The sequence below is a fragment of the Equus caballus genome, chromosome 8, assembly GCF_041296265.1.
Source record: "Equus caballus isolate H_3958 breed thoroughbred chromosome 8, TB-T2T, whole genome shotgun sequence".
Lineage (NCBI taxonomy): Eukaryota > Metazoa > Chordata > Mammalia > Perissodactyla > Equidae > Equus > Equus caballus.
Window position 1 is genome coordinate 3,756,135 of NC_091691.1, and position 138,785 is coordinate 3,894,919.

Below are 138,785 nucleotides of genomic sequence, written 5' to 3' on the forward strand. Positions count from 1 at the left end.
CTGCAGGGGGGGGTCTCCCATCCTGAGGCCTCAAGTTCCCCAGCCCCCACCTATGGCATCGCATCCCTAGAGAAGCCCAAGGGGTTCTAGTCATTTCTGGGAGAAGGCCAGAGGCTCCCCCATTAATTCAGCGAGCACAGCATCCTCTAGGATCCTACATATAGAGCCGTCCCCAGACCATTCCTCACCCTGGCCCCGCCAGCCCGCTCTGGGCAGACCCCGGCCCCCAGGCCCGAAGCCGCTTGCCTGAACCCTGGGGGCTAAGGGTGGGGACCCCACGCCAGCTGACGGTCCGTGGCCTACCGGCCCAGCAAGGCCAGGGGCAGTGAGGACCCGGGTGGGGACGCGGTGGGTGGGGAATGGGGATCCCCAATGGAAGTGCCCACACCGTCTGATCCTGCACTGCCCCTCGCTTCCGCCAGGCCCCAGCGAGCCCGGTGGTCCCCAGCAGCTCATCCACCCAGTCCAGGAGGCCGGAGGAGGGCATGGGAGGAGAGCCCCCAATGCCTCTGCTGCAGGGGACCCCACCCTGGTCTCCCCCGGGGGTGCCCCCTCCTCCCCCAGCCCCCACCCAAGTGGTCCAAGTGCGGGCTGGGGCTCTGCCCATCCACCTGTGAGCCCTGCTCCACCGCTCTGTGTGACAGAGAGCAGGTCACTTACCTCTGTGCGCCGCGGTTTCCTCCTCCGTCACACGGGGTCACAGTAATACCTCGTCGTGGGATTGTCACGGGATTAGCCAAGTTAACGCTTTCTATGTACAGCACGCAGCAGGGTGCCTGGCACACACCCTCCCACTGTTAACTCCTGTTATGATGTTGTCCCAGGATCTGGAGTGACCATAAGAGCTGCCATTGAAGGCACTTACTCTGATTTTATTGTGCTAAGAGATCCATAATGTAAAATGTACCATTTTAAGCATTTATTTATTTATTTATTGAGGTAACATTGGTTTATAACATTATATAAATTTCAGGTGTACATGATTATATTTTGATTTCTGTGTAGATTACATCATGTTCACCACCCAAAGACTACTAACCATCCGTCACCACACACATGTGCATAATCACCCGTTTCGCCCTCCTCCCTTCTCCTTCTCTCTGGTAACCAGCAATCCAATCTCTGTCTCTATGTGTTTGTTTGTCATTGTTTTTATCTTCTACTTATGAGCGAGATCATACAGTATTTTACTTTCTCCCTCCGACTTATTCACTTAGTGTAGTACCCTCTAGGTCCATCCATGTTGTCATAAATGACTGGATGTCATCATTTCTTACGGCTGAGTAGTATTCCATTGTGTATATATACCACATCTTTATCCATTCGTCCCTTGTTGGGCACCTATGTTGCTTCCAGTCTTGGCTATTGTGAATAATGCTGCAATGAACATAGGTGTGCATGTATCTTTATGCCTTTGTGTTTTCAAGTTCTTTGGATAAATACCCAGCAGTGGAATAGCTGGATCATATGGTAGATATATTCTTAATTTTTTGAGGATACTCCATACTGCTTTCCATAGTGGCTGCGCCAGTTTGCACTCCCGCCAGCAGTGTATGAGGGTTCCCTGCTCTCCACATCCTCTCCAACATTTCTTGTTTCCTGTCTTGTTAATTGTAGCCATTCTGACCGGAGTGAGGTGATGCCTCATTGGAGTTTTGATTTGCATTTCCCTGACAGTTAATGATGCTGAACATCTTTCCATGTGCCTATTGGCCATCTGTCTATCTTCTTTTGGAGAAATGTCTGTTCAGATCTTTTGCCCATTTTTTAATTGGGTTCTTAGGATTTTTCTTGTTGAGATGTATGGGTTCTTTGTATATTTTGGATATTAACCCCTTATCTGATACATGGTTTGCAAATATCTTCTCCCAATTGTTAGGTTGTCTTTTCATTTTGTTGATGGTTTCCTTTGCTGTGCAGAAGCTTTTTAGTTTGATGAAGTCTTATTTGCTTATTTTTTCTATTGTTGCCCTTGCCTGGCCAGACATGGTACTTGAAAATATGCTGCTGAGACCGATGTCAAAGAGTGTACTGCCTATGTTTTCTTCTAGAAGTTTCATGGTTTCAGGTCTTACATTCAGGTCTTTAATCCATTTAGAGTTAATTTTTGCGTCTGGTGTAAGATAATGTTCCACTTTCATTCTTCTGCATGCGGCTGTCCACTTTACCCACACAATCTATTCAAGAGCCTTTCCTTTCTCCATGTGTGTTCTTGGCTCCTTTGTTGAAAGTTAGCTGTCCACAGATGTGTGGGTTTATTTCTCGGTATTTTAAGCATTTGTAAGAGTACGGTTCAGTGGCATTAGGTACATTCACATTGTTGTGCAGCCGTCAGCACCGTCCATCTCCAGAACGTGCTCATCATCCCAGAGCGAAGCTCTGTCCCCATTAGACACTAACCCCCGTGCCCCCTCCCCAGCCCCCGGACCCTCCATTCTGCTTTCTGTGTGTGAGTCTCACTACTCTAGGTCCCTCGTAGAAGTGGAATCGTACAGTATTTGTCCCTTTGTGACTGTGATTTCACTCAGCATAATGTCCTCAGAGTTCGTCCATGTTGTAGCCTGTGACAATACTCCATTCTTTCTCAGGGCTGAGTGGTACTCCAGCGTGTGCATACAGCACATCTGTTTATCCTTTCACCCATCAGTGGACACTGGGCTGCGTCCACCCATTGGCTGCTGGACTCATGCTGCCATGAACCTGGATGTACCCAGGCCCTTCCAGTGATGTGTTCTCTCACGACATCAACTTACAGTGAGCAGGTGCTCTGTGTCCCCATCTGAGAGACTGAGGCTGGGTAGGAGGCCTACATGCAGAGGGGACTGAGGCCTGTGCACAGATGCTTCCTAAAAGGTCCCTCAGGCAGCTGTGGACATGCTCCCGTCTGGGTGGGGCTGCAGGGACACGGAGGGGCTTTTCCTTCTCACCTGACATCTCTCTGGTCTGAGTGTGTGACATGTGCCACGATCCCTCACACACTAGAGAAGAGCTGGTGAATTTAAGGAGGCTGCTCCTGTCGTTTTCAGTCTGCGACATGTGCTCATTACACAAATGTTGGGAAGAGCAGAGAAGCAGAAAGAAGAAAACAAAAGGCCCCAGGGTCGGTGTGTGTCCTCCCAGTCTACTGCGTTTCCTGCCGATGTCCCAGGGGAGGGACCCATGGGCCTGTGGGGTGGGGGGGAGAGGCAGGGCAGACCTCCCTGGGTGCCGGCCACCTGAGGTCCACACCAGGGGCCAGATGAGCGCCCAAGGCTGCTGGGCGGCCCTGCCTCCCCGCCTCCCTGCTGGCGGCATCAGAGTGGAGAGGAGGGCCGGCACCAGGAGCTCCAGCACCTCGCCTCCTCGGGCAGGTGCAGAGCCTACCGCTGCGGCTTGGCCGGGCCAGTGGTCCCACAGTGGGGGCTTCGTGTCACCTTGGGGACAGGCCAGCACCTTCCCTTCCTGCCCCAGAGGGATGAGGCCTCGTCCAGACCCACCCTCAGCCCCATGCTGCCTGCTCTGAGCACTCGTCCCCACGCCCCGGGCCTCCCAGCTGGGCCATGGGTCCATGAGGACAAGGGCCTGGGCTGCCCTCACAGAGGCCACAGCCAGGTGCAGGGCTTGTGGGCAGAGAAGGGAGCCAAGGGCAGTGGGAGATGATGAGAGCTCTGCACAGGCCCGTCTCCCGCCTCCAGGCATCCCCGGGAGGAAGCACATGGGGCTGGAGACGGCGTCCCTGATGGACTTGGCGTCAGGAGGACGGCTCTGTCCTCCAGGTGGGGCGGACTCACTGGAATTAAGCTGCTGTTCAGGAACTCCTGCAGACTCGGGATGATGGGGCGATGAGGGCCGCGTCCCCTCCCCTCCCTCACACAGCCGGACCTCTGGGCAGTTAACACGGGACACACTGCCTAGAGTCTTTAGTTGGGATTCTTGGAGTCCCCAAATGATGGGGTGGGGGTGGGCGAGAAGATTCCAGATTCTCTTAGTTAATCTGCTCAGAGGAAGAGAGGACCTGGGGAAACTGAGGCAGTGGGGTCACAGGAGACTTTCAGTTCTGGGGGAGGAGGCCAAGCCCAGAGGGCTGTTCCTTCTGAGGACTGGGGCTCCCTGAGGTCGAAAGGTAGCTGGTGTGTCAGCCAGCTGACCTCAACTCTCCAGCACCCACTCCCTGTGCAGGCCTGTCATCCTCTGTGTCACCTTCCATGGCCCCCAGCACTGCAGACACCCCAGCCCCAGTGCAGGACCTTCTGCGAGAAGTGTAGCCATGAGAAGCGTGGTCTGGGCCGACCCAGACTAGACTCCAGACCTACAACCTGCGGGATGTGCTGGAAGGAGGGCCCCTCCCATGTTTCCCAGATGCCTCCACTTTTCTTCCTCCACCTTATAAATCTGGGGTCTGTGCCCCTCCTGTGGGCTCGCAGGCCTGGCCTCAGACGTGTGGCTCTAGTGTCTGAGAAGAAACCCTCTGACTCACTGGATCCAGGTCCCCATCGTGGGGCCGGTGGAGAGAAGGTGAGGACGTGGAATGATGTCCAGAAGCGTGGTGGTTCCGGGCGAATCCACCCACAGGAAGGACGATGATCTCAGGCCCCGGGAGGAGGGCCGGCGCCTCCGCCTCCTACCCCAGTTCAAGGGCGGCCCTTCCCCCATCCCCCACCTACCTGCTCAAACCCTGACTCCCACCCACCTGCCCCCCGGTGCCTTACTTCATCACTGACACCCCAGCATCCTGAGCTGACCTGGGCACTCGGGACACCCCATCGGGCAGAGGGACCAAGGTGGGTCCAAGGAGCCTGGATGGTGGGTGGGGTGGGCCATGGCTTGGGCTCCATCCTGGGCCGGCAGTCTGAAATCACAGCGTCGGCAGCCTGGGTTCCCTCTGGGCCTCTAGGACCTTCCTGCTTCCTCCAGCTTCTGCTGGCCCCAGGCGTCCCTTGTGACATGGCTGCCCCACTCCAGGCTCCGCCTCCATCATCACAGGGCCTTCTCTGTGTCTTCTGCTCTGCGTCTCTCCTCTTCTTATAAGGACACTTGTCACTGGATTTAGGGCCACCTGGGTGCTTCAGGATGCTCTCACCTTGAGATCCTTGGCAATTACATCTGTAAGGACTCTTTTTCCAAAGAAGGTCACATTCACAGCTTCCGGGGGGGACATTTTTTGGGGGTGGGTCACCATTGAATCCCCTACAGGAGATGGGTGCCTTCCTCATTTCCCTGTTGGTGCCACTAGTTCACGGTGACCTGGGAAGGGTGTGGGGTGAGGGATCCTCTCTTCCAGCCCCTGCCCAAGACTGTCTCTGGTAGCTCCATGGGCAGACGTGGGATTCCAGAAAACACAGAATCCAGCGGACGGCAGGTAGCAGCTGCGCAGGGGTGACACGGAAGTGCCAAGGGATGGCCAGAGTCCCTGGAGAGGAGCGCTCAGGCGGAGCTCTGCAAGGCCTGCTCCAGCATGGGGCACTGGGTGGGGGGTTGGGTGAGAGGCCTGGGCTGGTGGGAAGGATGGCAGAGTTGATGTCAGCAAATGACAGGTGCAGGGTCTAGCAGAGGGATGAAGAAATGCGTGAGTGTTCGCATGTTCTCGTGCCTCTGGGTCTGTCTGCAGTTGAGCTCCACTGTCCCTGTCCCCACCCCACAGGGCCTGGACTCCTGCTCCAGGAGCTGCATGGAGCGGGGGCCCTGAAGGACACCGTGGTGGTCTTCACCTCCAACAGCGGGGTCTCCTTCCCCAGTGGAGGACCAGCCTGCGCTAGCTGGGCCTTGCTGAACCCTTGCAGATATTGTCCCTGTAGCACCTGAAATGCCGGAGGCCGGGTCAGCGAGGCCTATGTGACCTCCTAGCTGTGGCTCTGCAGCTCACGCAGAGGGTGGGTGGATGGATGTGAACACTTAGTAGGACTACCACGTCCACACATTGCTCTGCACCCACTATCTTATGTAGTTCCCAACACTCTGGGTGAGGAAGGGACAGCCACCCCATCTACAGATGGACAAATGACGGTCAGAGGTGAAGTAAGTTCCAGTGGCAGGAAATGAGGACTTCTGAGCATCCTACATGTCTCCGCGCCCTGTGAACTCCTGTTCAGTCCTTCTCCTCTGCGTTCTTCAGACTCTCCCATTTCTGTCTCTAAGTTCACAACTCCTCCCTCTGTGTTCTCCATTCTCTTACTGAGCCCATGCGGGGAGTTTTGATTGTGGATAATGTGTTAAGTTCCAGTATTTCCATTTGCTGCTTGTTTGCATTTGTATCTGTTGACTCCCCCCAACCCCAACCACAGGGTGTCCTGAGGGCAGGCGCCGGCCGTCTCTGATCCCCACACAGACTCCCCCCTTGGGTGGGGAAACATGGGGGGCTGTGGCCTAGCTGGATATCCCCAGCTGGGGCGGGGTGCAGAGTGAAGGCCGTGGGGCAGCTCCTGCAGGCTCCACGCAATGTCGCTTCGCCCTCCTCCTCAGAGCTGGCCTTCACTCCAGTTCTGGGTCACATTCCCAACTTAATCACTTAAAAGAAACAAAGAAAAGAGAAAAAACTCAAACCAGCTGAGGCGGCTCCTTGTGGCCACCCTTTGCTGTTTGAGGACTGAGCCATGCGGCTGACTGCAGATGGGAGATTTGAAACCATCTTAATGGAAGGGAAAAATGTCCTCCTCGTGGCTGGCTGTTCTAAAAATACAGCTGTGCCCACATCTGGAGGGGAAGAGTAGGAGGAGGTGGGCGGGGACACAGGCCTGGGAGAGAGTCCTTCCTGAGGGCATTCTCGCTCCCAGGCGTGCGCTCACTCACAGCACAGACTGGCCTTGCAGGGGGGCCAGTCACACGGGTCACACGAAGGGGCCCCTGCCCGGAATCTCTGACATCCCCACAGAACAGATTGCAGCCTTCAAGCTGGAGGAGACCCTACAGTGGACACTGCCAGCCGGCCCCTCCCACAGATAGGGACACTGAGGCTGAGGAGGAGGGGTTGGGGAGGGGCCAGGTCCACTGCCGGCCCTGAGGCGGCAGAGCCAGCACCGGAGTCCAGGTCCGAGGTCTGCCCTGCCCAGCACACAGTACATCCCAGGGACAGAGAGAGCCTGGGGCAGCCCTTCTGCAGGAGGGTCCAGATCCACAGAGGACAAGGAGCCAGGAGCGCTGGGCTGTGGGGACCAGGGAGGGCTTGCCTGAGATGGTCACGTCCCCACCGCACCCCAAACTCAGCCTGTCTCAAATCAATGGGTGGCCTCCCTCCCAAACCCGGCCCTCCCCAGGTCTCAGCACTAAGGCCTGGGGCTTCCACCTCCTGACCCCTTCGCTTCCTCTTGGTCAGATGCGTGCCACTACAGGCCGCTGCTGTCCTCCTCCGCTCTGCCCACTGCTTCTGCTCTCATCCCCTTCTTCCTGCAAAGAGCTGCCATCTGATCTGCACCTCACCCCCATGCTGAAAACTCTCCCATGGCTCCCACTGCCCTTGGGACAGAGGCCACAGCCCACATGGCCCTGCTCGGCCTGGCCCAGCCCTCCCCAGCCTCACATCAGATGCAGCTGCTACTCATTGCCTCCACCTTCTCTCTGTCCTTCGGTGCCACCTCAGGGCCTTTGCACAGGCTGTTCCCGTGGGGCCTGGCTATGCCTACTCATCCTGGGCTCTGCACTGCCTCTTCCCTCCCCATCCCACCCAGAGACCGTCCCATTCCTGGAAAGTCAGGGTTCTCCTACCAGGCTCAGAGGGCCAGGCCCAGGGTGCTCCCTTTGCTGCCCAGGCCTGAAGCAGCCACCTGGACAGTGTGTTGTCCCTGTGCTCTGCCTGTGAGCAGCTGCTGCCCAGTGCGTTCCGGATTCGGTGCTAAAAATACCCATGACCCAGACAGGAAGGGCCGAGGACACAGCGGCTCCTGGGAGGGGCTGGCTGGAGCTGCGCAGAGGCCCATCCACCGCGGTTGGGGTCCATGCACCCGAAGGGGGTGGGCACTGAGCTCACAGCCCGGAGGAAAGGCCCCTGACAGAGGATGCTCAGGGCTGACAAGCGGCGCCATGTGTTGTCGAAGGAAGGACAGCTGCTCCGACATGCATGCACACACACTCACCTCATGTCTGAGCCTTCCGGTTTGTCCCCACAGGCGTGTGCTGCCTTTGGGATAAATCTACTCAGAAATTCAGTGTGTGGGACCCTAACAGAAGACAGGGAAGCTCTGGTCCCCTCAGGGAGGGCTTCCTGGAGTAGGGGGTGTTTCCAACACCCTCCCTTCCTCTGCTCTTCAACAGAACATCTGGGCTGGTAGGGAGGAAAATGAAGGGAGGAACGAGCCAGAGATCTGGGGCATCCCCAGAAGAGAGAGTCTGAGGCTGGAGGAAGAGGTGGCGGCGGCGCTGAGGCGTGTGGGAGGGAAGGGAGAGGACTGGAGAGTCCTGGGGAGTATCAGGTGCCATGTGGGGCTGCGCAGAGGCAGGCAGGGAACCCCAGGTGTCTGGGCTGTCCCCAGGGACTGGTGAGGCCACTCCTAGTGTGTGAGGCCCATTCAGGGGAGGCAGGCCTGGGGCCCGCAGGGGGTCTTGTCCTGTCTTAGGCACCAAGAGAACCTGGACGGAAGATTGGGGTCCCCTCATTTCCCCACAGCTGGGGATCCCAGGGCTCCTTGCTCTGCAGCAGGCAGGGTACTGGGCCAGAGAGGCAGCTTGGGGAGCAGGGCCCATCGTCACCTTGCCAAGGGACCACAGGCCCTCCTCCTGCCACAGTCCTCTGCACAGGAGAGAGAAGGCAGGCCGAGCCGGCAGGACAACAACCTGCTTCCTGGGACAGAGAGCCCCACAGACGTGAGCATCGGCACACTGCCTGCCTTCGTCCCCTGGCCAGGGACGTGCGACACCCGGGGCTTCTCTCCATAAAGAACTGTCTGGAGACACCTGAGGGTCGGAGGAGAAGTGCACCCAGTGTCTCCAGAGCGGCCTGTCCTGAGCCTGAGACTGGACAGGAAAGCGTGGACTGGTGATGGAGGTCTGCCCCAGCCCTGCTCTGCCTCCACCTGGGCCTCAGTTTCCCCATCCGAGGATCCCGGTTCCTGAGAAGAGAGTATCTGTAGTAGAATCCAGCCGTGCTCCCTGGATATCCCACCCAGCTAGGCGCCCCACCCTGGGCTCGGCCTCCCAGGAATGTGCTTCTCTGCCTGGAACCGGGCGCCTGTCTTCTGGGCCCGAGTGGAAGGGGGGACAGAGGCCCCTGTGGACCACCACAGCCTCCTGTCAGCCCTGGTCTGACCCTGAGGGGAGGGCTAGCCAGCCCTGCTCAGTGCCTGCAGGTGAATGCCTGCCCTGCCCCAGGCCAATGACCGGAGCCTCCCTGCTGGCTCCTCCCTGCCCTGCAGGCGCCTGCCCAGCCCTCAGCCCTGGATCCCCACCCTGCTGCCATGCCTCCACCTAGCAGGGGTCCACTCTGCAGGGCCCACCTCAGATGCGGCCTTGATCTGCTTTCCTGGAAAACAGAGGCTGTCCAAGGGGTCCCTCGGCCTGCTCCCGCTGCCCCCTCTCAGCACCCTGGGCCAGCTTCTGCTGACCTCTCCTCACTCCTGAACCATGTGTGTATCCCCCTTCAGTGCTCCCAGCCTCTCCCCTGTCCCTCAGAACGGGGGCTCCATGAGCCACTCCTAGGAGACCACCCTTAGAGCCCTCATTTCCTTGGGATCCACCTGGGATCACTTTCTCACCTGGTTTTGCCCCATTCTGTCTCCTCAGGGGACCACAGGGCCCTGTCCGGAGCATCCCTCATCCTCCACACTTAGGTCCAAGGCTGAGCTCCCCATGGTGGGAAAGCCATGTCCGTCTGGGCACGTTCCTCTCCCTCAGGCCCGCCATTACCCTGGTCACCAGGGACCTTGGCGTGGCACATCCCACAGTCCTTCCCAGGCCACGTCTCCTGGGCTTCTCCCTGCCTTCCCACTGAGGCGCTTTCCTGGCTCAGCTCCTGCACCACATGCGGCCTTCCCAGGCCTCCCTGGCTGGGTCCCCTTCCTGTCTCTGCCGCTGAAGGTCGAGCTGCCCAGGCCCGGCCTCTTCTCCATCGAGCCTCGCCCCTTGGGCATCTCCCGCAGGCCCAAGGCTACAAATGCCATAGTCTACTGATGGCTGACACCCACATCTGGACAGCCGCCTGACCTCCACCCCAACAACACCGTTGGATTTTTCCAGGCGGATGTCACACAGACATACCCAACTCAATGAGGCCAGAACAGGACTCTCGATCCACCCGCCTTTGCCCCAAGCATTCTCCATGTCAGTAAAGGCCACTGCCTTCCATCCACTCTGTGGCTCAGGTCCCGATGTCACCCTTGACTCCTCCATCAGGCCCACATCCAACCCCTCCTCACCCTCCAGGCTTCACACCGCCCAAGCCACCAATGTCCCTTAGAGCTGCCGCTGCTCACTGATCCTCTGGCTGTCTACTGTCCTCACAGCAGCCACAGGGATCTTGTTAAAGTGACAGTCGAGCATCACCTCTTCACAGAGGCTTCCCAGATCAGCCCATCTAGCATGGGGCCCACTACCGGATCCTCCACTCTCCAGGTGGCTGTTAATTTCGTCAGGGCACGTCCTGTCTACACCAGCTCTCATGTTAGCATAGGCCTCTAACCGCCTGTCTCCTCGACTCCGCAGAGAGGGACAACGTCTCTATTGGCTGCTGTGTCTCCAGCATCCAGAACGTGCCCGCACACAGTCGGTGCTCAGTAAACGGTGGGCTTTCTTCAATACAAGGAATAGATGGAGTTTCTCCTTCGACCAAAATAATGAGGCCTCTCCAGCCGCCTCAGCAGCCTCCCGTCCCCACAGTTGCTCAAGTCCCCAACCCTTCCCCTCCTCTGCCCGCCCTGGGAAGACTTCCACTGGAGCCGCATGTTCCAGCGGGGTCCTGGACGTGCGGGGGATTGGGACACGCTGCCGAGTGCCTCCTTTGCTGTAGGTCAGGCGGTACTGTTTCGGGTTCTCAGAAGGAAGATATACCGGCCCCGGTCGCCCAAAGCCGTAGGGAGACGACAGAGCTGCCAGGTCAGACTCTGAGTCCCGCGAGCCCCGACCACGCCCCAGTGGGGCCCCGCCCCTTCTAGTCATTGTGCCTGGATCCCGCCATTTCTGTGCTAGTTGTCTTAGCCCCGCCCCCATGGTGGCCCGTGGGTCCTCCCTATCGGTGCTCCCCAGCTTGTCACGGAGACACCAGGTCCTCACTGGCCACACGTTCTCCCGCTGCTCCACCACAGCCACCACCACAGCTGCCAGGGCTGAATCGTGCGGTCCTGCTCACTGGCCCGTCTCCCCGACCACGCCCCCGCCCCGCCCCCGGCTCCCCGGTTCCTCCTCCTATTGGCTACCTGAACCAGGGCCCCGCCCCCTAGCCCGGAGCCCAGAGCCTCCGGCGCGGATTGGCCGAAGGCGGGCAGGCGGGGCTTGGACGCCGGTTAAAGAGCGCGCCGGCAGACTAGCCACGCCGCCTGGGAAGGTTCAACCGGGTGTCGGGGGTTGACGGCCGAGTGCCTGCAGTTGCTGGCGGTGACGCGGGCCTGCACCGCGGCCTGCGTCCTCACCACCCCGGCCGTGGCAAGCCAGGCGGGTGGTCGCCGTGGTTACAGCGCGGGGGTGGGAGGGTCCCGGTAGTTATAGCCCAGGGGCGGGGGTTCCGGTGGTTACAGCCCAGGGCCTGGGGTCGCCGTGGTTACAGCTCAGGGGTGGGGGTCGCCGTGGTTACAGCTCAGGGGTGGGGGTCGCCGTGGTTACAGTGGATCCCGGGCGGCCCCTGACGCTACCCTGGTTCCGCAGCAGCCGGAGCTCCTGGGCCCCTTCCAGCCCTACTGCAACCCGCACCTCGTCTCCGGAAGTTCCACGTGGGGCGGCGCCGCCCGCCCGGCCTACCGCCCGCCCCTCGCTGGTCTGGGGCTCGTCACCAACCTCCCCTTCTTTTGGCCCCTGGGATTCGGCTTCTTCAACATGCTCTTCTCGGGGGCGGGGAGGGAGCGGCCGGGAAGGGGAAACTGAGGCCGGCTCAGTAGCACTTCCCAGACGGACGCCCAGCTTCCGCGACTGCCGCACGCTGGAGGACGGCTTCTTTCGCGCCCACAAGACCGACTTCGTCTTCCTGTTTCTTTTCGGAGGCGTCCTCATGACCGTGTCCTTCAGGGCTCTGCACTGTCAGGCGCGGCGCCTCTGGGTCCTGCCTTGTTGTCCGGGGGCACGACCCGAGCGCCCAGGCCAGGGGGCACAGAGTCTGTTCCTCTAGCTTAGGATGCACTGAGCATGCAGCGCGTGCTGAGCTCCAGGCGCCAGGGCTGGATCTTGAGAGCTGCACGCAGAGTACCACGCAGGATGCAGGTGAGCCAGGTGTGGAGCCTGGAGGTGGAGCCCTGATGCTAGGAGCAGGGCAGACTGGGGCAGGGCCGTGGTGGAGGCTGGGGTGAGGCAGAGAGGCAGAGCAGAGACCCTGTGGCCCCGACCGGAAGGGCACGCTGGATGGGGAAGGGGAACAAGTGGGAGGATTGCAGGGGCTGGGAAGTCAGAGGGACCTTGGGCAGCACTGAGGCCTGCACCAGGGGAGGGCCTCCCAGCACCTTGACTCTGGCCCGGCTGCTGGGGCTCCTGGGCAGCCTGTTCTTCCTGGCCCAGGCCAGGCCCTCACGGCCATGCTCAGGGACGTCTGGAGCCGCTGCAGCCCTCGGGTGAGGGTCGGCTTCTTTGGCCTCCTCACCTTCTGGCGCCATTCCTGCCCTGGGCTCTCCCTGCTGCTGGGCAACCCGATCCTCATGGACCTGCTGGGTGAGGCTGCCTGTCCACCCAGCCCACCCTGAGCTGGCTGTCTGCACCTGAGGGTCTGTGGGAGGGCCACCCCAGGCTGGCTGCTCCCCGACAGCCCTCCCCTGCACTGCACTGGACCTCTCATCTGTCCTCGCAGCATTCTTACAGCCGCTGGAACAAGCCAGCCGGCCTGTAGGCTTCACGTCTTCAGGCCTGACTTGCTGGTGCCTGTGTGGGTCCTGCGAGGGTGGGGAAAGGTGGGTCTGGGTTCCAGCCGTGGCTCCCGCTCCTCGTATATCCTCAGGCCCTCCCCAGGTCCTGCCACTTCTGGGCCCTGTGAGCCTGTCCTTTGGGGCCAACTTCGGCCCTGCCCTGGGTGGCAGTGTGCACAGGACATTGGGCACTCAAGCTCCGGGGCCTGAGGTTGCTCTGGGCCTGGCTGGGCCTCCAGGGCTCTGCATGGAGGCCTGGGGAGGCTCTGCTGGCCCCGGCTCCAGACCGTGGAGGGCGGTTTTGGCATTCCCTGGCTCTCCCCAGGGACTACTTCAGGCCACATCTACTACTTCCTGGAGGATGTCTTCCCCAACAAGCCTGAAGGCAAGAGGCTGCTACAGACTCCCAGCTTCCTGAGTGTGGGGGTGACATCCCTCCCCTTGCACTCCCTCAGACAGCTCCCCGCCCCATGGAGGACCTGGGCTGGCCTCAGCCAGCTGGCCCCTCCCCACAGGAAGCTGCTACCCCCATAACCTGCCCCTCCCCAAGGAGTAGCCCACACCCCTGCAGCAGTGACCCCACCCAGGGCCAGGGCCAGCCCCAGAGCCTATCTCCCAGCCTCTGGTGGCCTCTATCCCACCTCTACCTTCTGCGGCAGCAGAGCAGTCTGTTCTGGAGGATGGGCCCGTGCCCAGAGCTCATCCAACTAAACAGTGACCTGCGGCCTCTTCACCACAGCACCGCTCCCCCGGCCTCAGTGGCCACACCCTTCCATCCTGGGCAGGTGCTGCTGGCCGTGACTTAGGGCCACCCAGCCTGGTCCTGCCCTGTCTACCTCTACCCTTAGGGTGGGGCTGGCCCAGGACACAGCTCTACTCCTGCCAAGCCTGGCCCGCCCTCTCAGACCAACTGTAGGTGGAAGGATGGGAGGCCAAGAGGCTCAAGAACCTGCCCATGCTTGCCCAGCAGAGCTTTGAGCTCACACACGGCAGGCGGAAGTTCTCATCCCAGCCCTGCCAGTGCCTTGATGGAGCCTTGGGGAAACAACCCCGTGTTGGGCCTGTGCTCCCTGCCAGTCAGTGAGGGGCTGACCAGATCTCCGTGACGGGGCTGGGATTGGCTGTCCCCAGTTGTGCTGTGTCCAGTCTGTAGGGGCTCCTGCCTGTGGTACCCTAAGGCTGATGCCTCACTTGGCCCCTCCTGTCCCTCACCAGCCACCGACAAGTGGACCTTTACCCCATTTTCCAGCTGAGCATCAAACAGACTTGGCCAAGGCCCCGTGGGGTCAGGTGCGAGGAGGCCCAGGGGCGGGTCCTCTGCCCCTTCTGTGACCGCAAAGCCTTGAGAAGTTTTCCCCTCAGCAGAGTCCTGTGACTGGCCGAGGCAGAGACCTCTGGGAAGTTCTGTCCCTGCCGCTTTTAGCTGAGGACCATGTGAGCCTCATCTATCCATGCAGCTCACTGTCCTCTTCTGTAAAGTGGGCATCAGATGACCTGGCCAGTCTCCTCCTTGTCCCAGACCAGTCCAAGTTACGGTTTATCCCTGGATGACCAGCAGCACGGGGTTCCTCCGGCCACATGTTCACAGATGACAAAAGTATTGGCCATAGAGTCTGACCTGACTGCTGGAGTGACAGCTTGTGGAGCAGCAGCAGGCTCTGCAGCAGTGAGGGCCGGCAGTGTCTGAGGTGAGGGTCCTGCCCCAGGGCCTGGTGCACTAGCCCTTCCCCAGGCCTCTCCTAGCAGGTGGGCCGACCTGCCCAGTAGGGCTGAGGCAGGCAGCATTCATTCCAACCAACCAGCTGTGGGGGCCCAGGGCTGTCTCCTGCCCCGTGGACTGAGCACACACCTCAGCAATGCAGCCCACCCATTTCCAAGGTCAGCCGGGCCTGGGCCGGGAATCTTCTTCTTTGTTCAGGGCCTTCTGGTGAAGCCTAGCTGTCCCCTTGCCGTGGGGTTCCAGCAAGTTCCACTCCTGGACGATGAGTAGGGGTTTGAGTACAAACTCCCTGGGACCTGTGCTCCCAGGAGGTCTCAACCCAGACAGCCAGGCCCATCTCACCCTACATCCTGGCAACCAGGACCCCCAGTCCCTACTCAGAGCTCGGCCCCTGCCCAGGGTGGGGCTCAAGCTGGGAGCCAGGAGTCACGGGGCCCCTGTCCATTCCCGTGGAGCAGAACAGTCCTGACGCTCAGCCCTGTCCTGGCATGGACGGACCTGTCAGCAAGTGAAGGTGGCGCCAGCCCGGTGCTGGGGGTCTGGGCCTGTTACCTCGGTAAGATTGCAGCTGTGCACCCAGTTCACCAAGTCAGGCTTGGCTCAGAGAGGAGCTCCACAGGTGCTGTCCTTGTGGATCCCATGTCCCTCCTATGGAGGAACATTTTCACCTAACAGACGAGGATGTGCAGGGGACCGAGCTGGGGAGAGGCCCGAGCTCTGCTTCCTTCTCTCCGTCCCCCCAACCCCCAGCCCCGAACCAGCACTGGGCTGGGCCTGCTGCTCCCCACGCGTCATTCTTCACAACCAGCCTGGGAGTGGGGAGCTGGCCCGGGCCACGGCACCAGCCAGTGGCAGAGATGGGCCCCAGCGCACCTGTTCTGAGTACGCTGCCGTGCAGTGTGGGAGAGTGGTACACACCACTGGTCATGAGCACGTGCACAGCAGCCTGGGTGCCCAAGGCCCAGGGTCCAGCTACTCCAGCTGCTGGAATGAAAGCTGGTGATGTCCCCACAGTGCCCTCCCAGGACAGGGCCTCTGCAAGGGACACCAGAGAAGCAGCGATCCCACCTGGGGGCAGCCTGATCACGTGGACGCAGCAGAGCCCCAGGACAGGAGGGGGGGCTGCAGCCGCTTCCAAAGGCAGCTGAGGCGGGGGGCGGGGTGCGGAGCTGTCACTGAAAGGCAGGCGGGCCCTGTGCCCTATGACCCCATTTATCTTCCCCTGTGCGAGGATGTGCAGAGCACGGGTCGTGGATGGGAAGCTGGAGGGGCCGAGGAAGAGGAAGGGCTGTGCTCTGACTCAGGCCTTGGGTGGCTGAGAGGGGGACCCTGGAGCCCCGTCACCCCCACCTGCCCACCTGGGATCGCATGCACACAAGGGCAAGAGGCCTGGCTCACCAACCTTGGCCACCCATCATCCCCAGCCAGGCCCTGCTCCTTGCTTTCCCCGTTCAGATTTTTATGTCACCTCTCGGAAGACACAGAACATGACCTGTTGCCTTTATTGACAAAGTGTTGCTAGCCCTGCCTGGGGCTCCTATACAAAAACAGAACACAACCCCAAGTGAGGCCTCTTCCTGACCAGGAAGGTCGGGCCTGGGGCTCAGCAAATGGAATGTATGCCTGGGGGAGGGTGGCCTGGACGGCCCCCTGCCCGTGCTCCTCAGGACGGCCTGGGCTGCCCCCTTGCCAGAAGATGGAGGAGAGGCGGGCTGACCTTCTGAATGCTCCGTGGGAGCCGAGTGCTGCTGGGCTGGTTACCAGGCCGGGGCAGTGTTGGCGAGACGCCGCATCCGCCTGCAGGAGGGGAGAGGGCAGTGACCCAGGGCCAGCTTCCTGCTCTGGGTGGCTGCCCTCCCCCAGGATCTCTAGGGCAGCCAGGTACAGGAGTGGGGACAGAGACAGGATGTGGCAGGTGGGATCCCTAGCCCCTCCCTGGGCCTGGGCCTGTCTGTTGCTTGGAGCCTGAAATTGCCCTCTGTGCTGCCTGTTCAGGCCCCACCCTCCTCTCAGGGTCCTGATACCTGTGTCTGGGCTGTGGTCAGACCTGACCGGAGGGCTGGATGGGGACTTGTCACCCAGGGGCCTGCCTCTGGCAACACAGATCCCTTCCCGGTCACCAGGTCAGCAGGGAAAGGCGAAGGTCCCACCCCTGCCTGGAAGATAGTGCCTGGGGGCAGAGCCAGCTGCAGGGGCCTGGAGGGGGTACCTTGTGTTCCTGTCCTGGTCCCGGATCTTCTTTTCCATCTCGGCGTCTGTCAGGGTCTCCAGCAGCGGACACCACTGGTCAGCATCGCCTGTGTTCCGGATGGCAATCTCCACCGTGGGCAGGGGGTTCTCACTGTGGGGCGGAGAGACGAGGACCTGCTGGTTCACAGGGCAGCAGCCGGAGCGGCCCTCAGAAACCAGTCTGCCATCACCCCGCCCCCAGCAGAAGGAACAGTGGGGTCAGGGCATGGCGGGAAGGCCCCGGGCTGTCCTGCTTCCTCCTGCCTGGGGCCCATTTCCGTGCCCAGATCCTCAGAGCAGCACTGAGAGGGAAGGCCGGGGACGCTCCTGCCACCTGAAGCTCAAGGCAGAGCCGCCAGGACCTCTCCTGGCAACAACTGCTGCCCCCATGACCCCGGGCTTCTCTTCAAGCAGACTCTCAATAGGCCCTTTGCTGCCGCCTCAGCACCTCTGGGTCTGTGAGACTGCAGAGGAGAAGGAAGCCACCATGTGGGGGTGGCTTCCATGACAGGACAGTGTCGCTGGGCCAGCCATTACCACTGGACCTGGAGGGAGGGGAGGGCTGTCTGTCCTGCTTGGTGTCCAGGGCCAGGACCCACCAATCAGGAAACAGATGGAGGTGAAAAGAGACCAAAAGGAGGGTCCACCCGAGAGTCCTCTCCAGGGAATGTGTGCCTGGGGGAGGGTGGCCTGGACACTTACTGAGGGCCGCTGGGCAGCTGCTCCTGAAGGTTCCATACACTTGGCCCTCAGCCACTTTGCTAGGGCCAAACTAAGCCCCAAAGAGGCTGGGCTCTTTGCTTAGGGCACAGAACTGGGCCCTGGAACCCTCATCCTCAACCACTGCACCCTGGGGTCCTTCAGTGACTACCCCGGGGGCTACCTGCACATCCTCTTGCTGCCAAGAGGCCCCTGTGCCCCCCACCTGCAGGGCTGACCCCCAAACCCCCAGCCTGGCAGGCACCCCTCGGAATGCGGCTTTAACCATGATCCTCTCCCACCCCTTCCTGCTGTCCCCACGCCGGCCTCCCAGGCCCTTTGCTCCCCGCTCCAGCCGGCAGCCTGTGCCTCTCTCCTGAGGCTCAGTGCCCAGAAGGCCTGCCCAGCTCTCCCGCAGCTCTGTCAGGAGTCTGCCCCTGCAGCCTGAAGCCCACACAGCTGTGAGTGTGGGGCTGCAAGTGCAGGCCAGTGAGATGGGGAGGGCCCAGAGACGCTGGCAGATGATGGAAGAGAAGAGGACAGCCCCTGGTGGTCAGCCTTGGTTTGCACACCTCCTCTGGAAGACAGGGACATTATTGCTAGGAGGGATTTTCAGAGGATGACTGTTATTAAAGCAGCCAACACACATCCAGTGAGCAGCTTCCTGGGGCTATCGGCCTTGTCACACAGCCACCCTGTAGCCTGGCCCAAGGTCGCAGGAGTGATCAGCTGGGGAGGAGCGAGAACCCTTGCCTGACCCCCTGCTCCTCTCATTGCCAACCAGTAAATCACGGCCAAGTGCCAGTTCAAGCCTCCACTGTGCTGCTCTCCTGGCCCAGGGTCTCAGGCACAGTGAGCACACAGGACACAGCCCTGAGCTGTCCCCGGCTCCCCGCAGAAGCAGGGCTCACCTCTTGCTGCTAAAGTCTGGCCCTTGCGGTTCTCACCCATGAGGCCCGGGAGCCTGAGACCATGGTGGTGACTCAGACGCCAGTGACAGGGCAGCACCAGTCCCCAGCGAGTGGTACACAGGGGCCAACCCCTCCTCATCAGCTCCTAACAGCTGTTCTGCAGCCAGCGCGGTGGTTTGGCAATCCAGGAACCGCCCAGCCACAGACCCAAACATCATTCCTCACCTCAAGGGCTCCCAGCCTACGTCCTCAGGGGGCAGACATGAAAGGCGCCAAGGCCGCACCGAGGGGAGCAAAACATGTTCTTGTCCTAATTTAAACAAGAGCCGATGAGTGGGTCCCGGAGGCCCCTTTGTTTACCTCCCCTTGCTCTGGGAAGATTCCACTCCAGTGCATTTATTCTAAAATAAGAACTCCTGGAACCAAGCACAGAAGCATGGGCCTGGAGCCAGCAGGCCAGACTCGGGTTTGGGGGGACATGCGGGAAGAGAGCCACCCTGCCTCCCGTCCCTCCAAGGGGCTTCTGATTCATGGACTTCAAGGCCGCCTGGAACGCCATTCCTATGGCACTGCAGTGTCCAGGTGATGACCCTGAGCCCAGGTGAGGGAGGGCCATGTCTGAGGTGACAGAGGGACCTGCCCTGATACTCAGACAATATCTTAAGGTTCATTTTCAATGTGGTCTCACTTTTATGACCTCAGGTGACTCAAGAGGCCAGCTGAGAAGCATCAGTATGCCCACTGTACAAATGAGAGAACGGAGTGGGGAACGGCCTCTCAACTGGGGGAGGGGGGAGGCAAAGTGCGACGTCACCCTCCTGTTCAAGACTGACTTTCAACTAGGGTGCCAAGTGCACTCAATGGGGAATGAGCAGTCTTTCCAACAAATGGCGCTGGCACAACAAGACCGTGGATTAGGCAATGGTTTCTTAGGTATGACTCTAAAAGCACAAGCAAGAAAAGAAAAAATAGATAAATTGGACTTTATCAAAATTTAAAACTTTTGTGCTTCAAAGAACACTGTCATGAAAGTGAAAAGACAACCCACAAAATGGGAGAAAATATTTGCCAATCATTTATCTGATAAGGGACTTGTATCTAGAATATATAAAGAACTCTTACAACTCTTTACAATAATAAAGACAAATAATCCAATTAAAAAACAAAGCCCTTTTTCCAAAGAAGACATACAAATGACCAACAGCACATGAAAAGATGGTCAGTATCATTAGTAATTAGGGAAATGCAAATCAAAACCACCACGAGGTGCCGCTCCACCCCCACCAGGATGGCTAGAACCAAACATCAGATAACAAGGGTTGGCGAGGATGCGGAGAGACCGGAAGCCTCGCTCTGCTGGTGGGAAGGTAAAGATGCAGCTCCGCTGGAAAGCAGTCTGGCAGTTCCTCAAAATGCTGGACCTAGTTCCAACATCACCCAGCAATCCCACTCCTGGGTATACACCCAGAGAACTGATAATAGGTGTTCAAACAAACACTTGTACAGGAATGTTCATAGCAACACTATTTGAAATAGCCAAAAAGTGGAAACAACCCAAATGTCCATCAACTGATGAGTGGATAAATAAGATACAGTGTATCTATATGCTGGAGTATTATTCAGCCAGAAAAAGGAATGAAGTTCTGATACAGGCTACTACACGGATGAACCCTGAAAACATTGTGCCAGACACAAAAGACCCTATATTATATGATCCTACTCATACTAAGTACACAGGACAAGCACATCTATAGACAGAAAGTAGATGAGTGATTGCCCAGGGCTGCAATACTGGGTGCAGTGGGGAGTGACTGCTAGAGTGTGGCCTTCCTTCTGGGGTGATGAGTACGTTCTCAGACTGACTGTGGTGCTTGCACAACTCTGCGATACACTAGAACCCACTGAACTGCACAATCTAGATGGGGGAACCGTATGGTCTATGAATTGTCTCTCAGTAAAGCTGTTACAAAAACAGGCAAAGCAAATGCCACCATCAGGCCAGGGCAGGTGGGCAGAGCTCTAGGAGTAACCTCTGTGGTTCATGGTCAAGCGGTCCTAAGGGACCCTGGTGTCTCCCAACCCTCATGCTGTGCCAGTGACAATGTCTCTCTGTCCCCCATCAGGCCGAGGTTCTCTGACCCTTTGCCTGTCCCCGACTTCCTCCTAGCCAGCATCCTGCCCTGGCCACCTCACCCCAGGTTCCATGCCCTCCTCCCCAGGCCTGCAGGCTCTGGTGACTTTGGTGGCCATGCACACAAATCTCCTCTGCTAGGCAAGACACTATTTCTTCTCTGTGTCCCCAGCCCAGGGCACAGATCTGGCCCAGAGGAGGTGCCAGTAACTCTGCTGGATATAACTTTCCTCCCAGGTGGCTGCTCACACATCTCGGTCAATGTCTGACACCCTCGCACGCTCTGCTCCGCCCCGTGCCCCACCCGCCGATAGAGCCCTGTCTCCCTTCTGTCATTCACTTTCTCTCTGTCCCTATTCCACTGGCTCCAGGACATTTACATGTCACTCTGGTTCAGCCCTGTTCTCTAGGAGCTGAGGGCCCCCACCCATGTGCCACACGCCTGTGTCCCGTGGCTCACCTACAGCTCTGCTCCCCTCAGGCCTGCCCTGCCCCCAGCACTGCAGCCTGGTCTCTGACTTGTGGGCATCTTGCCCCTGCATACCACGTCCTGTGCCCAGCAGCTTGCCCAGCTCCACTGGGAACACAACTCAGTGTCACATTGTTGAGGAGGGCACCGCAGCCAGACAGGGCTCACTCTGGCGGGAGACGGACAGGACTGGCTCCCAGAAGTCAGAGCGTTTCTTTCCAACATGGAGTGATAGAGGCCCAGAATTTAAAGACCTTTTAAAGGAGTCATGTGACTCAGCAGTTGCCAAGCCTTGTGCGTAGCAGAGACCAGGCTGGGAAAGTCCTGGTCTGGCTCTCCATGGGCCAAGTGAGGACCCACTGGGGACGCAGGAGCCCACTCTCCCTCCCCCAGGCAGGGCCCGAGGGCAGGCAGAGGCCCGGAGAGCAGGGAAGGGCTGACGCTTGCCTCCCTGGGGGAAGCTCCTGAGGGAAACAGGGGGGCAGCGAGGAGAACGCAGATTGGGGTCAAGAGACACAAGTTCCAGTCCCCTTGCTTGCCACAGCAGGCCACAGTCTGTCCCCTGGATGATGAAGCCTGTGACGAGCCAGGCTCTGACCCAAAGCTCCCCTTCCTGTCCTTGCCAGCCCTCTCCAGAGCTTCCCACTGCCCAGACAAGACAGAGCAGACAGAGCAGGCCAGGCCCAGCGTGGAGTTCACGAGGCCTGGTGAGCTGGAGAAACGCAAGCAGCCCTCCTGATACCAAAAGAGGCCCTCCCAGACCCCCAGGCAGGCCGCGCCCCTCCTGCCTGGCTGCCCCAGGCTGCTGCGGAGGGGACGTGTCTTCCCCCTGGTCCCCAGCAGGGCAGCCGTGCCCTCAATCCCCAGGATCTGAAACCTGCACGCGCAGCACTAGAAACGCTGCCTGTCCACACAACTGGAATTGGTTAACTGTCTGCTAGATAAGGGAGGGCTGTAAGTCCTCTGTAAGTCCTGACCTGTCACCACCACAGGCTCCCGAGGGACGCCTGCTCTGGAGCTACTTGGCGCACTGCTGACAGCCCGAAGCTTAACAAGGGCTTTAGGCAGAGGGCTCAGGTCACCTGGGGGTCAGAACAGAAGGGATGCTGCCAGATGTGTTGACACACTCAGGGTCCCGCTGCTGGGAGCAGCACAACACCCCTCCGCCCCAGCCCTGCACGTGCCAGTCATCAGGTGGGTTCTGATGCCACTGGCATCTGGGGAATAAGGTACTCTGCACTGATGTCATTTCCAGGCCCTTTACCATGTCACCGCCTCCCAGGACCTCAGCATCAACTCTGGGAAGTGAGAGACTGGTCTCAGGCCCACTGGCCTTGGCTCCAGGGCAGAGTGGACAGACACACACTGCACCACGAGCAGCCCTCCCACAGGAAGCGGAGACGTGGGCCAGACGCCACCTCCCCGGCTCACCAAGACCTCCCACCTGGGCCCGGACCCCATCTGTGAAGCAGGACCACCTGGAGGGTCAGAGGAGGTGCTGGATGCACTGTCTCAGCCGAGATGCCTGAAGCACAGACAGCACAAGACCTCCCCCGGGGGCACAGCGGTTTCCCAGGCCCAGAACCACGTGCCCTGTGGGTGCACAGCCATTCCTTCTCTCTTGCTCAGATTTACAGGAAGCCATAAGAAAGCTGTCTCTTGGGATTTCTGGGAGAACCAGCTGAGACACAAACACACTCATGAGCTCCATTAACTGTCACGTCTTCACAAAAACACCTTCATACTTGCTCCTCATGTAACATTTTAAGCTGCAGTCCCTAAATAATGCCTGCCAAATGTGGACGATGACAGTTTGATGAGCAGAATAAATCCTAACATCCTGTTTTGATGCCGGGATACGCGGCACCACCCCCACCACACAGCATCCCAACACAGAAAGGGAGCTTTGGGGACAGGGCTGGATATGACGAGCAGTCCTGACACGTCCGTGAGCTCCACGCTCAGTCAATGCTCAAGAGTTCTACCCTGGCCAGGCCCACGCTTTGCACTGCAGGGCTACCACCAACAAGAAGGCCACGTCTGTCTCTCGAGGAGTCCCTGTCCCGCGGGCCATCCCCCACCCCAGCACAGAGGACATTGGAGCAGAATGTTCTGTCTACACTGCCGCCTTTGCAGGCAGTCTGAATGTGGCTGCATCTTCCATGCCATGCATCCAGGCTCCGGCCAGCATGGGTGCTCACCAACTCGTCTCTGAACAACGGCGAGATGCGACAGTAAAAAGAAGCTGCTGGAGGACTCCCTGACTCTCTCAAGCCGGAGAGGGCTAGATGGAGTCGCCCTTGTTTGAGACTGAATGCAAGTTCATTGGATGAAGAAGCCTGCGGTGGGTGACCCTGACAGAGGGACAGTTAGGCCAAGAGTGCAGAGAGAGCACAGAGGGGCATGAGGGCTGCGGAGGGGCTGCTGGCAGCAGAGCATGGCCCAGGCAGTCAGGGTAGGTGGAGGATGGAGGGGACAGATACAGAGCCTCCTCAGCCCCACTCCTACTGTGATGGGGCACGGGGAGCCCAGCAGTGACGCACACGAGGCGGGAGGGGTAAGCCAACCAATGGCCACAGAGCTGGCGGAGGCCACCGACCAGACCATACTGGGAGGTTCCAGAAAGCCCCAAAGGCATCAACACACAGGGAGAAGTCTCTTCCCCAGAGCAGGTTTGCAGAAGAATGAGGGACGGACTCGTCCATGATCCTACCTGAAGGCGTAGGTCTTCTGATGCCAGCTCAGCTGTCCCCGAATGCTGTACGCAATGGTGGTGACGAACTCCCCGCCCAGCCCCAGCTCTGAGCACAGCTTCAGGGCAAACTTCTCCGGTGAGTTCTCCTTCTCTGACATGTCCCACTCGAACTGGTCCACCAGGGAGATGTTTCCCACGTGGATGTTCAGCTGGAGCCAGAACCAAAGAATACAAGTTAGGACAGTCAGCACTGCCCCCAAGCCAGGGGCCCAGGGAGGTGGGACAGCACGCTCTGGAACTGCCAGGCTGGGCTGGACCCAGCCCATGACCTACCCACTGAGGACCAGGGCTGTCCTTGCCCTTCTCGCCGAGGTTCCTCATCCCACAGCACAGGGCTGACCCCACAAACTTCCCAGGGTGGCCAAGAAGGGCTCTGGTTCGGGGTCCCCTACAGTTGCCTCAAGGGAAGACCCTGAAGTGGCCCCAGGGCACTGAGTCGCACCTCACCCCTATTCCCATCCTCCTTGCTCCCCTCACTGGCCAGCACACTCTTTTCTGCCCTTTATCCCTGCTGGTCTTGATCTTTACCACGCGACTACACAGGTCAGGGAGGGCTCAGCTCCAGGGTCACTCCTTAGACACTGCCCCTGAGCACTCGCCTGAGCCAAAGCCTACCCCCTTCCTCCGTGTCTTTATGGAGTGTGCCCAGCTCTGAAATCATCTTGCTAGGTGTGCTCACAGGTTGACACTCCGCTTTTAAGCCCATAAGGTGCAGGAAAAGCCTGAGGGGAGCAAGGGCCCATGGCCAGCTCCTCCCACCACACTCTCTAGCAGACACCCTGCTGACATGCAACTTGCAGCTGGAGAGGGTCCAGGCCCTGTGTATACAGCACCCAGACCAAGACAGAACACAGCAGGTACCCCAGGAGCTCCCCACCTACACTTGCCCCGGGACCACCACCCTGACTTCGCATCGCCCCGATGAGCTAGCTAGCTGTGCCCACTCTGACACTGGGTATCAATCACTGAGTCGCAGGAAGGACAATTCAGGGTTCAGCTGTGTTCACTGGGCTTTGTGTCCACAGGACTCCTCCCACTGCCATCCAGTCCTCTGTCAGGTGAGCAGGCCACAGTGCAGCTGCCCACTCATGCCACTGTCCCTGGGTGCTCAGCTAGGCTTCTAAGATGAGGCTCAGGGCAGGCAACAACTGCTCAGGGCCCAGCCCACACAGGGCGAAACGCGGGACCCCACCCTGCCTCCATTCCCAAAGCCCTGCGCACCACGTTCCTGTCCTGCAGCCAAGCCCCCAGCCCTTCCCATCTCCACGCTATGCCCACCCTGGCTAACCATGATAGGCATGCGGAATGGACTCGGAAGAGCTGCCCCTTCCCCTAAGAGGCACCAGATGCCCAGTGAACCACGTCCACACGCTGGAACCCGACAGCATGTGAAGCAGCAGGCAGCCCAGAAACACATCCAAGAGGACCAGCTGGTGTGGCGGCTCACACCCAGCAAGTCCTGCTCAGGGTGCCACACCATCAGTCCTCTCGGCCACCAGGGGGCACCGTGCAGACAGGTTGCCTGTCCCCTGCCAAGTGGTCACTAATGCTTTAATTTATGAAGAAATAGAGATTACACACCTACCAAGGGGAGGCACAGGAGATACAATGGTGGGTAAAACAGACAAAAAGCCGACTTCACGGGTTGACACCCAGTGAGGAGAGAGACATAGATCTAACCAAGGTGTACACGTGGATGCATAGTATATCAGATGGTGCCAAGTGCTGAGGAGGAAAAAGAGGGGAAGAGTAGAGAGAGAAGGGACAGGAGGCCCAGGAAGGGCTCCCAGGGGAGGTGACAGTTTAGGAAGAACTGAATGAGCCTAGAAAGCAGGCCATGTGGCTCCCTCAGGGCAAGGTCCCCAGCAGACTAGGGCCTGAGGCTGTCGTAAGGGCTCTGGTTTCCACAGAAGGGTCTGGAAAGCCTGCAGGGTATTTTGAGCAGAGGAGAGACACTCTGGCTGCCGCTCAGACCCCTGGTGGAGGGAGCTGTCTGGCAGTGGCAGGGCGGGGTGGTGACGGACAGCCAGACTCACAAAGGGTGGGCTCACACAGAAGAGGCAGGGCCAGGAGCCCCAGGCAAGCCTGCGCAGGGCCAGGCTCCCGTCTGTGTCTCCAGCCTCGACCTGCTTCACCCTGTGTGCCTTTTCACTCCCCAGAAAGGGCGTGGCTGGCCCTGCAGCATCTGATGGCTCAACCTGCAGCAGCACTGAGCCCCAACCCTGGACCTGAGCGGAGCCAACCCAGGCCACATGCCCTGGGAAAGGTGGCCAGGCCTGGGCTTTGGTCCCAGCGTCACTGAGAAGATCTGTAAGTGGCAGCTCTAAGCTAAGCCACTGCTTTGTGAGGAGAGAGCTACACCTCAGATGCCACTGCTCCAAAGATTCCTGTCCTCTGCCATGTCCCAGGAGCCAAAGAACATCCTCACAGAAGCACCCAGCTCTTCTTGAGTCCCAGTTACTCGAAGGAAACCCTAGGTGTGAGCTTCAGTTTCCTCACTTACAAGATGAGACACTAGGTCACAGTGCCCACGAGGCCTCTGGCCTGATACACGCAGCAGTGTCCGACAGCAGGAGGTCCCTGATCAGCTGTGTCTGACCCCAGCACCGGCAAGCTCTCATGTCATCAAGCCAGGGAGGAAACCCAACCCGGAGACAGTCTCCCAACAGCCCACAGCCAACGCCATCCCACAGGTGGGGATTACAGGTGGGTTGGAGGGCCTGAAGGGGCCCCACGGCTGACAGCTATCCAGTCACCAAGAAAGCCTCCGGTCAGGGGAGCAGGAGGCAGCCCCAGGCACATTCTCAACTGCCTGACAGTTTTCTGTATGGCCCACATGCACCATAGGAGTAATAAAAAAATGGCACTCGGTTCTGAAAAAAATGTCAGGGAAGCCAGCTGGTTAGACTCATGAGGACCCTGCCTGTAGCTGACCCCAGCCATTTGGTACCATGTGGTTGGGTCTGGCTAACACCATAAGGCCACGTCCCCACCACGGTTACAGCACAAAGATGCAGCACAGAGCAGAGTCCTCAGGTCATCCTCAAGAGGCAACAGACTGAGCATGGGGACAGAAGCGAGGCTCCCACTGCTGTGCCTCACACCCCCCCTTTCTCTCCCACGACGTCCCCCTTCTTTCTCAGTCATGCGCTCTTCCTGCTGGTTGGCCATAATGTGAAACTGAAATGGGTTAAGAAAAACAAATTAATATTCCTCTCAAAAGTAATTAACTAGTAAGGAGATTAAATCAGTAATCAAAAACCTCCTGACAAAGAAAAGTCCTGGACCTGACGGCGTCACTAGTGAACTACACCAAACGTTTAAAGAGCTAACACCAGTCTCTACCGAATTCTGCCAAAAAACTGAAGACGAGAGAGTCTTCGTAACTTGCTGCCCTCATACCAAAGCCGGATACTACAAGGAAGGAAAACTATAGATCAATATTCCTTATGAACAGTGATGCAAAAATCCTCAACAGAATACTAGCAAACAGAATCCAGCAGCAGACTAAAAGGATTATACGCCACCACCAAGTGGGATCTATTCCCACAATACAAGGATGGTTCAATACGAAGATTGATCAATGTAATACTCATTAACAGAACAAAGGACAAATGCCACATGATTGTCTCAACTGATGCGGAAAAAACATTTGGCAAAATTCAACACTCCTTCATAATAAAAACACTCAACAAACTAGGAATAAAAAGAAACTACTTCAACATAACAAAATCCACATATGAAAAACCCACAGCAAATATCATACTCAGTGGTTAAAGACTGAAAGCTTTCCCTCCAAGATCAGGAACTAGACAAGGATGCCTGCTCTTGCCTCTTCTATTCACTATCATATTGGAATTTATACCCAGACCAATTAGGCAAGAAAAAGAATAAAAGACATCCAAATTGAAAAGGAAGTGAAGTTATCTCTGTTCACAGATGATATGATCTTATATGGAGGAAACCCTTAAAAATTACACCAAAAAACTATTAGAACTAATAAATTCAGCAAAGTAGCAGGACGCAAAGTCAACACACAAATCAGCTGCATTTCTATATGCTAACAATGAACAACCTGAAAAGGAAATTAAGCAAACAATTCAATTTACAAGAGCATCAAAAAGAATAAAATACTTAGGAATTAACTTAACCAAGGAGGTGAAACACTTGCACGATGAAAACTACAAAACATTGCTGAAAGAAATTAAAGAAGGCATAAAGAAATGGAAAGACATCCTATGTTCATGTATTAGAAGACTTAAAATGTCAAGACTACGCAAAGCAATCTACATATTTAATGTAATCCCTATCAAAATTCCAATAATGTTTTTTGCAGAAATAGAAAAAAATCCATCCTAAAATTCGTAAGGAATCTAAGGCACCCTGAACAGTCAAACAATCTTGAAAAAGCAGAACATGGGGCCGGCCCCGTGGCCAAGTGTTTAAGTTCGCATGTCCCGCTGCAGCGGCCCAGGGTTTTGATGGTTGGGGTCCTGGGCACGGACATGGCACCGCTCATCAGGCCACGCTGAGGTGGCATCCCACATGCCACAACTAGAAGGACCCACAACTAAAATATACAACTAGGTACTGGGGGGATTTGGGGAGAAAAAAGCAGGAGGAAAAAAAAGAAAAGATTGGCAACAGTTGCTAGCTCAAGTACCAATCTTGAAAAAAAAAAAAAAAAGAACACATATTTTAAAAGAAAAAGCAGAACAAAGTTGGAAGCCTCACATTTCCTAATTTCAAACTTAGCACAAAGCTACAGTAATCAAAACAGGACTGAGATAAAGACAGTCCAGAGCCCAGAATACAGTGCCCAGAAATAAACCCTCACATATATGGTCAAACAATTTTAGGCAAGGGTGCCAAGACCATTCAATGTGGAAGGGACAGTCTTTTAAACAAATGGTGGTCAGAAAACAGGATATCCACGTGCAAAAGAATGAAGTTGGACCTTTACCTCACACTATATACAAAAATTAACTTAAAATAGATCAAAGGCATAAATTTAAAACTCTCAGAGAAAAACACAGGGCAAAAGCTTTATGACACTGGATTTGGCAATCATTTCTTGGATATGACACCAAAGGCAAAGGCAACAAGTGAAAAAATAGACAAACTGGACTTCACCAAAATTAAAAAGTTCTATGCATCAAAGGACACTATCAACAGAATAAAAAGGCAACCCACAGAATGGGAGAATATATTCACAAATCACACATCTGATAAGGGGTTGATATCCAGAAGATATAGAGAACTCGTAAAACTCAAAACAAGAGAACAAAAACCTGATTTAAAAATGGGCAAAGGACTTGAATAGACATTTGTCTAAAGAAGAAATTCAGCAGGGCTGGCCCTGTAGCCTAGTGGTTAAGTTTGGCGTGCTCTGCTTTGGTGGCTCAGGTTTGCGGTTTCGGATCTTGGGTGTGGACCTACACCACTCATCGACAGCCATGCTGTGGTGGTGTCCTACGTGCAAAACAGAGGAAGATTGGCACAGACGTTAGCTCAGGGTGAATCTTCCTCAAGCAGAAAGAGGATGACAGGGCCAGCCTAGTGGCACAGCGGTTAAGTTCACACATTCTGCTTCTAGGCGGCCTGGGGTTCGCCGGTTTGGATCCTGGGTGTGGACATGGCACCACTTGGCAAGCCATGCTGTGGTAGGTGTCCCACATATAAAGTAGAGGAAGATGGGCACGGATGTTAGCTCAGGGCCAGGCTTCCTCAGCAAAAAGAGGAGGACTGGCAGTAGTTAGCTCAGGGCTAATCTTCCTTAAAAAAATAAAAAAGAGGACGACAGGCAACAGATGTTAGCTCAGGGCACAACTTTACCAGCAAAAAAAAAAAAAAACAACAAAAAAGAAGAAGAAATACAAATGGCCAAAAAACATATGAAAAGATATTCAAGTCACTAATCAACAGGGAATGCAAGTCAAAACCACAATGAGATAACACCACCTCACACAGAGGAGGCTCTGAAGCAGGCAGTCCTAGCCCATATCCCAGCTCCACCACTTCTAAGCTGGGGAGTCTGGGGCAGGTGACCTCACCTCTCCATGTGCCCACCTCTTCACCTGTAACACAGCTGGGAAGGTAGCACCTTCCCCCAGGACTACAGCAGTTTACTGAGACAGTGCGGGGTGTGTTGGGCTCAGCCCAGCTCATGGGAAGAGTGTGGCAGTGTGCTCATCTTACTGCGGGCCTCCCTGCTCTGCCTATTGGCTGGACTTATCTCCTCTGTACCACCCAGGCTCAGCTCATGCCTGGCAGTGACATGGTAGCACCCCCTGAATGCACCCAGAATGTGATACCTTACTCAGAGAAGTCAGCCCACACCCTCTCTGGGGTGAGCAGAGCCATGTGTTGCCTTGAAGGACGGCTTTGCAAAAGCCCCGTCCTACAACACAAACCCTAAAGACAGATTTCTGCCAAGGCCTCAGTGTACCCCAGTACGCTGTGACCTGTGCCCCCCCCCCCCCCGGGCCCCCGCCCCCGGGCCAGGACAAGGAAGGCCCCAGCATAGGGCAAGGAGCAGCCTACCTTGATGATGACACGCTGGTCTGACTGGTCCTCCAGGATGCTGTCTGTCGGGTAGGACTCGATCTGCTGCCTGATGGCAGAGGCGATGGCTGGCACGAATGTCAGTGGGTTCAAATCCAGGTCATCACAGAGGATTTCTGAAAACATCTCAGGGGTCATCAACTTCTCTGAAATCAGGAGAGAGGGCAGGGATTGCTGACTCATTACAGGGCCTAATCTCACCATGGTCAGGCCTTGCCTCCCCCCACCCCTTCCCCTCTGCCAAACCTCCTGGACAAAGATGAGGATGAAGATGAGGATGGCAGGAGAACTAAGGGTGGCTCTCCCTGGACATGGATGGGAGAGGAAGCACAGGATGGGCATCCTCATTCTGGTCCTCATTCCACACACACCTCCTCCTCCACACTTGCCAACACCTTGATCTCAGACTTCTAGCCTCCAAAACTGGCAGGAAATAAATTTCTGTGGTTTAAGCCAATGCATCTGCAGTACTTTGTTAGAGCAGCCCTGGCAACTAACACAGGTTCCTCCCGGATAAGCCACTTTGAGGTCAGTGTCCTAGCAGAGGATGGAACAGATGCATGTCCATCCACCACTTCCTCACCTCACTTTCCTTAGTACAGAAATCCCTCCAAGATAATATTAGCCTGCTTGTGGCTTTTTATGGACTTGCCCTCAGATTCTGACTCTGTGGGCATGCACTCAAGAAGGTGACAAGTTTGAAGGTGTGTACGAATCCGGGATCCTGGAAAGGTAACTGCACCAGGCATGAGCTTGCAGGGACCGTCTGCAACTGGCCAGATTACAACAAGATCCTATGTGGTCAAACGTTTTCTCCTCCTTCTGCCCTGTTCTTACAACCCAAAATTTAATACGACCACATGACACACTGGGATTAGCCACAGATAAGAGGAAGCCAAGAATGAATTCCCTCACAAGCACATGGTGTGATTCTGGCATCGAGAACCAGGTCTGCTGGGGACCAGCCCAGTGGCACATGGTTAAGTTCACACATTCCACTTCAGCGGCCCAGGGTTCGCCAGTTTGGATCCTGGGTATGGATCTATGCACCACTTGTCAAGCCATGCTGTGACAGGGGTCCCACATATAAAACAGAGGAAGATGGGCACGGCTGTTAGCTCAGGGCCAGTCTTCCTCAGCAAAAAGAGGAGGACTGGTGGCAGACGTTAGCTCAGGGTTAATCTTCCTCAAAAAAACAACCAGGTCTGCTCAAGACAACCGACCCCACCATTTCCTCAGTAGCCCAGAAGGAAGGCCAGAGAGCAGCCATACAGCCATGCTAACAGCACCATCAGGACAGACCCCAACACTCAGCCAGCCCATGATCAGTAACTCATAAAGCACAAAGCTAAAGTGTTCAGGCTAAGCACTCTATGAGTATGTTATTCAGAGCATTTTTAAAAATTAACCTTTTTAGTTTGAGATAATTGTAGATTAACATGCAGCTTGGTTACTGTAACTGCACAGCAGGCTTGAGATGGGGGAGACTGATTCCTCCCACTTTCTTCTTCTTTTTCAACATTGCTTTAGCTATTCTAGTTCCTTTGCCTTTCCATATCAATTTTAGAATAATTTTGTCCATATCTACAAAAAATCTTGCTGGGATTTTTCACAGCAATGGCATTAAACTTGCATATCAATTTAGGGTGAACTGGTATCTTGAATATTCTACTCCATGAACATGGTATGTCTGTCCATTTATTTAGATCTTCTTTAATCACTTTCATCAGTGTTTTGCAGTTTTGCCATACGAGCCTTGTTTGACTTACAAGTACATGTTTGATTTACACCTACGTATTTCTTTTTTGTTGAGTCACTAAAAATGGTAATATGTTTTTAATTTCAGTGTCCACGTGTTCACTAATTGTATACAGAAATATAACTGATTTTTGCATGTTCATCTTGTTATCCCATGACCTTGCTGAACTCGGTTAATACTAGAAGTTTCTTTTTTGTTGTTGTTGATCTCTTGAGATTTTCTATGTAGACAATCAGATCATCTACAGAGACAGTTTTATTTCGTCCTTTCTGACCCATATGTCTTTTATTTCATTTTCTTGCCTTATTGCACTGGCTAGTACTCTCAGCACTATGCTGAATAAGAGTAGTGAGAGCAGACATCCTGGCCTTGTCCCCGACCTTAGGGAGAAAGCGTTTGGCCTTTCACCATTAAATATAATGTTAGCTATAGGATATTTTATAGATGTTCTCTATCAAGTTGAAGAAGTTTCCCTCTATTCTATTCCCATTTTTTTGAGAGTTTTTATCAAGAACGAGTGTTGAATTTTGTTAAATGCTGTTTCTGCACCAATTGCCACGGTCAGGCGATTTTTCTTCTTCAGTCTGTTAATATGGTGGATTACACTGACTGATTTTCAAATACTGAACCAGCCTTGCATTCCTGGAATAAACCCCACTTAGATCATGGTGTATAATTCTTTTATAGATGGCTGAATTCTGTTTTTGTTAAGGATTTATGCTTCTATGATCATTAGGGATACTGGTCTCTAGTTTGCTTCCTTTGTATTTGCTTTGGCATTAGGTAATACTAGCTTTATAAAATAAATCGGCAGTGTGTTCTCTTCTATTTTCTGGAAGAGACTGCATAGAATTGGCGTTAATTCTTCTTCAAATGGTTAGCAGAATTCTCCCGATATCCACCTGGGCCTGGAGATTTCCTTTTTGGGAGGTTTTAAATTATGAATCCAATGTCCTTTAATAGTTATAGGGCAATTCAAACTATCTATTTGATACTGGGTGAGTTGTGGTAGCTTGAGTTTTGCAAGGAATTGATCCATTTTGCCTGACTTGTCAAATGTATGTGTGTAGAGTTGTTCGTAGTACTCTCTTCCTTTTGAAATCTGCAGGGTCTGTGATGATAAGCCCCTATTTCATTTCTGAATTTGGTAATTTGTATTTCTCTCTTTTGCTGTCAGTCTTTCTAGAGGTTTGTCAATTTTACTGATTTTTTCCAAAGTACCAGCTATTTTATTAATTTTCTCTATTACTTTCTGTTTTCAGTCTCACTGATTTCTGTTCTTTATTATGTCTTGTCCTCTGCTTGCTTTGGTTTCATTTTGCTCTTCTTTTTCTTGGTTTTTGAGGTGGGAGCTTAGAGTATTGATCCAAGACTTCCCCTCTTTTCCAATATATGCATTGGTGCTATAAATTACCCTGTCCGCACTACTTTAGCTGTATCCTACAAGTTTTGACATGCTGTATTTTCATCCAGATCCATGTGTATTACTTTAATTTCACTTTAGATTTCCTCTTTGAACTATGGTTTAGAAGTATGTTGTTTAGTTTACAACCATTTGAGTCCATTTTGGTTGAAGAACACACACTCTACGATTTCAATTCTTTTAAATTTGCTGAGGTTTGTTTTATAAGCTATGATATGTTTATACGGTATTTGTTCCAGAGGGACTTAAAAAGAATGTGCATTCTCCTGAGTTGGGTGGAGTGTTCTATAAATGCCAATCAGATTCCACTGGTTGATGGTGTTGCTGGGTTCTTATATCATCTTGCTGATTTTCTGTCTAGCTGTTCTATCAGTTGTTGAGAGAGGGATGGTGAAGTCTCCAACATAACTGTAGATTTGACTATTTCTCCCTTTAGTTCTATCAATTTTGTTTCACGTATTTTCCAGCTGTGTTGTTTCGTGCACATACATTTAGGACTGCTATGTCTTCTTGGTGGATCGACTCTTTTATCATTATTTTATGCCCTCTGTATCTCTGGTAATTTTCTTTATTCTTAAGTCTGCTTTATCTGATACTAATATTGCCACTCCTGCTTTCCTTTGATTAATATTTGCATAATACATCTTCTTCTATATTTTTATTTTAAACCTACCTATATTGAAATGAGTTTCTTGTAGATAACACATTATTGGATCATTTTTTAAATCTACTCTGCCAACCTTTGTTTTCTAACTGGCAATTACTGACATCAGGGCCAAGTCTGCCATTTTATTTTTGTTTTCTATTTTCGTTTTCCTGCCTTACTGTGGGTTACTTGAACATTTTTTGGGATTCCATTTTGATTTATCTACAGTATTTCTGAGCACATCTCTTTGCATAGCATTTTTAAGTGTTCCTCTGCCTATTATGTTATATATATATATATATAACTTATCAGTCTACTGGTTCCTTCACTTTACCAATTCAAGTGAAGTACAGAAACATTACCTCTCTGTACGTCCCTTCATCCTCCTCCATTTATAGTATAAGTGTCTTAAACATTTCCTCTACATACATTTAGAACCACATTAGACAATGTCATAATTTTGGCTTCAACTGTCAAACATAATTTAGAAAACTTGGGAAGGAAAGTCATTGTTTTTACGTCTATGTTTGCTTATCATCTTCTTCCTTCTTGGTGTTCCAAAGTTTCTTCTTTTATCATTTCCTTCTTTTAGCCATTCTTTTATGTTAAGTGTACAAGTGACAGTTTGCCTTCATCTGAGAAAGAGAGCCCCTTCATTCCTGAAGGGTATTTTCACTGGGTGAAGGACTCTGAATTGTCCGTTCTTTTCTTTCAGTGCTTGAAAAACACTATGCCACTTCCTCAGGCCTTCACGGTTTCCGATGAGAAACCGGGTGTCACTCTAGTCTTTCCCTGTAGATAAGGTGTCATTTTTCTCTGGCTGCTCTCAACATTTTTCCTGTATGTTTAGTTCTCAGAAGTTAAATTATGATGTGTCTTGGCACGGATTTCTTTGGGTTTACCCTGTTGAGGTTCGCTCATCTTCTTGAATCTGTTATGTGGGTTTTTTTAAGCATCCAAAGTGATCAGATGGAAACCAACCTCTACAGGCTGCTTGCTGTAGCCATGCCCTGTGATGCAGACCCTGAGGGCCCCGATCACTCCTTTACCGTGTGCAGGAGCAGATTCCATACGTTTTCCTGAGGCAGTTCATGGCACTGCCCTGGGATCCTCTCCTCCCCCTTGGGGGCCAAGGTGGCGTCTACGTAGGCAGGTGTTCTGCTTTGGCAGCTCATCCTCTCTGGAGGACTTCAACACTCCCCCAGGAGGCTGACTACTGAGGCAGATGATGCCATACTTCACCAGCAACTCTGATAAGCTCCCTTTCACGTCCTTCTCAAAGGACATAACCTCGAACTCAGGATTAAATGATGCCTACCAAAAGCTTGTCGCAGCCAAATCCTGGTTACAAAGGACGCCCTGAAGGACATACAGCTCGTTCATGCTGCTCAACTGGTGCTGCTTCACATTTTTAATCCTTCTGTGATAAAGACTCTCATGTCCAACTTTAAGGTTACTTTCAAAGTAAACGAGACACAACTAAAAAGAAAGCCAGCAAATCAACAGCAATTTTGAATGTGCTCTTTCAACTACCATGCCAGGGGTGTGGCCTCCTATCCACCAGTTAAGCATTATAGCTCTTAGACACCCTAAATGCCATGCTGGACTAAAGAAGGGTTTGCAGAACAACACTATTTTGGTTCTCCAAGTGTTTGTACTAAATTCCATTTAGTGGGATACGGTATGTTACATGAGGACTCCTGAGGAAGAACCTGGAGAAACTCACAGTGGAGTTCACGAACGGACGCTGGTCTTCATTACATTATACTGTGTCCTCTTCATGACAGCCATAGGAAACGGTTCTCTCAGATTTAAATACTACGTGCAATTCTGCTTCTTCTGAGCCACCAGCGGCTGCTAATCTTGACCACACTGAGAACTGCTTATCATGTCTCTCTCTGCCTGGTTCTGAAGGGCTGACAGCCATGCCCATCTCCTAGCAAGGTACACCTACTGAATTGTGAGCGTGGACCAGAGCACTGGCTTCATTTTACGTCTCCTAGTTTCATTTTCCCTTGTATCCAGTTATTCCTAACCACTCCTTCTTCCTTTGCTTTACTCTTTTATACTGAGCGTCCCTCCATAAGCTGCCTTACATCCCTTCTGAAACAGGGTGGGGGTATAAACAAACAGTAGGAGCTTTCCACATGTCGTTGAAACAAAGGAACAAGACAATACATGTACAGATGCAATCTGAACCTAAGTTCCTATGTTGGGCCAGCTTCTAAGCTAAGTGCTATAAGAAAAGCAGCAATTAAAAACAAGGACCCTGGGGCCAGCTCAGTGGCGCAGTGGTTAAGTGCGCACGTTCTGCTTCTCAGCAGCCCAGGGTTCACTGGTTCAGATCTTGGGTGCGGACATGGCACTGCTTGGCAAGCCATGCCCCCACTGACCCATTGTTCCGTCTCTAGGGACCCTGGTTAGAGGAAGATGGGCATGGATGTTAGCTCAGGGCCAGTCTTCCTCAGCAAAAAGAGGAGGACTGGCAGTAGTTAGCTCAGGGCTAATCTTCCTCAAAAAAAAAAAAAAAAAAAAAAAAAAGACAAGGACCCTGACCTCAAGTGGTTGCAATGAAGAGAGAGAGATGAATTAACAAATAACTATAACGCAGGCCAGCTGGGATAAGCAAGGAACAGTGTAACAGATGATGCACAGCACTGGCGATGGCCTGGCTTCTGTGAGCTGTCCTGGCCCTGTGCCAGGGTGTCACCAGTGCACTGCACCTGCTCGAGGCAACCATGTCTCAACAACCACATGCATTCCTCCCTGAGGAAATCCCCTCTGGGAGAAAAACTTTTGTAAGCAAATATGTTCTCTGCCATGGAAACGTCTAACAGCAGGATGGAGTTTTAGCAAACTAGGGCACCACAACTCAACAGAAAATTCTGCACCAATTATGAAACCAAAGAAACCAGAAAGATACCTATAAGTGAAGAAAAATAAAATTATATTTGTGCTATAATTACAACTATTTTAAACATGTTTGCATGCAGAAGCGACTTGAAGGGACAATGCAAAACTGAAACTATTATTAGGATGGTGAGATTCTGGTGATTCTAAACTTTTATTCATTCGAAAATGACATTCACTGTTTTTTTGGTCTGAATATAAATAATATGTTTGCTGTGAAAAGTCTGAAAGATGCAGGAAAAAAACAAGAAAGAAACAAATCCACGTGTAACCCTCCTTCGCAGATGGGATGAGGACCAAAGGCTCTGGTGGACGGCTCCTCCTGCCCTATCTCTTCCACATCTGCAGAGTCACACTGGGACTCTGGGAGTTGGGCAAGAGCAGGCATCTGACCCAAGACTTAAAAAAGAGCGAGGACGGGAAGGGGAAGAACGGAGAGCGCGTGGGCAGGCCTCCCGGCCAAGGGGATGACAGAGGCGAGCGTGCACACGCAGCATTGTGAACTAGCAGGGAGATGGATGGGGCTGAAGGGGAGGTCAGGATGAACTGAGGGCCAGGATGAACTGGTCTGAGCAGCACTGAGGTCATCATCGAGCTCTGTGGACCAGCAGCCCACATGCTAGGCCTGAGCCACCCACACTCACCAGGGGAGAAAGGAGCCCAAGGCTCATGTACCCAACCCACAGGAAACAGTGGCAGAAGCAGGATCTGAACCCAGAGTCCACACCCTCCAATCTTTGTCACAATACTCTGAATGTTGTATTCAGAGTCCAGGATCCACCTGATGGGAAAGGGGACTATTCGCCCAACAGCCAGGTCTGGGCCATGCAGAGCCCGACCGCCCACATACCATTCATGTTCCAGGTAAAGGCGTCCCGCAGCTTCTGCCCATCGATCTCCATGTCCAGTCGGATAGGGACCAGCACCTCAGGCTGGGACGCATTCTCGTGGATCACAGCTGGGTCGTGGTCATCAAAGCTGGAAGTGAAGTGTAGGACAGTCACCAAGGGGTGCCTTGGGTCCCCATGCTGAGGGCCTCCCTCTCTGCTGGCCAGAGGGGGAAAGCCCACTTCTCATTGGGACTTGTCAACTAAGCGCAGAGTCAGCAGAGACGGGGCCAGCAGGAGTCCCAGGACCACAGGGCTAGAGGTCATGCTTCATGGACACACAGGGAAGGGAGAGGGAGCAGCTGACTCGGGTAGCAGGACAAGACCTACATGGACTCCGAAGGAAGGGAGATTTAATCCCCCAAGCGGGCAGGACTTCCATGGAAAGCTGTGGGGAGGAAAGACCTGAGCAAGGCCGAGGGGCAGGAGCACTGAGGAGCTGCTGAGGTGGCAGCAACCAGCGCCCTGAAGGGGGAGTGCAGACTCGATGGGGGCAGCGCAGGGGCACTGGGAAGCCACAGGGTACCCAGGAGCCGACAGTTCTCCATCTCAGGCTCCAGAATCCAGCTTCTACCCTGAGGGAGCCCCGGGAGGATGAGCAAGGGCTTTATGTTGTCACATCTGTATTTTAGGAAGACAAAGAGGGAAGAGATGGGGCACAAGGGGATGTGGAGGCCAGAGAAACCTAAGGGTGTCTGCAGGATACAGAGAGGGCTGCGAACTGCTCCCACAGAGCTTGGTGAACAGAGAGCAAACATACCACGTGACAGACAGGCACGCCAGGGAAAGGGGCAGGAGTGGCAGCCCCGAGAAAGTGACATTCAAACAGAGATAGGAAGGAAGAAAAAGGTGGGAGAGGAGGAGGAAGAAGGGAAAGAAGGGAGAAGGAGGGAAGACAGGGTGAGGCAAGCAGATACTGGCAAGCAGGGAGCTTTCAGCAGAGGAAACTGCAAGGGCAGAAGCTTCTGGGCAGCTTTAAATGCAGTAAGGGGGCCAATATGCCTGAGGTAGAGTGAGTGAGGCAGAAGGCGGTGGGAGAGGCAGCCAGGAAGCGGGGACACCGCCAGGACGCCGGCCCCCGATGTCTGTGACAGGGCGTCAGGAGGACCTGCATGCAGGAGTGGCTCAGTCGCCCTAGGTGAAAGGGCCCAGGCCTGACAAGGAGCCAGCCAAAGGTGCTCCAATTCCCGACACTCGGAAGGCTGAGCAGGTAGGACCTGCGGAGACCCACTTCACAGCGTGAGGAGGAGTAAGAGTTCCGGGGTTCGGGCCTGAGCAAGGGAAGGAGGGGATGACTGCACCTCGGGATGGAGAAGTGCACAGGCAGCATGCGACAGAGACCTGAGGATGGTGTCTAAGGGCAAGGCCGGGCTGTAGAGATGAAGGTGGGGGTGGGAGCTGGAAAAATGCTCCCCAAAAGCTATCTTTGTCCTAATCCCTGGAACAGGTGAGCATGAATCACCTTATATGGCAACAAAAAGGGGGAGGGGACTTAGCAGATGTGATTAAGTAAGGATCTTGAGAGGAGGTGGTTAGGTGAGCCAGCCCTGAATTTCACAAGTGTCCTCCTAAGAGAGAGACGGAGGGAGATTTCACAGACAGATGAGGAGCTGTGTGACCAGGAGGCAGAGGTTGGGGATGCAGCGCAAGCCAAGGAATGCTGGCGGCCTGCTGGCTGGAAGAGGCAGGACTGGATGCTCCCCAAGAGCCTCCAAAGGGACTGTGGCCCAGCCAGCACCTTGATTTTGGCGCAATGAAACTCCTGGCCTCCAGAACTGTGAGAGAATACATGTGTTGTTTAAAATCACCCAGTTGGTGGTGATTTGTTGTGGCAGCCACAGGGAACTAACGCAGCAGGAGTCACAGCAGGATGGCATCTGGAACCGCAAGAAGAGGTCCAAGGACTGCGCCTCCAGGAACACTACTTGTGGTGCCGGGGAAAGGAGGGGAGCGCAGCGAGATGGAAGCAGGCAGAGCCGGGGCTGGGGTGAGCCGGAGACTGGTCGCGCTGGAAGCCCAAGTCAAATCGCTTCAAGGGGGGGCAGCGCAGCATCTTGGGGCACAGAGGCAGAGTGCCTTTCCAGGGAGGAGGAGACTAAACCGTGTTTGAGGACTGGGGTGGAATGGTGCACTCACCAGAGAGGGAAGGTTCTCTTCTTGTCCCGGCCCATGCGGTTCCTGTTGATAGTCGTGGAGCAGGGCACAGCGTCTAGATGGTGGGAGCTGTTGGGCAGGGTTGGCACCCACTGGCTGTTCCTCTTGGCTTTCTGTTCCCTAGGGAGAAATGGGAAATCCCTCCGCTGAGTCTCTGAGCCTGATACAGCCCGACAGGCATCAAGTCGTGGTCAGTGGATGCCCAATGCGCCCCTGCTGGGCTCCAGACCCCGATGGGGACCTCTGTGCACCCCAGACTCTGCAAGAGTATTCCCTCGGCTCCCACGGCACCCACTTGGAGACACCTGGGGAGGGGAAGGATGCCCAGACACAGCCAAGTGCACGAGCCACAAGGCAACACATGTCATGCTAGGCAGGACTCCACAGAAGCCCTGTTCCTTCTGTAAGGAGGGGGCACGAGGAGGCTTCCCAGAGGAGCGGACCCTGGACTGGAACCTCAAGCACTGAGGTGGGTTCACTGCGGGGGATGGAGGGGCGGAGGGCAGCTCAGGAGGAGCACAGACGGCAGCAGGGAAGAGGCAGCAGGGTGCAGGCTCGGCAGGGGCTGGGACTGGAGACACAGAGAGGGTCCAATTCCAGGGGCTGGTGCTGAGGAACCGGCTGTACTCAGCAGGGGCTGAGTGCCCCCGGGGCTGAAGCAGGGAGAGATACGATCAGACTGTTCTTTTAGACACACTGTTCTTTTAGACGTGCGGGCCTGAGAGGGACTAGGCAGTGCTTCTGGCCTCCAGGCTTCCAGACCAGGAGAGTGAGAAGATAGGTTAGCAAAAACTTTCAGAAAGTGGCACTCAAAGTAATTCAAATAGCCCATGTCCATAAAGGGCTCATTCTTCTCTCCAAATTACAGGTTGCTTTTACCACGAGGAATATATCAAAAGCTACTTTAAACTGAGGCTCTGGGGCCGGGTTTGACAGATGAGAGTGCTCGGGTTCCCACAATGCTCTGCGCGCCCCTTTACCATCCCAGAGCTGCCTTCGGGAGTGAGGCTGTGAGCAAGGTGAGGGCACCAACCATGTGTAAGTCACCTTTACACCCAACACCGGCACCGCATCTCCTGCATTCAGCAACTGCAGGCTGCAGTTCAGAGGATGTGACAACTGCTGGGCTTTCTGCTGCCACACAATACCCTTCCAGGGGCCCTTGCCCTTCCCATGGAGTGGGGGGGCGGGGGGGGGGCAGGGCAGAGGCGTGGCCACGACCTGCCTGGCCCTTTCACTCTTTTGTCTTCTAGCGCTTGGGCCACTTTCCCTGAGGCTCAGGGCCAGGGGCAGCCCTTGACTGAGGGTGGGGGCAAGGAGGGATTCACAAGACCAGATGTGGCCAGGACTCTATCAAAATAGTGGCCCATACCCAGGTCTGGCTCTGACCTTATGACCAGCCTTTACCTTATAGCAGAGATAGAGAAAAACAGGGCTGTGGAACTCATCTGGGCAGGGCTAAGAGAGCTGGGGCAGCAAGATGGGGGTCGCCACCACAGCCTATCTGGCTAGTGGTTTCTACTCCTGGTCACACAGACTCACTCAGAGCATAAAATTTTAAGTAGTAAATTCCTGTGCACTGCCCAGACCAAGTGGCTCCCAGCGCTGGGGCGGGGCCAGGAACAGAGATTCTTTACAACTCCCATGGGCGAGGCCAGGAGCAGCTGGGCCTGCATTTGGGAACCACAGGTCGAGACCACCACCTCTTTCTGATTGGAACGCCTCCTAGAGGCTGCACTAAGGAGCCTCCCTTTCCCCAAAAATCCTGTCCTATGTTAGCAGCGACCTCGCTCATTTCCAGGCCTGCACTGCTCTGCCGAGCCCTCCTGTCTGGTAGCTTTCTTAAGTGGACAATGCAAGTTTGTCACAGACACCTTGAGCACGATGACACAGCCATACACAGAATCCAAGAATCTGATTCAACCTTCCAAGGAGTTAAACTTTCCTTCCACAGCAAGGAGGTCTGCCGGAGAGCCCCGAGGGGACATCCAGCCTCCGCTGACCTGCCCAATGACAGGGAGGGGAGGTGCCAGTCCTCCTATGAGGCTAACTGGGCAGTGGAAGGTGCTTCCTCAGTGTGGAGCCCACCAAAATGGCTTCCTTCAAACCTCCACCCTCCACCCCTAGAGTTCTGACCTCTGGGTAACAGGCTCCCACTCCCTCAGCTGTTCCTCATATGACACAATCATCAAGAAAGTGTTTACTGCCCCAGAAGAGGTTCTTGGCTGGTGTGTGCAGACTTGAAAGTCCCATCCATATGTACACAATTTCCTTCTGTGACTTCCCTGGTGAAGTCTAGCCATCCTTCTATTCTTACCACATCCCTCAGGGAGAAGGAAATCTGCAGAGCACACATCTGTAACACTGGCCAGGTTGGATGGGTGCCACCTTTTTCTGGGGGGCAATTCTAAAAACAACATCTGGAAAGAAACGATTTTCCATAACCACATCACTCTGAACAATAACCCTCTTTTTTTCCTCCTTAGTGCTCCCAGGGTTTGTGCATATAAACGTATATTTTCTTAAGAGCTGAAAGCATAACGGGGGTATGCCGCACATCGCACTCACATGAACCGTGTTTCGGGTTGCTGAGAGTCCACTTAACTATGCCGTATGGGGGGACGGCCTGGTCTATTCAGGCGGCTGCGTCTTCACTCACTCAGTCTTTCCCTAAGGCCGGACACACTCAAGTGGCTCCATATTTCCCATTATTATTCACAAAGCTATCAAGAGCATCTCTGTACATATAACATTTCTTGTTATTGTTCCTTTAAATTATTTTTCTGGGACAAATTCCCAGGGGTGAAATTAACGGCCCAGAGAACAAAAAAAAAATATTTGAGCTCATACTGCTTTACAAAAAGACCCTGCCCATGGAGTGTGCGTGAGCATGCCAGCTTTGTTGCTCCTTGCTCAATTCTCCATGACGTTAATTATTTATTTTTTTACTTTGAATTTTTCAAATCACTCATAAGGACAAACATTGTTCCCTGTAGTGTGTTCACTCCTTGTACTTTCAGTGTGGACCACCCACCCTTTACTCATCTATTTATTGGAGTATCCAAATTTTTCTTCTAAATCTGAATGAACAGACTCTTTCTACGACACAGCAACTTCGCAATTACTTACCTATTTAATTATTGTAATTAAATTAATTACTGTAATTAAATTTAATTACTGTAAATACTCTTTTAAAGGTTCTAGGTTTATACATTCAAATCTATTGTTTGTTTCTCTTCTGAGTTTATCTGGGCCACTAATTTTTCTGACACATTAGTCCCACTTTCAAAACATTCCTAACAACTCTCCACAAGCCAGGACCTGGCTTATGTTTCTTAGAAATTCCAAAGATACACAAGAAACTTAGGAAGCTGGCTTAGATGATTTGTAAGCACAGTGGGTAAAGTGTTTAAAAGTACTTCGGTTCAACTTTTCCCCAACCAGACCTGGAGTATGAGGAAAATACCTGTGGGTGCCCCAGAGCTCACCCTGGCCCTGTGTTACCTGAGGTAGGTGGGGGGCTCCGTGCTGATGGACACCGCCTTGTACTTCTCATCGTTGCCATCCAGAATCTCTTCCACCTCTGAGGCTTTTAACAGAGTCACGCTGGTGGCCAGGGTCGTGTACCCATGATCTGTAAGCAGAGATGCTGCTGCGGTCACCCTGCTGGTGGGGCAGCGGGCAGCAGCAGCCAGTAGATGCAGCGCATCGAGGTCCTCACATGCTGAGGTGGGAAAGCAGGTGTCAACCTCACTACAGCTCAATGCTGGCCTCTTCCAACAGGGCAATCTGGACTGAGCGCTTGGTTTAAAGGTCCTACTGGGGAAACACACCCTGAGGATTTCCTTGGACAAATCTGTCCCAGGAGCACGGGCTCCGGGCACAGAGCAAGTGCACAGGGCAGCAGCAGCTACAGCACAGCACAGCCAATAGGGCCTCTCAGGAGAGCAGGAAGGCTCTAGAGTAACACCCCCGTGGGAAGAGGTCTGACACCACTGCAATCCATGACATGAAGCAAAGTGGAGAGATGGAATGAAAGATGGCAACTACTTGTCTTTTAAAACAAGAGCCCAGAGAGTTGGAAAAAGCTGCTTCACACGGAACATGAACTCCTGGCTCTGCGCCAGGCGACACTTGCTGTCTGGGAAGCAGGACAGATTCTGGGCAACTCGACCCACAGCTCTTCTAGGGAACCTCGGGCAAGAGCTGCTACCTGTCTGCAGGTCCAGCCTGGCTTCTCCTGGAGAAACAAATCAGTTAGGGGGAAGGTGGCTCCACAGCGTGAGGCGGGAGCGTCACTGAGAGTTCACTGGCGGCTTGCAGAGGGGAAAGCGAAGCTGGAACTCACTGCGTTAGTGACTAGCACTCCACTGGGCCGGAGGGAAGACAAAAAGGAGACTCTTTAAGCAAGTGAGTGGAAATGTTACAGCAGCAGATAAAAAAGAAGCTCTGGCTCCTGCATTAAAAGAACACTACTGTGCCCACAGTGGACAATTCCATAGCAGCACCTACAGACACCACCAGACAGGACAGACTGCAAAGCACACACACGCACACGCGCACAGGGCTTCAGGGTGGGTCTCACCCAGGCCCGGGCAGCTGTCTACAAGGCACCATTGCAAGTGGGAAGCAGTTTCGCCACCTGCCAAACGTTGCGCTGTGTCCAAACCCAAAGGTACCGGGAAACCCTCCCAATGGAGCCTCAGTGTCCGAAGAGCATCCTGCACCCTGCACAGAGCTGCCACACTGGAGCACACGAGCTTCTCCAGCGTCGGCGGCTCCCCGACGAGCCCCAGGGACACCGCAGGCACGATGAGCAGCCACATGCACATGAGCTCGAGCACACTGGCTGCCAGAATGAACAGGATGGAGGTGCTCAGGGAAGCAAAGCGGTGAAAGCCCCAGACGGGAGTGGGAGCTGGGGCCACCACCCGCCGCTCAGGCTACATGGAGGGTGACTACGGCGACACGCCCACGGCAGATGGCAGAGCATCACAGCATTCCTAAAACGTTTTGAGACCAACATGTCTTCACAGCACCTGCTACTGTCACAGCTCCGTCCCCGCCACCCAACTGTCCCCACTGAAAACACATGACAAACATATTGTCAAAGGCTCCCTGGGGCCGATTTCTCTCTCGCTGCACGCATGCTCCGGGGCCAGCCCGCCCCCAGGATGCTCTCTGCCTCCCTAAGGTCAGGGCTGCAGTGAAGACACTCTGGAGTGAAAACGTTTTATCTTCATGACATAAGCGAGTGGTTTTGAAACAGGTTTACAAACCCTCGTGAGACGCACCCTTAGTGTTAGGTTTTGTTTTTTTACCATGTGACGATGCAACTATTTTCTTCCTCTCCTCCACAGTGGCTAGTCGCCTCCAGAGTGAGGGGTATCTCTTGTACAGAGAACCTCGGAACATACGGAGGTAGTTTCCCACCTATGAGTAAAGCAAGAAGGCTCATTATGAGGGTCACATCTCAAGGCGGAAGGGGAGGGTCCTGGTGCAGAGGTCTGCCAGATCAAGTGATGGAAAAACAAGCCTCGAGTTGGCCCCCAGGCGCCAGGCTTTCACAGACAGCGATAAAAACACATTCTGCTGACATCAAGAGTTCAAGAGCAGTGCACATCTGGCCCGCATCTGCCCCTCCAGGCAGGGCTAATAACATCCACATCCTGATTACACGACAAGACGCTCAGGAGGCAGGCCCCCAGGGCTGACCAAGAAGCCCCCAGAGCTCACCGAGAAGCTCCCCAGGATTTTGATTTTGGCACTGTGATTTCTGGCACTTTCTAGAAATGTAAGGCCTCCTTGACTTTCTTTTTTCTTAAGAACAAGACTTTGATATTTTTACAATGTAATAAACACCAGAAAGGTCTTTTAATTTTAAACAGATGCAGAATAATTTCCCCCATGGCCCCTGTTGCTTTGTTTAGTAACAAAACTCAAACCAGGGATACCAAAGGAATTTTCCAGAGTTTAAAAAGCATTATCAGCAATCACCAGCTTGCTACATAAATCACTACTGGCCCAAACAACAGCTTCAGTTTGCTTGCACCAAATAAAGTATGACTTCCTTAATGAAAAGAAATCTAATCCTAAAGTTTTTATAAAGAAATCCCATTGTTTCACAGACTTTTTTAAAATGCCCACTTAAGTCGCATGGCAGGGACAGCCAGCGGACTGGGTGCCAGGTGCTGGCTCCACCTGTGACTGCGAATCACTTTCCTTTTCTGGGTCTCCTTACTCATCTGTCAAATGTTCAGCAACTCCGAACTTCACCCCACGAAGGACCACTTCTGTTATCTTCCCATTTACCTAGTCAGCATAGTATATTTATTAAATAAAAATATTTCTCCATTTTTCATGAATCCAAGATTTATATTGGCAACCAGAACTGCTGAACAGTGTGACAAAAGGTGGCCACAGCCAGTGACTCGTGCTCCACACAACAGGCACAGACACCTGCACATTATTTGGCTTGAGTGTCATTACCATCCAAAAGCAAATGTATCGTTTCTCTTAGGTTTCCGCAAAGACACTGACAATATCGCCCCCACTACTACCTTGTAGGTCCCACAGGGCTCCAGGGCTCCTAGGCCCTTCCCTAGAATCCTTTGGAACTTAGGAGACCGGGGCTTGCCTTCCTGGGTTTTCCCAGAACCAGCCTTGGCCCTCTCTGGACTCAGGTTTCCCAAATGTAGAATGAAGGGGTGGACCCGGGCATTTCTTCACGTTCTCTCACCTCTGTGACTCTGGCTTGGGGAATATAGCTGCCTGCAGATGGCAGAGAAGAGTGACACACATTCCCCATGACTGCAGACACCCTCCCAAGGCCACTGTGCAGATGTGGCACGGGGGCGCTGAGTGTGTTGCTACTGCCGGCCCACCTCTCTGAATACGGTGCTTGTTTTCCAAGGGGAAGGGGCCTGGTGGCCACACACCCAATGCTGTCACAGGAGCTCCTGGATAACACAGACAGCACTCTGATCCTGAACCCTTCCCAGACCTCCAAACGTCTGACGTTTGTTAAGCCAGGCCTGAGAGAGCAAACCACCTCTCCCCTCTCTCCTCTGGATCTCTACAGACTGGGGCTCAGGACAACTGTTCTCCTCAGGAGGGCTGAAAGAGAAGACTGTAGTTAGCTTTCTAGAAACTAAAATGTGTTATAGGGAAGATCTTAGAGACCATTCAATCTAAACATCTCATTATACACGTGAACAAATGACTCGAACGCAAAGCAGGCTGGAAGCAGGCCTCCCAACGTCCTTCCCATATGGCCACGGGCTGCTTCTCCATTTGCTCTGCCTAATCAATGAAAGCTTACTTTTCAAAAGTGCCTCCCACTGAGTCAAGGCCAATCTGGCTGCTCTTCCTGCCCACTAGATCAGGTAAAGGTTTCTTTAAACAAGCTGCCCAATATCACAAACTGACACTCCTATCCTGCATTTAGGCAGGTGCCCACCAGCCAGTGAGGACCATCTGAGCTATGGCGATGGACAGGCACTGGCTCCATTGCCCCAGCACAGGACCCAGCACAGCTCAGTGTGACCATCACAGGGCTTAATTCACTCACATTATGTTCGACTGTGAAGAAAGAACCAGGAACTGTAAAAACAGTAATTAGATGCTGGTGTCTGATACTGACAACTGCCACAGGGAGAGGCGCCCTGGCAGGCTGTACCTGCTGTAGCTCTCCAGGATCCACTCTTCTCCTCACGCGAGACACACACATCTGAATTGTACTGGCACGTTTTTTTTTCTTAAAGAATATGCACTATCTGAGGGCTCCCCTTAGACCAGAAAGGGCTAGTTTGAGGCAATCTGGAAAAACTTAATATACTGAGTACAAACTCCCAGTGAAGGACGAGTTGTACGGTGTTCCTAAAGCCAGTCGTTCAGCTGATTCAACCAAGTGCTGTGACTTCCAGTTAAAGTTTAAAGATCTTCAGGATCTTTCCCTCCTAGTAATTCTAAGTTCAAGATATCCAAAGTGGCAACTGCTCCGGAATTGCTGATAGAGCTGCCTCACGGCCTGGGGCCTTATCAAACCAAAAGCAAGCATCCTCCTCCCGACCTGTTTCCTCACCGCTAAAGAAAGGTCAGAACACTTTCCTCAAAATCCACCTCAAAGGCAATAACACGTGAGAGGAGCCCTCACTAAGCCTACGTTCCCAGCCCGCGATTTCAGGGTCCCAGAGGTAGCAATGGAGGAGGGGCGCGTGTGAGATTCCCAACATGCCCCCCAGAAGCGCCCAGGGGCTAACCCGAGCTGTACCAACTCAGCGGGAACCACCGCCCCCGGGGAGCCCGGGTCCCGGCAGCGGGGCGTATCCCCACCCCCGCGACAGGGGTAAGCAAACCACGAGCGCCGAGGGCGCGGGGCGGGGCCCGCCGACCACGCCCCCGCCAGGCCACGCCCCCAGCGTCCGCGTGCGCGCGCCCTCCCGCCGCGATGAATGGAGACGCGCGTTCCCGGCGCGCAGGCCCGCCCCGAGGCTCCCGCCGGCCTGGGGCCGAGAAGCGCGAGGAGGCGCCGCGGCTACCTCAGAGCCGATCATGTAGAACTCGCCGTCGTCCTCCAGCTGGAACTTGACGGGCTTCTGCCCGAAGGTCTTGCTCAGCGCCATCATCATCATTGCGGCGGCGAGGCAGGGGGCCGAGGCCGGGCTGCGAGATCGAGAGGGCGCCCCGAGCCGAGGGGAGCGGACGCCGGGAGGCAAAGGACAGGCCAGGCCGGGGGCTCGCGCCGCCGCCGAGCTCCTCAGCTTCAGACACCGACGACGAACAGGCCGCCCTCAGTGCGCACGCGCGGGCGTTGACGCTGACGCGCGCGCCGCCGCAGCCCAAACAAAAGACCGGGGCGCGCGCCCGCGGGCCCCTTAAAGGAGCCAGGACCCGTATCTCTTCTCAGGCAGCCTCCCAAGTGGAGGTACCGAGGAAAACTTCTCACGGACAGGAATAGTAACCGAGGCCCTGACTCAGGCGGTGGCTTTCGCAGGCTCACAGCTGGGACTGGCAGTCAGCCCAGTGGAAGAGGAATGAAATGAGGCCTGAAGGCCCCGGCAGGCCCGAGCCATCCTTGCCTCAGTTTCCCCACCCAGGAAGGCAGTGCAGCTGAGTAGATGAGAGGGCTCCTAGGAGCCGAACCGATACCGCAGTTCCGAGCTCACAGCTGTTCCTGCGGCTGTGGGGATGGGCGGGATGATGACACTGCGTGGGCTTGGCAGGATTCCAAGGCCCAGGTAGTATTTGGTCTGGCTGGTGCACCAGATGAGTGCTGGAGGGGAGGGAACTTCATTCCTGCCCTAACTGTGCTTTGTGCCTACAACCCAGCTGTGCGGTGACACTGGCCAGCCCTGCCCCAGGCGCTTAGAGCCTGGAGCGGTGACCCATGCTAACAAAGCATCAGAGCACCGTGATCCATGTATCCAGGTGAGCAGGGCAGCAGGTCAGAAACCGCCCCCTGCTGACAAGTTCATATGGTTCCAGTCTAATAGAATTGCAGCTGTGAGAGGTGCCACTGTGAAGAAGATACATGCTGGGCTGGGCGGCGCGCAAGGAGACACTCCAGAGTTAGGAAGGGTTGGCCGTGGCAACCATGAGTTTTGCTCTGTGTCCCAACAGCCGTGGGCAACGGTATTTCAGGATGGTGGCTGGGATGAGGTGTGATAGGATGAAATGACCACTTAGTGGAGGAGGATCTGAGGGGCAAGTGGGGAAGTGGGCAGCCAATTTCAAAGCCACTACAGGCATCCGGTGAGACGTGATGGAGGAATGGAGCGGGAGGAGCCCCAAGCATTGTGTCCAGCCCCAAGGACCAGAGGCTTGGGGGTGGGGTGGGCTGTGACCCTGGCTCCCAGGACAGAGTAGGTCCCAAGCCAGGCCTCCCACCTGCCTGGCCCATCCCTTTCCCCATCCTGGCCTCAATGTCACAGAGAGACCCCAGGCAAGCAGATAGAAAATGACCGTGTTTAATAACAGTCCTTAGTTTTTTAAAAAAAGACTTTGTACACACTATACACACATTTACATGGTTCTGGAGGGTCCCAGTGCTGGGATGAGGTTTGAGGTATGCTGGGGCCTCCAGGGCTTGGGGGCTCCAGCAGGAAGCACCCTCACTCCCCAGCTGGTTGTGGACCTTTTGGCCTGGAACCTGGGGAACAGATCTCCAGAATCACCAACCAGTGAGGGCTCCAGCTCCCCCAGCCCTGCTGAGGTCCTACCCTGAGGGACAGGGATGAAGATTGAGGGTGGCTGGGTTTGACCATGACCCGCATGAGGTGGGGTGGAGCTGACCTGAACCACCCTCACCCTTAATTAACGCCAGAGCCTCCTTCCCAGTATGAGACAGTCGCTGGCAGGTGACCACGACCCACATGGCCCCCCTGCAGTTGTCATGGTGGCAGCACCCCTCCTCAGCCCCCTGAGGAGACATGGGCTCTGTCCCATGCCTGGGGCCCACGGGCACAAAGATGGCCACAGGTATCTAGCCGATGTCAGTGGCCTGGCAGGGGTCAGGGGCCCTGAGGGCATCCCAGCTGGTTAGCGGAAAGTGTTGGCAGCTTCTGTACAGCCGAAGAAGTCGGGTCCCACAAGGCGAGGGAAGCCCTCCAGGGCCTTCACCTTCACAGGGTCAAACTTCCAGTAGAGGCGGCCACGCAGGAAGTAGGCGTAGCCTGAGGAGAGAGGAGAGTCAGGCCTGGGCGACTGCACACTGGGCCCCGCACCTCCCCTCAGGCTGTGCCCAGGGACGGGCACAGGGGGAGAACCAGGTAGGCAGGCCTTGGCCACTGCTAAGTTCCTTGAAAAGTGCAGGCCCCAGGCCGGCCCTTCTAGAACCTCCCTTCCCTCAGGGAGCCCTGTCTACCTGCCCCAGAGTCGTCTGAGCTACCACCCAGCCTGACAGATGCTGGCAGCCTCAGAGGCCCCGCTCCTACCTCTCGGGAAAGCAAGTCCTGCTCTCCTCACCACCTCTCCTCCAAGTCACTCTACTCCTGCACCCACCAGCCACAGATGGGCCTCTTAAGTCAAGGTGGATGATAAGGGCAACCTGGAGCTTCAGAGCCTGAGGCCACCACAGGACAGCTCTCCCAGTGGGCTCTGATGTGGGAGAGCACAGAAACAAAGCAGGGATGGGGGACAGGAGAGAGCACTGGACTGTGAGACCCCAGTCTAGTCCTTTGAGATAACAGGAGGCCAGGAGGTTCAGTGGTTAGGAGCAGGGCCTGCCTAGGTTGGGGGCCTGGCTCCCCACCATCCACCTGGATGGCCCTGGTGAGGGACTCATTGCCTGAACCTCTGCTCCTGTGGAAACTGGATTTGTAAGAAGTGCTACATCTGAAAATTGCCTGAGACGTGTAAGGAGCTTGGCACTGCGTCTGGGGTCCTCAGTGTGCGGCGGTTATCAGTTTACCAGCTATGGCCGAGGCCCTGGGCAAGTCCTTGCACCTCTCTGGCCCTGATGTCCTCATCTGCAACATGGGGATATGGCACTGCCCTGGCGGGGCTCGGGGAAGGCACTGGACAAAGCACCTGGGGTGAGGAGCTGATGCCTAGCCACCACCAGAGGGAGATGCGGCTGCTGCACCACTGCCGCCAGCCAAGCCACCCTCCACACACCGTCAGCATCCTGGAAGGCGGCATCGATCTCAGACGGCACCCCTCGCCAGTCAGTGACCCGGCGGGGCACGGGACTGTCCACACGGCGCGTGCTGGGGTGGAAGCGCCAGTAGTCTCCGCCACAGAAGAAGTAGATCTTGTTCTTCTCGGGGCCCCAGACCAAGGCGGCGTGGACTGGGGCCCCCAGCAGGCCCAGCTCCGAGAGGGGTGCGGGACCCAGGACTGGCTTCTCGCCGTCGTACACCCAGTACTGAGCACCTGCCAGAGGGGGGAGGCTGCAACGGAGCTGCGCAACTGCCATGGCCAGCCACCACAGGCCTGCCCAGCCGCCACCACCGCCACAGACTCTCCCAGCCTCCGTTCCCTGTCTGTAAAACAGAGGCCAGGAACGCCTGCTCAGCACCCCCAGATGGAAGCTGGAGCCAGCAGGACAGGCGCAGGCGCTGAGAGGTGCCCCGTGGAAAAGGGTAGTCTAAGCAGCAGAGAGGCCGCCTGGCCTCCCGCTCCTTCCCCTGGCATGTGGCTGCCCATGACAAGTGCTTGCTGAGCACCCCAGCGGGGCCTTTGTTTATGAAGTCCCTGCCACCTCGAATGCTCCAGGCTCTCGTCTGACAGCTGAAAGTTAACAGAACAGGCTCTAGGCCACATCCTAGTTCTGCCTTTTCCAAGCTGTGCCCTCAGGTGAGTCACTTCCCTACCTGAGCCCCAGACCTCCATCTCTGACCAGGGGTCATAATCACTCCTGCTCCAGTGGGTGGCTCACGGGCTGACTGCGCCAATCCACAGACCCCTGTGCAATACCGTCTAGCCTGCTCCCAACTCAAGAACCACCGCCTCCGGGAGCCTCCCAGCTGTGCCCAGAGCAGTGAGCCATGCTCTCCCTTGGCCCCAAGGCTTCAGGGCACCCTCCGTCTGCCCATAATGTCTGTCTGTCCCTCCCCTTGGCCATAACATTCCTGTCTCCCAGAAGTCTCCTGGGTGTGACACCCAGCCCCCACTCACCTTGGAAGAACCAGATGTGGCCCTGAGCATCCTCGAAGGCTGCATCCACAGGGCTGGGCAGTCCCTGCCAGTGGCGAGAGGCCAGTGCAGGGTAGCCAGGCTGCAGCCGGCCCCCACGCAGCCGCCACACAAAGCCTGCCTTGAAGAAGAAGAGCTCGCCACGGATGGTGGAGACCGCGTCAAAGGAGACGTCGCATGCATCTGGTGGGGCTTCCGGCTGGGGTGGGAGAGAAGGGCCAGGAAAGAGCCCACGTTGGAGCCACAGAGGCTAGTGGAGCAGTGGAGCTGGGTGCAGGGCCTCACCTCCGGTCTTCCCACCCTCCTGCGCCTCACCTCCAGTGGTGCAATCTCGTTGGTGTCCACCCCAGCCTGGGGGCCCAGGGCCGGGGGCCTGGAGGTGGGGGCTGGCCGAGGCCGGCCATATAGGTGCTGGATGCCCCTGCGGTCATCTGGGCTGAGGCTCAGCGGGTAGCGGAAGGTGTAGAAAGGGGACATAAGGGCCTTAGCAGCCGTCGTGTGCTGCAGCCCAAGCACGTGGCCAAATTCGTGGGCTGCCACCTGCAGGAGGTCTGTTCCTGGAAAGGGGAAATAGCCCAGCAATCCCCAAACCTCCTGCAGCAAGACCCCGGGCTCCAGACCCCAGCTCAGGGACCTGGCAAGTCCCCATTCTCTATGCTCTTCAGTTGTCCTATCTGGAACATGGGTCCCCAGCTCATACCCTGGTTGTCCCCAATAGTCCAGGTCTCATCATAGTCAAAGTGGACATCCCCTTCTCGGTGGGTCTTGGGGAAGAAGGCATGGGCCAGGATGCCCCCAGGTCCATCAAATGGCAGATTGTCCCCATGCCAGTACCTGGGGTGGGTGGGGCAGAGTCAGTGGCTGCTGACAGGTGGGGCTTATTCCCAAAGGGTCCCAGGCAACCAGTTCACCTGGTGAAGTCGATCGTGATGTCAGCATGGCCCTCGTGCACTTCAGTGAAGGTGAGTGGCGTCACCTCGCTCCACACCTGTAGGGCCTCTGCCACCGTCTGCCGCACCTGCTCCCGCACCAGCTGCCATGGGAACCGGAGGATCCTGGGGGAGGAGGAAGGGCCTGGGCCTCGCTCAGGACAAGGTCCGCCCCTGATGGCCAGGAGTGGCCCCTGGATGCTCAGTGGGAGTGCACGCACACCAGACATGGGCCAGGTGTGCTCTGGGCCTCAGGTAGGGTGCATGGGCCCTCTGCCACATGGGCACATCTTTGGGTGGTTTGTGTGTCCTTAGGTGCACACAGGTGTCTGCATTCGGCGGAAAGGACACAGGACCAAGAGCCCCAAGACCCGCCTTCTAGACCTGACTGTACCACTCACTGTGGGGAGACCTTAGCCCCTTGACCTGCCCCCTCTGGGTTCCCAGTTCCCCACCCAGGACATTTCTGAGACCCCAGCAGTCTCAGTTTTAATGCCCTGTCTTCACGTGCCTCCTCTCCCAGGCCGAGAGCCTGCCTGCAGGATGTGTAAGCCCCAGCATCTGCATCCCTCCCAGGGCCTCTCATCACGGCTTCCCCCTGCACAGAGCCCGAGCTGTCCCAGTAGATCTGGACAGTGATGTGCCTAGTGCCCTAGCACCCTGAGAGGACGGGCCGTGTCTGCCTCATTCGCCATGGAACCCACAGCCTGACCCTCAGGTCCCCATAGAGGCTGCCTGGGTGGCTGAAGGCCATGCCCAGCACGTCTATGGGGCACAAGACGTGTGCGGAGACTCCACGTGCTGGCAGAGGCACGGCCCCCTGCTGTGGGAGGGCACAGGTATGGGGGTATCAGCTGTGTGTGCATCTAAGTTGAGGTTCTGAGGTGTTGGTCCCTGAAAGGCTTGGGGGTCTGCAGACACACAGCTGTGTTAACCATGGAGATCTTTCCAATGTGAGTCTCAGGCGGCAGGGGTGAGGGCGGCCAGCGCACCGCGGACACCGGAGCGATGGAGAGCCGCTCGGGGCGCTCGCCCTACCTGTAGGTGAGCTCTGTCTTCTCCCAGCGCCCTCCCGACAGCACGAAGCGCTTTTGTCGGTTGCGGGCACTTGGCCCGTCAGGCGGGTCAGGCACACCACAGCGGGGAGGTCTGGGGCCGCCAGGCGGCCGGGTCACCTCCTGGGCTGCAGGGCCAGGCGCCAGGCTGCTGGGAGGAGCTTCATGCCAGGGCTGCAGCCCCCTCCTCAGTGGGTGGCGGCGGTGGGCGCCCTGGGCAGGAGAGAAGATGTGAGGCCTGGTCAGGCGCGGCACTGGTGGCTGTGGCCAGGGGCGTAGGCTATCAACACACCCATGCTCAGCCCCAGCCCACTGGCTCGCCGGGTAAGTGAAGGGCGTTCCCACCTCCCAGGCAGGGCCCTTGGGCACGGCTGACTGATTCCTGATGACTGGTTCCCAGGCCTCCTGCTGCCTCCCGCCCCCTCCCCGAGGGCCTCGGGCTGTCCTCTCCACACACACCCAGGAATGGACCCCACAACGCTGCTGAGGAAAAGCCAGGCAAGCTCCTCCTGCTCCCCCCACACGCCCCCAGCAAACACCTTTCCACCTCCCTTTCTTCCCAGTCCCTGCCCCAGACCCCTCTAGTTACAGGAGCTGGCTCCTGCCCGCGACACCCACCACTACCACCACTTCCTAGCGTGGAGGGGCAGCAACCCTGCAGCCCTGCCTGGACTTGCTCACCTGACAAATGGGGATGACACCTCCCACAGTGCTGATCCGAGGGCAAGCAGGGCAACAGTGTAAAGCCCTGAGCACAGCCGTGCCCCCAGTAAGGACCTGGAACTCAGGACTCATTTCTGGGGGGCAGTTTCGCTCGTACCCCACAAGAGCTGGGTGCACGGCAGGGCTAGATGAGGTCTGCCCGCCCCCTCCATGTGTGGGTGTGTGTGGGTGGGGGGAGTAGACAGTTACCAGACGCCCAGCCCCACCCTGCAGGAGCCCCAGGACACAAGCAGTGACTCTGACTTAGATCCCCAATCTCTGCAAGTCCCAGGGTGGAGGTCTCAGTGCTCATGCATGAAAAAAGCAGAAGCTCAGAGAAGTTGGGAGACCCGTGAGGTCGCCTAGCAAGGGAATGGCGAGGCCAGGTGAGGACTCTGGCACCCCAGGCCGGAGGCGAAGGCCTGGCTTGGGATACCGTGCAAAGCAGGAGGAGAGGCACGGAGCGGTGCTGTTGCCGAGAGACTCAGCGCCTGTCTGGTCTGGGCCTGTCTGGCCTGGGTGGCTGTGGCCTCCCCACAGCCATATTTGGGGCAGGAGCCGGGCCACCCAGGCCCCACCCTCGGCCTCTGGCGGCTCTCCCAGGACCTAGGCGCCCCAGGGTTCTGATCAGTGTCCCAGCCCCCCAAGCTCCTGATTCCAGAGCCACCAAGAACTCAACCCTCCAGAGCCCCCCACTAGGAAGGGGTCTTCCGAACACGTGGAGCTCCTGAACCCCTGGGGGCTGTGGAGCTACCTGGGGTGTGAGGCCCTAGCAGTTTTCTCCCAGTCTCAGAGCCTGCTCACTGAACGGCTGGTTAGCTGGCAGAGCCCAGCCGCACTGGGTTGTGGGTTCGAGCGGATCCTGGCCTCACTGCTGATAAGTGTGGCGGAGCCATCAGCTCCACAGACAGGCTCTTAGTCCCGGGATGGGACCTCTCACCAACTCCACCTTCATCCCACCCACTTCTCAGAAGACGAAACAGAGCCTGGAGAAGTTAAGGAACTTGCCCAGGGAACACCTCGCAGGTGGCAGGCTGTCGTGCTCACAGCCCACCCCCTACCTGAAACCTCTGAGGAGGGACCCCGGCGGGCCTCGCCTTGGTGACAACAGAGAAGGAATGGGAAATTACTGAGCACCTCCTACTTCCCAGGCACTTTGCAGGTGGGCTCGTGGAACCCCCACCCCACCCCCACAAAGTGGGGCCCTCACATATGCAGGGGCTCACACTGAGGAGGTGACCCCAGGTCTGTGTGATGAGCCACCAGGGCCTTCCCCAGCCCCTCCCGACACTGCTCTCTAACCTCCGGGATAAAAGGATTCCTTCCTCAACCCTGGCAAGGGTTCGAGGACCCTCCCTGGGAAGGACAGGGCTGTGTTGTCTCCTGGGAGCCCCAAACAGCCCTGGGTCCAGCCTACCAGCTCTGTTTATGCCCATGGGCAGAAATCTCTCCTTCCCCTGCCCCACAGTGAGGCCTGGAGCGGCCAGCCATGGAGGGAGGGTGAGTAATGGACTCACACACCACCCCTTCCTCTCCTGCCCCCACAGGGCACCAAGTCCACACCCAGAGTCCTGGGTCATGGGACACTCAGTGCAGCAGAAAGAGCCTGGGCTGACATTCAGAGGCCTGGTTCTATGCCACGGAGACCCTGGATCGAGTGACCCTGGGCAAGTCACTGCCCTCTCTTAGCCTCAACTTTCCCATCTGTCAAATGGGGATGGCGCCATGGCAAAGGGCTAAATGACCTCCTTCAAAACAGGAGTCACAGCTAGAGGGAGCTTTCAGGTCCAGAGAAGACGAACGGCTTATGCAGGGTCTCCTCGCAGGCCAGCGGCCTCCTGCTCCCCACCCATGTCATGTCCAGTGGTCTTGGAGAAACAGTTAGCAGGAGGCGCTACAACTGAGGCCTCCAGCCAGTGGGATCTTTTTTCTGGGTGCCCATCATTTATGGCTCTTAGCCTCAGTTTCCCCATTACCAGGATGGAACACATGCTTTCTGCCCTACTGACCTCCCACACTTCATCTTCCCGAGTCCTTTCTGGCCTGGAGCCAGATGCCCTAGCTGCAGGCCTGGCACGGAGCAGCTGGCTGATTCCTAAGATGGGTGCGCTGGTCCTCTCATGGCTGCTGGGATTCAGTGAGGTGGGGTGGTGCTCATGACCTCACCTACAGCCCTCCAGGGTCAGGGAGCAGGCATTTCCCAGAGGAAGAAACAGAGCCCAGAGAGGTCAAGGACTTTGCCCAGGGTCACACAGCAAGTCAGGCAAGAGCTGGGCATAGACCTCCTCTTGACCCACAGCTCTCCCCCCACTTTAGCTCTCGGCCTAGCTCCAAAACCCACATTCCTGAGAAGTGTTTCTTCCAGAGCATTCCCTCCTCCTCCTTGGCCAGTAGCCTCCCTTGACCTGCCCTGAGGTGGGCAGGCACCAAACCACAGCCTCAAACATACTCGAGGAATTTCTTGGCCAACTCAGCCTCCCAGCTGAGCTAGAGGCTCGCAGTCAGCCCCTGGACCACCTTCCAATCAAGAAAATGGGAGGCACCCAGTAGAGGGGAGATAAAGGAGGACCCCAGACTAGAGGACCACTGGGTAAAGGCCAGGCTAGTTGTGTCCCTCTCTGGACTTCAGTTTGCTGTTGGTCCAACAGGGATAACTGACCATAGCGAGGTGACATAGCAGAGGTGACTCTGATGGGAGGGCACTTGGTTAGGCTGTGAGGAAGACAGGGGAGCATTACCATGCCGTTCTATGCAGCATCAAGCCCCTCTGAGGCTCAGAGAGGTCAAGCAAGCTGCCCAAGTCACACAGCCAGTTGCTAGGCAGGTCCATCTTCCCCTTCCCTCCCCTCCCCCGGTGGCTCCAGGAGGGAAGACAGTATCTGTCCCACTGGGCTTGGGGTTTCATCAACCATGAAAGCTGCAAACGGGGATGGATAAATATTTACAGAGCATTCCTGGCCCTGACGGAGGCAGCCTGGGGATAAACATGGCGGAGGCGACCCTAAATGCTCCCTGCATAACTGCAGAGTGACAGACAACAGCCTGGCTCAGATCTGGCCCCAGCTGACCCTGTACAAGTGTCAAAGGGGCAGCTCCAGGTGGCGGAATGTCTCCCGGGTGCCTGCTGAGCCCTGTCCTCACACCCTCGCACTCAGTCCTCAGCCCAGCCCTGGGTGCCGTTCTCTCCCGCCCACCTGACACAACGAGAGGGTGAGGGTCTGAGGCACAAGAGGGCTCACCAAGGGGCACACAGGGAAGACGTAGGTCCCTCCAACCCCCGCCCCTGTGGGTTCCAGAGCTACCCAGGGGGATTCCTGACTCTGCCCCAAGGTCTAGGGGACCAGGAGGGGCTGGGCAAGAGGCAGGGCCTGCGGGGAGGTGCCCACCCCCCCACCCTACTCCCCCATCCTGTCCCCTCCTGTTCCCATAGCAAGCGCAGGGCAAGACAGGCCAGGGCACAGCTGGCACGGGTGGACAGAAGGGCCCAGCCTGGTTAGACCTCCCTCCTTGCGGACCACTCCCCCGACTCCTGCCTCTACCCCCCTTCACACGCCCATCCCTGCCTGAGCTGGCTGCTCGCCTCAGCGGCCCAGCGGGGTGGGTCCGAGGGGTCCGGGCGCCCAGGAGCCTGTGGGCGTGCAGTTGCCCGGGCTCTGCCTGGTGCCCTGTAACTTGTTCCTCAAAGCCCCAGCTCAGGGGAGGGTGCAGCCTTGCGGGCACATGCAGGCTGTCCACACACACCCGGTGACATCCCTCCTCTCTTCACTCTGCTGCTCTCTCACACCAACTCTCTTCTCTCCAGATCACACAGTCTTCCCCTCCCCTTTCTCTCCCCACCCCCTTGCTCTCAGAGGGTCTCACTAGCGCTCTCCGCCCCCTCCTTTCTCACCCTGGCCTCACCCTCACACACGCATTGGAGCTACACTCCGCCGCGCAAGCATGTCCTGGCTCCAAGCCTCCCAAACTTGCCGCTCACAGGTGCCCAGGGGGTGGCGCCTCTTCCAGGCTCAGACCCCATGTCCCCCAGCACCCTGCCCTCCCCAGCTCCTCCTTAATCCTCCAGCCCACTGCACACCTGGAGGTGAGCTCACTGAGGCCACACACCTGGAGGCTGACACCAGCCTGAGACCTGCTGTGCTTTGTCCCTGCAATGAAGAGACGGCCCTGTAACCACTCCCGCTGGGACCTCCCCCAGCACACACCCGGTTAGCCTTGTCTGGGGCGCCGAGGAGCACGTCCCCAAGCTGGGAGGGGGCGTGCGTCTAGCGCAGAGTCCCGCCTCACCAGCCTGAGCGCCCCGGCGCAGGCTGCCCTTGCACACCTCCAAAGACGGGAAGCTCACTATCTATCCCGCCCGCAGGGACCCAGAAAGCGTTTCGGGTAACGGGCCGCGCCAGGGCACCCCGGGCACCCCCGTGGGTCCAGCTTGGCCACTGGGCCCAGCCCGCGTGCCCGGCGCCCCCCCGGAGGAGCAGCGGGCCGGCGGCGGGCACTCACCGGTGGCCGGGGGGCCCGGGCCAGCAGCAGCGGCGGGAGCAGCAGCAGCAGCAGCAGCAGGAGCAGGAGAGCGCGCGGGGCCGCGCGGCAGAGCCCGGCGGGCCGAGCCATCCGCCCCGGGGCTGCTGGGCCTGCTGGGCCGCGCCGGCCGCCGCCCCTTATAGCCTCCGCCCCGCCCGGCCCGGCCCCGCCCCCGCGCCTTTTGTTCTACACTCTCCCCGCGGCGGCGGCGGCGGCGGCCGCCGGGGTGGGGGAGGTGGACGGGGAGGGGCTGGCCCGGCGGCGGCTGGGGCCCGGGTCCCAGTCCTTCCCTGGGTGGGGCCGAGCCTGTCACCTCGGGGGCCTGCTGCTGGGTGGCCCTGGCCAGCTGGTGCTACTCTGGGCCTCAGTTTCCCCACCGTGCGGTGGAGAGTCTGAGAGGAGTTGGGTTTCACTCCTCTCGGTCCCTACCCCCACCCTTGGAAGGAGCATCCTGGGCTCGGCTCCCTGGTGGCCTGACCTCTGATATCCTGCTAGCCTATGACAGGTGGTCCTCCCCTTGACCAAGTTCCCCCAGCCCTTAGAGCCTCAGCTGATTCATCTGGAAGGTGGCAGAACAGCCCCTGTGAGGAAAGGGAAACTGAGGCGTAAGGAGAAGGCTGGCCAGCCCCCTAGCTTGAACAGAACAATAATTTATAGATGGGAAAACAGGCCCCAAGAAGGAGGGGCCGGAGAAGGCTTTCCATACCAACAGGCAAGCAGAGGGACCAGGAGGCCCTCCAGTGGGTCAGTCAGAGGGAGGGTGCTGTCAGAGGGGCGCAGCGGGGTGGTGTCTGAGGGGGGCGCTGGGGTCCCAGGGAGTCCATTGGTCAGGGACTAACATTCTCCTCGGGGCCCCTCAGGGCCAGCCACCTGAGAGCCGAGGGAGAAGAGGTGAGCATCAAAGGAGGGGGTGTCCCCATGCTGAAAGGGGTCTGCTACTGGTACACACTCCCTGGGTTGGCCGGGCCTCACTGCCTCACCAGGCAGTTGGCTCCATTCGGGCCACCCTGCAGAGCCAAAATCCAGGCAGCAGCTCCCATCCTGGCAGACAGAGTCCTGAGCTGCTGCAAGGTGAGGCTGTGGGCACCGGCCTGGGCCTAAGAAGGGAGGGTGGCTGGGAGGGAAGTGAGGGCCATCAGGCTGTCAACCCTGCCTCTGGTCCCAGTCCAGGAGCTTTCAGGGCTTCTCCGGGAAGGCTCCACAGAGACCCCTAGAGGGGAGGAGAGGAAAGACAACAGTGACTTTCACTACTTGGTCTGTGAGCAATCTTTTTCTTCAAAGTGATTCACTTTTAAAAATTGAAATGCCTACTTCATTCTTAGCAATATTGGTCAAGAAATTATGGATTTGATGAGCTAATTATAGACTTTTTTTCTGATATACTTGAAAACACATAATTATTTAAATAAAAACATTTATTGGTGTAACTATCTTAAATGCTCTTGGCTATGTCCAGCGGTGCGTGGCTGTACTTTGGGGAACCTGCAGTCCAACAGTTATGGGTGCTGAGGCACAACCACCCACAGTGCAGGCCCGGGGTGGGTGGTCATGGTTACGGGCCAACCATGCTCCCAGCAAGGGGGCTGGCCACAGAGGTCTTCCTGCAGGAGGACCCTGATAAGACTAGAAGGGTGGACCAATTTGGCAAACGGGAACCAGGTGGGCAGGGACTTCCCCAGCAAAGGAGTAGACGCTGGACCAGGCCTGGCACGTCTGAGAGGAGAGAACGCCCCCGCTTCACATGTTCACCTCACCTAGAGCTGGGTGGTCACCCCCACTTCAGAGAGGAGAAAACTGAGACCCAGGCCCAGCCGGGGGTCAGGGGAGGGTCCTGCTTCACAGGCCAGCTGAGAGGATTGTGTGGTAAGAATACAGAGGTGCACATGGCTTGCAGGTACGTGTGGCCCATAAGGGCACGGCAGACACATAACGGAGCGTGCCAGGCCGTGCCGCTTGCCCCACCCCTTCTTTCCTTTCCCTCCCTCCTTCCTCCTCACCGAGGGGCACCTCTCCCCACTTGGGACCACCTCCCTATGCTCTGCTGTGGGTGATTTCATCCTCCCCACAATCTCGGTGCCACGAGGTCCCCCCAGGGCACACTGCACAGTGACAGGGGAGGGGAGGGAAGTCAGGGCCCCTCCTCCTCACGGGTAATAGTATGACCACTGCGCAGTCATTCAGGAAAGATATAAAAACCTCGAGTTCCTGAAGGGCTGGGAAGCGTCCTCATCCCGCGCCTCCACCCTCCCCTTGGCCCGGAACAAGGCGGTAAAATCGCGAGGCCACAGGATTCAAACCTGCCCGTGCGCCTCCATGCATTCAGGTCAGGCCTTTGGGACGGACGCGCTGCTTGAATGTCGCATAAACGCTGTCAGCGTCCGACGCTGCATCCGTGGGGCAGGGGGCTCAGGGGGAGTGCAGGGCCGCATGGGGGCCTCATCGCACTCTGGGCGGGGGCAGCCCGCGCCTGCCCCGCGTTTTGGCCGGGGTGGAGTCGAAGAGAAGCTCCGGACGCACCCTGGCGAGAGTCCTGGGGACGGGTCGCGCTAGATCTCCCCCAGAGGTCTCTTCCCCGCTTTAGTCCCCCGCACACCCCGCGACCCTGAGACCACGCCGAAATCTGCAAACCCCGTCTGATAGGAGGGGGAGGAGCACAGCCTGGCCTGGCGCCTCGTGCCCCACTCTGGCTGGCCTCAACCCTTCGCCACCCGTCTCCTCTGCCCTGGAGCTCTGACAGCACCAGCCCCACTCCTTGCGCTCCGCGGGGGTCTCTGAAGGCCCTGGCCCGTCGCCCCTGAGTAAGCCCTCGGCGCTCTGTGACTCTGGCGCGTGTCCCCAGGGCCCACACTGCTCGATCCAGTCCCAGGGGAGGCGCAGTGTCGAGGGGATGCTGGCAAGGAGGAGTCCGGGGTACCCGCGGGAGGGAGGAGCGGCTACACTCCTGGCACCTCCCGCTGGGGGCGTGTCCCCGGGGCCCCGCCTCTTCGCGCCTGCTGGGACTAGCGCTGCCGCGTTCGTCCCTGAGACAGAACCGCTGCCACCGTCGCCGCCTCTGACTGTGCTGAGCCGGGTCCCACCGCCGCCACCATGCCCCGGGGGAGCCGCAGCGCGGGTGCCCGGACAGCCAGGTGTGAGCGGGACAGGGGCCCCGTGGGGAGGGGGCTCGGGACTCACGGGCACTCCCCCAAGGGCGCATTAGCGTGACCTTGGCGACTACTGCGCCATCTTGGGGGGGAGGGGCGCGGGCGGCGCAACACGTGTCTAAAACGGGGTCGCCCATCCCTCCGGGAGGAGGAGAGGGGCGCATTTCCAGGGGCTGCAGGCCCCTGGGGTTCCTGGCCTGGGGTCGGGCCGGGATTAACGCTGCTTCCCCCAACCCTGCAGCCGCACCGCCGCGCCCACTGCCCACCCGCCCGCGCACCCGCCGCCCTCGGCCGCTGCCACGGCCCCCGCGGCGTCGGGCCAGCCGGGTCTGATGGCGCAGATGGCGTCCACGGCCGCCGGAGTAGCAGTGGGCTCAGCTGTGGGACACGTCGTCGGCAGCGCCCTGACCGGAGCCTTCAGCGGGGGCAGCTCAGAGCCCGCCCAGCCTGCAGCTCAGCAGGTGGGCAACGGGCTCGGGAGAAACTGAGGCACGCGGCTCTCAAGGCCACATAGCAGAGAGCTGCTGGACTGTCCCGCGAGGAGTGTCCAGGCGTGTCCGGAGCTGCCTCAGGCCCAGGACTTTGCCCAAAGAGATCCTCTTCTTCACGTTGCTGTGGGCCTCCTGTCACTCACAGGCAGGCTCTTCCAGCCCCTCCCCCCCACTGAGGCCAAGGTCCCTAGACTCCCAGGGACAGACACCACCAGCCCTTTAGAGATGGGAAAACCCAGACCCTTAGGGGCTCAGAGACTGGCCCAAGGTCACCTAACCCTAATAGAGGGGAGGGATGTAGAAGTTCCTGAGTCTCCACTTTTCTCACTCCAGGGCAGGCACTGTAGTCTCTTGACCCAAAGGCACAGGGTAGCGTTTGACTCTGAGACCTGTTCCCTGCTGGCCTGTCCCCCACTGGCACCCCACCCATCCTGAGCCAAATGCGGGCTTAGCGGGTCAGGACTTATGAGGATCAGTGTGGCTGAGACAGGAAGGTGCCAGAACTTGTGGGAATGGGGCTTATACTCCAAGAGGACAAGCAGAGCGCTGGGCTTTTCTAGGTGTTTCTCCCACTCCCTCACCTGCCCAACGTGCCCATTATGAAGCAACAGGGAATTGCTATCTACACCGGCACCAGCATCAGCTGAGTGGCTCTGAGGGGGCTGTGGGCTTACCTTGTTTCACAGATGGAGCAGCTGGGTGGGCTGGCCCTGGGTCACTCATCCTGCCTGGAACCCTTGGGGCAGCCAGGCTGGGGATGTGGGGAGGGGCACCCGGCCCCCAGCTTTGGAATCCACCTCTGGGTGCCAACCCCAAGCTGACCTTGCTGCCTCCTGCACGGTACCCCAGGCCCCAGCTCGCACTGCCCCCCAGCCCCTGCAGATGGGACCCTGTGCCTACGAGATCAGGCAGTTCCTGGACTGCTCCACCACTCAGAGTGACCTGTCCCTGTGTGAGGGCTTCAGCGAGGCCCTGAAGCAGTGCAAGTACAACCACGGTGAGCGAGCTGCCCCTGAGCTGGGGCTGGGGCAGGGGGAGGTCGGTTACAGGCAGTCCGTCTTCCAGCACTTTTGGGCTGACCAGGGACCTGTGCCACTCTCCCTCCGCAGGTCTGAGCTCCCTGCCCTGAAGAGACCAGTGCAGACTGGTGCAGATCCGCGGGTAACCCTGCGCCACCTCCACCCTTTCACCGACAGCCAGACCACTGCGTCAGATTGTACCCATGTAGCTGGGACTAGGGGTGCAGAGGGGGTTTCTCACCCCACCAATGACCCGAGACACAAATGTGCAATTAAAAGAGTTTATTTTAGACCAGAGCCTGCTGTGTGTCCTCTCACTGGCCTGTCTGCCAGGAGCACCCTGGCTGACAAGCTTGGGGGGGAGGATGGATGTCACACTGCAGGGTGGACTGCTGCTTCACCTTAGGCTGGCATCCTGGGTGGGGAGGGAGGAGCCTGCTGTAAGCCGACAGCCTCTGGCAGTCCAAAGGGAGGTGGCGAGGCTTAGTGGGTGACCCCAAGGTCGTCCCACTCTGGGGGCTGGAATCCCTGGAGGATCTTATCTCCTTGTCTCAGGGGCGCCTGCCCCCTCCACCCTTCTTGTCGCTGCCTCTGGGTCCCTTTCTGTGCACCCACATCCTAGGGGCACCCCATGGCCTTCAGTCTGTCAGTGACCTCTGTCTGACCTTGTCCCTCTTGCTGATAGAGCTTATCAGATACTGCAAGAGGAATGCTGCTGGGCCCCCGGCTGGCTGGTTCTGATCACACAAGGCAGAGGCCACAGGCAGCCCCCTTGGATCTGGGTCCGGCTCCGCCACTTGGCTGTGGTGTGCCCGGTCACAGGGCCTGCTGGAACAGGAGCAGCTCCTTCAAACCCCGAGCGGACCTCGCCATCACACTGTGTGCTGCTGCCTTCATTGAGTTGTCAACAGCTCTGCGTTGAGTGCCTATCATGTGTCAGGCCCTGTTCCAGCTCTCCTGGGCACTGAGGGTGTTCCTGCCCTTGGGCACTACTTACACTCCAGTTGTAGTGAGGGCCTGTCTCCTGGGACAATGTGTTCCACCTTGTGGCGGTGGGGGGGGGGAGGGGGTGTGCAGAGTCGGGGCTTGGCATTGGGGGTCCACCTCTCAGCACATGTCTATCCCCTGGGAAGGGGCCCCACTTCTGGATGCGAGTATCCCCCAAGATGTCCATGTCTCCTCCTTACCTGGCTCCTGGCCCCCACTATCGGGTCCTGGGTGGCAGGGAGCCCACCCTTCGGGGCCTTGAAGGAGGGCCTTGCTCCTGGTGGCCATGCCGAGTGCCCATGCGCCTCCTCCAGCCATCGCCCATGGCGGGTAGGCCCGACAGCCAGCGCAGCTCCTCTGCAAGGCCCAGGAAGCCCTGCCTGTCCAGGCTGGGGAGAAGGTGTCCCCCCCCCCCCACCCCAGGCTCTACCATGACACTCACCTGCCAGCTCTGGACACCAGTCATCCAGCTTCTCCAGTAGGGACTCATAGCGAGTGGGAGCCCCGCCCTCACCCTCTGGAGGGAGGAAGAATGGCTCACCGGCCTGGTGGGCCCCACCCCCACCTTTCACTCTGACCCTGTTTGCTGCCCAGGCTGGTGTCAGGACAGCGCATTGGATGGGAAGAGTCAGGGCTAGGTCCCGGGCAAAGTGGGGGGCTGAGCAGAGCCTTGGGCAGTCTCTGGACTGCTGCCCGCCTCTTACCTTCCAGCATAACTACAAGGGAGAGTCTTGGGCCCCACTTACTGATGGTCTGCACAAGGACATAGGTCACACGCTCCTGCAGCAGGGGGCTGCCCATGGAGGGGGCTGGGGAAGCCCCCTCCTCCAGACCCTCGACCAGGCTCACCAGATGCCCATCCTCAGCCAGGAGGGCGATGGTCGCTGGGAGGGAGGCAGGGCAGGGCTGGTACCCCTGCCTGGGGGCCCTTGGCCCTCCTCCCCATCACCCCTCCCTTCCCACTCACTGCCTGGGGGCACCTGCGCTCTCTGCCTCAGGTGGGCCGTGAGAGTCACCAGGCTGCACCAGGGGTTCACCAGCTCCCGGCAGCCAGCTGTGGGGGAGGGGCAGAGGTGAGTGAATGGGGCCCTCTGCCTCTCCCATCTCTTCCCTAAGCAGAGCAGGGAATGGGTCTATGGGACTAGGGCTGTACCCCTACACCCATTTCCTGAGATGTTGGTGACTGGGGCGCACAACCCATGCCACCTGCACCTGCCCTGACCCCCCTCCTACTCCAGTCCCGCCTCCGACCAGAAAGGTGGAATCTCCAGCTGTGGCTAGAGTTTCAAGTGCCTCATGCTCCCTGAAGCTTGAGGACCACTGACTGAACAGCAAAGATATGGTGCAGTTTAAAAACATGCGCCATTGGGGCGTGGCAGGAGCTGCTCGGAGAGGAGCCTTCTTGAATTTCCAGGACAGGTTTTCCCCTCAAAGAACTCACTCCAGGCACTCACTCTGCCTCCTCACAGAGCCCTGCCCCCAAATCCCCCATCCCCTTCCCCAGATGCACCCCGTTCCCCACATTGCCTCCCCACCCTCCCCCAGGGCAGAGGGAAGCAAGCCTCTGAGTATACCGTCCCCCCACACATCTGCAGGGACAGGGGACCCCGCTTACCTCCAAACATCACGGTGATAAACATGTCTGCAGAGGAGATGAGATAGGTGTGGCCTTTGACGCCCCAACCTCCGACTTCTGACCAAGGAGGGAGCTGGGGCTGAGATCTATTCCAGGGTGGGGTCCTGCCGAGAGAGATATATATGGGTGGGCGGGCCCAGGTGAAGGTCCCTGCTCCCCCACCCTTGGGGCTTGGCTCTACCAGCCTGGGGTGGGGGGGGGGTCCCTGCAGCTAGTCCAGCCCCTGGCCTCTTCCTCCTGATCACTGGCTCAGAGCAGCCAGAGAGACTGAGGTCGTCCCAGCTTCCAAGCTGGTCTCCATGGCAGTGGCAGCTGCCAAGACGTCTGGGCAGGAAATGCCTTCTCCCCAGTATCCCAGTAACAGGATCTGGGCTGGGGGGAGGGGTGTGGGCATTCCCTGAGGCAGAGCCATAGTGGGGGCTCGACCCTTGGGACCCAGGGATGTCCAGAGACTGTACCTCCCCACCAGTAGAGACAGCGTTTCCAGGCTGAGAGAGGGGGAGTTTCTGGGGGTGGGGCGCTGGCCCTTGGGAAACCTCCTGCATGAGCTGGCAGCACTGTGGCCCTTGCCAAGCAGGGCATCCTCACCAACCTAGAAGGCTCCCTCCCACCTCAAGCCCCCCCCCCCCCCCCCCCGCCCTGTGCTTCCTTTCTGTCCCCTCCCTCTGCCTCCTCCTCAGTCTCACCTCCCCTCTCTTTTCTTCTGCCCTTTTTTTTTTGTGAGGAAGACTGGCCCTGAGTTAACATCTGTGCCAATCTTCCTCTATTTTGTATGGGGGATGCTGCCACAGCATGGCTTGATGAGCGGTGCTAGATCCGTGCCCAGGATCCGTACCTGCGAACCCAGGGCTGTCAAAGCGGAACGTGCAAAGTTAACCACTACACCACGGGGCTGGCTCCATTCTTTCTTTCCTTTTTTGGTCAAGTTTATTGAGCTATGATTTACATACAGTAAAATTCACCCTTTTTAGTGTTTTCGAGTTTTGACACGTCTCATAGAACCACCACCAGAGTTGGGATGCAGAACATTTCCGTCACCCCCCAAAATCCCTTTGCACCCTTTGGTAGTTGACCCCAGCCCTAGCAATTGCTGCTTTGTGCCCTGCCCCTGCCTTTTCCAGAATGTCCTATGAAGGGAGTCATACAGCACGGGCCTTTTCAGTTTGGCTTCCCTCACTCAGCGTAATGATTGAGATTCCCCTGGGTGGCCCTGCTTATCAAGAGTCCCCTCCTTCTGATGGCTGAGGAGAGCCCCCTTGTCTGGATGAACCAACTTTGTTGATCCATTCATCTGCTTTTATTCTGGGTTGTTTCCATTTTGGGACAATTATGAATAAAGCCAAGATAGACAGCTGCCTACAGGTTTTTGTGGGAATAGAAGTTCTCATTTCTCTGAGGTACATACCGTCAGAGTGTAGGTTTTACTTGATAAGAAACTGCCTATGTTTTCCAGCGTGCCTGCATCGTTTTGCATGGCCCCTCTTTCTGTCTGGTTGTGGCTGGGCCTCCTGGATTCTTAGCTTTCCCTCTCACTGGCTCTCCCTCTGTCGTCCTCCTGTCTCTCACCATCTTTCCCTGTCTCACATTTGTCTGTCTCTCCTTCTCTCCCTCCTCCTTCCCCACCGTCTCTCCCTTGTTCTCTTTCTGTCTCTAGTTCTCACATTAACCCATTTCTCTGCCTCTCCATGTGTCCATCCTTTCTTTGACTTTTTTCTCTCCCTCTCTCTCTCCATCATCCTATCTCTTTCCTTCCCTCTACTGCCTCCCCTCTGTCTCTGTGTCTCTGGTTCTGTCTCCTGCCCCCTCCACGAGCCTCAACCAGCGATGAGGCTGTTGGTTCCGCCCTCCTCCCTCTGCAGGCACAGCTCTGGAGGAGGGGGAGGCCTGGATCCTCCACGCAGCTTGCCAGCGCCCCACTCTGCCTCTGGAGAAGCACTTTCCTCAGTGCCTCACCTGGTAAAAGGAGGTGAGACACCTCGACTCAGCAGAGTTGGTGAGAAGGTTAAACAGGTCACTCTTTAAAGGGTTACCTTGATGCTCAGCAGGCAGCATGTGCTCAGAATCCGCACTGTGGGAACAGGCAGCACTTCCCAAGTTGATGGGCACACAGGGCCCTGTCTTTCTTGAACACCACTGTGTCCACTGTATCCTGCAGAACACAGCTCAGGAGTGGAGTGCAGCCGGATTCCAGAAGAATGGCCACTCAGGGCCTGGAGCCTCCAACAACTGTCACTCTGCTGTCTAAGGGACTCGTCTCAAGAGCCACCAAGGAGGGGTCTTTCCTCTTGAGTGCTGTGCAGATGCCCTAAGGAGGTGTTAGGAATGGAGTGGGACTTACTGGGGGGTGTTATAACCTTCCTGTGGGGCACTCTCAGGGCTGCAGATAATGACAGTGCGCGGTTTTAATAGTTTTATGATTATCTAGGTATGGTAAGGCCAACAGATCAGGAGACAATTGCCATTGAGAAAATAGTTTGTTCCCCACAGATCCCAAGAGGATCCCTGTGATGTGCCACAGCGGGACCACACGGGGCAGCATGGGGCGGGGGTCAGGAGGCAGAGGGAGAGGGGACCTGTGGACAAGAGCCTTTATTGTGGTTTCTGAGACAAGGAACAGGCAAGGCAGGGGAAGCAGGCTCAGGATGGGTTAGTTTGAATGACGTCAGGGCTCTGGGGCCTAGGGGCTCCCCAGCTGTCTGGTACCTGGCCCTGGGTGATGAGCACAGGCAGACAGTGGAAAGTGAGGGAGGAGGTGGTCGGGCATGGGCTCTGGATTGGCTGGTGTGCATTTGAAAAGTGTGCTCTCAGGCAAGTCATTTACTGTCTCCAGGAGCTGGCTAGCCATGGGAGGGTCGGTCCTCCAGGATCAGCAAGGCCCCAGATGTCAAAGCTGCAGACCACAGAAAATAAAAGCACGATTAATACATGCACTGTGCCCAACACTGAGCAAATCAGTCCTATCTTTGCATCTTCACACCCTCAGGCTGGCACTATGCTCATCTTCGTTTTCCAGATGAGGAAACTGAGGCACAGAGAGGGGAAGTAACTTGGCTGAAGTCATGCAGTTAAGAAGAGGAGGAGTTGGGATTCAAGTTGGAATCCCAATTTGGGTTGAATCCTGACTGAATTCAGCTCCCCTCCATCTGGCAAATTAAAGGAACTGACCACGTCAAGTGCTGGCGAGGATGTCTCTGGAACTCTCTTACCTGCATGGGGAGGCAGGGTGGCACACCCGTGTTGGGAACACCAGCAGTATCTACTAAAGCTAACTGGACACGTGCCGTAGCCCCTGGCAACTCCAGGCCTGGGTGTCTGTGCAGCAGAAATGAGCACACAGGTGCACCAAAGACACTAACGAGATTGTTCACAGCAGTTTTATTTGTAATGGCCCAAGACTGGAAGGCACCCAAATGTCTAATAACAGGAGATGGATAATCTAACTGTGGTTTATCCACACAGTGGATTACACACAGCTATGAGAATGAATGAAACATTGCTGCGCACACATGGGTGACTCATAATGTTGAACAAAAGAAGCAGGAACAAAAGAGGACACATTAACACTCCGTTTAAAGTTGCCATTCGGGAGCAAGCAAACTGATCTAAGTAATCAAAGTCAGAATGATGGTTACCCATGGGGGCGGAAAGGCTGCTACTGATGCAGGAGGCGCATGAGGAAGCCTTCTGGGCAGATGGAAAGGTTCTAAATCTTGGTCTGGGTAGAGGTTGCAGGGGTGTGTGTGTGTATATATATATATACACATATACATATATATAAAATCGTCAAGCCAGACGCAAGTCTTGTGGCTACACTGCTCGTGAGTTAGACTGCAGTGGAGGAGCAGCCGCCTGCTCTAAGGCCTGTGCGGGCTGATTTGCATGTCCCGTCGTGGGCGGCCTCCCCTGCCTGTGCCCTGAAGCACCTGCAGCACACCCAGCAGAACGACTTCTGCCTGCCTCCCTGCCTCTGGCCATGGCCCGCTGGCGGCTGGCCCTCTTTCTGACTGGGGTCCTCCTAGCAGGTGAGCCCTCCCTGGGCCTGGCTCACCTTGGGGTGGGGTGGGGCACAATGCTGGCTCCAGAAGGCCCCTGAAGGAAGCAAACTGATGTGGGCAAGGGGAGGGTTCTGGAAGGGGCATCGAGGTGGAGGGGAGAACTGGTTACATGTGACTCTGCCCTAGACCTGGGGCAAGCCTCTCTGTGTGGGTCTCAGTTTCCCCATTTGTGAGTGATCAGATCACTAGGGTCCCTTCAGACTCTGACTCTTTGGGTCTCAGAGGAGACCAAAGCTGGTCACCTTCTTAGTTTTTCACAGGGAAGCTGGTGTGGGCTGATACCTACCCCACAGGACCGCAGGGACAATCTAATCCTGAGAAGGTCCCCAGCAGCCAGTTACCTGCGGTTGAGAGGATGGGAGGCTTCCTGGGGGTGGTTGGCCTGTAGCCAGGGTTTGGAAAAGCCAGTGTGACTCTGCAGGGCAAGGGGTGGGAGTGGGCAGCAGAAGGACCTAGAGGTGCCCAGTCCCACCCTCTGAACTCTAGGCCCTCAACTGAACACAGATCCTTGGGGATGTGGCACTAATGGGGACATAGAGGTCGCCAACTCTGCACCCCATCCAATGCTGATCCCATTGCATGGAGCTATGAATGCTTTGGGAGCCAGAGTCTCCTTGGAGTCTGACGAAGGCTTCACGGAGCAGGGGTAGGAGGGAAGGGGCCAGGCCAGGCCCGAGCAGGTCTGTCTCTCTCAGGTTCCCAGCCAGCCCTGGCCCACCGGGAATCACTGATGGTCTTCCCAGGCCAAGTGGCTCAACTCTCCTGCACGATCAACCCCCGCCACCCCATTGGGGACTACGGAGTGTCTTGGTACCAGCAGCGGGCAGGCAGCGCCCCTCGCTACCTCCTCTACTACCGCTCAGAAAAGGACCACCACCGATCCCCTGACATCCCTGACCGCTTCTCAGCAGCCGCCGACGCAGCCCACAACGTCTGCATCCTGACCATCAGCCCTGTGCAGCCCGAGGACGACGCAGATTATTACTGCTCCGTGGGCTACTTCTAGGGGCAGGGTGTGGGATGAGCGCCTTCTGTCTGCCTCTCACTTCTGCCCCTGACCTTGGGCCCCTCTCTTTCTTTGAGCCTTGATCTTCCTCCTCTGTAAAATGGGTTAATAATATTCAACATGCCAACAATAACTGTTTGGAGGGCTGTGAGATCCCTGCTGAAAAAGTGACTGTGGTGGGTCTGGGGCTGTGGGGGCAGGGATGCTGGGGATTACTGCAGAAGAGGAAGCACCTGAGACCCTTGGGGCGGGGCCCAACCTTGCCACTGGCTCCCAGGGGGCTGAGACTCCGGGGACGGAGGAGCTGGAGGGAGAGAAAAAGGAACCAGCTCTTGCCCTCCCAGTTCTGCACGGTTGGCTGTGGTCCAACGCTCACGGCGGGACTGGACTGGGTCCTTGTGGAGCCCAGGCTGCTGCCTTGGGCGGAGGCAGCCCCAGCCTACTCCTTGACGGGGAAGGGAGGCAAGTGTGCGTGTGTGTGTGGGTGTGTGAGGGGCACTCAGAGGCACCTGAGGGCCAGGGTGCAGGGTGCCGATGGCAGGGGCGTAGTGGACAGCATCCCTCCGCTCAGGAATGTGCGTTCTCTTGGTCCCATGCGATAGGGCTGTGGCCCCCGGGGGAGGCTCTCCCACAGGCGGGGCAGGCACCACCTGAGCACCAGCGGACCAAGGCGGGAGCAGCACGGGTGGAGGGGCAAGTCTTGCCATCAAAAGCAGAGCTGAGCGCCCGGGAGTGAGGTGGGGGGTTCAAGAACACACCCCTCTTCCCCGCCGGTTCCCCTAGAGGAGTCTCCTGTCTGGAGGTCATCCCCCAGATGCGCTGGGAGTCCCGCCTACACTCTAAGCCATCTCCAGGGCCCTAAGCGGCCCCTCCTCTCATCTCAGTCTGTGGGGGCGGGGTGCGCAGGCCGGGCCAGGGCCACCTGGGAAGGGAGGGTGAACCCTAACAGGACCCTGGGCCTGTGCGGGGTGCTGGGCTCCTCAGCTCTGGGAGCCCCCTCTCCTGAAGACCCCAGAGGCCCCAGCGGCCTCGGGCTTGCGCCACCCCCAGGGCAAGTGCAGCGGGAACTGGACGCCAGCCTGCGGCTCTCGGCCGGCCACCCCTCCGGGCCTCAGTTTCCTCCTCGGCACTCCTGCCAACGCCTGCCCCGCCCAGTTTTCCCCACAGCCGTGCCGCGCTTTGCGGACAGCCCAGAGCCACTGCGCCGACTGGAGAGACCCTCCAGACCCGCGTCCTTCCTTCCCCGAGCCGGGGGCCGCAGGAGACAGGGCCTGGCGCGGCGGGCCACCGAGACGCGGGCCCTCCGCGCGGCCTAGAGCGGTCCCGGAAGTGCCCGCGGCGGGGGGCGGGGCGCGGGGCCCTGGGGCCGCCACGGGCTCCGCGTCAGCAGCCGCCGGAGCGAGGCCGCGCCGGCCGCGGGTGGGAGCAGCACAGGTGCGGCCCGCCCCGCCCCCCGCCCGCGGCCCCGCCCCCCCGGCGCAGGTGAGCGGCCCCGCCTGGCCAGGTGAGTGGCTCCGCGTCCGCAGCCTGCCGCCTGTCCTCCGGCCGAGGGCAGCATGCGGGGGCGCCGGCGTCGCCACCCAGGCGGCGTGTGCGGGTCCGCGGCCGCTCGCCGGCCTCCAGCCAGGGAGCCGTGACCAGACGGGGCTGCCCGGGGTCCAGGCCCTGGGGCTCCCCGGAGGATGGGGTGACGGATGCAGGAGGAGCCCGGGGAAGGCCCCGAGAGAGGTGGGAAGCATGGGTTTCCAGACCTTTGAATTTTCGGTCCGAAATATTTAAAACGTTGTTGGGGACAGATAAAGGAGTGCCCCAACTTTTAAAAAAAAGTGGGGACTTCAGCGTGTAGGGGGCACACAGTGGGAAGGGAGAGACCCTTGGGGAGGCAACCTCGGAAGCACCAGGACTGAAAGGTGGGCTGCGCAGTTGCAGTCCACGGACACCAAGAAAGAGGAATCAGAAGGCGTGAAAATTGGGGGGAAAAAGAGCTTCAGAAACCAAGGGAATGAAGCGGGGTGCGGGCATGCGGGCCGGCAAGATGGAAACCCTGGGGCATCCAGGTTGGCAAGGTGGGTTTAGTGAAGGAGGGCCTTTTTCAGTTTTTCAAGAGAAAGTCAGAAATCTGCCGAGTTTTCAATATTGGCAGCTAAGGCAAACAAAAAGGAAAAGTCCAGCTCTTTGAGAGCCAAGCAAAACGAGTCTGTGGCAGGATCCCCAGGCTGCCAATTTGCAGTCTCTGAAATGAAGGGTTTTGGGAGGGAGGTACTGGTGAGCAGTGCCAGAGGGATGGGAAGGAGCGCACCGAGGAGACAGGGCTTGGCAAGAAGAAGGTCGTTGCATGCTGGAGTTGAGTGCCCACCGAAGTCCCACTGAAACTGGAAACTTGAAATTTGTCTCGGTGCCATACACAGTCATATGATTTTCCTTGGCAACATTTCACATCCTAGGAGGGATGGCAGAGAAGGTTGGTCCTTGGCAGCTGTTTGCAGCAGGGAAGGAGTGAGGATGGTGACGGGGGGCAGAGAGATAGTGACTCCGTAGTTAGACCCACCATAGATAGAGAAGGTCTAAGCTAGACGGGGAAGGGCTGGGACGAGAGGAGGAGAACGGGCCCGCATAGGGGGTTGTTAGACTTGGTGAGGGCCCGTGAGAACTGGACAGACTGGAGATTATGGTTGCAGAAGAGGGGAGAGAGGACGAGTTGAAGTGATCAAAGAACTTTTGAGAATACTTTAGTTCTGTACTTTTTGCACAGCTGGCCTTTCCACTGGCTGGAAATTCATTGAAAAAAATAATTTCCAAATAGGAATGAGCTTCATCGTGAGTATTCTGATTAATTTAGTATGCTGTTTGAGCCAGTTATTCTCTAAGTTTCAGTGTCGTATAGACTTTGTATAGACTTGTGAGGATTAAATGAGGTATGCTCATTTATGAGCTCATTATGCTCGTAAAAGGTCTAGTATGCCAGCACACAGTAGGTGCTCAGTTAACACGAGCTGTTGTTAATTATTGTGGTACCTGAGATGTGTCCCTTTAGCTTCCCCAGTAGTTTCTGAATGGGGTTCTGAGGGCTCCCTCAGAGGCCACCATAGTGGGATGGGGGCCTGAGTGGGGACTTCTGGCTGCCTTCCTTTACTCCCCCCTTCAACTGGAGCAGCTCTCCTTTTGTCTGTTTTACTTATTTCTGTCTCCCAGACAATTGATTTATTTGAATAAAGAGTTCTTTGGCAAAAAAAAAAAAGTATCAGTCAGTTCTAGCACAAAAACAAACAGCTTTTCCTTCATCCAGTCGTTTATTTTTTCATCAAATGTGTGTGTGGAGACTGTGCCGTTGTGCTGGGGGCCAGAGATTCCACAATGGAGGGCAGGAGGGAGTTCTCGGGCAGTGGTGGGGAGAGTCCCCTCAGTGATGTTTGCCATCCAGGCGGTGAGTGCTGTGATGGCCTCTGGTCACTAAGGGGGCATGCCTGACGTCGTCAGTCTGAGGGTGCAGAGAAGAGAGGACATTTGACCGAGGCTGGCAGGAAGAGCCAGTGGCTGTCTGAGAATGGGGGAGGACCTGGTAGGAGGAGGAAACAGCAGTACAGATGAGTTGTTGAGCTGGGAGGTGAGGGGTGTGTGGAAGCTCCAGGCTGGAGACGGGGCTGGAAGGGCCAGGCCTGAAGGGCCTTGTGAAGGAGTTGGGCTGCCACAGGAGAATAAGAAGGGAAATGATACGATCAGGCACTTGTTTTGGGTGTTTGACGCTGGTGTCAATGTGGAGAACAGACCAGATGGAGGAGCAGAAGCTGGAGGTGGGAGGCCAATCTTGAAACAATCCTGGGGAGTCACCCTGAGGCCTGAGCTGCAGAATGGCAGCGAGGGCAGAGAGGCAGAAACCCCTTCGACAAAGCCTCAGGCAATGGACAGGACGAGCCATGTGCAGTGAGAGAGTGAGGAGGTGTAGCGGATGCCAGGGTTCTGGCTTGGGCACCCGGCTGGCGGGACAGAGTGCAGCTAACCTAGTGTAGGAGGGAATGTGTGCACACACTCTCTCTTCGAACAAAACCTCGCCCCCGACATCCTCTGGTAGCTGAGTCTTGTCCGTGTTCCACAGTGGCTGCACTTCCTGTTCTAGCCCACCTTTCTGAACACCCTCAGCCTTTAGAGTCTAGACACCACGGTGTGGCGATTGTGTCTGTCTTCCTTGCAATTGTTTCTGGTAAATCAAACTTATCTCTAACTCAGTGGGGATCATCTCCAGGGCAAGACTGTGTCTTATACTTATTTTGTTATACCCACCATAGAAGGAGGCACACACTAAGTGCTTGACTTGCTGGCCTGACAATGTCCCTTTTACTTTTCAGATTGTGAGAACAGTACGTGTGTCCCAAAGAAGAACGTCTTTCAGGAAATACAGTCGTTGGGGTTGATACTAGATTCACGATGGAGGTTTCCCCAGCAGCCAAGCTTGGTGAGACCTTTGTGTTTGAGGACGGGCTAGAGATGCAGCCGGAACTTTTCCCAGAGGAGGACCTGGCAGACCCTTTTCTTCGGGAAAGGGGTTTAGAGCAAATGGCTGTTATCTACAAGGAGATCCCTCTTGGGGAGCAAGACGAGGAACACGATGATTATGAGGGGAATTTTAGTCTGTGCTCAAGCCCTGTTCAGCATCAGAGTATCTCACTAGTAAACAGAGACCAGGATGACGAAATATTTGGCCAAACCTTGCTCCAGAAATCAGACCTTAGTATGTGTCAGATAATCCACGATGGAGAAGAACCCAGTAAACAGGATTGTGAGAAAGCGGGCAGGGGGGACTTGGGACCTCATGAACCTCACAGAACTGCACAACCAACAAAGCCCTATGCGTGCCGGGAATGTGGGAAGGCCTTCAGCCAGAGTTCACACCTCCTCCGACACCTGGTGATCCACACCGGGGAGAAGCCCTATGAGTGCTGTGAATGTGGGAAGGCCTTCAGCCAGAGCTCACACCTTCTCAGACATCAGATCATCCACACCGGGGAGAAGCCCTACGAATGCCAGGAATGCGGGAAAGCCTTTCGCCAGAGCTCAGCCCTCACGCAGCATCGGAAGACCCACACTGGGAAGAGACCCTATGAGTGTAGGGAATGCGGGAAGGATTTCAGTCGGAGCTCAAGTCTCAGAAAACATGAGAGAATTCATACTGGAGAGAAGCCTTATCAGTGTAAGGAATGTGGGAAATCCTTCAACCAGAGTTCAGGCCTGAGCCAGCATCGGAAAATCCACACCCTAAAGAAACCTCACGAATGTGATCTCTGTGGGAAAGCCTTTTGTCACAGGTCTCACCTTATTCGGCACCAGAGGATTCACACTGGGAAGAAACCTTACAAATGTGAAGAGTGTGGGAAGGCCTTCAGCCAGAGCTCCAACCTCATTGAACATCGTAAGACCCACACTGGCGAGAAACCCTACAAATGCCATAAGTGTGGGAAAGCCTTCAGCCAGAGCTCGTCCCTCATTGAGCACCAGCGGATCCACACAGGGGAGAAGCCCTATGAGTGCAGCCAGTGTGGGAAGGCCTTCTGCCACAGCTCTGCCCTGATCCAGCACCAGAGGATCCACACAGGGAAGAAACCCTACGCGTGCAATGAGTGTGGCAAAGCCTTCCGCCACAGGTCAGCCCTGATCGAGCATTATAAAACCCACACCAGAGAGAAGCCCTACGAGTGCAACAGGTGTGGCAAGGCCTTCAGGGGCAGCTCGCACCTTATTCGGCACCAGAAAATCCATGCTGCCGAGAAGCTCTAGAAGGACAAGCTCACCCCAGAGCTGGAACCCTGTCCTAGAGGGAGCCCACAGCCAGTTGCTGTGTCTGTGAGCCCACCTCCCTGATGACAGAGCTGAATGGCAACGCGCCAACCCCAGCGCTCCTGCACACCCACAGAAGCAGCCAGGCCTCCGTGGCCCCTGGCAAGTGCCCAGCACCCAGCAGGTTTACTGGGGTGATAGGAAGGCCACCAGAATGGAGGTGTGCCCAAAGAGCCAGCCGTCAGCCGCCTCATTCTCACACTGGACTCCCAAACCTGTGAGATTGAGTTTTCCCCTCTCCTCGCTTTTGCCAGGATCTAGAAGAATAAAGGTCAGTGGGAGAAACTTGAGTTAAACCCACAAAACTGGCAGATGAACTCTTTAGCACCAGGCTGTAGTCTGGCAGTTGTAGGAGACAGAGACTGTGCTCACAAGTCCAAATCAGCTGAAGAAAATGAATCCAGAGGCAGATACATCAGCAGCAAAACGGAATCTTCCACTGGCTTGGGTGTTAATGGGGACAACCAAAACAGGGTACAGAACAAAGGCAGGGTCTGGAAGGATTCGTCTGGGATTGGGGGTGAGGGTGGCGAGCCCCCGATGTGGTCTCTTGATCCTCGTTCCAGGTTAGAGTGAGGGCGGTCTCTGCACACGGCCTTTTCACGGGAGAGTAGAGCATTCGTCCTGTAGGCCAGAGGATGGTGACGCCCGGCTCTGGCTCACCCTGGGCTCTAGGCATTAGTGCTCTCCAGGACTAATCCCTCCAGAAGAGACCATGGCGTACCTTGGACATCAGCAGGGCCCGTTTCTGGTCTGGCGTGGCTACGCATCGCCCTCTCCGCTCTCCAGTGCCAGGGATGTAGGAAGAAGGTGATTCAATCGGAGGTCTGGGTTCATGTCTTAGTTCTGCCCCTCCTACCTGCCTGACCTTGAGGAAGCCCCCAGGCTCCATTTCCCCATCCGTGAAATGAGCACAGTGGGACCCGGCCACATACCTCAACGGGTTGGTGCAAGGCTCCCGTTCAGAATGAGACCACACAGAAAAGTGCTTTGGTAACTGGCAATGGAGGATGGAGACCCAAAATGAGCCCTGCCCCATCCAGATATGCTTTCCCCGCAGACTGGAGAGGCATCCCTGTCTGATTGCCAAAATGGGGGTGGCGGCGCCCTGGGCTGTGGGTGCCCTGTGATGGCTTCTCACCCACAGATGTTTCCCAGACACCATGCTGAGCCTCCCTGCAGCTGTGGTGAGGTCCTTGTCGTCATACTTCTCCCTGTCCTCCCCACTGTCAACTGTTGCTCACCCAGGCATTGTTTAAAAAGTAGCAAGCCTGCGTCCAGCCTGGACCAATTCAGTCAGCATGCGCAGAGGTGGGGCTCAGATAGTGGTGTGTTTTTAAAGCTGCGCAGGTGGTTATCACGTTCTAACACAGAGCGGGCTGTGAGCCCTATGCCGGGCTCACGCGTCCCCAACACCTCACAGATGCCAGGCCGCCTCGCCCTGACTGAGCAGAGCCTGCCGGCTGTTCTGTCCAGGCCCCTGCCCCATCCCACAGGAATGGGCTCAGGCAGTGACAGGTCTGGCCCACTGATAGGTGTTTGTCCCAGGCCCTCAGGCCTTCTCGTGGCCCAGGGATCTCTTTAGTACTGGCTTTCTCTCCCCCGGCTCCTCAGAGCTGGTGTGGGGAGGAGGCAGGCTGGGCTAGTTTGAAGTTTTCCAAGTTGATGGCTGGAATCCCATGAACCCACCGTGGGAGCCCTGGTAATTTCAGCTAATCAGAAGCTCAGCTGGGCAGTTCTGTGCAGTTTTGGTGACTAAAAATGGGAAAGCCATAATTGTTGCTTATTAAAGTGGGCCTTGGTAGGCCAGAGATTTCAAAATGACAGGTCTGACGGGCTAGGGAGATCACAGTGGGCATCCAGGGGTGAGAGCGTGGCTGTTCCTCTTTCCAGCTCCTCTTTGCTATGTGAGTCTGTGAAACATTTAGCCAGCACCCTGGGGTCCCCCAGAACCTGCTGGACTGGCCTGACCCGGTGGCCCAGGTGTTGTCTGCAAGCGGCCTTCAGTCATTTACTAGGAGAAGAGAGAATGCTGAGACCCATGCTGGGTGTGGGGGGGACAGCAGGCCCCCCAGCCAAGATCTACCTCCCTGACACGCCCCCCCCAACCCCCCCAGTCCACCTCATCCCCGGCCAGGCCTGTCCTTACTGGCAGTTGTCTCTTTCCTCCCTTTGATGTCTCCCTCTGAATACTTCGAGCACCCCAGCCAAATTGATTTTTCAAAGCGTCATTTTGCACATGTCACCACTCTCCTTAAAACCAACCTTCAGGGGCTTTTCTGCACTTAAACCCCCATCTCAGCCCATCTGGTTTAGCCCCTCTGAACAAGCCACGTGGTGTTCATGCCACCCTGTGCCCAGATGCCCTCTCCACTCACTCCCAGCTTCTCTCAACTCACTTTATGCTGTTCTCACATCTTGAAATATGCACTTTCTTTCTTCTCCTCCTCCACCCCCAACTCCTTTCTTCCTTTTGACAATTGACGTAACACAGAGATTAAGACCCCCATTCGGAGGGGTGCACAGTCTCACGTAACCATGGTGAGACCAGGTACTTTGCTCTCTTGGAAGTGTGAGCAGAAACTAGTTCTTCTGTTCAAATTCTTTTACTGTTAATTGTGTACTATTAAATGCTTTCATTTTACTTAGGTTCTCAAACTGTAGCATTATAAGAGGTTGTCCTAGTAATGTGTAATCGTCCTTCAATTTAGTTGTTGGTTGCTTGTTTTGGTTTTGTCGTCTTACCTTCTTTCCTTATGGCAGATGCTGTTGAGTGTCGTAAAGCTCCGAGTCTTGATTTTGTCTAATTGAATTGTTTGTCAAAGTATATGTTCTGCTCTTTTCTTTTTTTTACATTTCTAAGATTAATTATTTAGATACAGTTAATCATATTTTTAATGTTCCTAGTAAATGTAGGTACTTTGGTCTATGATTTTTTCTTAAAGTCACAGCTTTTTCTGCACTCCATAAATTTGAAATGTGGTGTTTTTTGTTATTGTATTAGGAATTTCCTTTTGGCCCAAGTGTTATTATTATTATTTTTTTAATATTTCTAAGTGGTGAATGCTTAGGTCATTGCTGTTATTTCTTATTATACATGGTGTCAACATTTCTAAGTGTCCATAGATACTTAGACACAGACAACTTCTCTGGGCCTGAATATATTATCAGTTTTTATAAAGTATTTGTCTATTCTCAAGAAATGTGTTTTTACTCTATCAGATCTATTTGTTAACTTAGTTTTAAAATTATTTTATTCATATCCACACTTTAACTTTTGTTTACTTCAGAGTTCTTACCCTGGGGTCCATGGACTGCCCAGGAGTCCAGGAGCATGCAGGGACCCCTAGGGAATGAAAAAGTTGTGTGGATATGTGCATGAACGAATTGTTCTGCGGGGGGGTCTTGAGCATTTGCCACATTCTGGAAGGGCTCTGTGACCCCAAAATAGTTAAGAACACTCATTTACCTGATCGAATTACAGTCGGATTTTGGGTGTTTTTATCTTTATGTGTTTCTATTTCACTTTAATATCTGTTTCTCTTTTATGTATGTTGTTGCTAAGTTAGTCTTGCAGTTATCTCAAATCCTTTTTGAGAAGGAGGCAGGGTATAAATTATCAATAAGTAAGGACCATGCTATTTGGGGCATGTATATTTAATAGTGATATATCGAAAACTGTGCCTTTTAGTGCCCTCTTTGCCTCTTTTAATGCTTCTAGCTTAAACTTCTCTTTTCCAAAAATCATAATTGAAGCCCCTTGCTTTTCTTGAATTTGCATTTGCATGAGAGTTTATGTAACTCGGCGTTTTGTTTTTTAAATTTGTGTATATATTTTGCTATATATCTGTAACTTATAAACAGCAAATTGTTGGATTTTGTTTTCTGATTCTTTCTGTAATCTTTTTTCTTATGTAAGAAGTTCTATCATTAACATTATTGTTTAGAGTAAGGCATAATTTATCTTCATCTTAATATTTTAATATATATTAACTCATTTAACCCAAAAAGGCCATGCTCATTTTCCCCTGTCTCTGTGAGTTATTAACCATATGTGGGTCCTTGTTTCTGTGTAGACTAGAGGTCTGCCATTGTGTGTGCCTGCTCCTCCCTGTCTCCCTCAGTGCCAGGCTCTGTCCTGAGTTCACTCTTCACATCACAGCCTCTGGCTTCAGTGTCCTCGTCTGTAACATGGAACAACGACGCCCCCTCACAGCCTTGTGGGCTTCAGAGGAGGAAGGACTGCATACCTGAATGGCAAACTGAGGGCGAAGATGATTATTACACTTTAGTATTTTGAAATATTTCTTTAATTTTCTGTTCTCGTTACTCCCAAAGTTCTTTCAACATAATTTAGAACTTGCATTGTGCTTTACGTTTTAGAAAACACTGCCAGATATAGGAAGGAACTAGACATCACAGACCATCCCTCCCTCCCTGAGTGAACCCACATGGTCATTTGAAGAGAGGTGCGGACATCTCATACCCCTCATTGTCATCACCTGTTTGTCCCAGGCTGGTCCCCATGGCAGGCGGGGGAAACACTGTCACAGCTGCAAACACTCAAGAAGATGGTCACTTCTGGCCACTCTTGTTGCAGGTGGGGAAACCGAGGCCAATGACTTACCAAAGGTGTGGCGCTTTAGTTTCAGATCTACCTGGCAGCCGTGGGGAAGAACAATTCTGGATGTTGTGCTGAAGCCCCAGCCAGCTGTTGCCAGAGCTGTTCTCAGAGGTGGCAAATGGTTTCGTCACCATGGGCTGAGGCGAAAAACAAATGCCCCCTGTCCACTCAGAGTTGCTTGGCTCTTGGGGACAAGGGGACATCTGCCAACGTCACACAAGGTGGATATATCTGCCTGAATGCCGACACATCGATTTACCCAGGGAGGGGAAGGAGAGACCCTCCTCTCGTGGGCGACCCGCATCTTCAGTGTCTAATTCACTCAGGAGACCAAACCCGAAGGCAGCCTGCTGAGTGTCAGCTGGGGGCGTCATGAGATGGACCATCCCTCCACCACTGGCCGTGCACTGGCGTAGTCGTCAGGATGCTGGTGGGGGCACGTGCTGAAGACGCTCCGATGTTTGCCGGCTCCCGGTGTCTTGCGTCTGCACGTAGCTGTCAGTCACTCAGCGCTGCGCGGCTGCCTCCTCCGCCCGCTGAGGTCTAGCGCGCCCTCTGGTGGCGGCCTGCACACATCTGAAAGGCTCTTAGGATGTCTCCCCAGCTGAGGAGGGTGTTGTCGGCTCTTAAGGCCTGCTTCCCTTTGCCACCATCCGTAGCCAGGCTAGCTCCTCTTCCCGCTAGAGATACCCGGCTGCACCTCTGTTTCTCCCCTCTGGGCCTCACTTAGGCCCTCCAGCTCCGGGAAGCCCTGGAGTGAGAGAGCGGGTCCCAAGCAGCCAAGCAGTAATGTGCTCCCTACGTAATCCTCATACCACCTCATTTCTCGGAAGAGGGAGTGGCACCTCATGTGGTTCTGGATGGATCTTTTCCCAGGACCACAGGCACCCTCAAAAGGAAAGAGCTGTCCTGGTTTGTGGTGGGAGTGGCAAGGGGGCACAGTTCCCCTCCTGGAGGCTGGTGGGACTTTATCTGAGAATTATAAATAAGGCTTGAAGCCTCTCCCTCCTATTGCTGCCCGTCCCAGAGTTTCCTTCCTCTCTGCCCATCTTCCTTTCTTCCTGACTGAGCCCTGGAGGGGAGGGGCCCACAGGTTTCACTGGTCACCGTGTCCCCCACCAGGCTGTGAAGTAGGCCCTCCACCAAGCATCTGCGGTGTGAATAAGCAACTTTCTCCTGCCCGTTCTGTGTATCAGCAATGCTTCTCAGCCCTCTTTCTATCGCCTGCCCTTTTCTCCAGACTTCTGATCTCAAGCCCGGAATCAGAGGCACCCGCCTCCTCTCCTTGTGCACCAGTCCCCCCAAGTCCTGCCCCTAATATCGCTTGATGCCACCTCCTCTGCTCATTTGATTGCTCCCGCCTGGGGCTGCTGCCACCATCACTGGTGCACTGCACAGCCCCTCCCTGGCCTCCCACCTCCTGCCTGGCTTCCCCTCCGGCCTTTCTGCCCTCAGTAGCCAGAGTGATAGGTCTAGTCTGCAGTCTGATGGGGTCACTCCCTTCCTCAAACACCCCTATTGGTTTCCATGGGAGCCCACAGGCCCTTGTGATCTGCCACCCGCGCCCCACCCAGGCCCTTGATGCTCCAGACACACTGAGCTCCCATGTCCCCAAACATGCCTTCCTCTGGCAGGAAGGGCATCCCTTGGGGGCCACCCTCTCCCATCCACAGAAAGAGCATGGGCTAAAGAGGGAGAGGCTTCCAGGGTTAGCTATGCTGAGAAGGCCAGGCACTCCCACGCCCCTCCCCAGCCTTGTGCTGTATTCTGGGTGTTAGGTGCAGTTGAACCAGGGAAGAAGGCCAAGCTCAGGGTCAGGGCCAGCACTTGGGTTGTTGGTGCAAATAACCCATTATCAATCTACAAATCAAAATTGAGGTGAGTTTATTATGAGCCAGGTTTGAGGAGTATAGCCTGCGACCTTCCTTCCCCAAGGAAGGAAGGGCACCAAAGAAGTAGGGTGTACAGAGTGGTCATATACCATCTTGGAACAAAAAGCATACATCACATATGATAGGAATGTCACTTTTACAATAGTCATGAGATTACTTTGCTGGCACAGCAGGTCAGTGGTCACAAGGTGAGCACAGCAAGCTAGTAATTAATCCTTAGTTCCAAGAAGGAGATGCTTGTCCTTAAGGAAGTGCCCATATCGGGGGAAGCTACACCCCTATCTTTAAGGGCACCATTCTTGTCTTTGGGACATTGTAAATGTTTAAAGCAAGTGCACAATGCATGCTCAACAGGCCACATCAGGCCCTTTTGGAAGAAAAAGTTCAGGCCCAACTAGTTTTAAGCCAAATGGCTTCTTCCTGTACTCCAATACGTCCTACTGCTTTCCATTTATATATCAGGTTAGTGGAGAAAGAGAAGAGACAGAGGGTCCAAGATAGGTGACTGCTGTCTTCTTATGTCTCACTGTTATCCTTTCACATCATCTTAACACCTGGCATAGTCACCATATCCTAAAAGGTACTGCCCAAAGACCGTGACTATGGTTTTGCCTGAGCCCTTATACTCCACAGCCCAACTCCCGACCAGGACACCCCAGCCTCGGGCAGATCCTCGCTGTGGCTCAAGTTCATCTCGCCCTTGGTTTCTTCCCTGATTAATGGGAGCTGGGGCCCAGCAGGAGTTTTGAGGGCAGCCTGGTTCATAGAAGAGCAAAATGGAACGAGTGGGAGTCAGTTTCAAGATTGAAACTGGAGACCCTGTCATTTCATGTTCTCAGGCACTGACGTGAGAGAATGCTGGCAGGAGCCTGTTTCCCCACAGTACTCGTGGAAAGAGGGGCGAAAGGGGGGAGAAGAAGAGACTCAACCAATCTGGGGACAAAGCGGGGGAACAGGCCGGGGAACAGCTGGGTCTCCTTGTCTGAGATCTCTACACAGTCTCTGAGGGTGTCCGTATATGACATGGGGTGGGAGGCCACCATGGGGCGCTGTGAGCCTGGCCAGGGCAGAGACCCAGAGCAGGACCCACCCCCTGCCTGGTGCTCACTGGCCTGGAGCACATCCACCAGCAGCCTCCCGCCTGCAACGCTGGCCACAGGAGCAGATCCCGTGTCTCCTTCTCTTCCCCTTTGCCCAGCCATTCTGCAGGCCTGAAGCCCAGACCTGGGGGAGCTCACCTCCAGCTGTGGGGCCCCAGGAGCCAAGCTTGGGGATCTTTCTGCTTGATGCCTGGGGGCTACCTGACTTTTACACATCTCTGCCTGTAATCCATGGAATGAGAGCACCATGAATGAGAACGTGTGGAGGCTTGAACAAGACAGTTAACGAACAACCTCACGGCCATCTGTGGAGCAGCGCGTGCTCCAGGTGCAGAACACACAATCTTTTCAATCACACATGGAACAAACGAGTTTGTGGTGCCCCTTTTCCCCCTGACCAGGATTCCCGGGCCTGTGACTCCACCAGCAAAAACACACGTCCCATCCATGCTACTTCAGGCTCTGTTAGTTTAGAGGTTTTAGCTTCCAAGAGAAAAATGAATGCTTCCTCCAGGGACACAAAGAGGCCACCCCCTTGGCCACCTAGGCATCTCGTGCCAGTGAACAACAGGCATGGGGCGATCGGCCTGACTTTCAGGGGCCTGGGGTGCCAGGTGCCGCACAGTGGGGGCTGAGAGGAGTGTGTCTGGAACCCTGAGAGCCTCGAGTCCCTTGGTTAATGCAAGCTACACCACCTCCTTCAGGTAGGGGCGCGCATGGCCAAGCCCCTTGGGAGTGAAGGTTTGGGTCACCCCACCAGACAAGGAACCCTAACCAGCCGAGGTGCTTGAGGGCAAAGTGTAGAGAATGGGCAGTGGAAGCAATAAACACCAGCTACGACCACGAGAGCAGGCATGGAAGAGGACTGTAGTAGTTACTGTGTTTCCTCCTTGTTTCTACATGAATATATTGGCATTTATAGTAACAATTTCTCCCCCTCTTTATTTTCCTACAATCGAACACAAGATGTGTTAATAGTGGGTAACCTGCTATTTTGTTGCCTAAGTTATCAAAGGGATGTGTATGTGTGTGTTGACAAAGATTATTGGCTTGACCAAACTTTAGTCATGTTGCTGAACTTCTAGGCCCGTCTATACACCTCCTTATAAAATCTAGTTTTAGCAAGAGCTCTCTGGAGTCAGTTTAACCAGGAACCCCACCCTGGTATCCGACGGTTCCTCGTCCTCCGTGGTCCCCCAGGTGATGTCTGACTCCTTGTCTGACTCCTGGCCTGCCTTCAACAAGGAAGCCTGAGGGTGGTGTAGCTAGAACCCCCCCCACCTTGATGTTTCCTCACAGTTATTTTCCATCCACTGCCCCTGCCCTGCACCTTGGCTGTCAGCCCTCCCCCCCCCCCCCCCCCGCCCCCGCCCCCGCCCCCGCCCCCGCCCCACCGCCCCACCGCCCCAGGCTGTGCTGGGAGTGGAGCCCAGTTCCACACTGAGGTCTCTCTTCCCAACTTTCCGTAGTTCCTGAATAAAATCTGTTTTTACAGCTTTAACTTCTGTCTAGCCCTGGTTTTTCTGTGTGTGTGGGGGTGGGGGGGAGAGAGAGAGTCAGGCAGCAGAGGAATGACCATCACCTACCTACATTCACTCTCGCTCACAGACACCTACACACACACCCCTGCACACACTCCCTCAGACAGGCCCTTCCTCCACCCCTCGCGCCCCGTCCGAAAACTCTGTTTCACTCTCAAGCCAGGGTAGGAGCCTTCTATACACGAAGAACCTCAGGCCAAGGAGGGGATCGCGGGAGGGCAGGCCGGGAGCCGCGGCAGCGGGGCGGGGCCAGCGAAGACGCGCAGCTTGCTGGGCGGGGTCGAGGGGGATATCCTGAGTTCCAAGACCCCAGGCCCCAACCCCAGAAACTAGGCCGCACTGCCCTCAACTGAGGGGCTACCTGGAAGGGCCCTCATATGGGCACACCCGTGGTCCAGCTTTTGCCGATTGTGAGTCCCTGGGCACACCTGGGAGAGGCTCGGAGGGCGGGAACCCTGGGTAGCCCCGTGGGGATCCCTGCCATCTCTGATCGCCCCGCCCCATCCCGTCCTCCTTCAACTGCCCCCTCGCCCTGCCCTAGCAATCCCGCCCCTGCTCCGGGCCGCCTCACCCTCCCGGCCGCCACGGGTCTCTGTCCTCTCACTAGAAGCGCAGAGAGAGGCTCCAGCGCGCAGACCCGGAGGAGTGGGGACAGGACAGCGGGGCGGGCTTAGGGATCTCCGAGTGACGCCACGGGGACATTGATGCTCAGGCCCCAGGGTCGCACTAGGCAGGGACTGAGTGGGGACCAGGGTAGTGGGGTATACTGACCGCCGAGTGACGCGCGTGGACTTTGCCTGAGTTCTCACTTAATGCCACGAGGAGATGCACACCGCTGGGGACCGCAGCATCTGAGCGTCAATGGTCCCAGGCATGGTGCAGACCTGGGGAATGGGGCTGTGGCCTGTCGCTGGGCTGTGAAAGTCCAGCTGCTCTGCAGAGCCTGCTGCAGCTCACAATAAACCCAACATAGATGTCCTGTGTCCCCGCTGTACCAGGTCGGGGTGTGTGCCCTCCAGAAGCGCTGGTGTGTGCACGGGGCACACACAGGAGTTCCCTGGGTCATGTTTGTGAAAGAACCAGAACTGCTCAAATGTCCATCCATCTGGCCGGGCCGGTACCGTGCTGTCTATTCACATGCTGAGCCATCTAGCTCTTTCTGTCTGACTAGTTGGATCCTAGCCGCAGAGATACCTATGTAGGAGGTGAGAAGGAGCATGGTGTGTTGACATGATGTTGTCTAGGTACATTTAAAAACTTGGAACAAAACGAAGGTGCTCAGCATGATGTGCAAGGCCCCCAGGGTCTGGCTGGCCCCTCTCCTGCCCCAATCCCCCTTCCTTGGATCCGCCACACTGGCCTCCTTGCTGTTCCTGCAACTTGTCAGGCACATCCCAGCCCAGGGCCTTTGCACTTGCTGTTCCTCCTGCCAGGAGCACTCTTGCCCAGGCACCTCCCCAGTTTGTCTCCTCACATCATTCAGGGGTGGCCTCTCTTGAGCATTAGTCTAAACCAAGAGTTGTCACTCTCTCCCCTCTTTACCCCTTACTTTCCCTAAAGAACTCATCACACCACATGCCATAGCATAATGTGGTGTTTGTCCTGGCCTGTGTCACCCACTGGAACTTTGCTCCAGGACCTGGTCTCTGAGGTCCCTGCTGAGTCCCCAGGGCCTAAAGCAGCTCTGGGTTTCAGAGCTGATCAGTGGCTGCGTGTGGAATGAATGGTGCTCGGTTTCTTCCGGGGAAGGAGGGAGCGCATGGGACTGGGGTGGGGGAACAAGGGGCGTCCAGCACGACCCGTTGTTTTTCTTCTCTTCGTAAAGGTGTCTGAGCTAATTGACTGCAGGTTAGCATTTTGCTTCCATGTGGTGAGCGTGTCGAGTCTATGTCAGTGTTCTTGGCATTTTTGTGTTTCTGGAAAGCCCAGCCCTCTCCTCTTGACACCCTTCTATCTGGCCTGGAGGAGACCTGTCTTGGAAACTCTCTGGTCTGGAAATTCCTCTCCCCCAAGGTGCCTTCTTCCCTCCTGGCTGGCTGTGCACGCTGCGTGTGAGGGAGGTGGGGGTACAAGACCCCCAGCTCCTCTGTCCCAGCCCCTCCCCTGGGAGCTGGAATGAACTGGAATCTGGGTGCCCAGGCCACGTCGGAGGGGGCGAGAGCACTGGCCCTGGAGTTGGGGGGCCAGGGCTCCACCACTAACCCGCAGTGTGATCTTGGCCAGGTCACATCCCTGCTGTGAAAGGCGACCAGACCTGTGCAGCCGGGAGTTCCCACGGACACTGCTGGGCTCGTTCCTTGCACGACTGTGACCTGTTAGAGATGACACAACAGCCGCCGCTACACAGCACTGTCCACTGGAGCCTTGGTGTGTGCACATGTGTGCGTGTGAATGTATTGAGTGTGAATGTATGTGAACACGTGTGAGCGTGAGCGTGTGTGAGCATGTATGGGCATGTGTGCGTGTGAATGTGAGTGTGTGTGCGTGGGGGCGGCACTGTACAGGGACACTTGGGCTATGCTGACCAGGAATGCAGCGGGGACATCTCCGTGTGGTCTATGGAGGACAGTCAGGTGACGGCAGTAACGTCCTTGTGCAGGTGGCACCCCTGCTCGGTGCATGGTGACCACTTGGCTGGGCTCCCAGCCACTTGGCTGTCCTGCTCCTGGGTCAGCTCCTGACAGGCCAGAGCCCCAGTCCCCAGGCGTGGCCCTGAGGCCCCTCGGGCATGGGGAGAGCTCTGGGGTGGGGCCTGGCCCATCAGAAGGGACCTGGGTCTGTGGTGAGTGTGGAGTGTGGGGCAATGGGATCACTCTGCTCCTGAGGCCTGGCGGTGGGGGGGACAGCTTCTCCTCTCAGACATTGTGTATCCTTCACGTTCATGATAAATGAGCACCAGCTACTTCAGCTCCACAGCCCAGAGGTGATGCTCAGTCTTAGGGTGCAGATCACAGGGCTGGAGCCAGGCTGAGAGGGGGCTCCCTTGGGCCAAGGGCATGCAAGCCCCATGTGTTGGGGAGAACACTAGGCCTTGAGTCTGGTGGCCAGGCTTACCGTGTGACCCGGGGCAAGTCCTTTACCCCCTGTGGGCCTCAGTTTCTCCTGTGTAAGCTGAGTGGGTGAGACCTGCTCTCTATTGCCCCTTTTGGGATCCCCAGTGACCCCACCAGCCCCCTCTGGCTCCTGGGGCAGCTAGGCTGGGCAGCCACGACCCCTGATGGGTCTGACAGCTCAGGCTCTGAAACCACAGCCAGGAGGTGGGGGCACTAGGCCCTGCCGCTGGAGGAGCTGGGGCTGGAGGTCTCCTCTCTAACCCCCGCATCAAGGGCACCTGTGCCAGGAAGGCCAGACTAGGGTCTCTGACCTCAGAAACTAAGGGGCTAGCTATTATTCAGGGCAGAGGGGACAAAATCCCCTCCTTGGACCTCATTGTGGGGACCACCAACAGGGCCTCTCATGTCCTCCCACAGCCCCATGTGTGCAGACCTCACAGACCCAAGCCCACAGCCCACTGACCTGGGGCCCCATCCCCAGCCCCCCACTCCCAGCTCTCACACCCTCCCAGCGCCCCCAGAGCAGCCAGAGGCCGAGCTCACAGCCCTGAGCCTTCTCCTCCCACGGGGGGCTCTGTGTTGCCAGGAAGGGGCACAGGGCAACTCTATGTGGGGGAGTCCAAGGCCTCCCTGAGGAGGGGGCTTCCTGCCTGCCTCAGGCCACTTCGTGGTGGGTGCTCCAGGGAGGTGGGAAGAGGCCTCAGGGCCCCTCTCTGCCCCCTGCCTCAGAGCAGAGCTGGGGTGGGGTGGGACAGGTGGGAGGGCAGTGTCCACGGGCCCTTCTCTGTCCGTGCCCATGCTGTCTCTTCCTTAGGATCCAGGGGGTCCTCCCGGCTCTGAGGGGTGGGGGGTGGTGCATGCTGCCTTTCTGGAAGTCGGTCTGTAACATGCTTCCAAAGCCTTAGTCAGGCACAACCTTTGATCCCTACCAAACCTAAGTCAGTGGTGGGACCCATGCACAGGGATGGAGGCCAGGGCGGTGGCTGCGTCCTATGGTGGGACCTAGAGGGGCTACGGGAGTGTCATTAGAGCCGCACTTACACGAGTGTGATGCACACCCAGGATACCCACGCCTGCGTGGGTGTGTTGTTCAGTGACAAAAGGAAAAACGCTCTGCCTATCATCTATCTATCTATCTGTCTCTCTACCATTTATCCATCTACCTACCCACCTATCATCCATCTGTCTATCTCTCATCTATCATGTGTCTGTTGTCTATGTCAAAGGCAAGGACAGTCTGGAAGGACCCACAACAGACACAATCAGCACAGATCTCAGGCTGTGCTGGAAACTTTTATTCTTTATACTTTTTTTCTGTTTTACTTTTAAAGAATCTTTGTATCTTTGTATTTCTTTGTATAATGAAGAAAAAATTAAGCTTCTCCATTTTTTGGAAACAAAACACATGGAAACGATGCATTGCACAGTGACAGGGCCCTGGAGAAACCCTCAAACTCTCAGTTGGGGCTCCAGACGGTGTCGGTGGGCCCTGCTCTGGGGCAGACGTGCCGACTGTCTGCCAGCCTCGCACACAGCGAGGTGCCTTCCTCCTTGTGAGCAGGGACAGGTGTCAGAGACGCGTGTGGAGAGAAAGAAAACACACGGGCTAACTTAACCTATACGAAGTGTGAAAGCAGGCAGAACTGAAAATAGTTGCTTTAAGGGCACAGACAGAGGAGACAAAACTAAAGAAAAGTAAAGAGACGATGAACTCAGGGGCTGCTGAGGTCCCGGCCACGTTCTCAGCCTGGGCAGCTAATCGATGGGGAGTTCCCGTCACACAGTGTTCCCCATTTTAAAACGAACGAGTCAGTTACCTAGTACATTCACAGTGTCGTGCAAACATCACCACTATTATTATTACTTTTAAAACCTTACAGATGCATTTTACTTATTTATTTTGTGGTGGTTACAGTTTACAGTTAAAATAGGATTAAAATAGAAGGAGATCCATGAAAATATTAGAGACGGCTCTTCTGGGTGGGGTACGAGGGGCGCAGTATTTTTCTCCTGTGTGTTTTTCTGTACTTTTCACGTTGTTTACAGTGAGCTGTTATTGTTTTTAAACTAAAGACCAAGACCACGCAACTCTATCTTAAGAGGAAGTCAGAAAACAAACAAGGTGATTCTCGCTTATGCTGGGCCGACACCTGTTCCTCGTAGCTTATCTTCACCCTGTTGTCTCCACCTGGACCTGGAGTTCGGGGGCCCCGGAGTACCTGCACATCTCTGCCAGGGGGGCCCCCAAAACAGGAGCGAAATCTCCCCCAGGCCTGGATCCCTCCTTCCTGTGTTAGCCGCTCCAGATCCTCTGGTCGACTCCAAACCATGGAAGGTACACCCAGAGAGAACCCTAATGTGAACTAGGGCTTGTGGGTGGTGGTGACGTCAGTACAGGTCCATCAGTGGTAACAAACGCACCACTCTGTGGGGGCATTGATAATGAGGGAGGCTGTGCAAGTGTGGGAGCAGGGGGCTTATGGGAAATCTCTGTGCCTTCCTCTCAAGTTTGCTGTGAACCGAAAACTTTCCCCCAAAATAAAGTGTTTAAAAATATCAATTAACCGTGGATGTGTGGTTTTATTTCTGGACTCTCAATTCTATCGCATTGATCCCTATGTCTATCCTAGTGCCAGTGCCACATTGTTTTGGTTACTGTAGCTTTTAGTAAGCTTTGAAATTGGGCAGTGTGATTCCTCCAACTTTGTTCTTTTTCAAGATATTTTTGGCTATTCAGGGTCCCTTGCACTTCCATATGAATTTTAGGATCAGCTTTTCCATTTCTATAATGGACAAGGCCTTTGGGATTTTGATAGAGGTTGTGTCAAATCTGTAGATCACTTTGAGAGGTATTGCCATCTTAATAATGGTGTGTCTTCCAATCCATGAACACGTGAGGTATCTTTTCATTTATTTAGATTGCCTGTAAGTTCTTCCAGCAGGGGCCGGCCCCATGCCCGAGTGGTTAAGTTCACACGCTCCGCTTCTGTGGCCCGGGGCTTTGTAGGTTCGGATCCCTGGCATGGGCATGGCACCACTCGTCAGGCGACGCTGAGACAGCGTCCCACACAGCACAACCAGAGGCACCCACAACTAGAATATACAACTACGCACTGGGGGGCTTTGAGGAGAAGAAGAAGAAGAAAAGAAGATTGCCAACAGATGTTAGCTCAGGTGCCAATCATTTAGAAAAAATGTTCTTTCAGCAAAGCTTTGTTGTTTTCAGTGCACAAATCTTACACTTCCTTGGTTAGATTTATTCCTAAGTATTTTATTCTTTTCGATGTTATTGTAAATGTAATTGCTTTCTTAATTTCCTTTTTCAGATTATGCATTTTTAGTGTATAGGAATACAAATAATTTTTCTGAGTTGATCTTGTATCCTGCAACTTTGACAAATTTGTTTACTAGCTTTAATAGTTTTTTTGTGGGTTCTTCAGGATTTTCTACTTATAAGATCATGTCATCTGAGAAAAAAGATAGTTTTATTTCTTCATTTCCAACCTGGATACTTTTTATTTATTTTTATTTCTTTTCTTGCCTAATTTCTCCAGATAGAACTTCCAGTACAACATTAAATAGAAGTGGTGAGAACAGACATCCTTGTCTTGTTCTTGATCTTAGTTTTATTCTTTTACCATTGAGTACAATACTAGCTGTGAATATTTCAAAAATGCCCTTTATTATGTTGATAAGATTCTCCTCTATTCCTACTTTGTTGAATGGTTTTCCATCATGAAATGATGTTGGATTTTGTCAAGTGCTTTTTCCGCGTCAACTGAAATGACCATGTGTGGTTTTTTTCCTTTAATTAATGTGATGTATTACATTGACTGATTTTCATATGTTGAACAATCCTTGCATTTCTGGAATAAATCATACTTTGTCATGATGTATAATCCTCTGAATGTGCTTCTGGATTTGGTTTGCTAGTATTTTGTTAAGCATTTTGATATTTATATTCTGATAAGAGACATTGGTTATTTTCTTATGATGGCTTTATCTAAATTTGGTGTCACAGTAATGCTGGACTCATAGAATGAGTTAGGAAATGTTTATATGTTTCTGATGTTTTTGAGAACAGGTGGAAAAGGATTGGTGTTAATTCTTCTTTAAATGTTTGGTAGAATTCCCCATGGAGCCATCTGGTCCTGACCTTTTCTTTGTTGGAAGTTTTTGATTACTGATTCAATCTCTTGTTATAAGTCTATTCAGATATTTATCTTGACTCGGTTTTGGTAGTTTGTGTGTTTCTAGGAATTTTTTATTTCATTTAGATAATCTAATTTGTTGGCATACAATTGTTCATAGTATTATCTCATAATCTTTATTTCTGCATGGTCTGTAGTAATGTCTCAAATTTCACTTCTGATTTTAGTAATTTGAGACACTCGCTTTTCTTCTTGGTCACTCTAGCTAAAGATTTGTCAAATTGTTGATCTTTTCAAAGAACCAACTTTTGGTTTTGTTGATTTTTTCCAATTCTTTCTCTATTCTCCATTTATCTCTACTCTAATTTTTGTTATTTTCTTCCTTCTGCTTACTTTGAGTCTAGCACTTCTTTCTCTAGTTCCTTAAAGTGTATAGTTACACTACACATTTGGGATCTTTCTTCTTCTTTTTAAAAAATTGTGGCAAAAAAAAGCACGTAACATAAAGTTTTCCATCTTCACCATTTTCATGCGCACAGGTCAGTAGTGTTAAGTATTTTCACAATGCTCTGCAGCAGATCTCCGGAAATTTTTAATCTTGGAAAATTGAACCTCTGTACCCATTAAACAACTCACTATCCCCCTCAGCCCCTGGTAACTACCATTCTACTTTCTGTTTCTATGAATTTGACAACTTTAGATATCTCACATAAGTAGAATTATGTAGTATTTGTCATTTTGTGACTGACTTATTTCACTTAGCATAATGTCCTCAAGGTTCATCCACGTTGTAGCATATTGCAGAATTTCCTTCCTTTTTAAGATTGAATAATATTCTGCTGTATGTATATATCACATTTTCTTTTTTATGAGTTTTCTTCATTGCTTTTCTACTTTTTATTTTTCTTACTGAAAGAATTTAGCTTTTATATTCTTCACTTGCAAATCCTTGGTAAAAACAAATATGAAACTGACTATTCTTCTGTATACTTAGTGCTACTAAATGACTCTATAATTATTACCAAATTGTTTTCACATCTCTGTTATTTCTTACTGGTTCTTTTGGTCTTTTGTGATTAGATCTATTTCTTTCTTTCTTTTTATTGTGGCAACATTGCTTTATGACATTATATAAATTTCAGGTGTACATCATTATATTTCGATTCCCGTGTAGATTACATCATGTTCACCACCCAAGGACTAATTACTGTCCATCACCACACACATGTGCATAATCACCCCTTTCACCCTCCTCCCACCCCTTCCCCTCTGGTAACCAGCAATCCAGTCTCTGTCTTTATGTGTTCATTTGTTGTTGTTTTTATCTTCTACTTATGAGTGAGATCATATGGTATTTGACTTTCTCCCACTGACTTAGCATAGCATAATACCCTCAAGGTCCATCCATGTTGTCACAAATGGCCAGATTTCATCATTTCTTACAGCTGACCCTTGTGTATAAATACCGCATCTTCTTTATCCATTTATCCCTTGATGAGCACTTAGGTTGCTTCCAAGTCTTGGCTATTGTGAATAATGCTGCAATGAAGATAGGGGTGCATGTATCTTTACACATTTGTGTTTTCATGTTCTTTGGATAAATACCCAGCAGTGGAATAGCTGGATCATATGGTAGTTCTATTCTTAAATTTTTGAGGAATCTCCATACTACTTTCCATAGTGGCTGCACCAGTTTGCACTCCCACCAGCAGTGTATGAGAGTTCCCTTCTCTCCACATCCTCTCCAACATTTCTTGTTTCCTGTCTTGTTAATTATAGCCATTCTGACCGGAGTGAGATATCTCATTGTAGTTTTGAGTTGCATTTCCCTGATGGTTAATGATGTTGAACATTCTTTCATGTGCCTGTTGGTCATCTGTATATCTTCTCTGGAGAAATGTATGTTCAGATCTTTTGCCCATTTTTTTTTTTTTTTGAAGAATATTAGCCCTGAGCTAACATCTGCTGCCAATCCTCCTCTCTTGGGTGAGGAAGACTGGCCCTTAGCTAACATCCGTGCCCATCTTCCTCTACTTTATATGTGGGACGCCTGCCACAGCATGGCTTGCCAAGCAGTGCCATGTCCGCACCCGGGATCCTAACCAGCAAACCCCAGGCCGCCGAAGCAGAACTTGCGAACTTAATCGCTGCGCCACCAGGCTGGTCCCTGCCCATTTTTTAATTGGGTTGTTAGTTTTGTTGTTGTTGAGATGTATGGGTTCCTTGTATATTTTGGATATTAATCCCTTATCAGATATATGTTTTGAAAATATCTTCTTTCAATTGTTAGCTGTCTTTTCATTTTGATAGTTTCCTTTGCTTTGCAGAAGATTTTTAGTTGGATGCAGTCCCATTTGTTTATTTTTTCTATTGTTTCCCTTGCCTGGCCAGACATGGTACTTGAAAATATGCTGATAAAACCAATGTTAAAGAGTGTACTGCCTATGTTTTCTTCTAGAAGTTTCATGTCTTAAATTCAAGTCTTTAATTCATTTAGAGTTAATTTTTGTTTATGGTGTAAGATAATGATCTACTTTCGTTCTTTTGCATGTGACTGTCCAGTTTTCCCAACACCATTTATTGAAGAGAATTTCATTTCTCCATTGTATGTTCTTGGCTCCCTTGTCAAAAGTTAGAAGTCCATAGATGTGTGGGTTTACTTCTGGGCTCTCAATTCTGTTCCATTGATCTGTGTGTCTGTTTTTGTGCTAGTAACATGCTGTTTTGGTTACTATGGCTTTGTAGTGTATTTTGAAACCAGGGAATGTGATACCTTCAGCTTTGTTCTTTTTTCTCAGGATTCCTTTGGCTATTTGGGGTCTTTTGTTGTTCCATATACATTTTAGGATTCTTAGTTCTATTTCTGTGAAAAATGTTGTTGGAACTTTGTTAGAGATTGCGTTGAATCTGTAGATTGCTTAAGGAAGTATGGACATTTTAACTATGTTAATTCTTCCAATCCAAGAGCACAGAATATCTTTCCATTTCTTTGTGTCTTCTTCAATTTCTTTATACAATGTATTGTAGTTTTCAGTGTACAGATCTTTCACCTCTTTGGTTAAGTTTATTCATAGGTATTTGATTATTTTTGTTGCAATTATACGTGGGATTGTATTCTTAATTTCTCTTTCTGCTCCTTCATTGTTAGTGTATAGAAACACAACTCATTTTTGTATGTTGATTTTGTACCCTGCACCTTTACCATATTCATTTATTATTTATAAAAGGTTTTTAGTGGATTCTTTAGGGTTTTCTATATATAAAATCATGTCATCTGCAAATAGTAACAGTTTCACTTCCTCCTTTCCATTTGGATAACTTTTATTTCTTTTTCTTGCCTGATTGCTCTGGCTAGGACTTCCAATACTGTGTTAAATGAGAGTGGTGAAAGCGGGCATCTTTTTCTGGTTCCTGTTCTTAGAGGGATAACTTTCAGTTTTTCTCCATTGAGAATGATATTAGTGGTGGGTTTGTCATATATGGCTTTATTATGTTGAGGTACTTTCCTTCTATACCCATTTTATTCAGAGTTTTTATCATAAATGAATGCTGTATCTTGTCAAATACTTTCTCTGCATCCATTGATATGATCATGTGATTTTTATTCCTCATTTTGTTAATGTGGTGTATCACATTGATTGATTTGCAGATGTTGATCCATCCCTGCATCCCTGGAATAAATCCCACTTGATCATGGTGGATGATCTTTTTAATGTATTGTTGTATTTGATTTGTTAGTATTTTGTTGAGGATTTTTGCATCAATGTTGATCAGTGATATTAGGCTGTAATTTTCTTTATTTGTGTTGTCCTTGCCTGGTTTTGGTATCAGAATAATGTTGGCTTCATAGAATGAGTTAGGAAGCCTCCCCTCCTCTTCAACTTTTTGGAGGAGTTTGAGAAGGATAGGTATCAAGTCTTCTTTGAATGTTTGGTAGAATTCACCAGAGAAGCCATCGGGTCCTGGAGTTTTATTTCTTGGAAGGTTTTTGATTACTGTCTTGATCTCCTTATTGGTGACTGGTCTATTCAAATTCTCTATTTATTCTTGATTCAGTTTTGGAAGACTGTATGATTCTACGAATTTATCCATTTTTTCTAGATTATCCAATTTGTTGGCCAAAAGCTTTTCATTGTATTCTCTTATAACCTCTTGTATTTCTGAGGTGTCCGTTGTAATTCTCCTCTTTCATTTCTGTTTTCTTTTCCTGCTTTTTCTCTCCAAGTGCCCCTAGTCTATAGCTGTATATTTTAGTTGTGGGTTCTTCTAGTTGTGGCATGTGGGACGCCACCTCAGCATGGCCTGACAAGTGGTGCCATGTCCGCGTGCAGGATGTGAACCAGCAAAACCCTGGGCTGCCAAAGCAGAGCGCACGAATTTTACCACTCAGCCACAGGGCCGGCCCTCCTCTTTCATTTCTGACTTTATTTATTTGAGCCTTCTCTCTTTTTTTCTTGGTGAGTCTAGCTAAAGTTTTGTCCATTTTGTTTATCTTTTCAAAGAACCAGCTCTTGGTTTCATTGATTTTTTTAGTCTCTAATTAATTTCTTTCTGCTCTGATTTTTATTATTTCCTTCCTTCTATTGATTCTGGGTTTTGTTCTTCTTTTTTCCAGTTCCTTTAGGTGCACTGTTAGATGTTTACTTGAGATTTTTCTTGTTTGTGGGGATAGGTCTGTATTGCTATAAACTTCCCTCTTAGAACTGCTTTTGTTGTATCCCATAAATTTTGGCATGTCATATTTTCATTTTCATTTGTCTCCAGGTATTTTTTGATTTCTCCTTTGATTTCTTCATTAAATTAATCGTTGTTTAATAGTATTTTGTTTAATCTCCACATATTTGTGGCTTTTCTGATTCTCTTCCTGTAGCTGATTTCTAGTTTCATACCTTTGTGGTCAGAAAAGATGATGGTATTATTTCAGTCTTCTTAAATTTATTGAGACTTGTTTTGTGGCCTAATATGTGATCAATCCTGAAGAATGTTCTATGTGCATTTGAAAAGAATGTGTATAACGTGGTTTTTGGATGGAATGTTCTGTATATACCTACTAAGTCCACCTGGCCTAATGTGTCATTTGAAGCCAATGCTTCTGTATTGATCTTCTGTTTGGGTGACCTATCCATTGGTGTAAGTGGAGTGTTAAAATCCCCTACTATTGTCGTGTTGCTATTTCTCCTTTTATGTCTGTTAATAATTGCTTTATATATTTAGGTGCGCCTATGTTGGGTGCACAGATATTTACAAGTATTATGTCCTCTTGTTGGATTGTTCCCTTTATCATCATGTAGTGCCCTTCTTTGTCTCTTGTTACAATTTTTGTTTTAAAGCCTATTTTGTCTGATATAAGTATTACTACCCCCACTTTCTTTTCATTGCCATTTGCACGGAGTATCTTTTTCCATCCTTTTGCTTTCAGTATGTGAATGTCTTTAGGTCTGAAGTGTGTCTCTTGTATGCAGCATATATATGGATCTTGTTTTTTTATCCAGTCAGCCACTATATGCTTTTTGATTGGAGCATTTAGTTCATTGACATTTAAAGTAGCTATTGATAAGAATGTACTTATTGCCATTTTGTTTCTTTTTTTCTGTGTGTTTTAGTAGTTCTTCTCTGTTCCTGTCTTCTTCTCTTGGTCTCTTCCCTTGTGGTTTGATGGCTTTCTTTAGTATTATGTTTGGGTTCCTTTCTCTTAATTTTCTATGTATTTATCATAGGTTTCTGTTTTGTCATTACCATGAGGTTCATATATAATAACCAATGTATATAGCAATCTGTATTAAGTTGATGGCCTCTTAGGTTTGATCTCTTGCTAAAAGCTCTACTCTTTTACTCTCCTCCTCCCACATTTTATGTCTTTGACATCAGATCTAACCTCTTTGTGTGTGTGTGTATCCGTTACCCTTTCATCACGGAAATAAGTAATTTTAGTACTTTTGTTTTGTGACCTTTATATTATCTTCATAGGTCTGCTACCTTTACTGTATTTTTGCCCTCATCAGTGATTTTGTTGCTTTTTTGGGGGGATAATTTTCTTATTCCTATTTGTGGTCTTCTCTTTCCCACTTAAATAAGTCCCTGTAGCATTTCTTTTAAAACTGGTTTCTTGGTGAAAAACTTATTTAATTTTTGCTTGTCTGGAAATTCTTTTTCTCTCCTTCCATTCTGAATGATAACCTTGCCAGGTAGAGTATTCTTGGCAGTAGTTTTTTTCCCTTCCAGCACTTTAAATGTATCATGCCACTCCTTTCTAGCCTGTCATGTTTCTGGTGAGAAGTCAGTTGATAGCCTTCTGGGGTTTCCTTTGTATGTTACTTGTTGCCTTTCTCTTTTGGCTTTTAGGATTCTCTCTTTTTTTTAATTCTTGACATTTTAATTATAATGTGTCTTGGTGTGGGCCTCTTTGGGTTTATCTTGTTTGGTGTCCTCTGTGCTTCCTGTACCTGGATATCTGTTTCCTTCCTTAAGTTAGGAAAGTTTTCAGCTATTATTTCTTCAAATAGATTCTCTGCCCCTTAGTCTCTCTCTTCTCCTTCTGGACACCTATAATATGAATGTTAGCATGCTTGATATTGTCCCAGAGATCCCTTAGACTGTTCTTGTTCTTTTTGATTCTTTATTCTTTTATCTGTTTAGCTTGGGTGATTTCCTCTAGTCTTTTGTTCAGTTCACTGATCCACTCTTCTGTATCATCTACTCTACTATTGAGTCCCTCTAGTGAGTTTTTCATTTCCAGTATTGTATTCTTCATTTCTGATTGGTTCTTTTTCATATCTTCCAATTCTTTGTTGACGTTCTCGTGGAGTTCATCCATTCTTCTCTCAAGATCAGTGAGCATCCTTATGACTCTTTATTTGAACTCTTTGTCAGATAGATCATTTATTTCTGTTTCATTTAGTTCTTTTTCTGGGGTTTTTGTCCTGTTCCCTTACTTGGAACGTTTTCCTTCACTTCCTCATTTTGGCTGTTTCCATGTGCTCATATCTATTTATTGGTTGGGTCGGCTACATCACCTGATCTTGCAGAGGTGGCTTTATGTAAGAGGTGCCTTATGAGGCCCAGCAGTGTGCTTCTCTCTCATCACCAGTTCCAAATATTCCAGGAGTGACTCCTGTGTGGGCTACATGTGTCCTGTTGTGGCAGGGTTGCTCTTGCTGCAGGTGCCCAGGGAGGCTAGGCTGTCCCCTGGCCATCTGGTTGTAATTCTCAGCTGTGTGTGGCTGCTACAGACCCTTCAGTCACTTTACTGGGCATGGGGAGTCCCAGCACAGTTGGTTGCAAGGTCTAATACCATATTCCTGTTGTAGTTTTTCTGTAAAGTGAGTAGGGCCCTGTGTGACTGGTCGCCAGGCTCAGGGGATTTCAATTACTGTAGGCCTCCAGCCTGCAAGGCTCTCGTCAGCTCTCTCAGGATTGAAGCTGAGTGGGGCTGGCCCCAGGCACAGGAGCACCCAATTGTTTCAGCCTTTGGAAGGTGGGGCTGATCTCCTATGTAGCTGTTTGAGAAGTACAAGTCTTCTGCAGTGACAAGCCCCACTGCCCACAGGGCCACACACACTGTCAACACCATCCTGCCCTGTGTGTGTGCCCCATCCCTCTGAAGTGGACCCAATTGCCCCACTGCAGAGGCCCTACACACTCCACCAATGCCCCATACACTCCACCTGCTCCTTGTGCATGCCCTGCCCTACAGAGGCAGACCCATTCACCCAGCTGCAGAGGATCCAGGCACCCGGTATATTCAGGCCCACAAGCTGCCTGAGGGCTTGCCACTGGAGGGGCCAGTCCTATTAGGGTGGGCTTCCTGCCCTGGCTGAGCTGGGTTAAATTGGTGCTCTAGTGGGTGGGGCAGATCCTGGGCTAACAGGCCAGGGGAAGAACTCCAATGGCATCTGCCAGCGTCTGTTGACACAGACGTGCACTAGGTCACAATAATGGCTGCTGCCAACGTCTCAGTCACTGGAGAGGTCTCACTTCTCACCAAGATGCACCCAGAGCCTATCAGGTGAGTCTTTTCACCAAAGGACTGTGTGCTTTTCTTTCTGGTGATTTTAGGTTGTTTTCCAAAACAAGTGAATTTGTGCATGGGTCCTTTAAGAGCTGGCTTTTTTCCCCTTGTGTCCGATAGCTTTTCTGGGGGTATTCCCTGTTGTAGTTAATAGCCAGCAAAGCCAGATGTTATGACACTCATCTCAGCTGTGCTGAGTCCAAAGGATGCTTATAGTGATAACACTCCCCAGCTCAGGTACCCCACTCCTCCACGGAAGGCTGTGTACGTTAGGATTGCTCCCACCTGGCCATGAAGCACCACAGCTTGTGAAGGTGGCCTTTTTTCCCTCCAGAAAGGAATTTCTGCCTCTTACACCTTAGTCAGGACTGTCCCTTATTGTAGGATTTCTTTTTACACAGTTTTCAGTTATCTCTCAGGGGTAATTGTTCCCAAAGTAGTCATAAATTTGTTGTGTCTGTGGGAGGAGGTGAGTTCAGAGTGTGACTATGCTGCCATCTTGACACCTCTCCTCTATCACATTTTCTGCATCCCTTCATCTATTTTTGGACACTTGAATTGCTTCCACCTCTTGGCTAATGTGAATAATGCTGCTATGAACATAGATGTGCAAAAATCTATTCTAGTCTCTGCTTTTAGCTCTTTTGTGTATATACCTGGACGTAGAATTGCTGGATCATATGGTAATTCTATGCTTAATTTTTTGAGGAACTGCTATACTGTCTTCTGCAGCAGCTGCACCATTTTACATTTCCACCAGGAATGCACAAGTTTTCCAATTTATCCACATTTGCCAATATTTTTTATTTTCCATTTTTAAAATTTATAGCCATTCTAATGGATGTGAAGTGGTATCTCATTGTGGTTTTGCTTTCCATTTCCATGATGACTAGTGACATATAGCATATTTTCATGTGCTTATCGGCCATTTTATATCTTCTCTGGAAAAATGTCTATTCCTTTGTTCATTTTTTTAATCAGCTTTTTTGTGTTGTTCAGTTGTAAGAGTTCTTTATATATTCTGGATATTAACGCCTTACCAAATATATAATTTACAATTTGTTTCCCACTTCAGGGATTACTTTTTCACTCATTTGATGTATCATTTGATGCACAGAAGTTTTTAAGTTTGATGTAGATCTATTTGTCTATTTTTACCTGTCCTTTTGGTGGCACATCGAAGAAATCCTTGCCAAATCCAATGTCATGAAGCTTCCCCTAAGTTTTCTTTTGAGAGTCTGGGTCTTACGTTTAAGTCTCAGATCCGTTTTGTATATAGTGTATATGTATATGGTGTAAGACAAGGGTCCATCTTCATTCTTTTGCATGTGGATATCCAGTTTTCTCAGCACCATTTGTTGAAGAGACTGTCTTTTCCCCACTGAGTAGTCTTGGCACCTTTGTTGAAGAGTGTTTGATCTTTATGTGAAGGTTTACTTCTGGGCCCTCTGTTGTATTTGCTTGGTTTATATTTCTGTCTTTATGCCAGTACCACACTGTTTTGATTACTGTAGCTTCGAGAATCTTTCTTTTTTTAATGTAGGCAATTATATTACATTTCCTTCTGAGCACTGCTTTCACAGAATGGTATGTTATGTTTTTATTTTCATTCATTTCCAAGTGTTTTCTAATATCACTTGTAATTTTTCCTTTGACTCATTGATCATTTAGGAGTATGTTGTTTAGTTTCCACAAGTCTATGTATTCACCAAATTTCCTTCTGCTATTGATTTCTAGTTTTATTCCATTGCAATCAGAGAAGATACTTTGTATTATTTCAATTCCTTTAAATTAAAGAGATTTATTTTATAAATAGACATATAGTCCATTCTGGAGAATGTTCCATGTGCACTTGAGAAAAATGTGTATTCTACTGTTGGATAGAGTGCTCTATAGATTCTTGCTAGGTATATAGTTATGTGTACTATTTGGTGTGTATTATAGTATTATTCAGCTCCTCTATCTCCTTATTAATCCCTTGTCTAGATGTTCTATTATTCAGAGCGGAGTATTGAATTCTCCAACTATTGTTGTAGAACTATCTACCTCTCCTTTCAATTCTGTCAGTTCTTTCTTCATATATTTTGGGGCTCTGTAGTTAGATGCATGTGTGTTAATTGTCATATCTTCTTGAGGATTGACCCATTTATCAGTATATAATGTATTTGTCTCTTATAATAATTTTTGTCTTAAACTATTTTGTCTGATATTAGTATATGGTCTAAGTCACCTGCCCAAGATCACACACTTGGAAACTGATAGAGCCAAGACTAGAACCCAGGTCTGTCTGGGCTCCAAGCTCAGGCTCTTACCACAAGCTCTATTCCAACTCCAGGGGGAGTCAGCTCAATGACCCACAAGGTCCTTCCAACACTAAGTGCACCTGAGAAGTCCTCTAGGGTTTCTAAAGCATCTTCATGCAGGTTGGTCCTTTCAGTATCCTTCCCAGCAGTTTGTGAGGTGGGCAGGGCAGGGGTCAACATCTTCTTTGCCTGTCAGAGGACTAGGCTTAGAGACATTAAGGAAATGGCCCAAGGTCACACCAAGTCAGGATCAGAGCTGGGATTGGGACTAAATTTTGGGTTCAGTCACTCTCCATAGAGTGTCCAGGCAGCAAAGTTTTGTGTTTTTCATGGTTAGGATCTGCCCACCCACCCAACTATCCATCCATCCATTTCTTCATCCAACTACTAACCTACCTGTGAACCCACCAATCCACTCACTCATCTACCCATCCAGCCAGCCATCCATTCATCCATTCACACATCCATCAATCATCCACATATCTGCCCATCATTCACCCACCCAGCCAACTAACCATCCACCCCTCACCCACCCACCAATCCACTCACTCATCCATCCACCCATCGACACATCCGACCCATCCATCCATCCATCCATTGTTCACCCATGCACCGCATCATCCACCCATCCATCTCTTCTTTTCCTCATTCAAACTGTTTTTTGACAGCCTTGAGGTTACCAGGCACTGGGCTGGGGATGAGATGAAGAGTATGCAGATCTAAGAAGGGGGTGTACCTCTTAGGGGCAACAGCTTTTCCTTTGTCAATAAGGGTCCTGGAAGGGGGATGTGAGATCCCTCAAGTCATTTTGATCATCTGAGGAGTGTCCAATATTGGAATTCCAAATAGACTCAGAGAGAGTACGCTACAAGATTTAGTTACTCATTTTGGGTCCTGGGCTCCCCTGGGTTCACCTCTGGACATCATTATTGAGAAGTGGATGTGGGAACATGCAAAGGATGGAATCTGGGCATTTGCAAATAATCTGTTCACTGGCAAAGGAAAGTCTAACTGTCTACAGACCTTGGATTCTGGACAGTGAGTTTGAGAAATAGAAAGCACTTCTTTCCCGGTGCTAGGCCTGGATCAGCCACTCACATGGACCCCAAATTCCACCTAGCAGAGATTTTCCTGGATCTGGATATTGGAAACCTTTCCTTTCTCAATATTAGCAATGTATCTCATATTTTCCAGTCACTCAAATATCTACTTTTGATTCACTGCATCTATTCTTTGCCTTTTTAGACTCACTGAATGGTGATCAAGGACCCCTGACTATTTACACTCTGAGGTATCCATAGCAATTCTTCCAGGACTATCTGGGGAGGAAATATGAGTATATGTGTTCAAAAAATTTGTATACAGGCAAAATAATGTGCCCTGTGGTTAATGAGGTTTCTCTTGCGTTCACACATTATAATATGTAGGGAAGAAAAACTCCTCTTGGATCATAGATCAGAATTTTAATAGTCAAAAGCTACTTTTAAAATGTTACATGCTAAATAGTACATATAGTAAATAGACATACTCCTTGAGACTTCGTTCAACTTTTCTTTCCTAGACCACTTTCTTGAATTTCAAATAAAATGCCAGCATTTTTTGTTTGTTCTGCTCCAAAGTGTTACCTTATGTCTTACTGAGTTCATGATTGAAATAAACATTTTGAATGGATGTGACTGACTTGTTGACTAAATGTTAGGAGCTTAAAACTCACGTAATGCAGAAGATAAATTTGAATGCAGTAAAGAAAAGGATAGAGGCGTGGGTAACTTCTGGAGCTGGAAAGCGAATGTGCTATAACCATTACTATAAGGGCAATTTTCCAAACATTTCACTCAACCTGTGCTCACCTAGGTCAACAATGCTGCAGGTTCTATGGACATCATATTTTTCCTGCGATAATTTGACACAGTTGGTCACTTCTTTCTCCGTTAATTCTCTGGTCTTGCCTTCCACTGAACTATACTCCTCTCATTTCCCTACCAAACAGCTGACTACTCTTGAGATATTTTGTGTTGGTCACGGACACTGTTTCCCAAAGTCATTTCCTTGTGCCACGGATATGGCGAACTTGACGTAAGTTTTCTGTTATTGCAAGTGGCCTCAAAAGCAGTGAAATGGTAGGTATTCTGGAATCAGTGAACTGCTAAGGATAAAATCTAGATACTGAGGAAGGTGAAGCTTTTTTGCTGGCTTTGGTCTGCAAAGCCATCCCGATTCCAGCTTCCTGATGGGAAAGAGGATTTGCAGTGGTGAAAGAAACTTATATTTCTGTGTTCAACAGTCCCTGAGGATGGCTGTTTTCCCTTTCGGTGGTGTGGGGATGTGTGCATGCATATTGAGGGGTGTCTCTGGGTGGGTCTAAGTGGCGTAACGGTGAATGTGTGTGTGGAGGGGGTGAGTGTGTGTGTTTCCTCAGGAGATATGTCTCACTTATGCAGCACAATTGCCAGTGTTAATGTTCTCCAATGGGAAGGAAGGGAATGCAGGGAGGGAAGGAGGGAGGCTGACCATCACCGCTGTATTCTGTACATACATTAATTCACTCAGCACTCACCACACAGAAACCTGAAGGTTTTCCCAGTATCCCCACTCCTCAGTCGGAGAAACTGAGGTGCAGATATGAATGTGCCCAAGTCTCAGACTCGTGGAAGAGACAAAATATGGACCAGGTGTATGGCCCCAGTGCAGATGGTCTGGACTCCTGACCACCTATCACTCATCGATGGAACCATCAGTCACCCTACAGGAAGCCCCAGTGTCTGTGTGTATGCCTAGAACTAGCTGTCAGAGACCCCAAACACTGTCATCATATAAGGTAGCCTCAGTGGTCACATAAACCAAGGTAGCTATCAAGCAGGAAGGCCCAGCTACCAACACTGAGTGAGGATTCCCAGTGCGTGCAGGATGGCAAAGATCCTAACGATGCCAACCCCAGAAGTAGGAGATGACAGACCTCGGCCCGCTGCATCTGCTACGGGTTCAGAGTCACCAAGGAGGGTCAGCACACACGGCGCAGGCTGGAACAAGTTTTACTCACAGAAGGAGAAGCGACACAGCACCTTCAGCATCTGTAGCGTGTGCTGGTCTCCTATGGCCAGCGGTCCCTTCCGAGGGCCGTCACAAGGTAGTGGGCTGCACCCACTCCTCTCATGCTGCAGGCCAAGACCTTGTTCCCTTCCCAAGGGGGTATATGCACTCGGGGGTATACGCACTCGGGGGGCTGCCCAGGTGCCCTATGACCACACATTTAAGCAACACAAGGAAGTTCACTGTGTACCCAGAACAGGGGAAAAGTTCTCCTAATAAGGAAGAAGAATCTGGGACCAAGCAACAGCTATGCACCTGGCTTCTGTATAGTGGAACGTTCCAGTCCCAGTGCCCCAACTGGGTGATCCCAGAGGCCGCAGGTCTGGAGATGGCTGCTTTGCCAACGGTAGCTGTAGGTGCATTTTATGTAGACTTTGGCATTGTCATTAGTGTGAAAAGCACAGAGAAAGTCCACATGCTCCTGGTCAGCTCACAGATTCTGAGTGTGGAAGGCACCATGTAGGACAACCAGGTCACCCTCTGTCAGTTCTGGGTCACTCCTTGGCAGCTGGCCCAAAAGCAGGTAAGAAGCAGTGAGTTAATTTAGTGTATTTGGCAACATTATCACCAGGAGCCCTAAAAATTCTGAAATCCTGTGAGCTACACACTCTGGGAACGTGACAAATCAGAACTCAAAGTGCCATTTGGTTGTTAGCCTGGTGCCCATCACCCTTGTTGCAACTCTGGTGCAGCTGGGTTAGCGAGCATCTGTGCTCACCCCATACCCCACCCCTCACGATGAGCCACCACTGCACTGCCACCGGAGCAAGACAGCCACACGTAACAAAGAAAAGCAAGACTGGAAGTAAAAATAACATGACTAATAATGATTACTTTTAAATGGCAGTATTTCAGTATTTCCATCAAATGTCTTCCATGTTTGGGTATCTTTATGACAAAGAATTAGTGAACAAGTACAATAGAATGTATTGTCTGTAATTAAATCTATTCCACCAATAAAGGTCTGCTTTTAATCAAGTCAGAAATCCCACACAGCAGACAATAAATGCAGTAGTGACATCATTTCCATGGAGACTGAGAAGGTCTTAGAAGAGGCCAAGATCATGGCAATGAGATGAGCTCCACCACAGGGAGGAGGGGCGATGGGACTCTGCCACTCGATCACAGCGTGTGGTTTAGAACCACTTGTAGACTGACTAATTCTCCTTGCTTAAGGTTGCCTTTAGCTGCAAGGCCAAGGACTCTGTTTCTCACTTCTTTCTTCCTCCTCCCCTTTGCCTTCCTTCATCCAGCAGCACCTCAGTCTGTGCTTGTTGACCAACTACCTCTATACATGTTGGCCCCATGTCCACATCAAGCAAAGCTCCCTGAGTAATTCCTGAGCTGCACCACCAATGACTGACAGTGACTGCGCCCTCCGAGATCCCCCGAGTGCCTGCTGGAGGAGCTTCCCTGGGACAGGGCAGAGGAAGAGGCCCCATCTGTTGCCAAGATAAGGTCACTTTCTTTGTCTGAAATAGAAATGCTGCTTTCTTGGTTTCTTTCCTTTACAATCAAATTCACATATGAAAACCTGACCATGCATGTTAGGGGTGATACATACAATTTCCATGGTGGGGGGAGTGTTGAGTGAGAGTCTCTTACCAGCTGACCTCTGATCCAAGAGGATACCTACAAGTGACAGCCTCCGTCATACACTGGATGCTGGGGGCCTTTGGCTCAGCAGCAGTCTTTCTCCTTGGCTTAAGAATTTTGTCATTGCCACCAGGATGGACTGGAGAGACACACCAGAGGCGTCCTCTGCACCTGCTTTGAGGCCTTTGACTTGACCCTGGTTTCCCACGTGGTTTCCCAAGGTCACAAAGAGAATGGACAAGCTGTGCAAACAATACCCGTTGTGGCCTGATCCCCAGTGTTTTCTCCTCTGTAATCGCAGGTGGCCTCAGGAACAAGAAGAAGTGGGATATATTCTGGAATCTCTCACTTGCTGAGGAAAAAACATGCCGGCTTTAGCGTGGAGAGCAGCCTGATTCTGGCTCTGGCTGGGATTGGCTAGGAGGTGGCTCAGCAGGGATGGAAGCACAGGGGCGCCACAGACAGGGGGGGTTCCCAGGCCTGTGCCCCTGGGGCCTGGAGGGACCAGTTTCTATTTTTCACCTGTTTCTGGAAGTCACCTGACAACCAGTCCTTGTCTGCACACTGTTCCCAGAGGTTGTCTGGCCCAGGAACACATTTAAACTGAAGAAATCTCACACCACTTGGCCAGGGCTGCTGTAGAACATTCTAGCAGCAGAGGAGGTGAGAGGGGCATGGGCTCCAGGGCAGGGTGAGGTCAGCAAAGAGATGGGGGCTGATCCCAGGTGGAGGTGGTCCTTGCTCTTCCTTCCATGGCCAGGAGGTCGTCAGTGTGAGCGTTTCTCTGAAAGGCCCCGGGACTCTCAGGCCCAGACTGTATGTATCCTCTCACTTGCGGGGACAGGAGTCCTGGCCATGGAGGTCACTGTGCGGGCACCCCTGTGTCTTCCTCATCCCTTCTCACCCCAGCGCTCAGCCCTCGACAACAACTCTCAGGCCCCAATAAACATCTGATGATACAGCCCTGGGCTGGGACCTGGTTCAAGTGTGGGAATGGCTCCCCTCAGCTGGTCCAGGCCTGTTGGGCCCCACACTGAGCTAGGTGCCTGCCCAAGCTCCAGTCCAGATCAGGGGTGAGAAGGGGGCTCCAGAAGACAGTGAAGTGTCCCTCCCCCACCTCACGCTCTATGGCCAGCACAGGTGTGCCCAGCATGCTCTGCACCTCTGCTTACAGGTGGGCCCCTGCGGGAATCCTCTAGGAGCTGGCGTTGACCTTACTGTTTGAGTGTCCCCAGGGCCTCATGTAGTGGCTGGCCTGTGCGCATGTGCCCAGAAGAACCTACAAGTGAATGGTCGGATCAGGCCACAGACTGCTCTGCAGGAGCAACCAGGGGCGGGGGGTTGTGTCGTCCTCATCTTTGGATTCTGGAGTCGTGTTATCCAGTGTGGTACCTCTAGGGAGACGGGCGTGTTCATGTTTAACTTAATTAGAGCAAATCAAATTAAGCATCGGTCCCTCATCACACAGCCACATTTCAAGTGCCCAGTAGCCAACGTTTACAGCACAGAACATTTCCATCTGCACAGAACATCCTCTTGGGCAGCTGCTCTGAGCCTGGCGCAGGGTCTGCTCGCTGAACTCATTTAACCCGAGTGTGTGCATCTCAGGTGGAGGCTCAGGTTGATCCCATTGGAGGCTGGAGCTATCCCGATCCAGTGGAATGAGGAGTGAGAAGTGGAAGGGGGTCCCCTCTCTCATTTGAGGGTTTGCAACTGTGACCAATGTCTCCTTGAAGGATTCTGACTCACGGAGCCCAGGGAAGGTCTGAGAGCCAAGAGCAAAGAGCAGGGTGAGGCTGTGGGAGCCATCAGGGCCTCGAGTGGAGTGGAAGGAGTGGGTGAGCCCCTCCTTGCAATCACTTTCTTGCTGATGTCTGTGTCTCTGAAGATTGGATGGTTGACAGGGGGTGTGACTCCCACAGCGAGGAGGAGGACTCTCCAAGTGGGAACATCACTCAGCTGGCATCCAATGGGAGCGGGAGCCCGGGGCAGTCGGGTTACACCCACTGCTCTGGAGACGGAGGAAGAGGGGCATGAAATGAGAAAGAAGGAAATACATGTGATGGCTTGCTGTGCTCTTTCACGTGTTAATGACATGAGAGTAGGAGCGTGTCTGTGGCTTCAAGTGTGCTCTCCGTGTGTCAGCAGGTGGCGAGAAGGGCCCCTCTCCCTCCACATGTTCAGCTCCTGCAGCAGCACTGTTGTGTTCTGTCCTCTGCTCACTCCTGGCTTGAAGGGCGCTCTCAGGGTGAGTGACGTGGAGAATGTTTCCTCTTAGCCTCCTGCACAGGCTCCCGGAGCCTTCTGGAGAAGTGAGCGGGGAAAGCATAATGTTGAGCATGTTTCTGGTCTCCTCTCCTCACCCAAATCCCAAATCCTGGACTAGGAATAAAGCTTGCACTTGCTTACATGCGAGAGAGGCCCATGTTTAGCTGCCTTCTGGGTCCCACGGAGCCACCTCAGGGAGTCCTCCTCCATGCGTGTCTGCAGCCAGCAACATATCAACAGTTGTCTCCATTTTTAGTGTACTTCCCAAAATCATGTCTCGGGTTACAAAAAGAAAATGAAGATCATAGGGGATTCAAATATAAGATGCACAAGAAAATCACCTGTGGTCAAGGAAACCTACTGGCCATCGCCGGCAGTGGTTGAGCACATCAAAATGGGCATCCGGCCAAACGACAGGGTAGAGCCACAAATATCACCCCCCTGACCACTCCACAGAAGGTCCTGTGGAAACAGTACCAGTGAGTAGATTCAAGAGTAATGCTTGTCGTGTGTAGAGCAAAGCCTGGATCTTAGTGAGGCAGGACTTGGGTGGGGAAGGGGCACGCTCAAGCCTGGTGTAGCCCCTGCCCGCTCTCACTGCTCAGATGGCTGGTCAGACCTCCAGTCAGCAAGACGCCGGGGGCCTGTGGACGCCATTCATCGAGCCACCTAAGCTGCAGCCCAGCAGACCCCTTTCCCAGTCAGTTACTATTAACTGCTCATCATCCAGCTTTGGCCAGTTGAAGAGGAAGCTAATTCTTGGTGCAAACGTCATGTGGGCAGTGGGTGTGGACCGTCCTGGGTTCTCACCCAGGTGGGGGTCATGCAGACTACTGATCATTCGTGGCCACCTGACCCCCAGGAAGTCTCACTCCAAGGATCTGACAGAATCCAGGCTGGGGGCAAGTGAGGGGTGGACGGACACATGTTTGGATCCCCTCGGTCCATTAGGGTGACTTTATTTGGGGGCAAGGGATTGAATTTTAGCTCAGAGATTGGAACAGAGCCAGGAATGGGGTCAGGATGGGAGCCATTCTCTTGGATGAGGCACCTCCTTGGGGTGCCCACTGTCTCCCCGCAGCAGCCTTGGGGCAGGAGGAGGTGGGGAAGGAGTGAGGAGAGCTCTTGGTCCCGGCGTCCAGGGCATGAGCTCAGGGACCTCTCTCCCAGGGAACCATCCAGATCCCCACCTCAGATCCATCATGCATCAGTGTTGTGACCCTGGGCAAGTCACTGACTCCCTCTACGTTACAGTGCCCCGGACCATTAAAGATGGGCCACAGCTCCCACTCTGCCCACCCCACAGCGCAGACGTGAGCCTCAGAGGAAAGAACAGATTGTTTCCAAGGGCTCCAAAACCTCTGATTTCAGCGTGGACAAGGAAGGTTTGCAGCCTCCTGTTTCGCAGCCTTCCATGCGCTCCCTCTGGAGACATCCAGTACTGCACTCCTGCTGATCCTTCTGGGCCTTTAATACTTGAGCACTGATGGAGGGAGCATCTACGCACAAATCATTTTCTTTGGGCTTTGTATTTACTTATTTTTAGCGTCATAACACAATGCTAAGAAGCAGGTCCTGTTAACATTTCCACATCCCAGACCAGGGAACTGAGAAGCAGAGGGCTCAGTAACCTTCCAGGTTCACATTGCTTTCACATGAGATTGACCTCAGGCCACCAGGTAGCAGCGCCCTCCCCTGGACACGGTGGTGCCGACTTCCTGCTTGTCTCATCTACATAAAGTGATTATGCCATGCCAATGGTCTGTTGGGTGTTCTAAGTTCACACCAAACTGCAAGAACCACCTTCCTAAGCCCTCCTTCGATTCAAGTGGCTCCTCGGGCAGCTAGTGACAGGATCTGAAGTTTGACCTAGGAACAAATTAACACTTTTTAATAATAAATTATTCATACTTTTGCAACGAAGCTGTCAACAGCTCTCACTATGGTGAACGCATTTCCCGGTACCTTGCTTCTGGAATATGGTAAGAAAATGATAATGGACTCAAAGAAAGATACAGAAGGGGGTTGATCCTCAGTGAAGAAAATATTCGCGCTGGCCCTGCCGTCATTCAGCAGCATCAGGATGGGCTCTGGCCAAACAGGGTTGAGTCTCAAATGTCATCCCGCACAAGCTGCTCTGCAGAAGTCTCTGAGGGGGTCCCATCAAGTTGATTCAAGAGTCATGACTGTAGTTTACTCAGTGCACCACGTGGAGAGATGCACTATAAAAATGTTGTCATATTCTTTTTTTTATTGAGATATAATTCACATTCCATAAATTCACCTTTTCTTAAGTATACAACTTGGTGGTTTTTAGTATCTTCAGATTTTGCAATCATCATCTCTAATTCTTGTACATTTTCATCACCCCCAAAAGAAACCCCATACCTCTGATCAGTCAATCTCACTCTCTCTGCCCCCGCCCCCAGCCCTGGCTTCTCTGTCTCTATGAATTTTCCTGTTCTGGACATTTCATACACACAGAACCAGACAATGCGTTGCCTCTTGTGTCTGACCTTTTTTGGTAAGTAACATCCATGTTCTAACACGTATCAGTACTACACTGTTTTTATGGCTGAAAAATATCCATGTATATGGATATAACACATTTTGGTTTTCTGTTCCTCAGTTTATGGACAGTTGGGTTGTTTCCACTTTTTGGCTGCTATAAATAGTGCTACTGTGAACACTCATATAAAGTTTTTGTGTGAACAAAGTTTTTCATTTCTCCTGGGCATATACCTAGGAGTGGAATTTCTGGGCCATATGGTAGCTCTGTGCTTAGCTTGTTGAGGAAGTGCCAAAGGATTTTCTTTTGTATATCTGCACCAGCAATGTGTGAAGGTTCCAGTGTCCCCACATCATTGCAAATACTTGTTCGCTTTTAAAAAAACTATATCCATACTACTAGGTGTGAAGTGGAATCTCACTGTGGTTTTGATCTGCATTTCCCTGATGCACGATTTTGAACATTTTCATGTGCCTATTGGCAATCTGTGTCTCCTCTTTGTAGCAATACCTAGGCAAATGCTTCTTTCCTTTTGAAAATTTGGTTGTTTGACGTTTTATTATTGAGTTCTCAGTGTTCTTTATACATTCTGGATAACAGACCTTATCAGATCTATGATTTGCAAATATTTTCTTCCATTCTGTAGCTTGTATTATACCTTTCTTGATGGTGTTCTTTGATTTTAATTTTTATAAAGTCCTATTTATTTTTCCTTTTGTTGCTTGTCTTTTTGGTATCATACATAAGAATTTAGAGCCAAATGAAAGACCATGAAGATTTATTCTCTTTTTTTCTTGGAGATTTGTATAGTTTAGCTCTTACATTTAAGTCTTTGAGGCATTTTTGATTTAAAGTCTATTTTGTCTGGTATTAGTATAGCCCACCCCCCCCCCCCCCCCGCTCTCTTTTGGTTACTATTTGTATGGAATATCTTTTTCCATCCTTTCACTTGTAACCTCTTTGTGTCTTTGGATCTCAAATGAGTCTCTTGTAGATAGCACATCATTGGATCATGTGTTTTTATCCATTCTGCCAATCTCTGTCTTTTGATTGGAGAGTTTAATCCATTTACATATAAAGTAATTACGGATAAGGAGGGACTCACTTCTGTCATCAAGCTATGTGTTTTCTAGATGCCCTATTGCCTTTTGGTCCCTCATTTCCTGCATTCCTGTCTTCTTTTGTTTTTGCTGATTTTATAGTGAAATGTTTAAATTCCTTTCTCATTTCCTTTTGTGTATATTCTACAGCTATTTTCTTTGTGGTTACCATGGGGATTACTTTTAACATCCTAAAGTTATAACACCCTTCACTTGAATTTAATACTAGGTTAACTTCAATAAGATCCAAGTTCACAAAGCTAATAGATCAACCTATTATCTCAATGCAGAAAGACCTTCTCCAAGATACAGTATAATGAAAGTGTCAAAATCAAGGCTAAAGAAAGAATTCTAAAAGCAGCCAGGCAAAAAGAGGATGGTAAGCTACAAAAGAAGGCCCTCTAGACTATCAGCGGATTTCCCAGCAGAACCCTACAGTCCAGCAGAGAGCGGAATGACATACCCAAAGTGTTTAAAGGAAAAATCTGCCAGCCAAATACTCTATCCAGCAAAGTTATCCTTAGATATGGAGGAGAAATAAATATTTTCCTAAACAAAAGCTGAGGGACGTCATGACCACTAGACCTGCCTTGCAAGAAATACTGAAACGAGTTCTCCCAGCTGAAATGAAAAGATGCCAACATATGAAAGTTTATAACACATTGGTAAAGGTAAATAGACAACCCAATTTAGAACTCTAAATCAGTAATCAGATGGTTGTTAACCACTTAACTACAGTGTAAAGGTCAAAGGAAAAGACTACTAAAAATAATTAGAGCTACTATAATGTATTAACAGATATACAACATAAAAAGAGGTAAAAAATGACATCCAAAGTATGAAGGGGGGAGTAAAGGGATGAAGCTTCTGTAGGCAGTTGAAGTTAAGATGCTGTCAGCTTAAATTGGACTATTTTTTCATGAGATGTCTATGTCAGCCTCATGGTAACCACAAAGCAAAGCCCTAGGGCAGATGCACAAAAGATAAAGAATGGGGAAATGAAGCATTCCACCACAGAAAATCACAGATTTACAAAGGTAGGCAGAAACAGTGGGAAAAAGAAACAATGGGAATACAAAATAACCAGAAAACAATTAACAAGATGGCATTAGGAAGTCCTACATCAGTAATCACTCTAAATGTAAGTGGATTGAATTCACCAATAAAAAGGCACAGAGTGGATGGATGGATAAAAAACCAAGACAATTGTATGCTGCCTGCAAGAGACTCACTTCAGCCTTCAGGACATACATGGGCTCAAAGGGAAGGGACGGAAAGAGATATTCCATGCAAGAGGGGATGGCTCTACTTATATCTGACAGATAGACTTCAAACTGGCAAGAACAGATACTACACTTGATCTTAGCCAAAAAGCTGAGAAACAATAACTTTTAAACCAAAAATGCTAACAAAGGTGGTTATTATATAATAATAAAGGAATCAAATTATCAAGAACATATAACAATCATAAATATATATACAAGCAACATCGAAGGACTTAAATACCTTTAGCAAATACTAAAGATCTGAAGGGAGAAACACACGATGATATAATAATAGTAGGGGACTTCAATACCCCACTTTTAGCAATGGATAGATCATCCAGACAGAAAATCAACAAGCAAACATTTGACTTGAACCAAACATTAGACCAAATGAACCTAACAGGCATTTATAGAACATTTCGTCCAAGAGAAGCAGAATACATATTCCTCTCAAGTGCATACGGAAGCTTCTCCAGGATAAACTATATGATAGGAGACAAAACAAGTCTTAGCAAGTTTAAAAAGACTGAAATCATACCAAGCAACTTTTCTGACCATCATGGTATGAAATGAGAAATCAACAAGAACACTGGAAAATCTGAAAATACACAGAAATTAAGCAACACACTCCTGAACAACCAATGGGTCAAAGAAGAAATCAAAAGCAAAATCAAAAATTTCTTGAAACAAATGAAAATGGAAACACAGCATGTCAAAACCTATGGGATGCTGCAAAAGTAGTTCTGAGAGGGAATTTTATAGGGATAAATGTGTATATTAGGAAAACAGAAAGATCTCAAATAAACAACTTAACTTTATATCTCAAGGAAGTAGAAAAAGGAGAACAAACTAAGCCCAAAGTTAGCAGACAGAAGCAAATAAGAAAGATCAGAGTGGAAATCAGTGAAATAGAGACCCGAGAAACAATGGAATAAATCAACAAAACTAAGAAGTGGTTTTTCAAAGAGATAAACAAAATAGACAAATCTTTAGCTAGTCTAAATGAGAAAAAAAGAGAGAAGACTCAAATAAAATCAGAAATGAAAGATAAGACATTACAACTGATAGTCCAGAAATACATGGATCATAAGAGAAGACTATGAACAATTATATGCCAACAAATGGGATAGCCTAGAAGAAATGGATACATTCCTAGAAACAATACAACCTACCAAGACTGAATCAAAAGAAACAGACAATCTAAAGAGGCCCCAATACTCTACACACTAACACTCAACTCTGTAAGGAACAGTGTGCACTGGTCCAAATGTCTCATACTGGCTCTTGCTTCTGAGACCTTCCACATGCTCTTCCTTCTGCTTTTCATGCCCTTCCAGATCTGCCATGTCCCAGCAGCAGGTCCTTGGGCAAGGTTCTCAGGCTCATTGACGTCATGTACAGAAGGGGAAACATACTGTTTTGGAGGTAACATTACCTCCAAAGGTCACTGTGAGGGCCAGATGGTGTGTGAGAGCACATTACAAACAGTAAAGCCATGTGCCATATGAGCTAACAGAGCACAAAACAATGGACGCTTGGGGCTTAGACAGGGAAGGAACTCACGAGATAGAAAGGACAACTACGTGGAACTGGTCCAAGTGATTCTGTTCTACGTTCTGGTGAGAGAGTCTTCTCACCAGATGCATAAAGAGAGAGAATCAGGATGAGGGCTCCAACAGAAGCCTGCTGGGTGGGGAGGCTGGATGGTGTGGACTCTGAATCCAGAGCGAGGAAAGAGCTGGCTTGGTATCCAGCAGAGATAAAGCCTCCAGGTGAGGTGGTGTGATCTCTGCTTGACCCAGTCGGATTCAAGCTTGTCTCTGCCATTTTGACAATAGGACTCAGTTTCCTGATCTGTAAAGTGGGCATAACAGTACCAACCTCAGAGAGTTCATGTGATGCTTAAGTTCATTCATTTTTTTGTCATTCAAAAATATTTCTTAATAACACAGCATCAAATTATAACCAAAGTATGAAATAAATATACACGAGTTTACATTGATATAAACAAGTGAACAGACAAATAAATGAGGGTGAAGAGACAAATTTTCCTCAGAAAGAATTCCAAATAATAGACTTCCCACTTCAGGAGGTGAAGTTTGCTCCTCCCCTCCCCTTCCGCAAGGGTGGGCCAGATCTAGGACATGCTTCCCAACAACAGATTATAGAGGGGGAAAGAGAGCAACTTCATAGTGGAGCAGCCTGGCACACACGAGCTTCACCTCCACTAAGTGACGACGGTCAGCGTCCTGTCACGTGGATCTCGTGCACCCCCAGCTGGGATGGGAGGAGACGGCACAGAGGCACCTCACCTCTGTGGTATTCTTTCCAAAACTCCATACCCCTAGTCTACTCATAAGAAGAACGTCAGACAAACTCACACTGAAGCACATTCTACAAAACACCTGACCCAGTACCCTTCAAAACTGTCGAGGTGAGGAAAAACAAGGAAGGAAGGAGAAACTGTCCAGACCAGAGGACCCGCGGTGGCATGACAACTAAACAGTGTGGCGCCCTGGGCTGGATCCTGCAAAGGAAAAGGATATTAATGGAACAGCTGGTACAATGAGGTCTGGAGTTGAGCTGATGGAAAAGGACCCACGCGAGTCTCTGAGTTGTGACAAATGTATATGATGACATGAGGTGCTCATAACAGAGACTGGGTGAGGGGACACAGAAGCTCCTTGTACTGTCTTTGCAACTTTTCCATAATTCTAAAGTTACTCCAAAACAAAGAGTTTATTTGAAAGAAGATGAAGTTAAAGCATCTTTCTCGAGCATCTGTTTGTGACAGTGCTGGCGTCGGGACTGGGGACCCAGCAGTGAGCAAGACAGCCTTGGTCCCTCCTCTGGGTCTACAGTGAGTGGGGGTCCAGGCATTAGGCAAAGACTTGAGCAGCTCGGTGTGGAGCGGCGGCTGGACGTGGGTTCTGAGGGAGGGTGGTGCTGCGAGGGAGCTGAGCCCAGGAATCTGAGGTGCAGGGGACGGCAAAGGAGGAACTCGTGATCCGGCTGGAGATGGGGAGAGCTGCCAGGAGGGGGAGCAGGGAGGGCACAGGCCCTGAGGTGAGAAAGGACAAGTCTCAAAGGAGGAAAGCAAAAGGCGCCTGAGTGAAGAGGGGCGGCCGTGGGAGAGGAGGTCAGATAGGGAGGTGGGCCGGGACCCCACAGACCCAGGAAGGAGTCTGGATTTGATTCAACACACCTGGGAGCCAAGGGCGAGTTCCAGGTGTGTGGGGGGCAGGATCAGGTGGAGTCACTGCAGGTGCAGATCAGGGCACAGGTTCGTGAGACCCTGCATGGAAAGGCTCTGTGACTGCAGACACCCTCAACCCCAGGGGCCACGTCTGCAGACAGGCCACTCTCTTCCCAGCTGGCTCTGCCCCAGCCCCACACACAGAATGCATGGTCCCTGGGCAACCTCACAGCCCCCACATGGCCTGGTGACACCGCCCCAGCCCTCCCAACAACACCACAGGCTCCAGGCCTCCCATCCACAGTGGCGCCCCAGCCCCTCCTGTGCACCCCGCATCAGCTGCACCTCACCTGCTCCCTGCAGGGGTGCCACCTGCAGCCCAGAGACTGTGCACCAGGTCTGGCCCGGGAACCTGCAGACCTTCTCTGCAACCACACCCTCTCGTGGGAGGGCTGAAGTCCGTCCTTGGGGAGGGGCCCCTACAAGTGTTTCCTTCCTGGGGTTCCCTCCCTGGGCCCAGGGACCCTTCAGAGTTCTCCTTACATCTCTGGCCGCACACCCAGTTGCCCAAGCGGTGCAGGATAGGTAGAAGAGAGACTGAAGAAAAGAGCCGGAGACAGAATATGAGACATACAGGTTTACCAGGACTTAAGTACAGAGAGCATCCAGGAGCGGCTGGAGCTGTGCACCTGCTACTGCGGGCAGAGGGGATTGCTTATATAGGCAGGGGACTAACGGCTACATGCTCACCAAGAGGGACCGTCCTCACAGCCAGTGTTCCCAGGAACAGCAGCTCACACTGCTGTGTTCCTTCAAGACGTGATATTCTTTGAGTGAAATAAGTTAAGATCCGGGTTGGCCAGGCCCTGGATGGTTACAAATCCCAGATGGTTGGCGTCCTGCCCAGAAGGGGGCCTGAAGGACACCAGGCTCTTACAGGCCATGCAGGCCAGTGCCAGGCAAGTGTGATCCTACAGTCTCAGAGTTACTCTCCCAGCAGAGCTGACCCATGCTTTATGTGAAACCTCCCTGTTAAAACAACGTGCTATCCTGTGTCCTGAACTGACTCATGCTGATACTTGAGTGATGTTTCTCTCTAATGCTATCTCTATTTTGTGATTTTTCTGCAATTTATGGTACTTGTATGGTACCAACACCACCTCCACCCGGAAGCTTTTCCTGATTTCCTAACTTGGTTAGTTATTCCCTCCTATGTGTTGCTTTTAAAATGCTTTTTAAAGACAGGCTAGTAATAACACCATGTGATGGAACTAATAACAATACCTGCTCAGTAGTGGACGCCTTTTCCTGGGAGGGCCCTGTGCTGTCACACAGGCGTTCACTTGGGCGATCTCCCTGATCCTCTGAAGGAGATGCAATTATTATCCCCACTGAGCAGATGAGGACACTGAGGCTTCAAGAAGTGCTGTGGCTGTGCAGAAACACCCACTCGGCAGGAGTCCAAGCCTGAGTCAGGGTCCAGTTGGTCTCCCTACGGAGCCACTACCAGGCATGGTGCCAGGTGCTGGGAACACAGTGTCAAGGGGACAGACCCCAGAGAAATCACAAAATCTGTGGGAATGAAAGAGCAGATCCCCTCAGCCACCATCCCACAGAACTGCAGTTGTGTAGAGCCAGGGGGACCTTTGGGATGGCCCAGTGTGGGTGAGCCCACACACCAAGGATGGGGGCCGCTGATGGACGCCTTGATGGGAGAAGCACAAGGTCACGGGACATCCTCTGCCCTCTAGCTTCCCTTTTATGGAATAAAAAAGAGTCAGAGGACTTACATGCTTATTCTTCTATCATTTGCAGCAGTTCATTCATTCTTCAGCCAACATTCACTGAAGCCCTGCGGTGGGCCAAGCTCTGTGCGAGGTGTTGGGGATACATGGCTCCCAGGTTCCCAGGGGAGAGGACACATGAAAAACACCACAGAATGGTCTGCCTTCTCATCTCTGTATCTCCCAGCCTCGCCCAGTCCCAAGCACATAGTAGGACTCAATAAACAGTACCTGCCTTGGGCAGTGCGACAGTGTGGCGGTCATATCTCTGGCATTTGGAATCCAGGAACCTGGTTCAAATTACATCTCGTCCACTTCTGTGCTGTGTGACTCTGGGCAGGTCATATCACCTCTATGAGACTCGATTTCCTTGTGTGGAGGATGGGAACTAATGTCCCAGGGGCCTGTGGGGTTTCAAGAGCTGATCTGTATAAAGAAACTGGCACACATGAAGTGCTCCACAAGTCACAGCTGTGGGAGTTAATATCATCACCATGATGTCAATGAGCCTGGTTAACACTCCAGTCTCCACTCACCTTCGGGAAAGTGAGAAGGACTGACCAGATGACCTCTCTGTCTTGTCCACACCAGGACTCTCGGAATCAGAGACGGGAGCCGTGCTGGCAGGTGCAGAGCAGCCCCTAGCAGAGGAGAAGGAAACTGACAAAGTGTCACCATGACGTTTGGAAGACAGAGTTTTAAAGGCGGTACAAAGGTTGGCAGAGAAGCCACGAAGGTGAGCTGCATGTGTGGTGTCCCCAGCAGGGAGGTCAGTGAGGTCCCCTCACTATGACCCAGGACCCCCGAGTGCCTGGGCCCCGAATGCTCAGGGAGGAGGAGGCCCCTCTGTACCCCAGGCCTCCCCGGGTGCTGGGTCTCCGGGTCCTGTGGGCTCAGAGGCACATCTCTCATGTTCCGCTCCATCTCCTCTGTGTCAGCTAAGGGCACGGCCTCCACTGTCCCCCAGTCCCCAGTGCTCAGGATGCCAGGGCAGTGGAGGGCTCTGTGCCAGGGTACAGCCAAGCATCAGCTCTGGGCCGCACGTTAGGTCAGCAGTGGGGCCCACGTCCCTCTGACACCAGGTCCTTGGGTTTCTGGCTCTGCTGGATTATTAGTCTCATGAAGGAGACAGGCTCAGAGAGGTGCAGTGACTGCCTAGGCTCACACAGCCACTGAGAGTGTTCCAGGACCAGCGTAACTCTGGCAAGGACAGCTCCTGTGTCCATCATCACTGCCACCATCTGACACTCTTTCTTTATCTACTATTCTGTTTCCTTGGGTCAGGAATCCAACCCCTAAGGCTAAGGAGGAATTCGTGGCAGATCAAAGGCTAAAAGTGCTTCATGACTTTTTAAATTACCCAAGTCAGGCCTTTAGTCACAAAAAGAAAAATATACAAAATGACAAAGTAACCTTAGTATTCACAGACAAGCACTAACACACTGTAATGCACTATGATCATAAAAATAGAAACTATGAAACATTTTCATATGCATTTATAGATATTGTACATCTTTTTCAGAGCACACATTTAGTGAGATATTCTTTCATTGTCAAACAATTCAAGTTCTTATTTCTTGGAAATTACCTAGTTCTAGAGTTTTATATTTGCTGTATGACTCCTTCAGTTAGATACACTAAGCATTTTGTGATCACCAGAAATTGTGTAATTTTTTTTACTGTGGTGACAGCACTTAACACGTGGTCGCCCCTCTTAGCAAATATTTTAGTGCAAAACGCAGTCCTGTGACCTACAGGCACAGCACTGTGGGCAGCTCTCGAGAACTCATCCATCTCACGCGACTGCCACCTCCGCCTCTTGAACAGAAACTCCGCGGGCCCCTCCCCCCAGGCCCAGCAGTCTCCATTCTGCTGTTTCTGTGAGTTTGACATTTTTCTTCTTCTTCCTTTTTTTGGGGGGAGATCCTTTCTTTCCACTTTGTTGGAGTGTAATCGACAAATAAAACTGTTAGCAATTTACAACTTGATGATCTGATACCTGGTGTGAGGATTCCCCCATCAAGTTAATTAACACGTCCATCACCTCACGTTATTACTATTTTTTTGGTGAGAACATTGAAGTTCTGCTGTCTTGGCAAATTTCAATTGCACAGTGCAGTGTCATCAACCACAGTGAGTTTAACTATTTTGCAGCCCTCACCTGAGCGGAATCACACAGTACTGGTCCTTCGGTGACTGGTCCATTTCACTTAGCACGACCCAGCAACCCCACTTGTGGGTACATGTCCAAAAAATCAAAAGGAGCCTCTCGGAGAGATCTCTGCCCCATGTGACTGCAGCATCCTTCACAAAAGCCAAGACACAGAGACAGCTTAACTCTCGTTGACAGGAGACTGGATAAGGAAAAGGTGGGGTCTACACGCCGTGGAATGCTATTTGGCCTGAAAAGAGAAGGAGATGTCACCATATGGGACAACACGAATACGTTTATTTTAAAGCGACAGTAGACTTCTGGTTGAGCCAACATGGAGAAAGCCCCACACAACCTCTCTGTCTCAGATGACAAATGGCACCCTGCTCAGAGCACAGAAAGCATGTCCTTGAAAACTGTAAGAAGTGGACACTACCAGGCAGAAGGGGACTGGAATCCCGTAACGGGGTGAGGACGGGGCCATTCCCTCCTCTGCCTCTCGCTCACCAGGGCAGGGGACCCTCAGCAGCCACTGACAGTGAAGACTGGGACCAAATTGTTATTTCTTTTTTTTTTAATTATTTTTTTATTTTTTATTTTTAAATATTTTATTTTTACTTAAAATTGTGTTTTGTTTTTTAATTTTAATGTAATTTATTTAAATTCACCTTACAAATGTATTTTTCTTTTATTTTACATTTTATTTTTCTAAGTTATTTTTAATTTTATCATGTCATTTAGTTTTTAAAGGCTATTTTATCTTGAATTTGTGATTAATTTTAATTATTTTTATTCAACTTTTCTTCCCTTTATTTTAATTTTTTTACTTTGATTTTTAGTTTTTTTTTATTGAGTTAATGATACGTTACAATCTTGTGAAATTTCACTTTTACATTATTGTTTGTCAGTCATGTTGTAGGTGCACCACTTCACCCTTTGTGCCCACCCCCCACCCCACCTTTCCCCTGGTAGCCACTAATCTGATCTCTTTGTCTACATTTTTAAATTCCTCATATGAGTCATACAGAGATTGTCCTTCTCTAACTGGCTTATTTCACTTAACATAATTCCCTCAAGGTCCTTCCATGTTATTGCAAATGGAATGATTTTGTTCTGTTTTACAGCTGAGTAGTATTCCATTGTGTATATGTACCACATCTTCTTTATCCATTCATCTGTTGATGGGCACTTAGGTTGCTTCCGTGTCTTGCCTATTGTAAATAATGCTGCAATAAACATTGGGGTGCATGGGACTTTTGGAATTGCTGACTTCAAGCTCTTTGGATAGATACCCAGTAGTGGGATAGCTGGGTTGTATGGTAGTTCTATTTTTAATTTTTTGAGGAATCTCCATACTGTTTTCCATAGTGGCTGCACCAGTTTGCATTCCCACCAGCAGTGTATTAGGGTTCCTTTTTCTCCACAACCTCTCCAATATTTGTTACTATTAGTTTTAGATATTTTTGTCATTCTAATGGGTGTAAGGTGATATCTTAGTGTAGTTTTGACTTTCATTTCCCTGATGATCAGCGATGATGAGCATCTTTTCATGTGCCTATTGGCCATCCATATATCTTCTTTGGAGAAATGTCTGTGCATGTCTCCAGTCCATTTTTTGATCAGGTTATTTGATTTTTTGTTGTTGAGTTGTGTGAGTTCTTTATATACTACGGATATTAAGCCTTTGTCAGATATATGACTTGCAAATATTTTTTCCCAGTTAGTGGGCTGTTTTTTGTTTCAATCCTGTTCTCATTTGCCTTGAAGAAGCTCTTTAGTCTGATGAAGTCCCATTTGTTTATTCTTTCTATTGTTTCCCTTCTCTGAGAAGACATGGTGTCCGAAAAGATCCTTTTAATACTGATGTCAAAGAGTGTACTGCCCACATTTTCTTCTAGAAGCCTTATGGTTTCAGGTCTCAGCTTTAGGTCTTTGATCCATTTTGAGTTTATTTTGGTGAATGGTGAAAAAGAATGGTCAATTTTTATTCTTTTACATATGGCTTTCCAGTTTTCCCAGCACCATTTGTTGAAAACACTTTCTTTTCTCCATTGTATGCCCTCAGTTCCTTTGTCAAAGACAAGCTGTCCACAGATGTGTGGTTTTATTTCTGGGCTTTCAATTCTGTTCCATTGATCTGTGCACCTCTTTTTGTACCAGTACCATGCTGTTTTGATTACTGTAGCTTTGTAGTATGTTTTGAAGTCAGGGATTGTGATGCCTCCCGTTTTGTTCCTTTTTCTTAGGATTGCTTTCAATTCGGGGTCTTTTGTTGCCTCATATGAATCTTAGAATTCTTTGTTCTAATTCTGTAAAGAATGTCATTGGGATTTTGATTGGGATAGTGTTGAATCTGTAGATTGCTTTAGGTAGAACAGACATTTTAACTATGTTTATTCTTCCAATCCATGCACATGGAATGTCTTTCCATCTCCTTATGTCGTCATCCAATTCTCTCACAAAGGCCTTGTAATTTTCATCGTATAGGTCCTTCACTTCCTTAGTTAAATTTACCCTGAGGTATCTCATTCTTTTTGTTGCGACTGTGAATGATATTGTGTTCTTGAGTTCTTTTTCTGTTAGCTTGTTATTAGAATATAGAAATACTACTGATTTATGCAAATTGGTTTTACACCCTGCAACTTTGCTGTAGTTGTTGATTACTTCTAAGAGTTTTCCAATGGATTCTTTGGGGTTTTCTATATCTAAGATCATGTCTTCTGCAAACAGCGAGTTTCACTTCTTCCCTCCCTATTTGGATTCCTTTTATTCCTTTTTCTTGCCTGATTGCTCTGGCCAGGACCTCCAGTACTATGTTAAATAAGAGTGGTGATAGAGGGCATCCTTGTCTCATTCCTGTTTTCAGGGGGATGGTGCTCAGTTTTTGCCCATTGAGTATGATGTTGGCTATGGGTTTGTCATATATGGCCTTTATTATGTTGAGGTAGTTCCCTTCTATGCCCATTTTGTTCAGAGTTTTTATCATAAATGGCTGCTGGATCTTGTCAAATGCTTTCTCTGCATCTATTGACATGATCATGTGGTTTTTGTTCCTCAGTTTGTTGATGTGGTGTATCACGTTGATTGATTTGCAGATGTTGAACCATCCCCGTGTCCCTGGTATGAATCCCACTTGATCATGACGTATGATTCTTTTGATGAATTGCTGAATTCTGGTTGCCAAAATTTTGTTCAGAATTTTTGCATCTATGTTCATCAGTGATAGTGGCCTGCAGTTCTCTTTTTTCATAGTGTCCTTGTCAGGCTTTGGTATCAGCATGATGTTGGCCTCATAGAATGTGTTAGGAAGTGTTCCATCCTCCCTAATTTTTTGGAATAGCTTGAAAAGGATAGGTATTAAATCCTCTCTGAAAGTTTGGTAGAATTCCCCAGGAAAGCCATCTGGTCCTGGGGTTTTATTCTTTGGGATGTTTTTGATTGCTGTTTCAATCTCTTTCCTTGTGATTGGTCTGTTGAAATTGTCTGCTTCTTCTTGAGTGAGCTTTGGGAGATTATAGGAGTCCAAGAACTTATCCAATTCCTTTAGGTTATCCATTTTGTTGGCATATAATTTTTCATAGTATTCTCTTATAATCCATTGTATTTCTGCAGAGTCTGTTATTATTTCTCCTCTTTCATTTCTGATTTTGTTTATTTGAGCTTTCTCCCTTTTTTTCTTTGTAAGTCTGGCTAGGGGTTTGTCAATTTTATTTATCTTCTCAAATAACCAGCTCTTTGTTTCACTGATCCTTTCTACCGCCTTTTTCATTTCAATAGCATTTATTTCTGCTCTGATTTTTATTATTTCTCCCCTTCTGCTGACTTTGGGCTTTGTTTGTTCTTCTTTCTCTAATTCAGTTAGGTATAGTTAAGATTGCTTATTTGGGATTTTTCTTGTTTGTTAAGATGTGTCTGTATTGTGATGAATTTTCCCCTTAATACACCTTTTGCTGTTTTCCATTTGAGTTGGTATGGCATGTTATCATTTTCATTTGTCTCCAAGTATTTTTTTATTTCTTCTTTAATTCCTTCAATGATCCATTGCTTGTTCAGTAGCGTACTGTTTAGTCTCCACATCCTTGTGCCTTTCTCATCTTTTTTCTTGTAATTAATTTCTAGCCTTATAGCATTATGATCAGAGAAGATGCTTATTATTTCAATTTTTTTAAATTTGTAGAGGCTTGCCTTGTTTCCCAACATATGGTCTATCCTTGGGAATGTTCCATGTGCACTTGAGAAGAATGTGTATTCTGCTGTTTTAGGATGCAGAGTTCTATATATGTCTATTAAGTCCAATTGTTTTAGTTTTCATTTAGCTCCACTATTTCCTTGTTGATTTTCTGTCTGGATGATCTGTCCATTCATGTGAGTGGGGTGTTGAGGTCCCCTACTATTATTGTGCTGTTTTTAACATCTTCCTTTAGGTCTGTTAATAGTTGTTTTATGAACTTTGGTGCTCCTGTGTTGGGTGCATAGATATTTATAAGCGTTATTTCTTCTTGATGAAGTGTCCCTTTGATCATTATATATTGGCCCTCTGTGTCTCTCTTTACCTGCCTTATTTTCAAATCCATTTTGTCTGATATAAGTATTGCAACACCTGCTTTCTTTTGCTTGCTATTAGCTTGAAGTATTGTCTTCCACCCCTTCACTCTGAGCCTGTGTTTGTCCTTGGGGCTCAGGTGTGTTTCCTGGAGGCAACAAATTGTTGGATCTTGTTCTTTAATCCATTTTGCCACTCTGTCTTTTTATTGGAAAGTTCAATCCGTTTACATTGAGGGTGATTATTGATGCATGTGGACTCAATGCTGTCAATCTGTCCCTCGTTATCTGGTTTTCCTGCATTACCTTTGTTTCTTGTTCTGTGTGTTTCAGCCTACCCATTGACTACTGCAATTTCTTATGCTGGGTTTCTTAGATTTTTCCTTATTTATGTTTTGTGGCTCTGTTCTGTTGTTTAGTTTAGTGGCTACCCTGAAGTTTGTATTTAGAATCTCATGTATAATACAGTCTATTCTCTGTGGTCTCTTACTTACTTGGCCTAGACTGATTTAGTCCCTTTGCTCTTCCCCTCCTAAATTATTATTTTCATTTCTTATTCCAACTCGTGTTATGAGTTTATAGTTAGACTGATAAGATTGTCTTTGCTTTGGTGGTTTCCTTACCTTTATCCTAATGCTATAATTGAATATTTGCTATCTTATTCTGGTTCTATCTATCTATCTCCCTACTCTGTGGTTTGTGACCCCTTTCTCCCTTTTTTTCTTTTTTCAGGTATGAGAGCCTTCTTGAGGATTTCTTGTGATGGAGGACTTTTGGTTACAAATTCCCTTAACTTTTGTTTGTCTGGAAAAGATTTAATTTCTCCTTCATATCTGAAGGATATTTTTGCTGGATAGAGTATTCTTGGCTGAAGGTTTTTATCTTTTAAAGTTTTGAATATGTCACTTCATTCTCTCCTAGCTTGTAAGGTTTCTGTAGAGAAATCCGCTGTCTGATATGAGTTCCTTTGTAGGTTATTTTCTTCTGTCTTACAGCCCTGAGTATTCTTTCTTTGTCTTTCATTTTTGCCATTTGTACTACTACACGCCTTGCAGTAGGTCTTTTTACATTGACAAACCTAGGAGATCTGAAAGCTTACTCCACACACATTTCTCCCTCAATCCCTAGATTTGGGAAGTTCCCTTCTATAATTTCATTAAGCACACTTTCTGCTCCATTTTCCTTTTCCACATTCTCAGGAATTCCGATGATTCTTAAATTCTTTCTCCTCATTGAATCCGCTAATTCTCTGATATTTTCCTCATTCTTTTTAATCCTTAGTTCTCTTTCTTCCTCTGTCTGGAGCCATTCAGCCTGTCTGTCTTCAGCCGTTCAGCCTGTCTGTCTTCGATTATGCTAATTTTCTCCTCTATGGTGTCTACACGGGCATTCAGGGAATCCATATTCTGTTTTATCTGGTCCATTGTATTTTTCATCTCTAGTATTTCTGTTTGATTCTTCTTTATAGTTTCAATCTCTTTTGTGAAGTAACTCCAGAACTCGTTGACTTGTTTTTCTATCTTTCCCTTTACCTCATTGAGTTTTTTGATGATAGCTATCTATTTCCAAGCCCTCAGGACTGAATTCAGTGTTTTTATTGTTTTCCTTCTGATCTGGAGCTTTTATAAATTGCTGAATGGTAGAGGAGCGGTTTTTGCACATGATGGTAGTATTCGGTTGCAGTTACAGCCTGTCGCCACTAGAAGGGGGTCGAGAGCCACGCATTCTGAGCCCTCTGCGTTCAGCCAAGATGGCGGCCCCCAGCACAGGTTGGAGGGGGGAGAGGCAGTTTCTCTCGTGTGGCGATCTGGATTCGGATCAGCTCTCGTTCTCTGGTCTCCCGGAGGCCTGGCTTGATGGGGTCCCCACACATGGAAGCTTTCCCCCATCAGCGGGTTTCCACTGCACTGGCAGCGGGAGTCCTTGACGATCCCCTAGTCGTGCGGCCCCTCCCCCACTCGTTCCCTCACCCGCGGCAGCGATCCCAGTCTCTAGGGGAGGGAGCGATGTTCTCTCTTACCCTGTTCCAGTTCTTCCGAGGCCAGCTACACCCTCTCCGTCCTCGGTCGTCTTGCTCTGCAGGTCTCTGACGGTCTCGGCATTAGGGGTCATTGGCTGAAATTCAGTTTTTCCATTTCTTTGGTTGTATTTTGGAGGGGAGAGAGTCCCGGCACAGCTCACCCTGCCATTCTGCTCTGCCTCCTTTCCACCAACCCATTATTTCTAACCCAACTAGTGGGAAAGGGGTTGTGCATGTCAGGAGTAAGGGCTCACCCCCATTTGTTCTGTTTTTCTCACCTCAGACACAGAGTCTCCCTGCAGCCTCAGCAACAGCAGAGGCACTGAAAGCCCTGGGAATGTCCTTGTGTCTCTGGACAAGGGGGCAGGCACAGAGACCCCGGGGCCTGAAGGGTGTGGATAAGTCCCTGTCCTCTTCTGCTTTCTCTTCTCTGGCTGCTTCACCAGAAAGCCGACCGAATCACGTGGATCTGCATGACATCCCGGGTGAAAACACTCTGAGGAATGTGTCAGAGGGGCCATGAGGCCTGAGACTGTGGGAGGATCCTGAGCAGGAGAGAGCTGGAGAAGGGACTATTGACGTCTGCGGATGAGCCAACAAGAGACCTGGGCTCACCTGGCCGCAGGCACAGAGCAGACCAAAGAGGCCAAGCAAAGGCCTGGAGAACCGAGCTACCACGGGCATCCACGCCCCGCCCAGATCCAGCCCTGAGGGGATGGTGTCGGGCACACACAAACGGCACAGTGATGCCATGACAACTGCTCTGAGGTGGGAACAGCTGCCAACAAGAGGCAGGAACAACACGCAGCTCGGCCTTCCTTGTGTGGATGCTCATCAACCAACAGGAAAAGCACAATGGACCATCCCCCGAGGATGCTAACAGGAACCAGGGTCTCACCACTCAAGAAGCAAACCGTCCAGGACACTGTCCCAAATCACACCACAAAACAGACAGAGAACTGGGAAAATCCGACCACTTCTCAAGGTAAAGACGCTTCACAGACCCCACCCTGAAATAACCCACACAAGTGAACACTCAGGGCCTCCACTGAGCCCACGCTCAGTGAGGGAAAGGGGAGACTCTGGAACCTGCTGGAAAGAAACATGCTCTCAGCAGAGACATAAAAACCATGAGAAAGATGCAAGTGGATATTTTATATCTTAACATACAATATCCAAAATCAAAACCTCACTGGATGGGCTCAGTAGCAAAATGGAGCAAACAGAGGAAAGAGAAAACTTACAGATCAGCAGAAATGGCAAATCTGAAGAACAAAGAGAATAAAAGCTTGAACAAAATGAGACCCTCAGAGATGTGTGGAACAATGTCGAAAGTTCTACCTTGTGAGCATGTGAGCATATGAGGAAAAGTGAGAGGTCGGTGCAGGAGAGGATAGATGAGGAAAAGGATGGTGGGAAACGTCACAAATTTATGACATGAATGTAAGCTCAGAAAGCCTCACCCTGACACAGGAGCAGTCTCATAAAAAGCAAAGACAAAGGGACATCTTGAAAGCAGTCAGGGAAATGACCCGTCACATCTGAGAGGACACAGTGCGAAGGGCTGTGGTTACTCCTCAGAAAGCAGAGAGGCAGAGAGAGGGAATCACGCCTCGAAAGTGCTGGAAGGAAAGGTCAACCCAGCACAGGGGAGGGAGCGAAGATGCCCCTTAGGATCGGAAGCCAAAGAAACCAAACCAAAATGCAGGTGGACGGAGCTGAGGGAGAACCGGGAGGAGGCACCCAGACACCCGGCTACAGAGACTCTGAGAGGACCCCCTTCTGCTGAGGCGAGGCGACCCCAGAGAGCAGCGGGCAACTTCAGGACAAAGGAAGAGCCACCGAAACGGGGTCTCTGGGTGGCTGTGGGGGCCTGTTTTCCTCCTCTTCAATGTTTAATACATGTACGACTGAATAAAAAAGGACACCACAGTCTCAGAGGGTGGCGTTCAAGTCACATAAAGGTGACCCATGTGACAACTGTGACACTGTGGAAGGTAAAGAAGCCACAGGGCTGTAGGGCTTCTACATTTTATTTCACTGGTAAAAATGTCACGTCCAATTAGACCGTGAAAAACTTGTACACACAGTGCTATTCCCAGGACAACTGAAAATCCTTACAAACACCCCCAAGAAAAACTGGAAAACCCTCAGTAGTCCTCTGTGAGGAAATCTGAGTAAGGCCGCAAAAACAGTCACCACACAGGCTTCTGTGGGGACCTCAGCTGTGGTTTCTCTTGGTCAACTGCCTGGGAGGGGGTCTGTGGGGTCGTATGTTAAGTAGGTCCTGCCCAGGCCCTCGCGGGCCCTCTGCACACACGCCCTTCCCTCCAGAATCTTCGCGCATCCATCCTTCCCTCACACCTTCCAAAGCTGCATCCTAGCAACAGGCCGCACAGCACCCACTCCGCCTTTGGTGTGGCTGGCACCCGAAGGAAGAAACTCGGAGCTTGGCTCTGCACGGAGGGATAGACCTCACCCACGTCCGCTGTGGGCGGTTCCCCGGGAAGGTGGTGCCCCTCACCCCACCCTGGGGAACCATGGGGCCAGCCCCTGCTGAGAGGGCTCAGCCACCTCCAGCCCGGTCACCACGCCCACCCACCTCCCTTGGCCACCAAGGGTCACCCAGCTGTCCGGGCCCTGCCACCCACTCGCAGGCCATCCTACCACTGCCAGCAAGGTGCCTTTAGGGGCGTGTCCATCCTCACTTGCACCTCAGGCACCCCAGCCTCTGTGGGGGCACAGAGAGGAGCAGCTTTGCCATTTGGGCCCCTTCATCCCCTGTCCCCATGATCAAAGGCCTCAGGACAGTAGAGAGGGGTGCTTGGCCACTTTCCCTCCAGTCCTGTAGCAGGCAGGACACCCCCTGCCGCCTACAGTTGACTATTCCTCTCTCCCCATCTTCCTCCCAGAACCTTTGCGTCTTCCTGTAATTTTTAATAAAGCCTTGTTCTTGTTCCTTTGCATAAGTCTCCTGCATCCGTCTCTGGAGATCAAGTGTGGAAAAGCACTGACTGTGTGAATAGTGACATGGGAGGCCAGACCTGACTGTGTGCAGGTCCCTGTGGCCCAGCTGATGGGGTGTGGAGAGGACACAACTTGATGGCTACAAGGACTGACACCCAAAATATTAAAGGTGTATGTTGACAACCAAATATTAAGGATGCAGCCCAGGATAACAGGGGTTCAGGCTTCCCCACCTCTCTGACCTGGAGTGGGCTGGTCATCCCTAGTGGACACGAGGAGTCCATGCTCTACACCTTTAGTTTTTCTAATGGAGAAATTTGCTATTTTTGGACTATTTGCTTTTGAAGTCCTAGACTCATCACCTACACACACGTCCCACCTGGACAGCATGGGCCTGGCACCCAAGCTTCCGGGCCTGAACACACAGGGAGCTTTAATTCTAGGATGGGACATAATCCTGAGCAGTTTGTGACATCTGCTTCATAAAAGCAGGAGTCCCTGAAAACATCTCTCCCTTTTTCCCAAAACAAGGATGAAAAGGAAGGATTTGCAGAGGAAACAAGCAAAACTTAGTTCATTTTAATTATGAAGATTAGAAGAGTTCCAGTTTGTGGTCCAATATGTATGGAGCTTAGAGACCACCACTCCTGTCACTGTAACAAGAAAACAGATGAGCAAACTGGGGCCAGCTCTGTGGCCGAGTGGTTAAGTTTGCGCACTCTGCTGCGGCGGCCCAGGGTTCGGATCCTGGGCACGGACATAGCACCGCTCATCAGGCCATGTTGAGGCAGCGTCCCACATCCCATAACTAGAAGGACCTGCAACTAAGATATACAACTGTGTACAGGGGGATTTGGGGAGACAAAGCATAAAAAAAAAAAAAAAGATTGGCAACAGTTGTTAGCCCAGGTGCCAATTTAAAAAAAAAAAAAAGATGAACAAACTGAAAATCAACAATTCCTCTTAAATCCCTCAGAGAACTGAGGTCATAGGGCAAACTATCACCAACCAAACTGGAGAGACGGCTGAATACAGAGAATCACAGCTGAAGGGAGCAGAGGCCTCTGCTGGAGGCAGGATCTGGGCAGCAAGTCTTAAACCGTAACTGATGAATTTCTGGAGGCTCAGTGTGGCCCAGCTTGAGAGTTAAACGCCCCAGGGGGCCCAGTCTTATGGGGCCTCCACACTTCCCTGAGTTTTACCTCCAGTAGCCCCACCACATTCTCAGGGTGAAGATCAGAGAAAACTCCTTCACGCTTCCAGCAGGGAGAAAAGAAAAGACCCATTTTGAGACACACCAGCGCAGCCTGTTGTCCTCGAGAAAGCCTTCCCTCGAGGGAAACTGTTGTGCCAGAGCAGCCGCGTTGGCTCCGACCAGAGCATCACTGGCCTGGGGGAAGGAAATACCCTAATCTAGGAGCTCCAGCCTTCCCTGAGGAAGGGCATTACCCCACTCCAGCTCCCTCGAGCACTCTCTCACCTAACGGGAAAAAGTCTGAGAAGCACTTGGAAAGGTCAAACCTCAGGCACCAGGCTCACGAAAAGCCTGAGATGTGATCAGAGGATACAGAACACTCTGCCTTCCCTACACCTTCCCATGGCATTAACAGTGCTCCTGGATCAAAATGGGATCTCACTGGAAAGAACTTCCAGTCTCAGATCTGACAGAAGACGAAGCATCAAGGGAAACCTGAAGAGAACAGAGAAGACAAAATAAACAACAAAAATGTGCAAAAAACAAAGGACCCCGGAGGAAATCAGAGCTTCTGACACCTGATCAAGCAGCAAACAGCAAACATGGCTTAACTCCTAGAACATCAAAACCTCACACTAAAGGCCCATTGACCAAGTTGTTCACACCCAATGCATCATGTCCAGTTTTCAGCCCAAAACTACAAGGCACACTGAAAGGTAAAAACCACAGTTTGAGGAGACAGAGCAAGCATCAGAAGCAGACGGGGATATGGCAGAGATTCTGGAATTATTAGACTGGGAATTTAAAACAGGTTTAGTGACTATGCTAAGGGCTCCAGTGGAAAAAGTGGACAACATGCAAGAACTGAGGGCCAGTGTAAGCAGAGAGATGGGAATTCTAAGAAAGAATCCACAGGAAATGGTAGAAATAAAACATACTGTAACAGAAAGGGAAAATGCTTCTGATGAGCTCATGAACAGACTGGACATGACCGAGCAAAGAATCAGTGAGCTTGAAGAAATGTCAACAGAAACTTCTCAAACTAAAAACAACAGAAAAAAGACTGAAGAACATAGAAAAAATATCCATGAACGGTGGGACAATTACAAAAGGTGTAAGATCTGTGTAAAGGGAATACAAGAGGGAGGCAGGGAGAGAGGAAGGAACAAAGGAAGAAGCAGAAGAAATATTTGAAGTAATAATGGACAAAAACTTTTCGTTAACATACATCCCACCACAGGTCCAGAAATCTCAGAGAACAGCAAGCAGGATAAATACCAAGTGATCAACACCTTTGTGAATCATCTTCAACCCTCAGACAATCAGAGACAGAAAACCTTGAAAGAAGGTGGAGGGAAAGAAATCTTACCTGTAGAGAAACTAGTAGAAGAATTATATCAAATTTCTCTTCAGAAACCATGCAAGCGGGGCCAGCCTGGTGGCGCAGCAGTTAAGTTCGCATGTTCTGCTTCTCAGCGGCCCAGGGTTCGCCGGTTCAGATCCTGGGTGCGGACATGGCACCGCTTGGCACGCCATGCTGTGGTAGGTATCCCACATATAAAGTAGAGGAAGATGAGCACGATGTTAGCTCAGGGCCAGGCTTCCTCAACAAAAAGAGGAGGATTGGCAGTAGTTAGCTCAAGGCTAATCTTCCTAAAAAATAAATAAATAAATAAAAGGAAAAAAAAAAAGAAACCATGCAGGCAAGGAGAGTGGAGTGAAATACTTAAAGTGTTGAAAAACCCATCATTGGAGAATTTGTACCGATCAGATTTCTCTTTCAAAATGATAAGAAATAGGGCCAGCCCAGTGGCATAGTAGTTAAGTTCCTGTGCTCTGCTTCAGTGGCCTGGAGTTTGCAGTTCAGATCCTGTGCGTGGACCTACACAATGCTCATCAAGCCATGCTGTGGCGGCATCCCACATACAAAATAGAGGAGGATTGGCAGAGATGTTAGCTCAGTGACAATCTTACTCAGGCAAAAAGAGGAAGACTGGCATCAGATGTTAGCTCAGGGCCAATCTTCCTCACCAAAAAAAAAAAAAAGATGAGAAATAAAGACTTTTTAAGATAGATAACAACTGAATTTGTCTCCAGCTGACCTGGCTCCTAAGAAATCTTAAAAGAAGTTCTTCAAAGAAGGAAAATGATGTAGGTCAGAAACTTAGATCTAATAAGGGGAGGAAGAGTATAGAGAAGGAATAAATGAAGGTAAAATAAAAGTGTTCAGCTTTTATTTTTCTTATTTAGAACACATCTAATGATTCATTTTGTTCAAAATAATAACTGTAAAAATACATCTGTAAAAAAGTAATAGTTGATAGGTAACTGAAGTGTAGGAGAGCTATTTTATAAGGGATGGAAGGGAGGAATTGGAGGACTCTGTTATAAGGGACCTGCACTAACCATGAAAAAATCCAGGGTCATTTCAAAGTGAACTGAGGTTAGTTGCAAATCTATATTGTAAGCTCTAGGGAAACCATTTAAAAACTTTAAAAGAAGTATAATTGATATACTAAAAGAAAAGAAAAAATGGAATCATATGAAATGCACAATTCAAACCAGAGAAGGCAAAAAATAACTTAAAAAGTATAAGACAAAAAAAGTGGGGCCAGCCTGGTGGTGTAGTGGTTAGGTTCACACACTCCTCTCTGGTGGCCCGCAGTTTGTGGGCTTGGCTCCCAGGCACAGACCTACACATTGCTCATCAAGCCATGCTGTGGTGGCGTCCCACATACAAAGTGGAGCAAAGCTGGCACTGATGTTAGCTCAGGGACAATCTTCCTCATATACACACACAAAAAGTATAAGACAAAAAAGAAAGAACAAGGACAATGGATAGAAAACAGTTACAAATATGATGGATATTAATCCAACCATATCAATAATCACTTTAAATAAGAATGGTCTAAACACAGCCATTAAAACACAGAGACCAATGGAATGCATTAGAATAAAAGACCCAACTGTATGTTGTCTACACGAAACCTACTTTCATTATAAAGACACAGCTGGGTTAGAAGTAAAGGGACAGGACAAGATAAGCCAGGTAACACACATCCGAGGAAAGCTAGAGGAGCTGCACTAATTTCAGACAAAGCAGATTTCAGAACAAGGGAAATTCTCATGGACAAAGAGGCATTCCATGATGTGAAAGGGGTCACTTCTCCAAGAAGACATGACAGTCCTTAACATACATGCCTCTAACAACTGAGTATCAAAATATGTGAGGACGAACCAATAAAACTGTGAGGAGAAACAGACAAATCCACTATCACAGTGGATGGACACAGAACCAGACAAATCCACCACGACAGCATAAACACCGCTCTTTCAGTGACTGACAGATGCAGCAGGCAGAACCTCAGGAAAGACGGACTGGACGGTGCCACCCATCTACTGGAGCTCAGTAACATTCATAAAACACCCCATCCAACACAGCAGAACACCCAGGCTCCAAAGCTCACACGCAACATTCACCAGATAGATCACATTCCAGATAAAAACAATCCCACACCTCAACAAACTTAAAACAATAGGAATCAGACAACATATGTTCTCAGATCAAAAAGTACTCTAAAACAGAAAGATAGTTGGAAAATCCCCAAATATTTGCAGATTAAACAACACATGGGTCAAAAAAAGAAGTCCAAAGAGAAACTGCAAATATTTTCCAATAAATGAAAATGAATATACAACTAATCAAAATGTGTGGAATGCAGTGAAAGTAGAACCTGGAGGGAAACTTACAGCAGTAAACGCACATATTAGGAAAAAAATGATCTGACACAATAACTAAGCTAGAGAAAGAAGTACAAAGGAAGCGTAAAGCAAACAGAAGAAATGAAATAAAAATTATAGCAGAAATTAATGACACTGAAAATGGGAAATCAATAGAGAAATCAACAAAAACAAAAGTAGTTCTTTGAAAAGATCAAAAAATGGATAAACCTTTATCTGGGATAACTGAAAAAAAGAAAAAGAAGAGAGAGAAACACAAATTCCTACTATCAGAAATGAGAGAAGGGCTATTATTACTGACCCATGAGCACTAAAAGGATAATAAGGAAATATTTAAACAGGGAAATTATATCTTCTCTGATGAGTTCTTTTGGATCTATAGTAAATCTTGAAATAAACTAATTAAAACTTTTCCCTGACTCTTTCACATTTAATCTTAATTTATATAACCAAAATATTGTTGAGGATATGATTTAATGTCTAA

General features: G+C 51.8%; 7 protein-coding genes, 2 long non-coding RNA genes and 1 pseudogene across 17 annotated transcripts; 4 read left to right on the forward strand and 6 right to left on the reverse strand.

Moving 5' to 3' along the window:
* Positions 1 to 909: 909 nt before the first annotated feature.
* LOC138925315 (uncharacterized) lies at positions 910 to 7,803 on the reverse strand. The gene is made up of 2 exons (XR_011441286.1): positions 7,678 to 7,803; positions 910 to 6,483 (listed from the first exon to the last, which is right to left on the reverse strand). It is a non-coding gene; the product is annotated as an uncharacterized lncRNA (long non-coding RNA).
* A 3,304-nt stretch (positions 7,804 to 11,107) lies between these two features.
* Positions 11,108 to 13,581, forward strand: DERL3 (derlin 3). The gene is given in 7 exon segments (XM_070275934.1): positions 11,108 to 11,232; positions 11,409 to 11,541; positions 11,761 to 11,938; positions 12,012 to 12,203; positions 12,386 to 12,594; positions 12,597 to 12,750; positions 13,267 to 13,581. Coding segments are annotated over 7 exon segments (1,200 nt in total). The 3' UTR covers positions 13,476 to 13,581.
* Positions 13,582 to 16,149: 2,568 nt separating this feature from the next.
* SMARCB1 (SWI/SNF related, matrix associated, actin dependent regulator of chromatin, subfamily b, member 1) lies at positions 16,150 to 49,409 on the reverse strand. 2 transcript variants are annotated; one of them, XM_023646759.2, is made up of 9 exons: positions 48,739 to 49,409; positions 45,520 to 45,631; positions 43,703 to 43,832; positions 40,181 to 40,318; positions 38,008 to 38,135; positions 30,399 to 30,565; positions 23,814 to 24,004; positions 16,871 to 17,002; positions 16,150 to 16,458 (listed from the first exon to the last, which is right to left on the reverse strand). In XM_023646759.2, the coding sequence occupies exons 1-9, from the start codon at positions 48,829 to 48,831 to the stop codon at positions 16,419 to 16,421; spliced, it is 1,131 nt and encodes a 376-aa protein (XP_023502527.1). In that variant the 5' UTR covers positions 48,832 to 49,409; the 3' UTR covers positions 16,150 to 16,418. The 2 variants fall into 2 exon arrangements, with proteins under 2 accessions (XP_023502527.1, XP_023502526.1); XM_023646758.2 differs by having other exon boundaries at positions 45,493 to 45,631; positions 48,739 to 49,048.
* A 741-nt stretch (positions 49,410 to 50,150) lies between these two features.
* On the reverse strand, positions 50,151 to 60,190 carry MMP11 (matrix metallopeptidase 11). 3 transcript variants are annotated; one of them, XM_023646756.2, is made up of 8 exons: positions 60,018 to 60,190; positions 54,802 to 55,031; positions 53,746 to 53,889; positions 53,535 to 53,668; positions 53,150 to 53,391; positions 52,817 to 53,033; positions 51,815 to 52,072; positions 50,151 to 50,871 (listed from the first exon to the last, which is right to left on the reverse strand). In XM_023646756.2, the coding sequence occupies exons 1-8, from the start codon at positions 60,126 to 60,128 to the stop codon at positions 50,738 to 50,740; spliced, it is 1,470 nt and encodes a 489-aa protein (XP_023502524.2). In that variant the 5' UTR covers positions 60,129 to 60,190; the 3' UTR covers positions 50,151 to 50,737. The 3 variants fall into 3 exon arrangements, 2 of the variants coding, with proteins under 2 accessions (XP_023502524.2, XP_023502523.2); XM_023646755.2 differs by having other exon boundaries at positions 51,815 to 52,182; XR_011441287.1 differs by having other exon boundaries at positions 51,815 to 52,182; positions 52,817 to 53,391; positions 60,018 to 60,179.
* Positions 60,191 to 62,877: 2,687 nt separating this feature from the next.
* CHCHD10 (coiled-coil-helix-coiled-coil-helix domain containing 10) lies at positions 62,878 to 64,988 on the forward strand. Its single transcript, XM_023646763.2, has 4 exons — positions 62,878 to 63,166; positions 63,423 to 63,642; positions 64,522 to 64,669; positions 64,782 to 64,988. The coding sequence occupies exons 1-4, from the start codon at positions 63,126 to 63,128 to the stop codon at positions 64,799 to 64,801; spliced, it is 429 nt and encodes a 142-aa protein (XP_023502531.1). The 5' UTR covers positions 62,878 to 63,125; the 3' UTR covers positions 64,802 to 64,988.
* On the reverse strand, positions 64,959 to 67,622 carry C8H22orf15 (chromosome 8 C22orf15 homolog). Of its 4 annotated transcripts, none has more exons than XM_023646760.2 (7): positions 67,496 to 67,622; positions 67,294 to 67,418; positions 66,646 to 66,732; positions 66,425 to 66,562; positions 66,121 to 66,195; positions 65,879 to 66,035; positions 64,959 to 65,106 (listed from the first exon to the last, which is right to left on the reverse strand). In XM_023646760.2, exons 2-6 carry the CDS (start codon positions 67,316 to 67,318, stop codon positions 65,896 to 65,898), a joined length of 465 nt encoding a protein of 154 aa, XP_023502528.2. In that variant the 5' UTR covers positions 67,319 to 67,418; positions 67,496 to 67,622; the 3' UTR covers positions 64,959 to 65,106; positions 65,879 to 65,895. The 4 variants fall into 4 exon arrangements, with proteins under 4 accessions (XP_023502528.2, XP_023502529.2, XP_070131355.1 ...); XM_023646761.2 differs by having other exon boundaries at positions 64,959 to 65,146; XM_070275254.1 differs by lacking the exon at positions 66,425 to 66,562 and having other exon boundaries at positions 66,659 to 66,732.
* Positions 67,623 to 70,908: 3,286 nt separating this feature from the next.
* VPREB3 (V-set pre-B cell surrogate light chain 3) lies at positions 70,909 to 72,513 on the forward strand. Its single transcript, XM_001490310.5, has 2 exons — positions 70,909 to 71,336; positions 72,065 to 72,513. The coding sequence occupies exons 1-2, from the start codon at positions 71,288 to 71,290 to the stop codon at positions 72,373 to 72,375; spliced, it is 360 nt and encodes a 119-aa protein (XP_001490360.1). The 5' UTR covers positions 70,909 to 71,287; the 3' UTR covers positions 72,376 to 72,513.
* A 1,224-nt stretch (positions 72,514 to 73,737) lies between these two features.
* Positions 73,738 to 82,214, forward strand: ZNF70 (zinc finger protein 70). Of its 3 annotated transcripts, none has more exons than XM_005612336.4 (2): positions 73,738 to 74,103; positions 76,719 to 82,214. In XM_005612336.4, the coding sequence occupies exon 2, from the start codon at positions 76,798 to 76,800 to the stop codon at positions 78,142 to 78,144; it is 1,347 nt and encodes a 448-aa protein (XP_005612393.1). In that variant the 5' UTR covers positions 73,738 to 74,103; positions 76,719 to 76,797; the 3' UTR covers positions 78,145 to 82,214. The 3 variants fall into 3 exon arrangements, with proteins under 3 accessions (XP_005612393.1, XP_014597430.1, NP_001243851.1); XM_014741944.3 differs by having other exon boundaries at positions 73,738 to 73,879; NM_001256922.1 differs by lacking the exon at positions 73,738 to 74,103 and having other exon boundaries at positions 76,798 to 78,144.
* Positions 82,215 to 113,343: 31,129 nt separating this feature from the next.
* Positions 113,344 to 124,086, reverse strand: LOC111774595 (uncharacterized). The gene is made up of 5 exons (XR_002809600.2): positions 123,846 to 124,086; positions 122,221 to 122,325; positions 121,691 to 122,088; positions 121,185 to 121,472; positions 113,344 to 113,699 (listed from the first exon to the last, which is right to left on the reverse strand). It is a non-coding gene; the product is annotated as an uncharacterized lncRNA (long non-coding RNA).
* Positions 116,734 to 116,825, reverse strand: LOC111774868 (U2 spliceosomal RNA; annotated as a pseudogene).
* Positions 124,087 to 138,785: the final 14,699 nt, after the last annotated feature.

Coding starts and splice junctions, on each gene's coding strand:
- ZNF70 (XM_005612336.4), top strand. CDS start 76,798: ATGGAGGTTTCCCCAGCAGCCAAGCTTGGTGAGACCTTTGTGTTTGAG.
- CHCHD10 (XM_023646763.2), top strand. CDS start 63,126: ATGCCCCGGGGGAGCCGCAGCGCGGGTGCCCGGACAGCCAG. Junction 63,167..63,422: donor GCGGGTGCCCGGACAGCCAG/GTGTGAGCGGGA, acceptor CCAACCCTGCAG/CCGCACCGCCGCGCCCACTG. Junction 63,643..64,521: donor CCCAGCCTGCAGCTCAGCAG/GTGGGCAACGGG, acceptor ACGGTACCCCAG/GCCCCAGCTCGCACTGCCCC.
- SMARCB1 (XM_023646758.2), bottom strand. CDS start 48,831: ATGATGATGATGGCGCTGAGCAAGACCTTCGGGCAGAAGCCCGTCAAG. Junction 43,833..45,492: donor AACAAAACCTAACACTAAGG/GTGCGTCTCACG, acceptor CTCTGCTTACAG/ATCATGGGTACACGACCCTG. Junction 30,566..38,007: donor CTTTACCTGGAACATGAATG/GTATGTGGGCGG, acceptor TCCTGATTTCAG/AGAAGTTGATGACCCCTGAG.
- MMP11 (XM_023646755.2), bottom strand. CDS start 60,128: ATGGCTCGGCCCGCCGGGCTCTGCCGCGCGGCCCCGCGCGCTCTCCTG. Junction 55,032..60,017: donor CCCGGGCCCCCCGGCCACCG/GTGAGTGCCCGC, acceptor TCTCCTGCCCAG/GGCGCCCACCGCCGCCACCC. Junction 52,183..52,816: donor CCACATCTGGTTCTTCCAAG/GTGAGTGGGGGC, acceptor TCTGTTTTACAG/ACAGGGAACGGAGGCTGGGA.
- VPREB3 (XM_001490310.5), top strand. CDS start 71,288: ATGGCCCGCTGGCGGCTGGCCCTCTTTCTGACTGGGGTCCTCCTAGCA. Junction 71,337..72,064: donor GACTGGGGTCCTCCTAGCAG/GTGAGCCCTCCC, acceptor TGTCTCTCTCAG/GTTCCCAGCCAGCCCTGGCC.
- C8H22orf15 (XM_023646760.2), bottom strand. CDS start 67,318: ATGTTTATCACCGTGATGTTTGGAG. Junction 66,733..67,293: donor TATCACCGTGATGTTTGGAG/GTAAGCGGGGTC, acceptor CCTCCCCCACAG/CTGGCTGCCGGGAGCTGGTG. Junction 66,196..66,424: donor TGTCCTTGTGCAGACCATCA/GTAAGTGGGGCC, acceptor TCCTCCCTCCAG/AGGGTGAGGGCGGGGCTCCC.